General features: G+C 39.9%; 4 protein-coding genes across 17 annotated transcripts in view; 3 read left to right on the top strand and 1 right to left on the bottom strand.

Annotated features, from left to right (window-relative positions):
- Positions 1 to 6,179, top strand: part of LOC107312099 (E3 SUMO-protein ligase ZNF451-like) — a 36,932-nt gene extending 30,753 nt beyond the window's left edge. For all 12 annotated transcript variants that reach the window (XM_032443529.1, XM_032443528.1, XM_032443527.1 and 9 more), the window contains 2 exons: positions 2,048 to 2,122; positions 4,326 to 6,179. In XM_032443529.1, the coding sequence (XP_032299420.1) occupies positions 2,048 to 2,122; positions 4,326 to 4,378 (128 nt within the window). In that variant the 3' untranslated portion in view covers positions 4,379 to 6,179. The remainder of the gene's footprint in view (positions 1 to 2,047; positions 2,123 to 4,325) is intronic.
- A 4,312-nt stretch (positions 6,180 to 10,491) lies between these two features.
- BAG2 (BAG cochaperone 2) lies at positions 10,492 to 17,221 on the top strand. The gene is made up of 3 exons (XM_015859213.2): positions 10,492 to 10,789; positions 15,602 to 15,711; positions 16,315 to 17,221. The coding sequence occupies exons 1-3, from the start codon at positions 10,614 to 10,616 to the stop codon at positions 16,713 to 16,715; spliced, it is 687 nt and encodes a 228-aa protein (XP_015714699.1). The 5' UTR covers positions 10,492 to 10,613; the 3' UTR covers positions 16,716 to 17,221.
- Positions 17,222 to 18,933: 1,712 nt separating this feature from the next.
- On the bottom strand, positions 18,934 to 33,323 carry RAB23 (RAB23, member RAS oncogene family). 2 transcript variants are annotated; one of them, XM_015859211.2, is made up of 7 exons: positions 32,803 to 32,822; positions 31,932 to 32,133; positions 31,418 to 31,503; positions 27,036 to 27,192; positions 24,798 to 24,880; positions 24,066 to 24,158; positions 18,934 to 23,183 (listed from the first exon to the last, which is right to left on the bottom strand). In XM_015859211.2, the coding sequence occupies exons 2-7, from the start codon at positions 32,084 to 32,086 to the stop codon at positions 23,044 to 23,046; spliced, it is 714 nt and encodes a 237-aa protein (XP_015714697.1). In that variant the 5' UTR covers positions 32,087 to 32,133; positions 32,803 to 32,822; the 3' UTR covers positions 18,934 to 23,043. The 2 variants fall into 2 exon arrangements, with proteins under 2 accessions (XP_015714697.1, XP_015714694.1); XM_015859208.2 differs by lacking the exon at positions 32,803 to 32,822 and adding an exon at positions 33,210 to 33,323 and having other exon boundaries at positions 19,104 to 23,183.
- A 12,768-nt stretch (positions 33,324 to 46,091) lies between these two features.
- PRIM2 (DNA primase subunit 2) lies at positions 46,092 to 125,330 on the top strand. 2 transcript variants are annotated; one of them, XM_015859225.1, is made up of 13 exons: positions 46,235 to 46,388; positions 47,249 to 47,352; positions 47,630 to 47,709; positions 50,757 to 50,877; positions 57,351 to 57,446; positions 58,229 to 58,366; positions 82,053 to 82,120; positions 88,832 to 88,904; positions 89,848 to 90,033; positions 105,014 to 105,140; positions 106,826 to 106,908; positions 119,118 to 119,186; positions 122,898 to 125,330. In XM_015859225.1, exons 1-13 carry the CDS (start codon positions 46,235 to 46,237, stop codon positions 123,123 to 123,125), a joined length of 1,527 nt encoding a protein of 508 aa, XP_015714711.1. In that variant the 3' UTR covers positions 123,126 to 125,330. The 2 variants fall into 2 exon arrangements, with proteins under 2 accessions (XP_032299605.1, XP_015714711.1); XM_032443714.1 differs by lacking the exons at positions 57,351 to 57,446; positions 58,229 to 58,366 and having other exon boundaries at positions 46,092 to 46,388.
- Positions 125,331 to 144,179: the final 18,849 nt, after the last annotated feature.

Genomic DNA, 144,179 nt, shown 5'->3' with positions numbered 1-144,179 from the left:
TATGGACTGAGATTAATATGTGGAAAGCTCAGTTTGTGATTGGACACCTGCCACTTACTGTGTTTCAACTACGCTTTCATGTCCAGAGGCTTCAAACCATATGTACTAATGAAATAGGTTTGCTTACAGGTGTAGCCAGTGGAGTGGTGTTTCTTCAACTGTGATTTAAACAAAATTGTCCATGATGTAACTACTCAGCAGTATTCAGTTATTGCTTATTAGTAGTAATGATAAATCATGGAACAGGCAACTTAAGAGACATTTAAATGTTTTGCACACCAGTTTGTACATACCTCCATTCCAATATGGATGTGTACCCCATGTTATTACAGCAGTGTAATTAAAGTGATGTGACTGGGAAATTAAAAAAAAAAGAAAAGAAAAAATCAGGAAGATGAGGCCTGAATTAATAGCTGAGGTCATCGACTTTCTAAGTGAACTAAAATAGTAACTCATCTACAAATAGTTTGAATGCTCATAACTATTCTAATAGACAGTAAAATCCACTTTAGTTTGTAATCTGCTGTATTCTGGGAAAAATGGGCCTCAGGCTTCCCTACGGCCTGTGCTGGGTAAGTCAGGAGCAAGCAGAACTGAGCTGTGCTCCAACACTGCATCAGTGGAAGCCAACTGTATCCTAGGTTGCATCAGAAGAAGCGTGGCCAGCAGGTCAAGGGAGGTGATGCTGCCCCTCTACTCTGCACTGGTGAGGCCTCACCTGGAGTACTGCATCCAGATGTGGAGCCCTCAGCACAGGACAGATATGAACCTGTTGGAGAACATCCAGAGGAGGGCCACAAAAACAACCCAAGGGATGGAGCAGCTCTCCTATGAGGACAGGCTGAGAGAGCTGGGGCTGTTCAGCCTGGAGAAGAGGTGGCTTCAGGGAGGCCTGATGGTGACTTTTCAGTATCTGAAGGGGATGGACTCTTTAGCAGGGCCTGTTGTCACAGGACAATGGGAAATGGTTTCAAATGAAAAGAGGTGAGACTTAGATTGGATATAGGAAAAAAAGTTGTTTATGATAAGGGTGGTGAATGGGTTGCTTAGAGTTGTGGTGTGTACCCCATCCCTGGGGACATTCAAGCTCAGGCTGGATCAGCAGCCTGCTCTAGCTGTAAGTCACAGTAAGTGACAAAGTAAGAATGACCCGGGTTGGAAGGGACCTCAAGGATCATGAAGCTCAGATGTCCCTGTTCATTGCAGGGGACTTAGACTAGATGACTTTTAAAGGTCCCTTCCAACTCAAATGATTTTATGATTCTATGAAATGCTGCCCACTATCGTTTGTTTGCTTTGGTTGGTGATATGTAGGGAGGTGTCTGTTCTACCCAGATAGCTGGCAGCTCCTAGAAGGCTTCACCAGCAGCCTGCTAAGTGACTGGAGAAAGGAGCCTTTAGCTTCAGTAGACATCCAGAGGTTTCTGGTGTCTGTGGATTCATGAATTCTGTGTGATGCTATCTGCTGGATTTTATTCCTGGAAACAGGACAGTCAGTAATGCTGCTGTTTAGACAGGGTGTAAGTGCCAGAGGCTTGAAATTTTAGGAAGTCACAGGTCACACAGTCAATAATTTAGATACCTGTATCAGAATGTTCTTTGCCTCTAAACATAATCAGAAGCGTGTCTAGTATGTGAAGGGCTTCTGTTGCTGTGACCGCAGAGGAGACCTAGTTCGTTGTGGTTGTTATGCAACCTCATTACAGAGACCATCTCACAAAACAGCAAGAGCCTCTGGGGAGAAAATGAATATGTGATGGGACTAATTGACTTGTTTGGTTTTTAACCCTTAGTTCGGAGACTCCACTTAAAACAAGCGCAGGGAAAAAAGTTTAGGTGCACCAAACCCTACAAGACACCTCAAAATACATCTGTATACCACTGCATATGCACATTGTGACATGTTTTGCTGTGATTTTCTGATAGGAACAAGGGCAGTTCAGATACAAGCTACAATGCTGTTGTGGTAAAAGAAACATAAGAGGTGTGTGACTTCTTTTTTTTCATAGGAGCAATGTTTAATTGATATTTAATTTGTGCATTTAAGGTTCCGATAGCGAAGAGGATGAAGATACCAAACGAACAATCCAAAAGAGTTTAGAAGAAACAAAGAAACAAGAAGGTCTGTTTTAATTTTTACTTCTTTATTTTCAAGAGTGCCGTTATTTACAGAAGATTTAGAAGCTGAACTTAAAACCATTTTAATGTCAAGTGACCTTTTAAGAATACTCTCAGGAATATTCTGAGGAATCATGAGTAGCTAAGAATTCCAGGAGCTAAAAGGAAAACATAATTTCCTAATTGGAAAGTATGCCAGCAGACTCAGCGTTCATTTTTATTGGTTCACCACTGGGTATTGTGCTGTTGAAGACGTGACTGAGCTCACTTGATACCAGTTCAGTATTAACTCTGACGGGGAGTAGAACTACTGTAGTTCAAAACTGGATGTTGTATCTAAAGAAAGCGCTGTTGTCTCCTAAGGGAGAACTGTCTATAGTCCTGAAAGTCTCAGGAGTTCTCAGCATTGGATATTCCCAGTAGGGGGTGGCGTTTGGTACGTACAGGTTGTCCCAGTTCTTCTGTCTCTGTACAGAAGAGATCTGAGCTTATGAGCCAGCCTGGCTTCAGTAGTGTGCATGGCTGTACAATTGATTAAGATGGAATGAAGAGGCAAAATCAACCCCAGAAATAGATTAAAAAGGACAAAGAGCTTAGGAACTGCTGAGAGGAGGGAGCTGAAGTGTTGGGGACAGGACAATCCAGGTATCACTGTGGAATGAACTGTATGACATTAGTAAGAGTCATCGTTTCAATCATATTCTTTTTAACCAAATGATCTCAGTGATTTAATGACAACTCATTTTAATGAGAGCAGTTGCCTGTAGGTGGGGCTTTGTTTCCACTACCAACAACTGTTCTTGTTTCAGAAAGTAACCTCGTTCTCAGTAGTATCAGATGTTGCTAGAAAGTCCATCTGGATTAATATGGGTTAACAGACATGAGAAAGCACTTATTGATACAATTTCTTCTTCAAAACTAGGCCTTGAAAGAAATGCTAAATAAGAACCTCAAGTACAGCAAGTGCAGACTGCAGTGAAAGTTCTTAAATGTTACATCTGTGTGTGTAGGCCAGTGGTATCCTGGGGTGCACTGGAAAGATCCAGCAGGTCAAGGGAGGTGACCCTCCCCCTCTGCTCTGTCCTGGTGAGGCCACTGTTAGAATACTGTGTCCAGTTCTGGGCTCCTGAGCTCAAAGAAGACAGGGATCTCCTGGAAGGTGTCCAGTGGAGGGTCATAAAGATGATAGAGGGCCTGGAGCGTCTCCTGTATGAGGGCAGGCTGAGTAACCTGGGTCTGTTCAGCCTGGGGAAGAGAAGACTGACAGGAGATCTGATAAAAGTTTATAAATATCTGAAGGGAGGTGGGAGGATGAGGATCAATGGATGAGCCCAGGCTCTTCTCAGTGGTGTGTAGCAATAGGACAAGCTGTAATGGCCTCAAACTTGAACATAAGAAATTCTGTGCTAACATGTGGAAGAACTTCATTGTGGTAAGGGTGATGGAGCACTGGAATAGGTTGCCCAGAGAGGTGGTGGAGTCTCCTTCTACGGAGATATTCAAGACCTGCCTGGATAATTGCCTGTGTGACCTATTGTAGTGTACCTGCTTTTGCAGGGGGGTTGGACTAGTGATCTGTTGAGATCCCGTCCAACCCCTGCAATTCTGTGATATATGTAATTATTCATTTTCCTTTGTCATAGAAGTAGATATAAACCGGTCATCTTTTTGTTTTAGAACATGCCTGTGTCCTCCTAAAGGAGATGAGTTGTTTAAGAATTATAACGTATCTGAAAGCTTCTTTTAATTTTTCTGGCCGCATCAGTATTATTATTTACCATGTTTATCTTTAGGATATATAATTCACTAATGCCAAACCTAATGCAACCTAAAGGTAAGGCTGAAACAGGGCTTCTATTTGGAGAATTACGAAGGGTGTTTATGAGAGGTTGTTAATAAATGAGTCCCTATGCAGGCTTGTTCCCACCATCAGAAATATTACAGCCCTGAACTGGACTATTCTCACTGTTAATGGCTTTATTTCTACTTACTCACTGCTAGTAGGAGTTAACAACAGCAGTGTAAGAAGTAAGATGTAAGAAGGGAAATAACCCTCATTTTGATTAGGTGCCTTTTTTTTCCCCAGTCTGCTGACATTGCCCACAGAAGTAACCTGATGCTTTATGTAGTAATAATAACGCAGTTGTGTTTGACTCTTTACCAACCATCGTTTGAAATGATAATCTTTTACTTTTGTATTCATACAGAGGATGATGCGGAATTAGAAGAAGCTATCAAGAGAAGCCTTGAGGAAATGTAAATGAGGATCCCTCTGTATGCTAATACTGTGTCATCAAAGCTGCTCACAAAAATGGAAGCTTGTTCATCTATTTACAAATCCTGCTTCAAAAACCTGCCTGTATCTTGAATTGTTAGATCTATAATCTCATGTTCTCTGTAATGCTGATGGGAGTTTATGGATATCTGCTGCAATTTATTCTGTATGACAAAAAATATATTTTTAAGCCTTTACACATTCAGTTTCTAATGGATGATGGCAAAGTCCCACTGGTCTAGCTGTATAAATTGTTGCCCAGTTGGTGGGCTGATGTTACTTTGTGTTTGGTTGGTTTTTGTTTTGTTTTAATTATTTAGTTGATTGGTTCTTATATTTAATTTTTCTGTCACAAAATGTGATTGTCTTTATTTACTTTTTCAAGTGGTCTTGGCAACAGATAAAAATAGTGAACTTCAATTGTCTCAGACTGACTCACTTAGCTCATCTTGTTATAAAGAGAAGCTTAGTTCCTGGGTGTATAAACTGAACATACGCTCTTAACTCTTGTATGCGGATGGTCTTGTCTTATAGACCACAGTTTTTTCTACATGCTGTCTGTTATAAATGGCAGAATCAGGGCCGTGAACTGTGCAGATAGTTTCTGTTAGCTTTATTTTTGTAAACGTGTCTGTTTTTTTACTAGTAACATGGAAGTGTTGGCTTGAAGTCTGCCAGGTTTGGTACCTCTCTCTGATCTAAGGAAGGAACAAATTTGAAAGTGAGCAAAAGCTGAGTAAATCTTTATGGGTCCCTTCTTTTATGAAGACAGAATATGTCCTTATTTGTAAGTGAATAATTTCTTTTTGTGTTCAAAATGAAGCCGTCTGTGCCACCTTTCTTATTTCCCTCTTTTGAAATACTAATGCAAGCTGCCCATCTGTACCAGCTTATTCTGCTTTATAATGGTTGTCATTAATCATTAAGAAATGTTGATGTAACAAAATGCCAGCTTTTCTTTTTATCCATTACCTTGTGAGTTTGCTTGCAACTGTTGTAAATCTAAATACTTATTATGCAAAGGAATACTTATTTTTGGAGAGTAAGAGAAGAAGAAAGCTAGATTTTACTTGCCATCAGTTCCAAAGCATTAGAATAACTACTGTATGTCACCATTAGGAAAGCTGGAATACTGACACTGATTTTCCTGATGTATTTGCTGTCTCTCGACCAACTCATCAGATTCTTCACTAGTTTTTTCTCTGAACTCATTTGCAGTCATACAACCTGAAGAAACAGCTGAATCTCCAGAAAACAGATTGAATGCTTTCAGTGAATTGGCTCTGAAAATCCTACAGAGTAAACAGAATCTCATGATGTTCTTCCATTGCGTCAGCTGCTTGCTTTCCCGCTGTAAATGTGGGATTAGCAGTTGGGTTTGAGGTGTGCAGTGCCATCCTGCTGCTGAGCAAGCACTATTCCAGGAGACGCTGAGTTGCCTTCAGCTAAATGACTCAAGCTAAATCAATTTCAGAATTTTTCACGCTGAGTCCTAATATAAAGTGGAATGAGACAAAGCTATCATTAGTGCAAGAAAGAGGTTTTGGGAAGGTTTCTTCAGCACAGACACTCAAGCTGCAGTTCTTTTCTCATTAAAAAAAATGTTTCATCTTGAGAAAGTTCTTTGCTTGACAACAGATGTCTAAAACCTGGCTAGATGGTCTTCTCTAGAGTCTGCTGTGACAGATCTTGAACATAAACTTTATTCCTCATATTTCATTTTGTCATAAGATTTAAGTTTGATTTTACCTAATGATCCTTGACTTAATAAATTGCATTAAACAAAGTTGTGTGCATATAGAGTCTCTATCCTTGGAGCTGTAGTTATTAAAGCTAGACCTGATGTACCAGCCTCCTCATCTGCTTACTGAAACAAGTAGCAAATTCCAGTCTCTACTTCTGTAACTCTAATAAACCAGCCAGGCTTCTGGTCTGTGTTCTTCTTACAGTAGAAGCAGTCTACAGGACTATCTCTGTCTTGAAATCTGTCCTTGTTATCCTTTGGGACTCACTCTGAATTTTTCCTTCGCCAAGTTCTCTGCCGCTACAGGCCTCCGATAACTTCTGTTTCCAGAAGAACGGAGAAAATGAGGATTCTTAAAACCCTGCATGCACAGACATGTGACTTGTTAGTCACCAGCTTCTCATGGTACTGCACCTTGTTCTTCAGCTGAAATAAGTGTCTTGTAAACATTTGTGTTTCAGAATTTAATGTTTCTGACTGGGAAATCTCGTTTAACTGGCTGCACTCTTTGAGGTTTGCCCAGGGTATTCTGCGAGATCTGTCTGCATTTACGAGCACAACTTGTATGCTACAAGAAGCCTGCCCAGCATCCCTTTGTTCTTGCTCTTTTTAAGACAATTTGGTTCTGACATTATAAGTTCACCCTTTGATACTGAAAAGTAATCATGTGGTGCTTTTTTACTTTTATCTATAATGAGGGGGAAAAAACTCATCTCTACCCGGCAACCACCCGCAACCCGTTTTAATGCTCTTAATTTCTGCTTAGTGCATGTCTGAGTACAACAAAACTCACCCCATAACCAGTCAGGGTTGTTACAAGGTTCTCATATTGTTGGTGCTTTACTGCCCTAATCTTTCAGCTGAAAGGATACCTCTATTATGTTCATATTCAGAGACAAGTTCAGATACCAGATAAATTGATGCAGCTATAACACGCTGTAACCTTGAACTTCATGCCTGCCTGGTTGCTTCTGTAGAGCTGAATAATAAATACAAGAATATGAAGGGACAAGATTAGCTTATTATAAGCTACTTGTTCTGTATAGGTAGTAGTGGTGTATCTTTGGGTGATGGCTTGATTTTCTTTGCTCTTCAAGATGTACAGAAATGACCTCTACTATTCCTATAGCACTCACAGAATGCAAACCTTTACCAAATCTTTACCAAATATGGTGACGTTTTAAGGAGGTATGAAGTTACGCCGCCGTCTTTCTTAAAAGGAAGTGTTCTATCATCTGCTTACGCTGTCCTAGCGGTGTTTACAGCGGCTGCTGTAAATTGGGAGGAGGTGAGGATGGGTGACGAATTGTTTCAAAATTAATTTAGAGGAATTGGCTGGCATTAACGCTAAGGTGCATTCTGGCAATTCTTTCCAGCTAAGTAGCTTCAATAAAGCCTTCATCTGCATGTCTCTTTAACATTTCTAACCTTCCACAGCTTTCCTCTAGGAATTCTAATTCACCAGTTTTCCGGGTTGAATAACATTGTCCAAGATATTATAAAAGCGGGGATAAGTCAAAATTTAAGGTAAGTGACAAGATAAGGTGGCACAGCTGTGCATGCACAGAAAGTTAGACCTGAAGTTCTCTTTCTAAACCCGTGGAAGGTTTATTTTCTCTGTGTGCAGTAGCGTATTTTCTGGGAGTTCCTCAGTTTGCTTTTTGCTCAGAGCTCTGCTGAAAACATGCCTAGCATCCGTGGCTGCACACAGCTCACTGGCACTTTGTCTGAGCTGTGTTCCTCTCCGTGAGAACAAAATGCTGCATGCCCTGAAATGGTCACACCAGCACAGAGATGGATGCTGAGATAGAGGACATGCAGCTCAGACTGCTGACAAGCTTGGGACCGCAGGGCTTGCCCGACTGCGTGTAGGCAAACACAAGCTATCATTAATTAGCATTGGTAGCAATAGCAGGAGGAACAGCAGCAGGTTCAGCAGGTGCTAAGTGAGGGGCCAGCCTCCTGTAACATGGCTGCACATACTTTGATTGAAGACCTAAAAGCTCATGTCGGCCCATCTTTTGTCCTGTTTCTTGTGCTCCAAGCTAACTTTGGCTGGCTGGCCAAAGCTGTGGCTGCACCCCTATGGTGTGTATGGGAACTGTTGTGTTTCCATAACACCCGTGTCTAAAGAAGCTTCTTCATGTGAAGGTCCTGCATCTGAGGGGAGGAAAAGGATCTGTCGTGGCATTTCCCTGGGTGTGGACTTTCTCTTTGATCCTCTTGCATGACAGGTCATATGTAAGTGTTCAGGTATGTGACCAGGTATGTGTCAGGTCTGGAATATGGCAACGTTGGAATGGGATGCTGCTGCTTTTGGTGTGGATCATTACAATGCCTCTGGACTTCTATAGATCAGGTGTCTGAGGCCCAGGAAAGCTGCTCTTTCTGCTCTCTTGACAGATCTTGTTTGTATGAATGAAAACCCTCTACATACTGCTTTGTTTTGTCAGTGACACGTACTTTTCACGATGCTGTAGTTTAAACAAGAGAGCCGCTACTTCATTATGAGATTTACACCTGCTTGCAGACCTCTCCCTGGTGCCTACAGGGCTGGGCTGTGCAGGCCAGTCACAAACACGGCTGTAGATTAGACAGGGACAGAGGGACATCAGCATGAAACAGCCCTGACTTGGCCATCACCCTCTTCAAGGAGCACAAAATCTGGGGACAACTACTCCTCTCCGGGGTGGGAAGAAAATGGTTTCTAGTTTCTCATTGGGAATACACTCCAGGCTGCACAGACAGTCATCATGAGTTTTGTCAGCTGCCAGATACTTGATTTTGTTTTACTTTTTAAATACAGTCTGACTGATATGTAATAAATTGGCATAGAAATAATAGCAGGATCCTAGGAAAAAATGATTGCAAATTGAGTCATGGCTACAAAGGCTTGCTGTGTTTTGTGCTTGGGGTGGGAAATGGTATTAATCTCTTGTACAGAGGCTGTTGTCAGATGGCTGGAGCAGTTCACATGAGGTTGTTCACACAAGCTCACGGGCAACAAGCCTCACTTATCCATCTATGTAAAACAAAGAAACTCAGGCAATTAATCTAACGAGAAGGCTTGGGACATGCTAGCACTCTGAAGGGACAAGCCTGAGAAAACAGCTATTTGGATCCGCAGCATGACAGGCTCACAAAGCAGTATCTCTGTGCAACTCAATCTCTCTCAGCAGGGTGCCAAAAATTGGGCTGCTGGAGCTATGCAGTATTTGCCCAAACCTGGAGTTAGGGATAAGCAAATTCCTTTTTAAACAGTCACAACAATGGCAAGCAAAGCCTGTGTGTGCCTTGAGCTGCTGGAACTCTAGGATCAAGGGGTTTCTGTGGGAGCTGGTTCCTGAGCTCCTCTAAGGGAAGGTTCTGCTCCATGTGGAGAAGTGATATGTGATCTCCCACCAACGTCATTACTGACTGTGGTTCCGCTGTGTTTCCTACCATTCAATGGACATACAGTTCTGTTGGGCACTGAGGGAGAACAGAAACAACTTCCAACATAAGCCTTTCTGTATTGTCTTAGACTACTTCTTGCACTGAGACAGGGTCCGTTAGCACCAAGGTGCTGTTCTTGGGATCATCTGAAGGACTGTGGTTTTAAGAATGCTCAGTTCTGGCTCTGCTCACAGACCAATTTCCTTGACCTCCAAATTTTCTGCAGTCTTTGTACTAACAGCATGAGACAGACACAAAGCTGTTGGAGCAGGTCCAGAGCAGGCCGTAAGGATCATCAGAGGGCTGGAGCTCATCTCCAATAAAGAAATGCTAAGGGAGTTGAGTCCGTTTGATTTGGAGAAGGGTCTGGAAGACCTCACTGCATTCTTTCAGTATTTAAGGGGAGATGATAAAAGGGAGGGAGACTGAGATCATGGCCCAGTAGTGACAGGACAAAGACAAATGATTTGAAATCAAAAGAGAGGAGGTTTAAGATAGATATTAGGAGGAAATTCTCTACTTGGAGGGTGGTGAGGCATTGACTCAGCTGCCCAGAGAGCTGTGGTGCCCCATCCCTGGAGGCGCTCAGGGCCAGGCTGGGTGGGCCCTGGGCAGCTGAGCTGGTGGGGGGCAGCCCTGCCCACAGCAGGGGGGTGGCATCGGATGGGCTTTGAGGTCCCTTCCAACCCGAGCCAGTCGGTGATTCTACAACGGCCATCGTGTAAAGTGTAGACACTAAAAGTCTCCCTCCCGTTTCCTTAGCTCCAGTTTCAGAAACAGAGCAAGAAGGCCGCCGGTGCCGACGCGGCGCTGCGGTCCTGAGGGCTGCGGGAGCTGAGGACGCTGCGTGTGACTCGGCTCCGCGCCGCGGTGCCCGGCGGGCCGAGCCGCGAGGCGGGGCGCGGAGGCGGGGTGCCGCGGGGGCAGGCGGCGGGCGGGCTCCTTCTTTGGCCATGAGCGGGACGCCGGCATTCGGCCGCCGCCGCCGCCTGCGGGACGCGGGAAGGGAGCGGCCGCCGCCGCCGGCAGCGGGCGAGTGCTATGGCCCAGGCTAAGATCAGCGCCAAGGCGAGCGAGGGCGCGCCGCCCCAGCAGCAGCAGCAGCAGCAGCAGCAGCCGCCGTCCGCCGGGCAGCTCCGAGGCCGCTTCTACCGCTCCACCTCCATGGCGGACCGCTCCAGCCGCCTGCTCGAGAACCTGGACCAGCTGGAGCTCAGGTGGGGCCGGGGCGGCGGGGGGTCGGGAGGGACGGGACGGCGGGGCGGCGGGGCCCGGCGGGAGAGCCCCGCTGCCGTGGGACGTGTGCATGGGTGCGTGGAATAGAGGCGTTTTTATAAGAGAAACGGATTTTCCCGGCCCGATGTGTGTAACGCCAGGCGCTGCTCTGCTCTGCTCTGTGGGGAGCTGCTGGAAGCTCGGAGCTGAAGCGCGGTAACGCTCGTGCACCCCGTGCCTCTCTCAGCCCAGGCACCCAGCACGGCCACGTTCCGCGCTCGCAGACCCTCTGTGTGCCCGCCGGGCTGCCCGCACTGACGGCTGCCGCTCTGAAACCCTGAGCTGTGGTACGGCCAGCACTGCGCTCTGCGGCACAGCCCTATTTGTAAATAGCTCCGGATACAGCCCGTGTGAGCTGCCCGGGTGAGGTGGGCACCGCGCTTCAGCCAGCAGCGCTGCTGTCCCACACAGCCCGCCGTGCATTGAGCGGCTCTCAGAGCCACCCGGGATGCTTCCAGGTCTTTCTGTAATTACAGAGCCCCACGAGAGCTGGGTTTTTCCCTTTCTGTGTGCATTGCTTTGCATTATTCAGGAGGCAGCAGCGTTAGCCTTTCACTGATGAAATCTCCTCGGAGCTCTTCTCAGGCTTCTCCGAATTTGACTAAACAAAGTCAGTGCCTGCAAACAGGTCTCACTGCTGGCATCCAGGTGGAGTGTGGTAGCGTATAATTACAAAATGCTGCGCTGGATAGGCAGGAGGGTATGCAAAAGTGGGTTTTAAATGTGCTGAGCAACTCCGACACGAAGCAGACAGTTTGATTAGCCAGAAACGAAGGCCAAAATGAAACCCTCCTGCTTGCCGTGGGCCTTCCAGAGAGGCACATTTCTAAGTGTGGAATGATGGCAGAATAGGGGCAAAGTGCTGTGATTAAAGTCAGCCAAGTTTCAATTTTGCTGTGTGTAAGCAGTGAAGACACCTCACTTTAAAGCCATTTGAATGTTAGGAGGAAGATTGCCTGGGCTGCTTCCTTCTCCAGATGGTGTGACCGAGCTGCAGCCCCGTGGATAAGACTTGTGAATGCCACCAGTGAGGAGTGCCATAGTGCACCATGGGGTTGTTGAGGGGCTTCATAAAGAACTTGGCCATGAGGCGGCTGAAGGCTGGCTGGGCCCCGCATCCCTTTGGAAGAGCTGATCCCAGCTGCCCTCCTTTTCCTGCCTCCCCCAGGGCCATGCTGGGCTGCCGTGGGCTGGTACCCACCAGCCATAGGGGTGCACAGCTCCCTGGGCCTTGCAGTTCTTGCCAATTATTTGAGGCACCTCCAGGAGCTACTGCTGAGTGGTGCCCAGGTTTGGGCCCGCACTGCAGGTGTTGGCAGAGGCTCAGGACAAGCCACTGCCCCAACTTACTGTGCAGCGTCAAGGGATCTCACAGCCATTGGAAGCCGCTGTTTATGAGTCACTGCGTTCTGATGGCAGCATTAAATGGACATGTAGTTCCAGGTCTAACGATGCACAGGCACAAACACAGACTCCTGCTTTTGTTTCCTTTCTTTCCCTTTATAACTTCTTGTACCTTTTGTCCTCTTCTCAGCCCTTTCCTCACTGCTCATTACTCCAAGCCCCAGCCCAGCAGGAGCAGCTGAGGACAGCGGGCTGAAGGGTCCCACTTGGCCTCGGCACTTTGGCTGAGCTGTGTTTCAGGAAAAAGCGCTGAGGCCTCACTGAGTGTTTCTGCATCCTTCTGGAAATTCATCTCCAGCGGGCGAGCTGCAGTGAGCTATTTCTGCAAGCCCCTGGTTAATGCGTTATTGCAGCTGTCCCAGGAAAGCGGATATCACGTTTCTGCTGGTGGAACAAAGCGTGGGTCGGCCCACCTGTTCCTCCAGGGAATGCTCTGCTCATGTCCATGGCATGCAGAGAAGAACGGCATGGCACCTCTCATCGCTCTCAGACCAAGGCAAGTCAGGAGTGAAGAATGGTTCTTTTAGGCTCAGACGATCCGCGGAATATTAAACTAATGCTGAAAGCAACAGATAAACTCCATCCATAAGGATGTCATTGGATATTTTCACCCAGCAGAAAGAAGCCCATACTGCTGCACTCACCACAGTAAGGCACAGACCTGACAGCCTTCTACAAGGAGAGGAAGCTGCCAGAGTCGGGTCTGCCTTAGGCACTGTGCCCTCGCTGCCAGCAGAGCAAGCTGGGGAGGGGCAGTCAGGAGCCCACAGAAATGGCCGCTGGCGTGACTGGGTGTGTAATCCTGTCTGTCAATCTGATACCCACTTGTGACCTTTCCAGGCCCCCTTCTCTGTGGACAGAGGCTATATATCGCCAGTTCAGATTGTATTCACGCATGGCGATTTATTTTCTTCCCTTCTCTTCCTTCTCTTTTTTTTTTTTTAAAGTCAGTCAGTCACTGAAATACCTAGTGGTAGGAACCCACACTGTTACCTTGACAAAGCCTGCCTGCATCTCCTCAGCACGTTCCCCTACCTGTCTCTCTCTCTTCCTGCATAGACCAATACAGTGCTGTTTGTTTCCTTCTACCCAGTCTGCGGGTTCCTGAAGAAGTCACAGAATCACAAGTCCTGCCCTGCTTGTGGTCCAGCTCCCCATAGCTACAGCCATGCCCTTCTCAGCCCTTTTCTCCTGCCCTCTGAGTGCATTTCTCAGGCTGATGACTGAACTCCAGAACCCAGCCCTGCGTGTTTCTGAGTGAAAGCTCACAGGTTCTCATGGTCTGGCCCTCTGGTGCTGCTGGGTGGAGCCTATAAACAGGAGGGGAGTCAACTCTTTGAAAGGGCAGATAACTGCAGGACAAGGGGAAATGGCTTTAAGTTGAAGGAGGATAGATTTAGGCTGGCTGTCCGGGGGAAGTTCTTTACTATGAGAGTGGTGAGGAGCTGGAACAGGCTGCCCAGAGAGGTTGTGGATGCCCCATCCCTGGAGGTGTTCAGGGCCAGGTTGGATGGAGCCCTGGGCAGCCTGTTGTAGTGTTAAATGGGGAGGTTGGTGGCCCTGCCTGTGGTGGGGGGATGGAGCTTCATGATCCTTGAAGTCCCCTCCAACCTGGGCCATTCTGTCATTTCCTCAGCAGTGGTGCAGGGAGCCAGCTGGGGATCAAGTGCTGGGCGCCCTGCAGGTTTGTCACAGCTGATTTAGTTATAAACTTATGTCAATCAAAGGTGTGATTGGTCATTGTTTTTGGTACACAGTCGTTGTCTCTGACAGTCTGGCTTTGTAGGCCATGAACTGGTAGCTTGATCTTGGACGCAGAGCTGGTAAGAGCCACGGGTCAACCTGCGCACTGAGGGCAGACCTTTGCTTTTGAGTCAGGGCAGTGCCAGACTTGAGTTGATGTAAAAATGCTGTTAAAAGTGAAATTTTGCACTTGTTTCAGCTTTCTGGGGACCAAAATGGACTTTCCAAATGGTGACAGTGCTGGTTTTTTTTAAAGGCACGGCGAGGCACGTATGAAAATTCTGCTAGACTTCCTAAATTATAAAGTGCTGACATCTGAAGTATGAAGTGGCTCCACCTGCCCTTATTACTCTTACTAACCCATCCAAAATAACAATTAAGAATATTTGCTCCTGGCAAGAATTTGCATTGCATTAACTTTTCCCATTCCTCCTCACATTAACATGAAAGGGAGGGCCTGAAGCGTGTGGTTTCACTGGGGAACTCAGCCTAAAGATTTCGTCAAACAGAGCCATTCCTTGAGCTCAGCGTGCGTGAGGCGTGTGGGTACTGAAGGCCCTGAGTTCCTGGCCCCACCTGCCTTCTCCCTTTTCCCAGCACCACCACGGAAGAGCACTATAAAGCAAGGAAGAAGAATGAACTGGAGAGTTAGCAGTGCTTCGGTTTGCTTTCGCTTTCTGGACAGACTTAATGAATATACCAGGCCGGGTGCATTCCCTGCCTGTTTGCAGCATCAAGGTCTCTGAGCTGTGTTGAAAGCATCCCAAGCCATTGGCCAGGTTCATGTGATGCTTTGCTTGGACTTGGGATCTCTCCAAGCACCCAGCAGGCGCAGTCAGGAAGGTGCCCCTCCTGCCCCTTCTCTCCTAGGCAGCTGTTCCCCTTGTGCTGCTCTAGGTGACACTGCTCTGAGCAAAAGCCCTCTCCTAAAAGCCGTGGCAGGGAAGAAGCCATGGGTTGTGGGTGAAGAGTGGCAACGCAGCAGCACACAGCTGGGCAGCTCTCTGGCTGAACAGCTCATGGCACAGTGTTGCCCCGTGCCTGACCCCTTGGCAGCAGTGTGCCACGTGTCAGGTTCAGCACAGTGAGTTGTGCAGGGAAAGGGTCTGATTTCAGGATAGCTCAACTGCGTGCTTTCCTGCAAGCCCAGAAATAGGAGCTGACCAGAACAGAGCTTCATCCTCTGTGAGTCACAGCCTCCTGCCAGTTTGCTGCATCTTTATGGAGAGAAACAAACCACAGCGACGTGAAAGCAGGCGCTTGGCAGGACTACCCATAAAGGCAACAAAACATGCTCACCTTGCCTGTCTGTCCCATTCTTCTCACATTACAAAGGAGCTGGTTGTTTTCTATCTATTGGCTCATGTATTCAGTTTTAGAATGATTTTGTGTCTTGAAAGATTAAGTTTTTATGTAGGTGGGGGTCATGGAGTCAGAATGTCTGGAGCACAGATACTTGCAAGCTGACTGCACTTGCAGTGGGGCTCTTTTGTTGATTTTTTTTTTTTTTTTTTTTTTTTTTTTGTTTAATTGAAAGATCTTGGCAGTTTTATGGGGGAAAATGTGTTTTATTATTGAAAGACTTTGTTTGGTTTAACTACGCCCAGGGTAGAGGCTTTCCGTGACGCAGCATCTGCTATGGAACAAGAAAAAGAAACCCTGCTAGAAATGATCCACAACATACAGAACAGCCAGGACATGAGGCACATCAGTGAAGGTGAGAAGCTGCTTTGCCATCCCCTCCTGTCTGCCCTAAAAGCAGACCAGCAAGGGGAGCTGCTCCAGTGCTAAAGGCACCATGCTGGAGCTGGCAGAGGATACCGATGGGCCTTCCCTCCCTCTGGGGTCCCCGTTTCCTTTTTGCTAATGGCCTCTAACTGCATCTGGTAAGCAAAGTAACTCTTCTGTCTGTGGCCTTTCGAGGTGCCGTGTATTTATACTCTTTCTCACAGCAGCATTGAGGGTCCATCCCTCACGTGCCTGCTTTTGTAATGATCAATGCTTCCTGATATGGTGCTTTACTGCAGTGTGACAAAACAAGCACTGTGTCAGCAGTGGAAAAACATCGCTTATACCTTTCTTAAAGCTTACAGCCTAATTTCAGATCAGAAGACACCAGCCTCTGTGACATGGGTGGGACTCAGGCACGTAGATGTAAAACCTCTGGCCCCTGAAAATCAATCTGATTGTCACCTCTTAAAAAGAAAAGAAACAACAGACATCCATGTTGGCACACGGTAGCACTTTGCTTGTCTTGGTGATGTAAAGGCACTGGGAGGTGTTAGTCAGTAACACAGGATACCTTCTGCTTTCGCTTTAGGTGAGAGAGAAGAACTTAACCTGACTGCCAACCGTCTGATGGGCCGAACCCTCACTGTGGAGGTTTCTGTTGAAACCATCCGTAACGCCCAGCAGCAGGAGTCCCTCCTGCACGCCACCAAGATGATCGATGAAATCGTCAACAAGCTCCTGGATGATTTGGAAGACGCCAAAATCCGCTTAATGTCGCTTTACGGCGCGTGCACGTCTGATGTGCCGGCAGGACCCATTGATCAGAAATTTCAGTCCGTTGTCATTGGATGCGCTATCGAGGATCAGAAGAAGATCAAAAGAAGGTTAGAGACTCTGCTCCGAAACCTGGAGAATTCTGAGAAGTCCATCACGTTGCTGGAGCATCAGAAATCCTCGATGAGGCAGCCTTGCATCACCAAACAGGATTAATCTGCCTCGTGGCTACTTCTGGCAAACCACAGAGTGATCCAGTTCTCCATAAAAGCACACAGAAGCTATAAGGAAAATCTCTGTTTACAAGTACACGCATATATACGCATACACATGCACCACGGTATCTTGGATTGCAAGGTGCAGGCATTCTATGGGTTGCGGTAGCATTGGCATTTTGTTTCAGCAATAAGGAATGCTATCATGATTTCTTCTGTAGAGTTGATGCTGCTCTGTTGCAAGTTGTAATGTGCTTCTGCTGAACTGTCAGAATCGATCAGAATCTTGCCTGTCCTCCATTCTCCTCCTTTTATAGAAAAAAACAACTGCGGTTGTTTGGTCATATACTGCGATACCAACTTTTCTCTGCTCTATACATAGTGTGTGAAATAGACTCTTGGGGGAAAAAAAAAAAAGACAAATCATGGCAATAAACAACAACAGCAACAACAAATCAATAAACTGCATATTGTATTTTCATAAACAACACAATGTTTTACTCTTTACTGTGTTGTTCATCATCCTTAGAAGAGAATGACAGATCCTGTGTGTGTCCAAAGAGGCTCAGAGCCCCCACTGAGCAGCCTGTTGTTCTGCTGTTAGTTCACTGAAGGGCAGCATTCTGCTGGTGCTGCAGGGGGCTGCGCTGCTCAGCCCTCACCTGACCTCCAATTGAAGCTCAGCTGTTGGCGCTGTGGGAGGGAAGAGCAGCGCGGGCAGCTGCAGCACCCTGCGTGCGAGGAAGCCTCCACACCTGCAGCAGATTTCTTGCAGTGCCCACCTGAGCTGGGAGCTCATCTCAGGTCCATCTGCACAGCCACCGAGCTCTGCGTCTCCAACCTGTGCCATACGCACGGTGTTGGGACCGCTGCTCTGTGCTTTGGGAGCTTCCAGCACTGCAAGGGCATCGCTGCTGCCATGCATGGGCAGAGATGGAATTGAGATGGGGACCTCCACAGCCACCACATCTTCAGCTATGAGGCTGTGCCTGCTTCCCAAGAGTAATTATAACAATATACATGAGAGGTTCTTGGAAATTGCAATGTGGAATACTTACATTGAAAATAGCACAGTGAGGCTTAGAATATTTATTTTTTAATGGCCATTATCAGGTATTCAGGATGGTACGGAACACGCCAGCTTTAAAGCTGGCGGTACTGTCTGAAGTGTCTCCCATGCCATCACACAGCTGTAAGCCATGGCAAAAAGCATCTGCTGTGCATTCTGCTCCTTTCACACTGGCTCTCCAACATCCATCCCTGTTAAAGTAACTTCAAGCAGCCAAACGTAGCTGGCAATGCAGGTGATAGAAACCAAGAAGAAAAATGTATTGAAGTTGTTATTTTGTAAGGGCTATCTGCTGCCAAAATCAAAACAGTAGGTGAGGCTCAGCAGGCCTAAGACAAAGGTGTAGGAAAGGCACCAAAGTCGCCTGTTGTTTCCTGAGCGCTCAAACAAGGCTCTGCTCCACCTTCCAGCGTATGTCAGCCCCGAAAACAAGACTGAAAGCACCCAGCTGTTCCTGGTGGTTCCCTGGGGCCTGGCGGTAGAAGCTGCCTGGTTTCCAAAGCACAGCACACAAAAGCCCAACCACAACAGCGTGACAGCTTCTGTCTGCATGAGGCTTTCGCTCACCTCTGACCTCAAAATGCTCAGCACAAATAGGTGAGTTTTCTCACATGAAAAGTTTCTGCTTCCCTCAAACACTGCTAAGTAATTCTTATCCGGGTATTATGCAAATAGATGGTTTCTCTGCGTGCTACATTGCATGCAAGAGGAAGCAGCGCTGTATTACTTTTCAGACTCCTGGGATACCTGGAAGGTAAGAGGCAGACACAGATGCCACAAGTTCTACTTTACTTTAGATGAAATTAAGCATGAAAATCAACACACTGGTTACCTCTGTTTGCGTTCAGAAAATGCATCAGACCTATTAATACGTTGCTAATTTAAGCTCTGTCACTATGTCAGCCAGATCAATTATGAAAACTAAAAAGACCTCGGGGAGCAGAAGAGAATCCATATTTTCTGTTGGAGTTCTGTGGTGAAGAAAAAAGGGGCGGGAGCTCAGCAAACGCGTCTCAATTAGCTGGGGATGCCCACACTGTTCTGAGGAGGCGGGAGGGTGCCTGTGCCGCATGGATCCCAGCTGCTGGCAGCGTACAAGCCAGAGTTCGGCACAGGTTGCTGGGCAGACTCTGGTTGCACAACTAAAGGGTTGTGACAATTTCATGCTATTTAATACGCTGACACTTTAATATGACCACAAAAACACTGAGCGGTACTCAGAGAAACACAGTAAAGGCACACGATGCAACAACCGGTGTCACTTACGGGAGCAGCAGAATTAAGCTGTAGGAATTGTACAGGAACAGTGTGCACAGAATATTCATTTTTAAACATTTATTTTACCACTTGTGAGTTTACTGTAAGATACGATGAGTTCTTTGTAAAAATAGAATACATTTACTTGAAGTTTGTGAAGGTGATAAACGCAGTTATGTCCCTGTCTGCTTTAACCACTTAAAGCACGTGAACTTGCCAGTAAGATTCAGTCATGTATTAGTACTTTCTTTGGTCAGATACTACTTCAGCATAAAAAAAGATATACTCAATGGTTACTTCCTACCGCAGGTGTGGTGGTTTTGATGAAGTTAAGCTTCTTAGACCACTCTTGCTCTCTGTGTTGCATGCAGTTTGATTTCAGGAGCTACAGCCTTAGCCAGAGGCTTGAGATTAGATTTAGGGACTTAAGTACCAGGCAGCAGGTTTGTTCACCTGATATAGGACTGAATTCCTGCAAGAGGGTCTGGCAGTGCAAGTAATTAATTCTGTTACTCATTAACTGGTAGCTACCAGCTTGTTCACTGGCATTGTGCATGTACCCAGGTATAACCTCAGAGCCATACTGCGTGTTCAGCCACTCAAATCCCTTTAGAATAACGCACATCTACAGAACTGATGCAAATAAAAACATCAGATGTGCCCAACATTGAAAAAATAGACTGATTTTACCGAAGTATAAGGAAATTAATCAGGAAATTTGACAGTAATTTGGACGTTTTTTATCACAAAGGGTAAATGTCACCTTAAGTAATGGTGAAAACAAAAGAACTCCAGAATTGTCTGTCTCTTTAAGTCAACCACACACATAAGCCCAAGAATCTTAATGCACCCAGTCTTACAACTCTGAGATTGTTGTTTCCAGCTGGAAATACATCCCTGGCACTGCTACTGTGCACCCAGGGAGAGCAGCCATTCACTGAATGGATACCACGTGGGAGCAGCAGATGCTTTAGTGTTGGGCCCTTTAATGAATGCTTACTTCACTGAAGTTTTCTACCCACGTTAGCTTTATCAGCTAAAAGCAAACAATTTTGTCAAGAGCTAAATAAAATATCCAGTGAGCTACTCACGAGATGTCAGTCACAGGAGTTATTGTAATCAGTAATTTGTCATCAGTAACAGGAGCGCAATTAGCTCAGGTTCTCAGAACAAAACTTGGACTCGTGATTGGCATGTGTGCACAGAGCACTGAATGCAGTAGCAGGTATCACACTTGGTCGTGTTCTCTTCCACCTCGTAGGCACAGAGAGGTGCCTAAAACATGGGGTTTTCACGAGAGCCCTGAGCGGAGAAGGGGGCAGTGTTTGTGACTGAAATTATTCACACGTGACAATGTGAATGCTGGAAGCGTAGGCACGTCTCCTCATTTAGAAGTCAAACAGCTCTCCTGCTGAGCAGTGACATGGATACCTATGGACGCCTGTCATATGCAAGGCCTCTGGTTCACATCTGTGCACTGAAAATACCAGCATCAAAAGTACAGAAAAAAAATGCTAATTTGGACAGTCTCCACCTCAGCCATATTGGGAATTGAGCACTGCAAATCGCAACACAGAAAGAGCCACTTTAGCTTATGAGGGGAGTGAAATTAAAACTCACTGTTGCCCAACACTTCAAATATATATTCCTAGATTCAAGCATGTGTGTACTAAATTTCAGTGTATCCTAAATTGAGCAAGTCTCTCATCTATGAAAATTTCCATTGAGTTTCCACTCCTTAAAATAGCAGTTTTATAGCAAAGGACCTTCAATACAAATGGCTTATGTACTCATACAACATCTGATGAATGATATGTCATAGTACAGATGGTCATTATACACAAAGGTTTTTCAGTACTCTACAAAGTCAAACAAGGCGAGAAAAATGCTCCAGACACGTTGTGGGTTCGTGTGCTTTTTCGGGAAAAAAAACAAATATAAAGGTTAAACTATCAAACACGCAATGAAATGTAAAAGTTTCCATATTGAAAACAGTTGTCAGCATTCTTAATACGTACCTATCCTACATTCTGAAGTTGTAAGACGGCCCCATTATGTACAATCATAAGTCTTTTTGTTTCCATTTCGTGAGTACCTTACTTAAAACGTTATGACAAGTAGGACTTGACTCCATTTACACATACATACAGTGATTAAATGCACTTGTTAAAAATGAAGGCATCTATCCAAGAGAGAATACAGGAAACATTACGGCGAAGAACACATTCTGCTGCAACAGCAAAGGGACCGAGCGCCTACAGGACCGCCTTCCTGCCAGCAACTGGAGATGCTGTGACAGCGTGCCAGAGACACAAAGGTACGTGGTAGAAAGTCTAATAGAGTAAACATCAAATACAGCGTTCAGAGATCTATAGTGTTTGTGCATAACTTGCCACCCACTTCTTTCCCTGCAGACAGTGGGACAAGAGTACATTGCAGTTCTCACACTCATTGACAAAGAAATAAAATAAGTCCAGCTTCCTATACGAATTCACACAGTGAAAAGTCCTTCCTCCAAAAATATACAGGATCAGTCGAGTCATTCTCACTCTCATACACTGTTTAAAAAACTATTAAAATTCTGATTTTTTTTCCAAGCAGCATATTTTGCATTTGTCACTGGCAGGTTTGATATAGAAACCCTAGAAAGTTAAAATTATATAATACAATACAAAACCATGTAAACAAAATGGGTATTTCTAAAAGGCATGCATGCTCCCGTAGAGGATTAAAAAGTGTTTGTTTTTGGTAAATAAGAGATATCTTGCTTAGCATTTTTAAAAGCACCGTAGTGATTTAGGAACCTAAACCCAAATATCTTTAATTTAGATTTGGGCTCCCAAAATGTCTAAATCAGTCCTATGAACTTATGTACTTTGAAATTTCTTTTTGCCATGTCTCCAATCTTGCAGAATTAGATTCTCTGTAAGTAGCAGCAACAACGTTAAGGAATGTCTCATTACTGTCAATCGGTTATTAGCTGCATGTTTGGGATCCTCTGTAACCTACTTTGCAGGACCTATGAGAAGTTTCTCCCAAGAAGAGAAGCATTTTGTGACACCTTGCAAGTTCCTTTTTTGTGGATGATACAGGATACAGCAATCGCACCTGGGCAGGAATATGACTGTATGTTCCATCTGGATATCTATTAGTGTCAAGCACTTATCTGGTCAACCTCTTAAGACTGAGGAAAAACAAACTTACACAAACATCTGCAATGCAGCATTAGGTAAAAAAGAAGGAGCATTTTTGGCACTGTTTGTATTTACATCTAAGCGCTCAGGCCCAAGTATAGAGAGTTCAACACACACAGCAGCAGTTGGGAAAGCCTCATCTGAAAGGTAATGTTTTAAAAGGAAAAAATCTTGTGAAATGCTATTTCATAGTCAGTAGCTGACCTCCATGTGTTGAATACACCTGAATTTAGCCGAAGTGTTCATGCCCAACATCTACATACATACCTCCACAAACATATATATACGACGTGAGTATATTGCACTGACAGAACCACCAGAATCTATGCTAACAGAGAAAGGCATAAAACATGATGTCTTCCCTTTGCTCTTCCGCTGTCTTCTTAGTGTCCTGGCTCACCAATGCTAACACTGCCTTTGAAATGTAGTTACGAGGTTGCTACTTTACCTTGGGCCGTAACGTTATGGTCTGTACCTACGTGTGCATCTTATCTTTGCGTTAAATGTGCTTCTCAATTCTGCAAAACCCAGTTCATAGCTCTATAAATAATGCCTTCAAAATGGAGAAGTTTGCTTAATAATTGTTGAAAAGTGCACAGGGCAGCCACAGTTCTGCGTTTTGCCACCAGGTGTCTCACTCTACACACCAACAAACACCGCATCAGCAATTTTAGATACATCCACCAAGCAAGGATCCCATAGGCACAAGATTTGCTAAAGCACTGGTAAAATACCTCTAAAGCTTTACTCTGTATTCAATTGCACAACTTCATCCAATTCACGGTTGCTCTTTTCCCTCCCAAAGCAGCCTAAGGTATGCTGCAATTGCTAAAAAGACTTCTGCTTTTCTTGGTTCTCTGTTTGTTTGGTCTGAGGTTGATGACATCTCCACCGTTAAGAGTGTTGGAATTCTGGTTGGGGTGACTTCCAATGGCTGTATTGAAAACACCTACAGAAAGTTGAAGGCAAAAAGAGCATTTGTATTTCTTCCCTCCCTGCAGTGTAATCCATTAACACCTATGCTGCAGCAGTTACGAACTCATAGTACTTCTCCTCAGAGGCATCTCCAAACCAAAACAAGGAAAAAAAAAAAGCCCAAAACATTTACCTGTTTTTCTGGTCAATTTTGCAACTAAGTTTGAAGTAGAGCCAAGTGGTATGACTAGGCAGGCAGTATTTAAAGCTAGTATATAACACCTGTGTAATTGAAGGGGAAGCACATGCACTCATCCAAGTATGCTACTAATTGTGCAGCAACAAAATTATGCTTAGCTGAGTAATACAGAGAAACACAGACATTTTAAAGTTAGAAACTGCTAAAGGTATGGAAAAAAGACTGAATAAAAATGAAGTGATTCAAAGAAAATAAATGAACAAACTCAGGAAGGCTTTGTTGAAGGGCTACAAAAGTTTGGTGCTGTTCTACTCAAGACAAAGCTTACAAAGACCTTTTTATTATGTGCCAGATTCTTTCATAGTGAGTCTCTCGCATCTGCACCAAAATGAGTAACACCAACACTAATTGCATAAAGGAAACCCAGCAGGCAGCCCTTCTCAAATCCTTAGACAACATTTAAAAGAATTTAATACAAGGACAGTAGCCAAACATTAGCTAGAAACTTCGCTCCAGCTATTTGGCAATCTTGTAACTGTACAGCACAAAGTTATCTTACAAACAGAAAGGACATATTAAAACCGGACGGTAATTATCAGACCCCAGCCACTGTGTAATTCCTTACGGCAACAGATGAGACCACAAATTTTGATGGCATAAAACACTGTCTTCTTTTTTGCGTTTGTGTGCATGTGTGATTTACCACAGTATACATACCAATCTTGTTGCTGCTTGTATGTACTAGTTCTGGTTCTTCAGCTGTTTGCTGCTTGAGCCTCTGAAGATATTTATCAGCCAAATACTTAAAAACTGGAATGGTAGAAAAAAGGTACTTCAGGGTCCACTTAAAAACAATACCTGGATCAATAATACCATCCTCATATCAACTCTTGCTTGGTGACAAAAGCCGGTTTCACACTCCATGTTTAACACAATCTGATGATTCTTCCTTGGCAGGTGCATGTACCTGACCAGGACCCAAACGAGTCAATATCAACCCAGACTTAAATGCATTAAAAAGCAAGACTTGGGAATTACTAAGGTACCATCAGTAGACAAAAGACCGCAGCAGATTCTAATTTTAGTGTACCTTATTTTAATATAACTGAACTATGAAATACAAATTACTTCTTAACTATTAGAGATCATAAATTAATCTGTTCAGCAATTAGTATGTTGCAATGTCTGAACTTCCATGTATACACTTCTAAAAGCCCACCATTTGGTGATGGTCAGTAGGGCCAGGAAGCCCAAAAAACATCAGCACTTTTAAATACTGAAGCTCTTCATCATTCACAGAAGAGAAAGGAAAGATGTACACAAAGAAACAGGCATATCATAGTGGTATCAAACAACTGAAGGCATAAGAAGGGTTACCAACAGCACGCAAAAGCAACAAAGAGATACAGTGAAGGACAGGACAGACACCGCCTCTGTTGTGTCTCCTACCTTCAGTTACGTTGAGGTCCTCCTTCACAGATGCTCGGTAGAACCTTAACTTTAGCTTTTTTGCCAGTGCTTCTGCCTCTTCACTGCACAACAGAAAACGACTTCATAAATACTAATGTCTGTCATTTGGCATTGTAAGTATTAATTTCTATCACTTGTTCTTACAGACGAGACACTTTGTGTCAGAGCGAGCGTGGTAACTTAGTAAGCTAAGAAGCTCAGACAGTCAAAAAACAACTGATTCTATATTTCTTTGTGGTACTTTACATGCAGTATTGTAAGAAGCAAAAACAATTGCGTGTCAGTGCTCATTGACTTCATTAATTAAAATTCCCAAGTGTCCTAAGAGATCAGTCAGTGAAATCAAAAGGAAAGAGGCTGTAATTAACAAAACACTACAACAGACGAATTACTATCGAAAAGTCAAGATAACCAAAAAGTGCTTCTTAAAGTTTTTAAATAAAGCATAATAATTATTTGTTTCCTGTGAAGGGAAAGGCAATTTGTGCTAAATTTAAAGGGAAAGGTGAGGAAACACGAGAACTTCACTAAGGGAAATCAAGTCATCAGAAAGATGGAGTTACTGAGGCAAAGGGTGCGTTGGGAGAACAAAGCCTGAGCGATGTACCATAAATACAGGAGGAGTTAAAATGTACTTTTGCTTTTCGTTTGAGAAGTCCTCAGTATTCTTTGCAGAAGGAGTAGAAGCTGATTTACATCATCAGTGAGAGGGAACAGATGAAAGAAAGCCAGCGTAGGAAATGATAAAAAGAATTACTGTACACCTCGCAGCAAGATGGCAGAAATAAAGTGGAGAATGATGAATCATGCTGTGTTTTCCAAAGGATATTATACTGTGACAAACAGAAGTTAGCATTTGTTTAAGCTGATTTTATGGCAGTAATGAAACTGAACATATATACAAAGGCAGAATGAACTGACAGTAAAATCTGTGAAGCAACAGAGAGCTTGAGAATATTAAAAGATATGGATTTCTATGGTTAAAACATCTGATAAAGATGAGCAATAAAACCAAACTTAAGGAAAGCAGAGCTAAGAATGTTAAGATACTTAATCAAACAGCCTGTTTCAAACCTCTTCACTGCTTTAGCAGGCCTTCACTAATCAAACTGCACAATGCATGGCAGTTCAGCAGTAGAAGTAAGCGTTAACAGGAGAGGAATTTAACAGCCTTATGATTTTTGATTAGAAGAAAAATTACCGTATCATGGCTTTTGATCCATTTTTCAGGTTGATATTTCAGAAGAAGGAATGAAGCTAAGAGAATCATAGAATCACAAGGTTGGAAAGGACCTATGAGATCATCTAGTCCAACTGCCCTCCCATCACCATACCTACAGAAATACCCCTAAACCAGATCTTGTAGCTCCTCATCCGGATGAACGCTGCCAGGGATGGTGACTCCACCACCTCCCTGGGCAGCCATTCCAGTGCCTGTCCACTCTCTAAGAGAAAAAGTTCCTTCTTATGTCCAGTCTAAACCTCATCTGATACAACTTGTGGCCATTTCCTCGGGTCCTGTTTGTTGCCTGGCAGAAGAGGCCAAGCCCCTCCTCATCACAGCCTCCCTTCAGGAAGTTGTAGAGTGCAATGAGGTCTCCCCTGAGCCTCCTCTTCTCCAGGCTAAACAATCGCAGCTCTCTGAGCTGCTCCCCACAAGGCCTGTGCTCCAGACCCCTCACAAGTTTTGTTGCCCTTCTCTGGACACGTTCCAGGGCCTCAATGTCTTTCTTGTAGTGAGGAGCCCAAAACTGAACACAGTACTCGAGATGCGGCCTCACCAGTTCTGAGTACAGGGAGATGATCACCTCTCTGCTCCTGCTGCCCACTCTATTTCTTATACAGGCCAGGATGCTGTTGGCCTTCTTGGCCACCTGGGTACACTGTCGGCTCACATTCAGCCGAGCATCAACCAACACCCCCAGGTCCCTACCTGGGCAAACTTCTGCCCAAGTAACTGCACTCCTGCCGGAATACCAGGCACCTGTGCTTCCAGGGCATGTCTGGATGCAGGGCTTGGGTTTGATCATCTACAGATCTGAAGTCTTCACCAGGAACCCTGCCCACGGCAGGGGGTTGAAACTAGATGATCGTTATGGTCCTTTTCAACCCAAGCCACTCTATGATTAATTTTATGAACTCCCACAGACCTTTCTTAAGCATCTGTATAGAGGGGTAATACATTGTTCCTTAAAAGCAGTAAGATAAAAATCTTACTTCTTTATACAAGAGTCATCCAGAAGATCAATCTTATTCTGCACAAGAACTGTGGGAATGTCTCCAACTTCGGTCATCACTTTTTCCTTCCAGGTAGGGATTGCTTTGAAGGACTCTCTGTCAGTTGTAGAAAACACAAGAACACAAGCCTGGGCTCCTAAAATACACAGATTGATTATAAATCCATAAAAAACAACAAACAAACATGAAAACAAAATCATATTAAATGTATGTGAAGTAAGAGAGGTTTCTCTGTTCCTCCTCTAGAAGTCCACTTTTGCCACCAGCTTGCAAGGAGCCAATGGTTAGGAAACTCCCCAGATGAAAGACACTGAGCTGCCATGTTATTTCAATCACAATGCCTGTACTTCACAAGGGCTGAGTCTGCTGCCCTTCAAACCGTTTCCAACAAGATGCACGTGTGTGGGGGAAGGAAGAGGGTTTTGGAATAGATTGGAAAAGAGAAATTTGCTTACTGCTCACTTCTTCAGATGGCTTAAATGGGGGCCAAAAAAAGAACTATTATTCACTCTTCAATGTCTGTAAGTGCAGTTCATGCTATTCTTTATGCTACAGTAATGTGGACTTTGAAAATGAGAGAACCTGAAATAACCCCAACTTGTCTATCTTTAGGGAAGTTTTCCTATATTCTTTAAACACTCGCATGTCTTTAAGACCCTCCTGACTTTGTTTTATACAGAATAAAAACTATGCTCAGAATTCCAAATTAGGCTCTACTAGCAAACAGCAGCAATGCAGTCTTTCATATTCCTCTCCTTCTCATTACTTCTATTTTAAAATTCAGCTTGTTTTCCCTGGTGTTCACACCATATTCTAACCTGATGCACTTCCAGTGAAAATCCTGTGAGGTATCTGCAAATTATATTTCCTTCCAAGGCTGGTTACTTTGCATCTGTCAGCACTGAATTTACCCATCATCTCACCATCAAGATTAATCAAGCCTCTCAAGCTCTTAGAGCTGCTGGAGATAGGAACGTTTAAAGGGCTCTCACCACCTACAAGCATCACCTTGCTCAGATTTAAGACTAAGAAATCCCCTGCAGAATTTCCACTCCAGCTCTCTCTCCGCTCATTCCTTCTGAATAGTACAACACAGGAATAACTTGGCAATAAAGGTTAGAGAAGTCCTAGTATGTTTGTAAGTAAAAAGAAGGTGGCATACAACATATTTCTTTACTCAATTTATATGTATTGCTTCTACAGCATAGTGGACAGAGACAGTAAAAATAACAGTCAGCTCAGCCATACTGCTTTTCAAAAAGGATCATACAGTGGTCTCTAACTAGGAGTCAAAGTGAGATGCTTTTGAGGCCTTCCAGACTCTGGTATTTGAAGGATTCTACCAGAAAGTTACGTCAACAAAGTGTCTTTCATAATCAAGAAGTACACGCGAGTGTCAACAATGACAAATTATACACATTCGTGTAACCGGGTACTTCCAAACTTCTGCTGGAGGTTTTGATCACCGGCTTGTAAGGAACATCAGAATTCACTAATCCAGTAATCCCCAAAAGTACTGAGACTCAAAAAGTTAATATGGCTTCAGATGTCAGAAAAAAGTGCTGCAGGACAGAGACCTTACTAGGTCCATTCTTTTCACAGAATCACAGAATGGCCCAGGTTGGAAGAGACCTCAAGGATCATGAAGTTCCAATCCCCCACCACAGGCAGGGCCACCAACCTCCCCATTTAATACTAGACCAGGCTGCCCAGGGCTCCATCCAACCTGGCCTTGAACACCTCCAGGGATGGGGCATCCACAATCTCTCTGGGCAGCCTGTTCCAGCTCCTCACCACTCTCATAGTAAAGAACTTAAATTGTAACTCTTCATCTTCCAGGAATACTGATAAATACTCAATATTTTATCGAGTTTCTTAAATAAATTTAAGAAACTACAATATCAGCGTAGGAGCTCTAAAAAAAACAACAACAGAAACGAATAAAAAACAGGACTTAGGCATATAAACACCATTCTATATTTAGTAAATGGCAGCATTTAAGAGGGTCAATAACATCAGTATCTCTCTGACCCACTCCAGATGGAATCCTACACCACTTGACAGATTGCATACAACAACAAACACCAGTAGCAAAAGCAGAGAATAACATCAGATAGAAACACAACAGCTGAAACCAGCAGATCTTCTGCGAATATTTAATATAAAAGTTCTTTTGGAAGAAAAAGGACACTGGATTTTTTTGTGTGCGCGACTACTGCTTTGATAATCCCCACTTCATTAATAAAGCAGGTTCCATCTGGCTGCAGTCACTGACAAGACAGCCATAGTTTGACTAATCCAGAAAAAATTCAGCATCCCTACTTGATGCAGGTAGAACGAAAACCTGACAGCTGAGGAGGCCTTGAAGATCCTCAGCAAACTGCACCATCCACAAGACTTTATACCTGGCACCTATTCATTTCACTCTTCTGTTCTTGCCCTTACTTATAAGCAGCTGAATAGCAGACTAATGAGTGAGATGCATCCCTTCTTTTAGAAACCTAACAAGTGTCTGCTCAAGACAGCAGTGGTAGCGTTTGGAGAGTATGCAAGCACTAAGAAGTCATCAATACTACCTTGAAAGATCTGTAACATGAACACAAAGCATGGAGCTGCTAACGACAGCCACTTGTGCATTTGCTTAGCATATAAATGAAGCACCAAGCTGCTGAGAGAATGTGTGGCTCACACAGGATGCAAAAAAACATAACTTGTGAGAAGATGCACGAATATAGCACAGAATAGGAAATATATATATATACACAAAGCTTCCTTCCACTCTTTGAATTTAGGTTTTTGGACAGTTTGAGTCCTGGCATGGTATGATCATAGGCATGCAGCAGTGCTGCACATCATCACCTGGACATGAAAACCACGTGACAGATCTGCTGTCAGCTCTGAATTTATTGCTCTGTAAGGCTGAATGAATTCAGCCCCTGCACAACGGCTCAGAAACAGACTCTGAAGCACTTCTTGTGTTGTCACAGATGAGCACCTGATCCCTGAAGAACTGACAATGCATTACAATGTATGTAACCCTCACTGTAATGACAGCAGTCAGTGGGACAGAGATCTGAGGGAGAAGCAGACCTTGGAGTAACAGCCAACAATTGCTCTACCTCCCTTGGAGGCATCCTCCTCCTCTTATCAGCAACAGAATGCACCAAAACTTACAAAGTAAATTTGGCCTTTTGCTTTATAATACTGTGCTTGCAGACCTAAACAGAAATTGCATGCCAGCCTCTTAAAATCTCCCTTGTCCTTCAAAGTTTAGTGCAGAGTTTAGTGCAGAGATCTAACATCTCTGCAGAGTTAAGATATCCATCACATAATTTACAACGTGTACCCACAGGATGACTACCTTCTGCTCCACAACAGGCTCTTCAGTACAAAAATCTGGAAGGCAAAGTTCTACCTGCACTGTGAGTCATCAGCAGGATATCAAGATCCTCATAGATGATTTTTTAAACCACCCATTTTCACAGAATCACAGAATTTTAGGGGCTGGAAGGGACCTCCAGAGATCATCGAGTCCAACCCCCCTGCCAAAGCAGGCTCCCTACACCATGTCACACAGGTAGGCGTCCAGTCGGGTCTTGAATATCTCCAGAGAAGGAGACTCCACCACCTCCCTGGGCAGCCTGTTCCAGTGATGCTAAGTGTTCCATTTTGATGCTAAGGGAGGAGATGGATACTCCATGCTTCAGCGTGTCACTGCCTGTCATTAGCAGAAAAAGGCTTTGGCTTGAAACAAGTGATAAAGAAGCTAAAAGATAATCAAGTCCTACCTTCTAAAACTCGCATGCTCAACTTGTTAGCAGTAAAATAACTGAATGGTCTATTTTCACAGGAGGATAAAAAGAAACAGGAGTTTCTTTTGCTGAAGAAATGGCAGCCAACAATTAGAACGGAGAGCAAGAAATAGTATTTTTTAAAAAGTGGTTAATCAAAATTACCATGAAATATAAAAAGAAAACTGTAACACCCTAAAACATCAAGGCATAACTATTAGTCACTTATTTGAAAGAAGATTATTGGATCAAAAGTAGGTCATCACATAAAACAAATTAAGCTTGATTTTGAGTTTGTTTTGTTTGAAATATCATGTAAGAGTTTCTGTCCAGACATTTGTCTTGTTCTGGTCTATGCTTTTTTCAAAGGACAATACTGTATGAAGAGGTATTTGATTATGGAGAGGAACTTACATGAAGTGGAAATACATTCACAAACTGAAAAAGGTGAGCAAAACATACTTTGCAAACACAAAGAATTACTGAAATTCCTAATCCAGAAATAGGAAAATATCTTAAAGACATGTTCCAAACCCTACCAACTACCAAAAACAAACATGGTATTTTCACCTCTGTAGTAGGCCTTAGTTATCGCATCGAATTCCTCTTGACCTGCAGTGTCCCATAACATTAGCCTGACATCTTCATCATTAACTCTGAAATAAACGACATGGTTCTGCGATTAATACAAAGCAACCAGCATAGAAGCATTTCCATCTCTACAATAAAAAAAGATTAAAGGTTAATTTTACACAGTAAAACTTAGCACTGATAATGGTTCAACTCCATACTATACTATTGCAACTACATTAGGTGCTCTTTCCTGAGAGCCCCCATTTTATCCTCCGCTTCCTTTTCTTTTCCTCCTCTACACTTCCTTTATGAAGAAAAGTCATGTTTAAATAATAAAAACCCAAAACTTGTAGATAAGTTCATCCAAACGTTTTATCATGAGCACTTTCACTTCAAACAACTAGAGACAGAAAATCTCCACAGAAGTATCTGTCAGTCTCAGGATTACAATGGAACAAAGAAATAGAGGGGAATGTAAAAATGCATAGTATGACACCTGTTTGATACATACTGGATTTGTCTTTCCAGGAAATCCACACCGATAGTTTTCTTGTAGTCTTTGGTAAAAATCCCCTTGCAGTATCGCTGAATCATACTGGACTTCCCAACAGCTCCGTTTCCTACCACTACCACCTTGATGGCCACCTCCATGTCTTCCTCCAACATCTCTGCAGCTCAAGTGACTCTCTGGCTTATTCACAGATCTATCAATCCTGTAAATAAAATAAATGGCGGTGTTCATAAAAATGCTGTGAACAGAAAGCAAGAGGAAGACGATTTCACCTTAGGATTCACAAAGATCATAGAATCACAGAACGGCTTGGGTCTGAAAGGGCCTTAAAGACCATTTAGTTCCAAACTCCCACTGTGGGCAGGGCAGCCCCCCACCAGCTCAGCTGCCCAAGGCCCACCCAGCCTGGCCTCGAGCACCTACAGGGATGGAGCAGCACAGCTCTCTGGGCAGCCTGCATCAAGGCATCATCATCCCCTGAGTAAATTATTCCCTCCTAACATCTAACCTGAAGTTAAGTTCGTTTGAAGCCATTTCCCCTCGTCCCATCGCTATCAGGCCGTGCAAAAACGCTGGTCCGTTCCTGCTAGTAAGCTCTGTCCAAGCACTGTAAGGCTGCAGTGAGCCCTCCCCATAGCTCCCTTCTCCAGCCTGAACCAGCCCAGCTCCCTCAGCCTGACTGCACAGCAGAGCTGCTCCAGCCCTCTCATCACTCCCGTGGCTTCCTCCGGACCCCGCTCCAAAACCTCTTAAAAACAAGAAGCCGCCCTAAAATGCTTCATTTAAAAGGCGTTTAAATCTTCATCTGATTGACACTTGATGCGCGCAGCTCTGCACTCAAGGAGCCCGCCCCACAACCGCAGGACCTCACCTCACACGGCGCTGCGGGACTGCCCTGCTCCCTCCCGTTCCTTTCGCCCGTGCCCACCTGTACATTAACCAGAGACAGCCTCAAAACGCTGAGGTACGCGGGCAAAGGTGACGGTGCAGGCAGGCACATGGGACACAGAGAGGCTTATGTAAACCAGCACTTCTCCATGGGAAGATGGAAACGGGAGCACCATCCCGGCTGCAGCCCGCCAGGCGCTCCCACCCCGCGCCTCTCCCGCCGGGTAACGCTTCCGTACCGCCGCGTTACCTCCCCGCGCTCGGGAAGCGCAGCCACCGCCCACCCAGGGAGCCCGGCTTCCCCCAGGACCTCACGGGCACCCCGAGCTCAAGCTGGGCTCGGCCCTACCCCACTCTCCCCTCCCGTCCAGACCCCACTCTCCCTCTCACCGACCCCTGGCGTGCGGCGGCTCCGCCTCGGAGACGGCGAGGGAGGAAGGGAGGGGAGGAGGGATGGAGGGAGGCGGCGGAGGAAGGGAGGCGAGAGGAAACCGCTCGCTGGGGCCGACCCAACCCGGACGCACATCCCGGCTCCCCCGCCCGGAAACGCCGTCAGGACCGCGGTCCTGTCGGGGAGGTGCCCGCCCGCAGCCCCCGCCCCCGGCTCTGCTCGAGGCGGGCAGCCCCCGCAGGGCTGGGAGTCGCGGCTGTGGTGCAGCCGCAGCTCGCCCAGCTCCGCTCTGCACTGCCTTCCCCTACCCATCTCCTCAGGGGTCTGTCAGCGGCTGCCCTCAGGCTTTCCTCTGTCAGGATATTTATTGCAGGCGGATGGTGTTCTGGGTATCGCCTGGAACTCTCACCGTGTCTGTAAGATATTAGCCCAGGGCCCGCCCAGCCTGGCCATGAGCGCCTCCAGGGATGGGGCACCCACAGCTCTCTGGGCAGCTGTGCCGCTGCCTCACCGCCCTCATAGAACATAACTTACATCTAATCTAAACCTACCCTCCTTAAATTAAAGCCCCCTTGTCCTATTGCTACATACTCTTCTAAGAAGTCTGTTTTACGAAGCTATTGAGTATTCTAAACTGTTAATGTGCATTGTTTTTCAAAACAGAAGTGTTAAATGTTTTGTTCTGTATCTAAACCATGCTCTGGACGTGGACATGAGGCTGTATTTATGTGCTTTTCAGTGCTCAACTTCTGTCTATATATTTGTGGTGATCATTTGTTTCATATTAGAAACAAACCTGGTGCTCACAATTCAAACGTGAATGGAGGTTGGTAAGAAATAAAGTGGGGAAATGTGCAAGATATAAGATAATCTTACTTTGTTACTCGCTGCATACTGGATTCCTGTTTTCAAAGCTTGGTGTAAACAAATGTATATAAACAAACTTTATATAAGGACTGGTAGCAACGGGATGAAGGGAAATGATTTTAAACTGGAAGAAGGTAGATTTAGAGTAGATATTAGGGAGAAATTCTTTACTGTGAGGGTGGTGAGGCACTGGAACAGGTTGCCCAGAGAGGTTGTGGATGCCCCCTCCCTGGAGGCGTTCAAGGCCAGGCTGGATGGGGCTGTAGCAACCTGGTCTTGTGGGAGGTGCTCCTGCCTATAGCAGGGCGTTGGAAGTAGGGAATATTAGAGGTCCCTTCCAACTCAAACCATTCTATGATGCTATGAAATCAAGTATGTTTTAGCTTAATTACAGTCTTAAGATCTGAGGATGTTCCATTTTTTTTCAGCTAGTGTACTACATTAACGCACCATTTTTGTATTGCAGGGCACATCTGGTTGGCTGCGGAAATTGCTCCCAATACCCAGCCAACACTTCTGCTATTTGTGTGTTACCAAACAACACTCAGGTGTTACCAGTTAAAAACTTCCTTGCATATCCAAAGTCGCTTTATCCCTTCCCAAGGCTACGTCTTCATTCCCCAGAGTGAGTCAGTGTTGTGTATACTTGAATAAATAGCTTTTGGATGAGCACATTTTGCAGCTGTACTTCAAAAGAACAGCTAAGTTGTATGCATTGTATTTATTCTGTTTTGTTTGTGCTGGTCCAAGTAGCCTCAGAGTCCATTCCATGCCAGAGCATTTGTGTGCCAAAAGGCCTTGAATTACAGAACCCTCCCATTAACTTTAAGAGTAATGTGCATAATACTAAAGTGATATGTCATAAACAGCTGTGCACGTTGGGATCCAAATCAATGCTTCAGTAGTACATTTGCCGAGGTAAGGAAGCATCCTGCCTTCTGCTTTGTATTCCCCTTTACAGACCTCTGAGAGGTCACGTTGATCCCTTTTTGCTGGACTGTTTCACCAAGGTCACCTATTCAGACAGCTTTTCCTGCATTTCTCCTGTGATTACTGCTTTCCAAGGCAGTTTTTACTCGAGTGTATAATCCATAATAACTTTTTCCAGATGTACTACATTATACTTAACTACAACTAAAGTACTGTCCTTGACTGCAAAGTATATCAGATCAATCTATAAGATAAAAATAATGCCATCCCTCAATAGGGTCATCTGTTGGTTAAATAGCAAGCTTTCCTTGAATATTGGTGTCTGTACTGCCAATGAAAATGTTAAATAATTTTCCACTAAGAATCCTTGGGAAGCCAATTGGAGCCCCTCCAGTTGCTGACTGCTCTGTCACCACAGCTACGTATTGTGATCTCTCAGGGAGCCAATTCAGTGCATCTGCTGTATTCTCTGGTTTTCTGTTTGTTTCCCCCAACAAAATGTACACATTTCAGCCAATGCAATTCTGAAACAAACAGCATCTTCTTTACTTGTGTTATAGCTATCTAGTCCAATTTCTCTGCAGTGACTGGGATTATCACAGCTAGATCAGTTTGCCTGGGGCCTGATCTAGCTTCACCTTGAAAGTCTGAGGAGAGTCTGAAAAGTTGAGGAAGACGCCTTACAAGGGAAATTAGTTTTCGTGTTTGAATCCATGACAATAGGTCCACACAGAAGAAAATATATCTTTCTTTCTTGGCTGTTTGTTATTACCTGTTCAGTCTTCCCGTGGTGCCAGCTGCTGTAAATCCCCATCCAGAAGTGTTACTCTCCAACATTTGATATTTCCTGTGTAAGGGTAGGTAGGTACTGAAGTTATTTGTGATTGTTGTATCTGTCTGTTTGGTTTCAGGTAAATAATCACAATAATTCATAACATAGAGTTATATAGAACATCTGTGCTGTATAAGTAAAGTAGATTTCTGTCCAAGAAATCACAGTGGAGGGGGAAAAAACCCATGACAACATAAGTCACTCCTGAGTATCAGACTGAAGAGTTCTCCTGTTTTCTGTTTCACATTCGTGCATCAATTATTTATATCACGTGGCTGGTTGCAGCTGAGACTGTGTTAGAAGTCTTTGGTATTCGTTTCAGATGCTCATTTGTGTTGCCAGCTTATGCCAAATTTCAGGGAAGCTCTGAAGTATTTTCCACAAATGCCTGTAGGAATCAGTTATATAACTTGCCTCTCAAAGGAAAATATTGCTAAGACACTGATAAAATGGATGTTAACTAAATGTTTCTGTAAAGAGAAGAAAAACATGGATGGTGAGATGTGGTAACCTGGGCTGGTGCTGCAGCTTGCCTTACAGTAGGTTGTCTATAGTACCTGTCAGCACAGGGGTCAACTTTCATTGCAGCTGGCTTTGTATAAATGAGCACAGCTCATGCTTAGCTTCCTAGTGACACCGTGAGTCACCAACCTCCTGCTAAATGAGCAGACCTCTGATGAAACTGTAAGGAAATAATTTGTGAAAATCCACTATTCTCAGACATGTTAGAGTCATTAGGGCTGTAAAAAAAAAACCATCCTTTCATCTACACCAGTTGGGTGATTAAAAGCTTACATTCAGCCAAGTAACACTGTGTGGTTATTTTGCTACCTATGGAATGAAACCATAAAGTCTTTTCAGAACTTTTCCCTACTTAGCCACCTTCCTTCAGGAAGGTAAATGATGTCCTCATAATCAGCATCCATACTTTTAAGGAACTCTTGGAACTGGCGATGATTCAGTCCATTGCGCTTATTGAAATTCACAGCTTTGATGATTTGCGTGACATTATCCTTTCTTTAAAGATTTCATACATGAGTTTTCTTAACGTATACAATGCGGTCATATGAAATCGAGAATGCGATACTGGTGGCATCTGCATCATCTTCTATTAATTTTATAAATCCTCTTTTTATTTATTTTTTTTTAACCAACCATTTTCAGGGCACCATCAGTAGCTATGCCAGATATGTTAACAAAGATTAAAGAAAAATACTTTAATGTAACCTTTATTACTTCATAAAAACCGAGAGATTTAGTTACGTCTTTTAATGGCACCAAAGAAGCCATTTCTTCAGTGATATTATATTCATTATCAATACCTCTAATGAAAATGGCAAGTTGAGCTGTATCTGTAGCATCAGTATCTTGGCCTATTGCCAACACTTGAAATCAGCAGATTTAATCTCCAAAGTTCTTTTGACAGCCTGTGTGTGGTGGGCACAAGAGGTGGTTGGCACTGCCCTGTGCTCTCCCTTCTCATGGTTCCAGCCCACACGGAATACTTGCATACTTACAGTGCAGGAAGTATATTACCAAACACCTTCACATTGCTGGAGACTGTTAAGAAGTGAAACAAATAGACTGCAGGCAAAAGTAAGATAGGATAGTATGTGGTTAGAATCAGAATAACAAAAAGTTTTATAATCAACCCATTTGATGCAAGAACAATTCCACGAAATGGTTCGTTTCTTGAAATGACTTGGAATGGTTCTCATTTGATGTTAAACCTCTGGAATTTCTTTGTCAAGGCAATCCAATCTACCTTCATTTGCAAAGAGTAAATGCCAATATAGCCAGTTTTAAATGGGGAAACTGAATGGAGGGACGTCTTATGAATGTTGCTTATCAAAATTATCCTGTTCTTCCCTCTGTGTGGAGGTGAAAGTCTGATCCAAACAGCTACTCCTTGAAACACTGTAAGCTCGTGCCTTTTAAAACATTGAATATTTCCATTTATAATGACATACTGGCTTTGTGAACTGGTCTTTTCCCTTATTTTTTTACATTAGATGTCTTGTATCACTTCAAACACTGCAGTCATATATCAACTTGTTAAGATTTTGATTTTAATTAATTTCCTTTAAATTCCTTCTGTTATTTAGGCTTTGAACTTGAGTAACATGATACAAATGTGTGGATAAAAAATAATTGACAGTGTATGTATGCACTGGGAAGGGGCTTTGAGAACACTTAATATTACACACCACAAAGACCCAATTCTGGGCACACCCTTTGTTGGTGCTTTACTGCAGCAGGGCTAAAGGAATCTGGTCAGGAAACTCCACCAACACCACAAGGCAGAGATTTGAGAGCTGGAAGAACGCATTAAACATGACTAAATAGAAGACTCACAGATACAGGTATTGTATTTGTGGGAGTGATTCTGAGCTTCCACATTCAGTAAAGCTACATCCAGTTTTCATCATAACACTGCAGAAGACAAACACCCAGGGCTTTGTTTGGTTTCAAGTAGAAGATACTAAGCATGAGTTCTATGTCCCTAAAACAATGTGATTCATCTTTTGTTAGAGTAAGCAGCAAAAATACACTGGTGGTCTTTCACTCTGAGATGTCTGTTTCTTGTATGAACTTGTGATAGTTGTTCTACCTTGAAGGCAGAATAAGCTATGATGATTCATCGCTTGTGTCCTGAGCTGACTGGCTCTAGCTTACCTCACATGAGTCATCCTCTAGTGATCTTCTATTAACTGAGAATTGAATGGTTGTTCTGGCTTGATTCTCTTCAAATTCATAAAGGGGCTCTCTTGAGAGAAGCACTGTGCTGCTCTTAATGACTTTCTTTTACCATACATAAAGGCTCTGGATGATGAAGGTGGTCATTTCTGGATTTTTGTAGATGCAAACTCCTATTCCATTTCATCTGTGATTATGATGCTTTGGTGCCTATTCATCCTCAAAGCACTTAATGTGTGAGGAAAGAGAAGAGCTCTCTCCAGTAACTCTGGAAACCATAGGCCAAATTAAGCCACATAATGTAAGAAAGCATCTTTAAAGATGGTAACGTTCAACATGTCTGAAAAGCGGTAACTAAGTACATAAGAAAGACCTAGATAAGCGAGTGTGCTTTCCAAGGATGGGATGACGGAAATCATCCATTGTATTTGATTGCTACTTCTTAGCCAATCACACTTTGGTCCAGGCTCTGCACCTGCACTATGTTTCTTCCTCTTGGAGTGAGGAAGGAAGGATCCAGAGAACAAGAGTGGAGAAAACGTGAGGTTACAGTGTGTGGCATGGAGCACTGCACAGGGGACAGAAAAGACAGTGATACATAGGAAGACAAATGGCGTGTGTTCTAATCCTGGGGGATTTATTTCTAATCCTTTGCATAGCTCAGGAATTACTCCAGGTCTTTGATACATCAAAGATATCTTTTTTCAACGACCTGTGTGGGTTACTCTCCATTCCCAGCTAAAACAAAGCTATTCAGAAACCCAGCTGTACACCACACAATAGCTTTACACTTATGCTATAAGTGGATCTGAAATTCTAGGAAGAGTTATTAATGTCTGTAATATTGGAGACATATCATCTTGTCAGGTTTGCCATCCTCAACTTCAAGTCTGTTTGTCTACAGTTACAATGGCAGTGACTAAGTCGAAAACTGAGAGGAGAAAGTGGGCGACCGTGTTCAATGAGCTGAAACTGCTTTAGATATCATCACAGCCTGAATGTGTGTATTGCCTCCAAATGTTCTTCCAATCCCAGCTGACTGTCAAAAGTTTTTTTCTATACTAAATAAGATTAGTTAAATAATACCCCCTGGGAGCCAATGCTTTTCTTCTTAATATCCTACCACTGTAAAAGAGTGCAATAAGGAATGATGCTACTTTCCCTCCCAGGGTTTGGTTGTAGGTGTTTCTACAATTATAGCCACAGAGCTCATTATATATCCAACTGCCCTTAGTGCATTTTAATATGTTGATGCCATAGCATCCTTGAGACATGCTGCTATGTATCATGAATTGCTTTTCCAAGAGCATGACTCCAGTGCTCCACTGCAATATTAATAACAATGAGAAGAAAGAAATATAAAGTTCTGCCTTATTCTAATGTTCTTAGCCAAAAACGCACCAGGAATAAATGAAGTCTATTCTGTTCTTAAATAACCAGTTTGAGGCAGTTGAACAGATCTGAGTAACCTAGTTATGGTCAGGCTTGTGCGGAATGCACAGCTGGACTCCAGACACTGACTCATTCTCCAACTACCACTACCCAACTCTTTTTCCAAGAGGTTCTATTCTGCCAATAAATCTTCCAGCTTCCCATAACGTACTGTCAGGCTGAGGTCATGTTAATGTAGACATAAAAAAAAAAGTAAAAGTGTCCACACCCATGAGGAGGAAAATAAGGGAGGAAATTTGGAACTAACTGGCCCCAGTAAAAGAAAAATGAAATGCAAAAGAGCAAACATTTAAAAAGAAAAAAGGAGAACTTACAATTTTAGGACTTCTTTGTGGAGACCACAGTGGAAATATTCTGCATCTTTGTTAACCAGGCTGCCTTCTGTAAATCTCCTGTTTTTCTGCTGCAAAGAGAAGGAGAAAGTGATTGATACTTTAAATAAATAAACCCACCCTTAGTTAAAAGGAACAAGACAACTGTGTTTGGCTTTGTAAGATACTGTAGCTATACTATAAAGAGAAGTATTACATTTTACTGTATGGTAAATCTAATAAGCAGTAGTCTATACCTGCCCCAGTCTTACTGTCATGTGTGGAAAAACGTTGCTCTGAAGGACTGTTTGCAAAGTCTTGCTATAATTCTCAGGTAGGCCTTAGGCCTTTGTCCTCAAGAGGAAGATTTTTGCATTTAATACTACAGGGAACAAACAAAAGGCAGAAACTTTCAAAGAATAATATCAGTAAATCTGTTGGAACGCAGCAAGAAGTTCAATCCTGTTTGAACAAATTTACTCTGAGAGGTCTTTTTATGATGGGGGAGGGGACCATAAAGGACCTCTGTTTCTTTGAGATTTCCAGTCTTTAGAATTGTTGGAAAAGATCTCTGAAATGGTGGTTGTAAATTGCATCAGTGCTAACGTGAAGAGCAGCATCATGGACTATCAGATTGTCACAGGGATCATTGTATTTGTCATGAATTTGTGAGGTGCTCAATACTTGCACATGTATTCCACGCTCAGTGTGTAATTGCACGTCTGTCATTGTTTGTGCCCATGATCAACTGTCTGCATATCAATGAGAGTGCAAAACTATACACACTGAAGCGTGTAACGCTATTCACGTATCTGTATAAGTAGGTTGAAATACTTTCTATAAAGAGAATGCATTCACTTCTGAAAGAATTTGGGATGCTGCATGCTAGGAAAAAAAGCTTCTGCTTTTTGTAATAATGCATCAGTCTCACCTGAAATCTAAGTATAAAATGAATTAATTGAGATTAATTGTGACTCACCCTTGGACTGCTGCTGGATTTGTCACAAAACATGAGGTGTTCAACAGTCACAGAATCAGAATCACAGAATTATCAAGGTTGGAAAAGACCTAGAAGATCGTCTAGTCCAACCATTACCAATACTTCCCAGCTAAATCATATTCCTCAACACCACATCCAAGTGTTTCTTGAACACTCCACCACCTCCCTTGGCAGAGCATTCCAATGCCTGACCACCCTTTCTGAGAAGCAATACTTCCTAATGTCCAGTCTGATTTTGTCTTCATTTTGAAAGCTCAGTACTGTGAATAACTGTGAAGCTGATATTCTTTGTGTCTTTCAACTGTAAGCATGGTGGTCCCTTGTTGTGAATGTATTGCAGGCAGTTTTTACTAATTATTTAAAAGTGATTTATTTGTTTTCTGCAATGGCACCATGCAGTTTTCCAGACAACAATGTGCGTGTTAGATTTCTACATGTTCATGTAGGTAGTCTGAAGAAAGATTGCCAAGATGCTGCTGCCAAGTGTTATTTTGGTTCTGCAGTCTGAAAATAAATCAACAGTTTATCAGCACGCCCTGAGTTTCAAGAAGAGCTGCAGTAGGAACTGATGTCATCGGTGCTGGAGTTTAAGTTCTGAGGCCTGATTCTGTTTCCAGTCAAACCAATGCAGTTTTATGGACTAGTTAGTAGGGAGAGGGGTCTTTATTTGAACACTTCACATTTGGTTTTTGGTAGACTAGTCGGTGTGGCTTCTTGAACACAGTTTCCACAAACCCTCAGCTAAAGGCCATACAATAATAAAACAGAAGTAATATAAAGACAAAGTCCTAAAATCTAAGACAAAGTGATGCAAGTATTTTATTTCCAGTAGGAAGGTGGGTAAAGAATTAGCTGGTATGCTCATTATCTTGATATTGCATGTTTGCCTGCAGCAGCTGCTGATTAATTTGGAATTGTGCTTGCATGAGAAAAATGGGAGTTACCTCTAACTCCTTATGGTTGGTGTTAACTCATAACAGGGAACAGGACTTATAATTTCATATAAGGGAGAGTTTTTTTCCGATAATTTGCAATAATGTTTAAGTTTTCACTAATGTGCCTCATCTGCATTTGAAACAGCAACAAGAAGAATGAAAAACCAACAAATAAATGAGACAAACAAAAGGAAAACAAATCAGCTACCCAGGCATCTAAATGTATGCAGACTGGATGTCCTTTTAGTGGTCAATAGAGCACTTATTTCTAGCAGTCCCATAGGAAATGACTCCTTTTTAAAGAAGATATTGAAAGATAGATGCAGCCATAGCGGCTGGATGTGGCAGACTGGATCTCCTGATCTCCCCTGGTGTTTATTTTTGGGGCTTCCACTTGTAACAGTGGAAGTGCTCTTGGTAAGCCTCACACAGCTGCCAACTATGGTTAGGTTGGAATTTTACAGACTGTTTTGTACAGCGTCTGGGCACTGGGAGACTCAGTGTGTGTCAGTACTGAATAGGACATTTTTTCATGATCAGGTCATAGGCTCAAAATGGGAAATCTGCCTGGCCATGTCTACGTTACTATCCCTAAATAAACACCCAGGTGAAAATCCTTAAGCAGCACTGGGTTTCCTTTGGTACAGACGGAATCATACTTGGCAATTTTCAGACAGTAGCGATTCTCCTTATTAAAATATTTTAAGCCTTCATATAATTCTCAGTCCTGATAATTACTGTCTTATATGGTTTAAAAATGGTCGAAATCTTCCATACATGCACATGAGAAGGGTTTATATGGTATCTTTTTATTTTGGAAAGCAATTTTTTTTTTGGATTAATAACATTTTCCTATTACTTACAGCTTACTTGATAAGACAGGATCCCATTCTTTGCTACTGTACAGGTACAAAGTGGGTTAATCTGAAATGAGTACTAGAAATGCAGCGAATGTGTCACATGTAACAAATGCATTTTCTTCTTGTAGATTAGTTCAGAAGTAACAATTTCTAAGGAAACAAAGCTTCAGTATCTATACAGGCAGGCAGACTGAAAAACTGGCTTCCGCATCTCAGAAGCTCACATTTAAATATGGTGTGTTATACTTGGAAAAGGGAGGAGGAGATCCACATGCAGCAGAATACGCTCAGTCTACAAATTAATCTGCTTTCTAAGCTCTGATGCTCTATTTTTCAAATCTTCTTGTCTGTTTGTTTAGGAACAACTGTGCAGTGGGTGAGCTGAAGCTGTATTTATGGTGATGGGCCAGGATGTTTGTGTTAACTGCTTAGTCACTGCTGCTCTGCACAGGAAAGTAGCTGAGTTCTGCAGTTCTTTCTCATGGTAGGAATTTCAGTCTCTCCTTTTTTTTCCAGGCTCTAATTTTGGGAACGTCCTATCTTTGATGATTCTGCCCCTCTCTAACGTTAATCAAATAGTCAAGATTTGTCAGAGGAAGAAAACCCACAACAAAACAGACCCCGAAGACCCAGGCCAAAGTATTTAAAGCACATGACCATCTTGTAAAATGGTATAAGAATGGTGTCCTTTCAGAAAAGCCTAGCACAGGGGCAGGGCAGATCCTTCCTAGGATGGCTAGGAAGGGAAGCCATCCAGAGGGACCTGGACAGGCTGGAGAAGTGGGCCCATGAAAGCCTAATGAGGTTCTATTATCATTCAGGTTGGAAAACACCTTAATAAAGATCATTGAGTCCAACTGCAACCTAACCATACTGCCCTAACTAACAACACTCTGCTAAATCATGTCCCTGAGCACCACGTCCAAATGGTTTTTAAACACATCCAGGAATGGTGACTCAACCACCTCCCAGGGGAGCCTATTCTAAGGCTTAACAACCTTTTCTGTAAAGAAGTGTTTCCTGATCTCCAACATAAACTTACCCTGGCACAACTCGAAGCCATTTCCCATTGTCCTGTTATCAGTGAGAAGAGACCAACCCCACTATCACTGTAAGCAACTTTCAGGTATTGGAAGAAAGCAATAAGGTCTCCCCTCAGCCTCCTTTTCCCCAGACTAAACAGCCCCAGTTCCTTCAGTCTTTCCTCATATGGCATATTCTCCAGGCCCTTCACAAGCCTTGTTGCCCTTCTTTGGACCTACTCCAGCATCTCAGTGTTCGTTTTGTACTGAGGTGCCCAAAACTGAACACAGTACTTGGGGTGAGGCCTCACCAATGCTGAGTACAGGGGCAGGATGACTTCCCTAGTCCTGCTCACCACACCATTTCTGATACAAGCCAGGATGCCATTGGCTTTCTTGGCCACCTGGGCACGCTGCTGGCTCATATTCAGCCGACTGTCCATTAGTACACCGAAGACTCTTTCCATCAGGCAGCTTTCCAGCCACTCCTCCCCACGCCTGTAGGGTTGCCTGGGGTTCTTGTGACCAATGAGGTGCTGCACTTGGAGCGTGGGGGAAATCCTAGATCTTTATAGGAACTGAGGGAAGGTCTCCTTGAGAGCAGCCCTGTGGAGAAGAACTTTGTGGTTCTGGTGGACAAGAAGCTGGACATGAGCCAGCAGTGTTTGCTTGCAGCCCAGCGACTGACTGTGGCTCTGGGTAGCGAGGTCTAGTGGTTGGTGACCCTGCACATAGTAGAGGGGTTGATCATTGTGGTCCCTTTCAACCCAGGCCATTCTTTGATTCATTGTATGATTTCTTGGGAAGTACCCTGAAAGATGATGCTAAGGGACTGAAAATAAGATATATAACAGAATATAGAGCTGGTAAGTGTGTTTACCATAGCAGCCTAAGCATACTGAATACGCATGCAGGGAGAAGGCAACCTGTCAGAATTACTTTAGGATGACAGTGAGATGTATCTAGATTTCCTCCACCTGTGTGCTAGAGTTTTGGATGGGCAATGTGGGGATACAATCCTTTAACCTAAAGCCCTGATGAGTGATTTAAAATGTCACAACGGATGCAACCATCATTACTCCCTACTTTAATATATTAACACTGAGAGACCAAGAATGTATTCTGACTAAAATAGCCCCTTGAGCCTCTCTTCAGTTCATGATTCATGCTTTGCTCACTTTGGAACATGAAGGAGTTTAAAGGCCAGCTCAGTACATTTCCCATTTATTTATAGTTAACACAAAGGTATCTGCTTATCACAGTCAGAAGAAAAAATATCTTAGTGTAACTTGAATGGCAGATATTTTACGAAGTAGAAAATAACTGGGCTCCCAAGAATTAGCAGTGCTGTGGACACTGCTAATTGGTATAACAACAGGGGAACAGATAACATTCAATCATGTTTACTGCAAAACAAGGGCTTTGTTGTTCTGTTATTTCGGTAGCACAACAGTAGGAGTTTGAGGTATGCTGGATTGGACTGTGCTTAGTTGGGGCTGTGGGGACAGTTTGACAGCTGGCCATATGGATGTTGTAAAACATTTGTCAGGTGGGTAGTTGGAACACCAGCGTTTCTGCTAACAAACACTTCTAAAATCAGAGTCTGCTGGTAACGTTGCTGTGGAAATGATGAAAATAGAAAGGGAAAAAAGTAAGTAAAATGGTATTGTGAGAACTATTGCTGTGTATAGGTTTTGATTTGGTAAGTCAGTAGGAAAGTTTGGGTTATGACACCTACTGAGTTGTGGTGTTTTCCCCCACGGAGATACCTATCCCCTACTTTGTTTCCACTTCCCAAGAGAAGGATTTCTGCGTGAAGGAGCTGGCAGCCCCCTCACAAGGTATTGCATGGTGAGATTTGAGTCAGGTAATAGAGGCTCCCCGCTGCAGGTGCTGAGAGAACTACCATAGAGTGCCTTTGGCGGCTAGAGAGCCCACAGCCGACATGTTGTTTGTGGGTAAAAGCGGGGCGGAAATTAGCGAGCAGGAAGCAGGCGGGGCGACCGCTGCGCGGGAAGCCGGAGCGGGTCCTGGTGTTGGCTTGGGGCTGGTGGGATCTTGTGTGACCCTTCAGCCCCGTCCCTCAGCCCTTTTCGTTTTCTTCGGTCCGCTCTGCAGATGGAGTTCAGCAGCAGAGCGCGGCAGCGGCACCTGAGGCTGGCGGGGGACAAGCGGGAGCCGTACCCCCACAGCCTGCAGTTCTACCAGGAGCCCCCCACCGAGACCATCTCTCTGAACGAGTTCGAGAGCTTCGCTGTCGACCGCCTGAGGCGTGAGTAGTGTGAGCTCTGAGCGATTTCACAGTTCAACTGAAGTGCATACAAATCGCTATTATGTGGTATTGGGTTATAGCCTTGTTTTTCAGGGTCTCTGGATGCCTCTCTTGGATGTCTCTGTGCAGGCACTGAGGTCATGGCTGGGAGCAGTGCCCCCAAAGAGCCACAGAATGCAGGTCTCTGTCCCTGCAGTGCAGCTGGATGCTCTGGGGCTGATCTTTCTCCCTGCTCTGCTCCCTGCCTGGATTTTAGGGCTGGGCGAGCTGTCAGGTTGGACTGACATAGTAGGCGTGGTGTTGATGGGTTGGTGTTTGGACTAGATGATCTCAGTGTTCTCTTCCAACCTGAATGATTCTGTGATAGGTCCTGTGGGCTATGGATGAGTTGGGCCATGCTTTGTCTTTCTAAATTCTTATCCTTTTACTCCTGATACTGCTAACAGGAGTTTGCATGGCCTTTATTTAGTCCTTTTTTCAAGTCATGATAGAGTTAGCTTCCTTTTCAATATGTTATCATAGAATTATAGAATGGCTTGGGTTGGAAGGGACCTTTAAGATCCTCTAGTTCCAACCTCCTGCTATAGGAAGGGACACTTCCCTCTAGACCAGGTTGCTCAAAGCCCCTAGCACTGAATGCTTCCAGGGAGGGGGCATCCACAGCCTCTCTGGGCAACCCGTTCCTGTGTCTCACCATCTTCACAGTAAAGAATTTCCTCCTAATATCTAGTCTGAATCTACCCTCTTCCAGTTTAAAGTCATTTCCCTTCATCCCTTCACTACCTGCATATTGTGACTATATGGACTACAACTAACTGTGTTCTAACTATATGAACTATGTTTTTTTTTTTTCTCCTCAGTGCTCAAGGTAGTTGAAAACCTTGGTGTGAGCTATGTAAAAAGTGGTGATGCGTACAAAAGTAAGCTGGAGGCTGAGCTCCGGAAACTTAAGTTTCCCTACAGAGTAAGTATAAATAGAAACAAGCAGCTATTTCTTTTGCACTCTATTTTCTGTACACTGTTCAGAAATTCTGCACAAATTACTATTCCTAAAGCTTGTATTCTGGCAGCTTGTCTTTAACTTAAACTTTGTCTTTAAAAATACATGTTTATTTTGGGCAGTCTGCCTCTTTAATAGTCCTGTGTTTGAGGTTATAGATATAAGTATTGATATGATGTGAAACAGCAGTGGTGGATAAACTGTGGATTTCTAATCTAATTTCTAATAACATTTTCTGTAGGCTTTGGCTGAAGATGATTATGATGCAAGAAGAAAGGACCATATTTCTCATTTCATACTGCGCCTTGCTTACTGTCAGTCGTAAGTACTTTTTGGATTACTTTTTGGTCTTGTTACTAAGTTTAAGTGTATGTGTGTATACATATTGTTATAGATTGCATAGGGCTGTATCTGTATGGCTACTAAACAGAAAGGTAGTTCAAGTAGAGGTTTACTTTTCTGGAAAGCTGATTTCAACTGTGATGATAAGAGATATTCAGGATCAGAATTAATATCCACATTATATAGTTTTTTTAGTCTTATAATATAGAAACTGTTGATTGTACATATGGAGTATTGATAAAAGTCACTTTCTTTATTTTCAAGAAAGAAATCAAAAGGCAGCCAGTTTTGTCAGTCATTGATTTATCTGATTACAGAGAATTTAAATGAACTGCTCCATATATTTCAGCTGTTGCTTACTTGACCAAATGACCTGAGTAAGCTGGTTATGTGAATAGGCTTTATGGTGCTATCTAAAGAGAGCCTTATTTCTCAGAAACCAAAAATACTGAATCTGAGGTTTTCTCCACTGCTTGTTATTTTCTTCTAAAGTAATTGATTTTTACATTTTTATTTGTTTATTTATTTTGTCATGTGAAATCTAAGGCACGTAGTTTGTCAAGTGCTTTCGTTCTGTTTCTGCAATAGGCTCTGGGTGAAGTTGTACAGGTTGTCAGTGCCTTATGTCTATTAACAGCTTTGTTGTGCATCATCCTGACTCCTTGCCATTGCAGTCCTGTTTTATAGTTAAAACTAGTGAGTGTGTGTTCTCTCTTGAGAAGTGGCTATTTCTGAAATGAAATATTTGAAATGAAATATTACTCTCTAAAGCCAGATGTTCTCCAAAAGATAAATTTGTGAGTCAAATACCCAGTTCTGCAGGGTTTTATTGTATTAGGTCAGAAAAAATTTGCACAAATTGCTACACTAGGTGATGAAAGCAACTAAGATAGCAATCTTTGAAAAGTCTGCTTAACATAGCTGTGAAGTTGCTTGATTTCAGTTCCTGGTTGCTTGGCAGAGGGGGTGTTGACAGGCCTGTTCTGCTATGCCTAAGTTTCTAGCAGTCCAACAGTGCCACCCAGTGGTGCAAGTCTTCATCATCTTTTTTCTGCATCAGACCTCTGATAATGTGGATTTTGCTTTGTACTGGTTTGTACATGGGCAAAATGGCATGAAGTGATCAGCTGCACCTTGTTTGGGCTGGTAATAGAGTCATAGCCTTTCACTGTCCTTCTGCCTTCTGAAATCCAAGGCTTTAAAACTTACTCTTGTGTAACATTCCTAAGGTAGGATTTGTGCAGTCTTGAGTGAACAGGTTCATCCTTACCCTTCATTCATACCTCTAATGTCACTTAAATCCAGCAAGACCAGGAAACAGAATTATCTTGCACAGCTATAAAGAGAACTTAGTTTTGTATGCTGGCCATGACAATGCATTTCTGCTTCTGAACTTCAGAAGTGTGAGGGCATAAACTTCATGTTACTTGTTTAACACGGAAGAGAATATCTTTGCCTTTTCTCTAATAGTGAAAATCTTTTCAAACACTTTTGTGCTTACTGAAAGTTTACTTTTTATATTCTGTCACACAACATAAACACAAGCTATTAAATGCAGGCCTTTCCTCTACCTTCTGCAATCTTTTGGTTTTGGCTGCCTAGCAAGATAGGATTCTGGCCCATGCTCTGACTTCACACCTTGACTGAAGGGGTCAGTAACTGAGCTGACATTTAATTGTGGAAGGTGATCTGTGCTATCTTTAGGAGCATTTTGAAGTCTTCCTAAAGTACTTGCATCTGTTACGAAGTGAAATATACATCTCTTTTTCTAACGCTTCTTGTGGGATGAGTAGGGTTTTCTTTTTATGTGTATGTAAGAGTTACTTTTTCATACTAAATTAGACCATCAGATTCCCAAACAGAAAACTGAGTATTCCATTCCAAGAGCTGGGAGCTGTTCCTCGCTTCTGTACTTCAGCTACCAGTAACTGCAGCAGCTCACTTAGTCATCTGATCAGCAGCGCTGCTTTTCACTTAAGTTTGTGGCTTTAGTAATAAATGTTATTGCTTATGTGTTTCTGTAGTGAGAACGTGTGTTTCTCCAAATGTTAGTACAGAGTGTAAGTCATTTGGGTTTGGAAATGCAGTACAGTCTTTCTCTGATATGAGGAGAGGATTAATGCCTTAATGAGGTTTCCATGAGTGTTAATTTTGAAGTGTGTGCTTTGTAGGTACAGCACTGCTACTCATGTAAGCAGTCTCGTAAGCCAGTCTGTCAGCTATAGGGGCAATCTAGGTAGGTAAGTGTATTATGTTAGAGATAAGTTCAGTGTTTCTTCGTTTTGGTAGCTTAAGTGGGTAAGTGAGGACTACAGCCTTTGATCTGTTCTTCCAGAAGAAAGAAAGAACCAGAGATTGCCTGGCATCCCACATTCTTGTTATCCTTATTAATTTCTTTATTGGTTAACAAAACAAATTCAATGAAAAGGACAAGATCACAGAATTGTTGTCTGATCACAGAGTTTTGTTTCTGGCCAGGATAACCACAGAGGAGCTGCGGAAGTTCATTCATCAGTTTTCATAGGTTGTGTAGATTATTGATACATCTGTAGTAACCAATCTATCAGTATATGGGACTATACTATACAGAACACTTTACCAAAGCCTTTCTGTCTTAAACTGTAATTTGAATTGTAACCTATATTTTGAGTAAATATTTTGTCCTTGTTTCCTTGTTCTGTGGTTTTCCTTGCTCACCTGCAGCTGCTAAACTCTTCTTTCTTTTGTCATGTGTTAGATGTTGTACTTGTATGTCACTGAATCTCGGTGAAGTACACATTTTTCCTCTAGGCTGATTCCAGTCTGTTTTTTGCTTAACATAGAGCACTGTTCTTACAGTATCCTTTCTTATTTAACCTCTCCTTTCTGAAGGGTTCTTTGCCTTCTCTTCCAAGGTTCTTAGTTTGTGGGTTCCATGACAAAGTCAGACTTGCATTTCAAGATGTGTTCACAGGGTTTGACATCTACATTATAGTGAGAGACTGCATGATCAGAAAATAGGATTTTTTAAAATCATTTCTCTGCAGTGAGGAACTCAGACGTTGGTTTCTTCAACAAGAAATGGATCTATTTCGATACCGCTTCAATGAACTGACTGACAGCCTGAGGCAGAAATTCCTGGATCATGTTAACTTATCGTTTGAAGCTGTAAGTACATTGCTTTCTGGATCTGTGTTATGAAAGATGTGCCTGATGCTTTTTTAAACTGTCATTGAGGTAGTTTTAGTACTTCTGTTTTAAACATAAAACGTGTACTTTGAAAAAGAACCAACACACATGGAACTGCTTCTGAACTTGGAGAATTGTTGTCTTGCAGAAATGAGGGTTAAATGGTGTAATTTGGTGATGGAAAAAGAGTAACTCTGTCTACTTTATCAACCAATGCTTAAATGAAAACTGTAATTACAAAAAGCAAGTCAACAAACAGTACTTACAAAAGGTTGTAGATGGTACCACAGAACCCAGATTCCAAGATTACTTAACTCTCAAGGACATTGAAATGAAAGAATGCACTTAAGAAGTACTTCAGGAATGTAACTTACTGCATAATTCTCAATATGAGTGAAAATAATAGGCTTCCATTGTGCAAGTGTATTTGTATACATGGTTGTATGTTTAAGAATGCTAAAATCAGTCTGATTCTGCTTGTTTGTATGTGTTATGGAACTTGCTGGAGGCATAGATGCGTAACAAAAGCTATCATTTAGTTAAAAAAGCTAGTATTGGGTGCTGTAGCTGAAGAATTCGTGTATAATTTTAAAGCAATTTCTGGCTGGGGAGCCCAGAACTGGACACAATATTCCAGATGAGGCCTTACCAGGGCAGAGTAGAAGGGGAGAATTACCTCCCTCAACCTGCTGGACACGCTCTTTTTAATACACCCCAGTATGCCATTGGCTTTTTTGGCTCCAAGGGCACACTGCTGGCTCATGGTCAATCTGTCGTCCACCAGGACGCCCAGGTCCCTCTCTGCAGAGCTCCTCTCCAGCAGGTCTTCCCCCAGCCTGTACTGGTGCATGCAATTATTTCTACCTAGGTGCAAGACTCTACACTTGCTTTTGTTAAACCTCATCCGGTTTCTTACTGCCCAGCTCTCCAGCCTGTCCAGGTCTCATTGAACGGCAGCACAGACTTTCAGGCTTGTCAGCCACTCCTCCCAGCTTTGTATCATCAGCAAACTTGCTGAGGGTGGCCACTATGCACTCATCAAAGTCATTGATGAACATACTGAACAAGACCGGACCCAGCACTGACCCCTGGGGAACACCACCAGTTACAGGTCTCCAAAACTGACTGCTAATAATAAGAGAGAAGTCTACTTTGTGGTATCTGGCAGTGTAACTATCTTAATTTGTTTATTACCTTCATTTATGATCTAATGCAATATACCAACAGCTTTAAACTAAACAGCTTTATTGCTGTTGGTATTGCATAAGAAAATAAATGGTTACAGATTTGTGCTGTTCAGACACTTTAAACTTCGATAGATGTCAAAAATGAGATGTTGCTCTTTCAAACCAAAGCTGATTCAGTTTTGAAGATGATTCTACCTTAGAAGTAATTTATACACCTTTCTTTAATAGCTTCACCCTCAAAATTGTGTTGGGAATGCAAACTACTTAGAATTTAGCCTCCGTTTTCTCAGAAAGTAGCTTTAGTTGAAGTGTACTGTCGAAGGTGATGCTGTCAATATAAGCTTTCCAGTGAATATGAAGACATTGAAGAAATATAGCACTTCGGGTGTTTTGAGTCTATTCTCTGCCTTGTGTATCTTTAGAAAAAAAGTGAAAGAAAAATAAAGGTTTTAAGGGATTGTGCTGTTACTGGTTATCACTAGATAAAGACCAAAGCTTTTTACCTGTGGCATGTAATTTTCAGCTCTCAAAGCATGTTAAATAGTCTTTGTGCAAAGTCAGTCACACTGGGAGTACAGGATTTCCTTCTGCAGCTCTCAGGGGAAGTAAGCGGTGACATTTAAGTATTCAGAACCCATCAAAGATGATATGCAAACACAGGTGTGCAATTGAGATTCACATTAATTTAGGAGATTTAAGCATTAATATCATATTAGAAATGAGTAATGACAGCTATGTCAGTTTCTGACAGCAAAAGCCATTAATGTATTTTTAAAGATATTTAAAGGGAAATACACCGATATTTTCAGTGTTATAATCGTGGAAGGAAATATGTTGGTCTCAAAGCTTTTCAGCATAGGTAAAGTATATGAACAGCTTTAGAGGTAAAAGACACTTAAGGAGTAAACTGCAAGATTAATTTTTTTATTCTTGCTACAAGCTGTGGACATCTGATGTTTTCTTTCTTTAATTTAGGAATAGCTGGTTTTATTTCTGTAAGGTGATGCTGTATGACTCGTTTGGCATTAATTGATGTTATGGCCACATCCTGCTTCGTGCTGTAACTTTTAGCAGTGAGCTTTGTCTCTGCTTTTTGACATGTCCCGCTGCCTTTGAACTGCTTAGTGTGACTTTAAATTTAGAGTGACTTTAAAGGCTTCTGATACAGTATGAGTAAATCTTTTTCTGTTGCAGAGATCTGAGGTACTGTCAGAAAGGCAGTGAGACTGGCTAAGAACAGTTTGTTTTTTGACCTATCCATGTGGGCTGTGTTTGTGTTTTTCTTTGTTTTTTGTTATCAGATGCTTTGATTTGTTGATATATTTTTCCAGGAAATAAATGTGCTATCTTAGAATGTGGAATAGAATGTCACTGAAATACAAATTTGGGATAAAGCTTTACATTTTGCTGATTGTACTGATTGTTCTCCTGTGACACTTCTTCCATCTTGCATTTGGATTGTTGGCTTCCCAAAGCAGGCACAGTTCCTCATTGCATCCACAAGAAATAAATGTTATTGTGTCTTAATCTGCTGCATAAGATGATGTATAATTGAATTTGGGTTCCCTGTAATGCTTCTGTTCTTTATTATTCTGCACATTGCAGAGAGATAAACTTCAAAGTGCAGCATATTTTTTCTTGAATATGTTTTTTTCTGTTACTGTTACCTCTTCACAGAGCATAAAAGAGCCTATTTAATATTATCTTAGAATGTCTTTACCACTGAAAAGCCTCTTGAAAAGTAAAAAACTATTACAGCTTCCAGGTTAGATGTCATCTTTTTGGGTAACTGCCAGTTCCTGGAAAATTAACTATCTTCATTTTTTAATTGCGGCTATAAAATACATTGTCTTAATATACTGCTTAGTATCATAGTAATGGGGAAGGAGCAGCAGATGGGAATATTCAGCCTGGGGGAGCTAATGCTCTGTAGTGCATCTATTAGCGTTTGGGACAAAAAAGTCTGAACTGCGAAATTAAAGGAACAAGCAGAATGCATTAGAGGAGTTAATTTTTTTCCACAGTAAAGCTGCAGTTAAAATACCTTTTTATTTTAGCAGCTTAAAGTGCTAGAAATTAAAGTTTAATTTCCAATTTTATGATCAGAGCGCTCCTCTGAGAGACTTTCTGACATAACTATTATGCTTTTTTTTTTTTTTGTTTCAGTAAGCATTTATCTCAGTGGTGGGGCAGTTGTAATAACATTTGTGGTGTAGCTTCTAGAAAAAATACTTTACACCTGCCTGTTTAGAGGGCATGGAAAATCCTGAAGTCAGATTTGGATTAATGAGAATGGGACCAGTTTGTGTCCTAAAGAATAGACAGAGGTGAAAGTAAATACCCAACATTGTGTCTGTTCACTGGAAGGTCATGGCTGTAATTACTCACTTCTGTGCCAAGCGTATGAACCGTAATGTCTTTCTGTTTTGGCTTAATTGAAACCTCTGCCATACAAAGTTATAATATTTCTTTCATTTTCCAAACAGGGTGAGGGAAACTTTAAAAGCAGAAACTGTCTAGAGCTAAATGTACTGTATGGAAACTTGCATCAAGGTAAAACTGTAGCTGCGTTCAAGGCGGCTTGCAGTTCACACTTATGAACAAAGCGGTTCTGAATTTTATCTTGGTTTCTTCCTCCTTGAATTTTACATTTGCTTGAAAACCAACAATACTTGTCTTGTAGATGCTAGTAAAGGTCAGAAAAGATGTGTTAGTGGGAGCCTTATTGTCAATGTAAGCTAAAATGTGTTCTACCGCTTGGTTGTATGTTTAAAGTCATAATAGAAATAAATTCAGTGTGGAAAGGCTTAAGTGAATGTTAGTTGATTTTAAGTGCTGGAATTAAGTAACACAACAAATTGTATACTATCAGCACTTAAAGTGAAACAGGTTACTTTCATTATAAAGTACTTATTTTCAAAGGAAATAATAAATTTCTTTTTAATCACACATGCTTTGGAAGATGATTTGATTTCATTCAAGTGAAACCAAGCAACCTCTTAGCTCCAGAGAAAATAGGCTGTTCCCTTTTTAATTAATTAATTTATTTTTTAAAATCTCTCTATATGTTTTTATCCCTGACAAAGGAAAAAAGGCCTTAGATATTAGGGAAAGTCCCCAGGAGTCCTCTTCCCTCAAAACAATTGGTAGCGTGGGTCCTGCTCACCCAGTAGGGGGTTCAGGCTTTTATACCACAGGCCTGGGGCTAAATGTAGGCTAACTGGCTGGTCTGTTTGCAAAGGAATGCTGAAGCAATAGTATTTCCAAAGGAGTTTTATTGATTGGCTTTAATCTTTGCTCATAGCTGATCTTGAAATGTTTGGGCTGATCGTAAAGCAACATGAGGTTTTGTTTTTTTTAGTGAGTTAGCATTATAAGGAATGTAGAGACGGAGTAAGCTTTAAACATTTTAAATGAAAGTTTTTAATAGGCTTAAAGCTGATAGTAGTATTCTCTTACAGTGATTTTTAATAACGCTTGATTCATAGGAAAATATAGGTGTGTCTCATAAATCTTAAGAGGTGAAATAGTTGAATGGAAGGAGGACAGAATGTGCAATTATTTTATGTGCTGAGAGGATGGATGGGCTGACATCTCTATTTTCCTTTCCTTAATGGACCCTTGAACTATAAGCATGACTTAGTTTTTTACATGATTAAAAATAAGCTATTTGCAGCAGTAGTTCTAGTTGTGTATTTAGTCGAACATATGGTGTTGTACTGTAAAGCTGTGGAATTAAATAAGGAATGAATGTGATTGAATAACATAACTACTGAGGACGTCTCTTTTCACCTTCATAAACATAATGAACAACGGTTTATGTGAATTATGCAAAATTCTAATTAAAAGTTTTAATTTAGTAATCATCTCAGTTTGATTAGCAACAGATGCTGATGATCTGCAGAAATCTAAATGGACCATTATAGGATAGTTTCACCAGTCAATTTTAACCAAAAAAAGCTAATTAAAGTCGAAGTAAAATGTGAACTGTACACTTACTCGTGCCCCCTTTAGTGGGGTAGAGGACTATGATTCTCACTAAATAGCTTTGTGTAGTTCATCATTTGAATTAAAGCAGGCTGTGAAGGTCTTACCTAAGATTGACTTCTATATGGATACTATACGCAGTCTTGCTGCTTTGATGTTCTTTGGAAAGGTAATGTACTTGGAGGTAAAAATTGCAAAATGGCTGCTATAAAAGTGAGCTAACGAATAAAAACACTCTTAAACTTGATCTAGATGAAAAAAAAAATGAGGCAATTTCAGAGTATTGTGAGCTGCTTCATGTTCTGCTGTAACGCTGGATTTCAAGTGATGTGAAATGGCAACTCTACCAGAAATGGAGTGGAGAATAGGTGGCTTCAACATTATGGTCTTCAGCTGATGGTAGAAGAGGTGGAATAGTCAGGGGCACTTGTTCTGTGTTAACATGCTGTAGCATTCTGTGGTTTTCTTTTAAAACTTTAGATCTAAATATGAGCTGATAATTGTGGTTTTATTAAAAATCTGACAAATCTGTGTAATTTAGAGTAAGTTATCTTTCCATTTGCCTTTGAATCACCAAGCTTTGTAATTGTGAACACAGTAAACTGAAGTAAGAGCACAGGTTGTAGCAAGTTGCACTTTTGAAGAGGCTGATTTTTGCAAAGCATGTTTTTATAATCCTTATTATTTAAAATATTGCTGTTTTGAATCTGCATTGCAGCTTCAGGAGGAATGTTATTTCACACAATTGACCACTATTGTTTTTCACCTTTATGCCTAATTATTAGAGCTCGTTTGTTGAATATATAATCATTCTTTTTCTCTTGTAAACTAAAATGATGGCTGTAGCGGAAATGCTGAGTCACAGCTTGAACCATTGATTGAGCACCTGGTGGGAAGGCAGGGCCAACCCAGGAGAGCTCAGGTGCATGCAGTGCAGCTGAGTGACCGGAATGGATGGAGTCAGGATCCACCCCTTCTCAGATGTTGTTTAAGGGTTGGCGGTAGAGGTGAGGGTATCTCCTTGGAGGTCTTCCGAAGGCGAGCAGCTTTTTTTCCTTCATTTCTGCATCCACAGCTGCTGCGTTTGAGCTTGTTCTCATCTGCTCCTATCTACAGTTGTGCCACCCTTCTACTATTGCTGTACTTTCCATCTCATTATAGGATTACAGCATTACACTGGTATATCTTCAGACCGAGTTGTCACCTAGCTTATTAAAAAAAGAAAATAAGTATTTCTGAAGTATTTTGGAAGTTTTAAAACAAGCTCTTTTATTTTAGATTAGTGATGACCTGAAAAATGAATTGGCAAATGAGCTGTATATGTCAACTCCTGGCCTCAGTATGACTAAAGTAAAAGAGCAAATGTTCTATAAGGTAAGTTGGAATTAATAAAAGACTGCAAACTTGTATTCTTTCTCTTTCAAAATAATTCTAAGGTTTTATTATTATTATACTGATACTAATGAGAGTTCCTACTATTATAAAAAAGAAAAAGAGGAGAGTAGAAGGAGGGACTGGGGGTAATGAAAGGAGGTTCATCTGCCACTAGTGTCTTCTGTCATCCCTTGTCTTGCCATGAAAAGGATCTTCAGTTTTAATGTCTCCCAGACAAACCATTTGGCTGACAGACTGTGAGGATGGAGATAGTCGCTAATATCTTAAACTAGCTTTAGTTTGACTGTTAGTGTGGAATACTTTCTGGTAGCAAGCAAGAAGAGAAGAAAGACGTATGTAGTGTAGCCTGCTGATGGATGGATTCCAACCATCTTTGTTTCCAAGACCTTTTATATGTAACTTGCAAGAACAAAAAGTTTTGAAATGTCTGAAATTGAAGGTTTACAGAAGCTTCGTTTTATGTATCAGATCAGTTAGTGATGAAAAGCTTTGTGAGCAGGTTAGGTTGTTATAGATAGAAATTTTATGGTGTCTCATATTGTCTACGTGTCCTTAGAATCAGATATTCTAAGTAAATAACTTTTTATAAAAGTAATTGGCATTTGCTTTTGAAATCTTTGTGTTTCGCCTGGAGTCTTATTAAAAGACACAGAATAAATTAAAGCCTTACTGGTCTGTTTTGAACCTTAGGGTTGTAATAGTTGTTACTGCGCTGTTTTGCTGTTCCATGGTTTGACTTACTTATTTTTCCCCTTTCCCAGGTTGGACTGGCAGATGCTGTTGATCTTTTTAGAGCAAGAAGAGTGTTTATTAAAGATGGCTTTGCGTTTGTGCCACTTAAGGACCTTGATGCTCTTGTTTTGAATAACTATAGAAAAACCTTATCTAAAGCACTGGCGGTAAGTGTTTAAGCTTCATTCTTACTAATTTTCTGGCATTATTTAATGACACTCTTGGAGAATCACAGAATTATCAAGGTTGGAAAAGACCTAGAAGATCATCTAGTCCAACCATTAGCAATACATCCCAGCTAAATCATATTCATTAACACAACATCAAATTTTTATTTTTTATTAATTTGATTTTACCTATGAAAAGTGCTCACATAGCTAAAAGCAAGCAAAAAAAACCCTCATTAGTAAGCTGAGTGTTTCTTAATTTTAATGGACATTTATAATACGTACAACGTTCATTGTAAATAATTTGCTACTAGAGGATTTAAAAGCTCTTTCCTACATACTTTCCTACATGGCTGTTCTTGTATCTGTGTTTTCAACAAGGTTCTGCAAATTCTTTTAAAGAAGTCCTCTGTGCACCCCTCTTCTTAGAAAGAAGCTAAAGTAAGGAGAAGCAATGCTAACTTGGAGATTGTCAAGCAAAAATAGGTCTTCATTGTATGAATGCTTGAAGTATTGTAGGATGCCTGTGGTTAATGATGTATGTAAATTGGTAATAATGCAGTGATCATTGTAAGAATTGCTAGATTTATTATACTGGAATCTTCATAGGGTTTACAAGTTGGTCATCACAGCACAATCTCTCTTTTATTAGGCTTTGATGATTAAAGACCATAATATTGTGATAATGCAAATTAGGCTCAAATGATATTTCTAAAGATTTGTTTGTCTTCTCTGGGTAGCATCATAAAATTAGAGTACGTACTTTAATCTCTTGTGAGGCTGTTTACCTCTGGCAAATGGTCTTGGCTTTTGGACAGGCTGTTACAAGCTTCTAATGACAGAGTATTTTGAATATAGTCAAAAGATGGTCTTTCAGTTATGTAGGTATGAGCAATCTTTCTTTGTTTATCATTGTCTTTAGTGGTTCAGATCTTCGGTGATAAAGAAGAGCTGCTTCCTAACAGTTCTTTGAGTGGTGTTATTGCTTATATGTGCTGTGATATGTGTTGTGCTGGGAGGTTCTTTAGTGCTATCCCAAGAAATTGCATTCACATGTTTTTGGAAGGACTTATTCATGTACAGCAATTACATAATAATGAATGCCGGCCCTCTCTTCCTAAGGTGCTCTGAAGCTGTTGTACTCTGAGGCATACTAGTGCTAAAGGTACTGCTTAGGTCACCAAAACATTGAGAGTTTGGAGTATTGGCCTTGCCTCATCACGTTGCCTGCTGCACTGCTGGCTCAGGCCACTACCTACGTGTGTGTTATGGAATGGTTCTAGCCAGGTTTCTAAAGGAACAATAAAAAGATGTGAATGAAATGAAAGAATGAATGCTGTTGATACTGGCATTTGAGAGAATGGTGAATACCTCATAATACATACTTTCAAAAAGGCTTTACATCGAAGGGAGTGCATAAACAGGAGGGGGAACAGCTGTTTACAAGGGTGGGTAGTGATACAATGGAGGGAATGGTTTTAAACTGAGACAGAAGAGATTTAGGCTTGATTTTAGGTTTAAGTTTGTCACATAGAGGGTGGTGATGCATTGGAACAGGTTGCCCAAGGAGGCTGTGGATGCCCCATCCCTGGAGGCATTAAAGGCCTGGCTGGATGTGGCTCTGGGCAGCCTGGTCTAGTGGTTGATGACATAGCAGGGGGGTTGAAACTAGATGATCATTGTGGTCCTTTTCAACCAGGCCATTCTGTGATTCTGTGACATGGTCGCTGGCACAAATTTTGGTTACAGTTATGTTTCAGTTGCTCCTAGTCAGCCCTGTGAAGCAGTCATATGTGTTTCATCCTTCTTAAAAACAAGTTTAATGTTTCAGTCATGCATATGTTCTTTGAGACTCTGTCATAGAGGGAGTTAATACTCTTGGAGTCTCCTTTACAGATGAACATGCAACTGAATTTCATTATTTCTGTTTTCTCTCATCCATTCACTGGTAAATAATTTTGTGTCTAATAGTGACTAAGTGGTAGAAAGCATAAACATTTTCTGTTGTACATTTTAGATTAGCTCTACATTTTTTTTGTAACATAAAGCAAACTTTTTATCAATTCAAATTGCATTATATTTTATTCATGAAGTTTTAACTGAGTTTAAGCAAACACACACTTTTCTGCAGTAATGTTATGTTGCATTTGATGTTAATTTAAGTTATAGTGATGTGGTGGACTTGGGTTTTGAAATTATTTATAGTGGCCAGTGTCCTTTTTTGAGGATAGTTGCTTTAACCTTTGATTTCTTGAAATCAGGAGATTCTCCACTGAAGGTGTTGATTAGTGTTGCTGCTCAGAATGTCAGACCAATATCAGAGCTCTGTTAAATTCAGTACTGCACAATGAAAGGTTGTTAAAAAAGAAAGTACAGAAGTGGCACAAAAGGCAAAAGAGGCTTTGGAATCATTGGTTAAGACTTAATAAGCAGTGTCCTTAAACAACTTAGAAATAGACTTCATGCTGCTTTGGCAGGTTTTTAACTTGTTTGGACTGGAGTTTACACTGAGCGTCATTTGGCCTCTGCGGTTTCAGCCTCATGTAGTTAGCTGGAATGGTTGTAGGGATGGCGGGTATCTCCCATGTGATGGAAATCTGCAGCATTTAGTGAGAGCTTCCTTGCCATGTCTCATCCCCAGAAATGACATTATCTTTGAAGATGTACTTAAGGTTTTTTGAACTGCTTTTCTTGTAGTACTACTTAGTGTCAGATACAGACCGTCTTCCTGCATGGTTGAACAGAAAATCCTTTTTATAGATTACGGTTTTAGGTTGAGAATGTAAAATGCTGTATTTGGTTATTAAAAGAACGCTATTAGTCAAGACTAAACCTGTCTCTTGTGTGTGCTTAGCAAGGTGCTGACAGTGGGGCTTTGTGCTTCTCTGTGAGGCGAGGCTTTAAACCAGAACAGGGAAGAAATAAGGAAGAAAATCTTCATTGCAGTGGTGGTGAGATGCTGTCACAGGCTGCCCTTGAGAGGTTGTGGATGGCCCCTCCCTGTAGGCCTTCAAGACCTGATTAGATGGGGCTCTGAGAGGGAGGTGCCCCTGCCCATGGCAGAACATAGGAACTAAATAGTCTTGAAAGTCCCTTCCAATTTAAACCATCTTATGGATTATATATGTCTTTTTTTTATCTTAATATGTTACAGTTAGTTTTACTCTTTGTAAGGTGTTTTAGGTTTTAGTGCTTGTTAAACATAACTTGTTAATCTACAACCAAATGTTTCTGAATGTAGACAGTCCCATTTTACACGAGTTCTTTCGCTGTTAACATAAAGAGTACTTTGTAAAGATCTGCAATTATTTTTGTTAGCAATGGCTATATTTTACAAATAGAGCCTAATAGCTGTCTTTCAGTAGAGCTGTCAGATCTAAACACAGCCATGATTCCTCCATCTTACGTTTATCAGTTGAAGTTATAGTTTGGTTTGTCCTTGTATTATAAATCCACTGCAGTAAGTTGCTTTTGTGAATGTATTTTATGAGAATGTGATGTAGGATTAAATTTTCTGCAAATGAAATTAAATAAAAAAAAATAAACTCCAGTACTCTTAAAAATTGAGATTCTAGTCCTGATAAATACCATTTTAATAGTATGTGTTACTTCTTAATCTGCTAAGAGCACAGTATTATGTGTGACCTTGCTAATTTGTTCAGATGTCTGCAAGCCAGTTTACTAGATTTTGAGGGTTTGTCGTGAAGAGTTGACTGGCTTTTCGACTTTTGATATGTTTTTTGTTTATTCCTTTCCCTTCTTGGGATTAATGTTTGAAATTGTTAGAAATATTGATGAAGATGCTTTCATTTTTACTAATATTTATGATGATTGGTCTTTTAAAACTAAGCATTTGTCAAATATGGTCTTTTGGTTTGTATATGCTATATATTCCAAGAACCTCTATTTAGGTATGGCATGCATAGCACCATCTGTTAAGCGTTTTCTTCCTCAAACACCTGTGCTTTCAAGCAGTGAAGCAGAAGGCTTTATTCCATGGCATTAATGTTGAGAAAGTATGATTAATGATGGTCCTGCCACTTTAAATTCATTTCAAGTATTGTGTTCCCAGTGCTAAGTAATTCCCTATAACATAAATGGATGATTTTTATAATATGCGCCTACAAGGTTAGTAAGGTAATAACTTTGGCACTGCAGTGTAAAACGTGATTACGTTCATTATTGTCCTCTGTATTTCCCAGATAAAAGCATTTGTGAGTTTTTCAGGGAAGCAGCTGCTCTTCATTTCTTCGTGTTTTATTGTAAGGTTACTGTCCAAGGCACAGTTCTACTGAAGAAAGTGGTGTTGTGTGGAGTGGCAGAAGCAAAATTGAAAGAAGCAGCTTGAGTGTCGGAGAGGATTTAAGCCTTCAGAACGGTCACCTGCAAGGTGATGAAAGTTAGTAGACTTTTCTTTGTGGAATGGTTGTTTTTCTGTAAAGGGTTAAAAACCTTCAGTTTTCCCATTGATGATGATTTTCTGAAATCATCACATGCTGTTTTAGCTCCTCTACCAATTGAAGTGTGTGTGTTTTAGTGACCAAGTGTCAATGCTAGTGTCAAGTAATTGTAATGCAAGTAAAAGTAAGTGATAGAATCATAGAATTACCCACGTTGGAAAAGACCTTGAAGATCATCAAGTCCAACTGCAGCCTAACCAGAACCCTAACTCTAAAAACCCTACACTAAATCATATCCCTGAGCACCACATCCAAACGGCTCTTAAACACATCAGGGTGGTGATTCAAGCCAACCTCCTTGGGAGCCCTATTCCAGTACCTAACTACCCTTTCTGTAAAGAAGTTCTTCCTAATATCCAACCTAAACTTGCCCTGGCGCAACTTGAGGCCATTTCCCCTCCTTGTCACTTGTCACTAGTGAGAAGAGACCTGCCCCACTCTCACTGTAAGAACCTTTCAGGTACTGGAAGAAAATGATGCTAGAATTCTAAATGAAATTTGAATGTGTTCAGTATTTCATCTTCATATTAGTTCTGTCTGTTCCTCGCATCTACTGCAAAGTACAAGTTTTTTGTAAATACTTTTTCTGTTAAAACTATTGCTGTGATCCCTGGATTGCCCTGTTTGATTTGATTTGTACCAATGCAATTCCATCTCCAAATCAACTATGGTGTGTCATGGTAGTAAAACTCGTATAGCTGAATGCACTGAATTTGAAATGTGGGGAAGGCTTCCTTAATTCTTAGCTGTTCCTTGGATTTCAGAAAATTTGTTTTGGAGTGGAAAACAAAAGTAGGAAATGCAATTTATTTATATTTTGTATAAAAAAACTAGTAACCTAGGAATGCCTCAGTTAATATAATACCTTTTATAATGTTACGTTATAATTTATTAACATGTTGGCAGCAGTAACTTGAGAATGATACACTGAAGTCAGTAAGAAAAAACTGTAGTGACGTGAGGTCAATAAGTAAAACCAAGTATCTTTTAGTATGACTTTCCGCTAGAAGTTTAAGTTTCAATAATGCTAATTAAATCCCATTTATTCTAGTGGGGATTTGAATTTTCCACCAGTCTACATCATTTTTGAGATCCAATTTTCTCAAACAAGATAAAGGCCACTAAAATGATCCATGAAATGGAACACCTCTCCTATGAGGACAGCTGAGAGAGCTGGTGCTGTTCAGCCTGGAGAAGGCTGCAAGGTGACCTGATAGTGGCCTTTCAGTATCTAAAGGGGAGCTACAGGAAAGAAGGGAACAGACTCTTTACCAGGGTCTGTGTTGGTAAGATGAGGAAATGACTTCATGCTCAAGGAGGGTAGATTTAAGTTAGATATAAGGAAAAAGTCTTTTACAGTGAGGGTGGTGAGGCACTGGAGTAGGTTGCCCAGCGCTGTGGTTGATGCCCTGTCCCTGGAGACTTTCAAATTGAGTCTGGATGAGGCCCCAGACAACCTGATCTAGTGTGGTGTCCCTGTTTATTGCTGGGGGAGTTGGACTAGATGGCCCTCAGAGGTCCCTTCCAACTTTAAGGATTCTATGACTGAAAATGCTTACAGTCCTTATGTGTGGTTCAAGTGGTACAGTATAGCTTCTGCTGCAACGTATGTTCAGTCATTAATTTCTCTTGAATATTTGCATACAACTGCAGATTTCTGTTACAGAGCATAAATCTTGGATATTCTTTGTCTAAAGGAGCTCTTTCAAAAGATGTAGTTGGTAATAAACTGCTCCTAGAACAGCTATTCACTGGGCTTACGCAATGGATTCTCAAATCGATTGTTGGAAGGCGCTATTGTGACCTCACTGAAGCATTTGAATAGATATGATCAAGTCCTGATCCGTACCTTTTAGACATCTCTCAAGGCTCTGCCAGGTTTGTCCGAAGTTTGACTTAAACTCTCCAGTTCTTAGACTAAATTTCCAGTTTCTGTAGAAATAATGCTCTTGCCTGCTTGCTCTGTCACTCTGGCAATTCATTTCATTGCTTCTGTTGGAGAAATTAAAATTTCTGAAAGCTTTTTGGAGTACGTGCCCTTGCCTGTTTCTTCAAGTTGGACTTTCTCCTGCTCCATTTCATCATCCTTTCTGTTCTGCTTTCAGTACATCATACAAATACGTTTTTTCTTCTGTTTTTCTTCATTACATTTGAGTGCTCACTTAGCTTGCTTTCCAAAATAATTCTTTTCTAGCTGTGCTTGCTAGCTAAGAATTGTTTTGAAGTCAAGGGGAGAGGAGTATTTTTGAATAGTCATGACAAGCCCATAGACAGTGCAAGAGTGGATGGATGCACCTGCATTCATCACTGTGATTTTTCATCATCTTCTATGTCTGTAACCCATGTTTCTCACGATCCTTGATTAGATGTTAGATTAGACAGCATATCGCACACTTGCATAATCTTAACCTACAAGTATCCCGTGTTTCACCTTTTTTTAATAAACAATGTTTAATAGCATATCAAGTATGGATGCTTGTAGGACTTGTTGCAAATAGCATTGGTGAAATTACAAAGTCTTGTAGCTGCTGAAAGCAGCATGTACAGTGGGTGTCAAGTTAAGCATTTAAGGAAGAGCTGGAGTTGTGCAAGTTACTGGACTTAATTTGTAAGTTCATTTCAGACCTAAATTAAGCTCTAACATCTTAAATTTTGGTTACAGTTCTATCTGTGTAAAGCAAACTTTGCAGGCAAAGGGAAGGCTGTAATAAATGTAGGATGTAGAGGAATAGGAATTTCCCAAGCTAGTGAATGTACATTATGTATGAAATGTTGATATGTTCTTGCCTTTCCTACTAACAATAAAAATCATCTGACTCTCGGGGAAGGACCACAGGTTAAACACTTTCTTTTCAATCTGCAGGAAGAACGGGAAACTAATGTCAGTAGCTTAAAGTGAGATAAGTTGAACAACTGACTGTCGTATCGGGTGACACGAGGTTAATGCAATACAGAACCTTTCCACAGGTCAGAGCACTTCTCCTTTAAGCAGCAAGCAAAAGAAGAACATTGAAGTGTGCAGAGCTCTTGTCTTGTTTCCACAGAGGAGTTCATCTATTCATGTATTTCTTCTGCAAGTAATTGCTTATCTGTGTGTGTGTGTTCTAGAGAGGAGGTGGAACTTTTTGGAGTATCTCTTTAAAGAAGATTATTTGTCAGAATAATTTTTACTGGTAATAGGAAGGTAAGGTTTTGAAAGGTGACAAAGGATTATTAGTATCAGGAGAGTCTCCAGATATAAGTGAAAAATGTGCTTTGTAAGTTTTGAAAGGAGCAATGTGATCAGCTACACACTGTCTGAGTGGATCAGTAGAAAATGTGGTGAAATACCAGGAAATAGATGAATGCAGATATGTAGCTTTGGTTTACATGTAGCTTGTGAAATATCTTTTTTATTATAATTATCTGTAAACAAATTCCAACCTGTTTAAATACTCATAGGGCTGATGTTTAAATAATCTATTTGTCCTGAACAAATATCAGAAGGCAAAGTTATTTTAATCATCTGTCATAAGTTGAACAAAGCAACATGATTTATTAATGCTACAGCCTTTGTTTACGTAGGTATATATTGATGTAAGGGAATACATTTTGATTTAGTGCTTAAAGCTTCCCTAGTAATAGCTCCAATGGCGCAGTGGTAGAAGTGCCGCTTGCAACACCGGAGGCCCTGGGTTCGAATCCCCCCTGTGGCGCAAGTGGTAGAAGTGCCGCTCTGCTACACAGGGGCTCGAATCCCGGGGGTTGGACTCGATGATCTCTAAGGTTCCTTCCAACCTGCATGAGACTGTGAGATGCTCAGAGTAGTAATTAGAGGGACTGTTAATAATGAAAATTCCTCAGAGTTGCAGTGCTTGAAGTCAGCACTGTGACTGGATCTGTGATGTTTGAGGAACAACTTCTAGCTCAAAGGTAAGGTTAATTCTTGTGAAGTAAAGGCCATGGCCTGCTGCCCTCCTGTTTAAAAACCTGTAATGTTTCAGGAGCTGATGTTGAAATTCTTCAGTTCAGTTGATGCAAAGAATACGTTATGCAAAGCCTGAGTCATAAACCTGCTGTCTGCTCGGAGGGATTAAATGTATCTGGAGAATGAAAACTCCTGTCCTGGTCTGTGCAGGATTCTCTGTCAGTACTGGCAGCAATGTGCAGCAGTTTATTAAGGTCACTGTGAGCATTTCTTTCAGAGGGAATCTTTTCCTGTTCCTCGGGCATGAATTTCATTACAAGTAGTAGAAGGGTATTGGATATTTGCAAATAAATGCATTCTCTTAAATTTCTCATAACATACTGTGCTTTTATGACACTGTCTAGAAGCCACAGAGTAACATTCCCAGGAATACAAAAGACTTCTACATTTGTGTTAAACGTGTGATTCACTGATGATAAATACACTGCTTTATATAGCAGATGGTAACATGCTTTTATGTAACAAGTGATTTCTTCAAGCTCAAAACACATTTTTTTTTTCTAATATTTTCCTGTGAATATTAGGTTTGTCTATCGAAATATAAGTCACTGGCGCTGAGAGCTTCATAGGCTACCGATACCTGTTTCTATAACCACTTAAATGGTGTGTAGAAACACAGTCAGCCGCAGTGGGACTGAGTTTAAAGAGATGCAGTTTGGCTTATGTTATCCTTCTTCTTAGACTTCTATGCTAATCATTGTTGTTTGTGTGTAGTGTAGATACTGCCTTAACAAGCAGCAGGCTCAGCATGAGACAGTTGAGTTGTTTGGCAGAAGTTTGTCGTTATCTTGGGCTGGACCAGCAGAACTATGTGAGATAGGAAGGATCACCTTTTAGTTTGCACTCATTAGACTGCCTCTAAAGTACTGTGCCCGGTTTTGAGGCTGCCATTACCACATAGATGCTGATCAACTGGGACAAGTTTAGTGCAATTCTATGTTTTTGCCTGCGTACTGACAAAACTGAGCCTACTGTCTGTCAGGCTTTCAGGTCTTTTCCAAAAGAGCTGTTCCCTGATGAGTTGGCTGCCAGCCTATACCAATGCAGGGACTGACTTTATCGCAGGTATGGGACTTTTCAGTTGTCTCTGGTGAATTTCATAGAATCACAGAGTCCTAATGGACCTCTGAAGGCCATTTAGTCCAGCTCCTCTGGAATGAACGGGCACCATAGCCCAGCCTTGTCTTGAAAGTCTCAAAGGATGGAGCATCAACCACAACACTAGGTAACCTGTTCCAGTGCCTCACCACCCTCACTGTAAGTTAATGAAGTTCTTCTCAGTCCATTTCTCCATCCTGTTTAGATCTCCCTGAAGGGCAGCCCTGCTCTTTTGTGTATTGACTGCGCTCCCCAGTTTGTTGCTAATGATACTAATAAAGACGTGCTTTGTGTGCTCAAGGTAATCAATAAAAACATTGAAAAGCATAGATTTTGGGATAGGGCCTTGAGGAACTGTGCTTGTGACTGGCCTCCAGGTTGGATGGGGCCCTTAGCAACTGGGTCCAGTGGGCAGTAACCCTGCTCACAACACAGGAGCGTGGAACTGCATTGTCTGTAGGAACTCTTCCAATCTAAGCCATTCTGTGAAATACCAGGTACAGCCTGTGACTGTACATGTGACTTCTGGTGTGTGTGCCTGAAAGCACTTGCTAAGACATGCTCTGCAGTTTTCTCAGGGTCTGAAGTGAGGCTGACTGGCCTTTTTCCCCAGCCATCTTTATTGCTCTGTCAAAACATGAGTACAAGACTTGCTGCTTTCAGGTCATTAGGATCCTCTCCTCATCATATTGGCCTTTCAGCAATGATAGAGAGCAGGCTCACAGTGTCAGTTCTTCAGCACCCTCAGCTTGGGCTCATCAGACTCTTAACAACTTGTGTGACAGGCTTGGTAGATTGCTAGGTCCTGTACCCAGTCCTTTTAAATAAACAAATATTAGATGCAGCAGTTTTAGTATTACTTGGAAATGGTTTTGCATGTTTGGGTTAAAAGAGTTCTTCTATATTCATGATATTCAAACTGCAGAGTGTGGAAACTGCGAAATGCTTTTAGGAGATTGTCAGTTTTTCACTTAGTTTGTAAAATATTGTAAAAAATGTTTTGTTTGAATTCTTTGTTCAGTTCTTTAAAGTGAACTGAATGAAAGCATCATATTCTGCGTTGTGCTTGAATTCAGGGAACCTTTTGGAAAAGCAGATAACAACCCAGAGAGAATGCTGAAGTTAAATGCTGTGTATCAGCTTTCTCTCCAGGTCACTGCAGCCCCACAATTTAGCTCTTGCAGGTGTTTCACTGCTGGGTTTGGATTAACTTGTTGCGTCTCTGACAGTCTGTTGGCTGTCCTACTTCTGATCAGCACAGAGTTAATGTTAGAGGTCTGGGAGAAGATTTTGGCTTGCTGTTGCATTTAATCTGGCCTAAAATCAGTCAGTGTATTCCTATAAGGGTTTTTGCCAGGCTCGTGGTTGTTACCTGTGCATATTAGTTGGCCTGGGTGGTTCCACCTGCACCTTCTGGCCTTGGCCATCAGAGGGCATTGCAGGAGTACTGAACGAGGGAATGCAGAGCTTTTGTGACTCTATACAGCAACTATGTGCTGCACAGGAGAAGGTGAAGACAAGTTCTTCAAGTTCTTAATTCTAAAGAAGAATATGTATTGTGAAATGGATGTAAATGAGGTTGATTTTATTCCATTCATATACACCAAGTGCTGGTAAGCATTTCACTAAATGTCATTAATTTTCAGTTCTGTGATTAATTTTTCCGCATCTGTCAGTATGAACTTAAGTTTTAAAAAATGTGTAACATAAAAATTCGAGAGATGTCTTAATAGTAGCCTCATGAATCTGCTTGCTTGTCATTCCCTGTTATTGAGTTTTGATGTATTTATAATATGTAACACATTCTGGTTTTTAATTTGCTATATCAAATGTATGCTTGAAGATTTCACTTTTTGTTTCTGTCCTGTTGGTGTTATGACTATATCTTTGTGTTGGGAGACTTCTTGCCGTAAGGTGTAACATCAACTAAAGCCAGTGTCTAATTATAAATGAGTGATTGTGTTTTTTCCCTTTATTTGTTGTCTAGCCTGCTAAGCATTGCTTTTTATGGGCCATTCTTACTCTTGTTTGTTCTCCTCAGTGTCTTAGTTAACTTTGTTAACAAATGAACAGTTTGTCCATTTTGGAAGATCTAGACTTCTGTCTTCTGTGTTGTTTAATACTATTATGTAGGCATTTTCTTTTAGATTCCTTATGGGTTCCCTCAAGTATTCTGAGATATTCTTTGCTGCAGCCTTATTACTGCTGGTGCATCTTCATCCATGGATGTCTGGCTGTAAGGAATGTCCTGCATTTAGAGCTCTGTTCTTGACCTTGATGTTGCTCTGGTCATCTCAACTAGGCTTGACAGAACTTGTAATCTAGACAGTTTTTAAGTAACTGAAGGTGTTTGAAGGTGATTTCTGCTTGTCAGAAATGTATTGCATTGCATGTTTTCCACCTAGCAACAAATCTATTTCTGTAGTAAGCTTAAACACAAAAAAAAAAACCCAACCCAAGTCCTAAATACAACTGCAAGGACGGATGCCACAGTAACAACAAAAACAATAATGGAAAACTACACTGCTTACTCTCTGTAGTGCCAGAGCTTTAAGTGCTTACTGCAGAGGTAACAGAACTAGCTACATACGGAGCTGGAGATAATAGATCCACATCCGTGTTATGTCATGCTGTGGCTAATGGAAGTAGAAGAATGTAGTAAGATTGTAGTTCCATGCTGGCATAATAATTCTATCCTTTGGTTTGTGGTAGCATCTCTGAAGGTTGTGCTTGTCTAGTATTCATGGAGGCAGCTATGTTTTGAATGTGAGCCTATGTATAATGGTTTTATTGCCTAAGGAGTTGAATGTAGTGCAGATGCAGTTCTCATTTGCTTTCCATTTCTCTAATTCAAATATAAATACAGAATATAAATACAGTTTGTCCTGCATGTCTGGAGTGAGCTGAAATCCTTCTACTGTTCTACCTGGTAAGCCCATTGAATGGTAGAGGCTTAAATAAACAAAATACATCCATTTGCAATGTGTTTATCTGCTGGTGTTGGTGTGTTTTTGTCTGTTTCTTCAGTTGTCTGCTCTCTTTGCAAGGCAAAGCAGTAAAAAATCCTTGAAAAATATTTGCTGCTTACGGATACGTTGTATCAGAAAACATCTTGTATAGCTCAGTTCAGCTGTTTTCTTCTGGTAATGAAGTTTCCTCGTGCAGTTTGTGATAGACTTTCTCAAAGTAGTGTAAATAATGAGTACTTCCTCAAGAGCAGACCTGGCTCTTGACAATATATAAATCATGACAATAAGCTCTTAGCAATAAGACTTGACTTGTTAACAGGTTGCATTTATAAACCATGTTTGTGATGCTTGAGTCAGAGAGTACTTCTGCGCTATCTATACTCGCATTCTAAGCTGAATGGAAGATATATCCAACCTTGTTACAATCCAGTTATGCAACATTAGATTAGAAGACCTACGTGTGTTTCTGGAGACACTTCAATGGGCATGAAAAGTCCATCTTGACTTATTAACTAAAAGCTTTTGTTCATGAAGGGCATTACCAGATACACTTGCTTTTTTGTTATTCAGAAGATTAAATTTCTTTAGCTGCAAGATAAGTTGAAATGTTGTGAGTGTTCAAAATGATTGTAAACCAACTGTAGTACTACACTGTATGAGTAGAAGGAAAGGTATTCTAAACTTTCCAAGCTAGGCCTATTCAAATATCTGTTTCTATTTGCAAAAGAGTTAATAGGTTTTTCTACATAGTTCATTGAAATGCTTGTAATCTCTACCTGAAAAGGATCTATTCTATGTTTCAAATTTGTACATTCAGGGCTTTTTGTTTTACTTTTCTTTAGATTCATGTTTTTAAAATGCTAACTTGGGAAAATGAAACAGACCTCTCAGTACAGTCATTGAATTTACTAATAATTTGAAGCTGATTATATCCGTTGCTGCTGCAGTCAGACTGTCACTGTGGAGGAGGTTTCTTTTAGTGTTTGAATGGTGACGTTCTGAATGCGTTGTTGCTGAAGCAAGATTTACCTCATGAAAAAGATTGAAAACAAATTCTCAAACATCTTAGTTTCCTGGTTTTTGATGCTTGTTTCTTTTGAGCAGGTAAAATTAACAGTGTAGAGGGTGAATGCATCTTTATCTTTTCATTAAAAGAGCGATGGGATGAAGTGAGATGGTTTCAAACTAAACTAAGGGAGACTTTGCCTGGATGGGGCTCTGAGCAGCCTGATCTAGCTGTAGGCATCCCTGTTCATTGCAGGGGAGTTGGACTAGAGGACTTTTAAGGGTCCCTTCCAACTCAAAGGATTCTATGATGATTATGATTATAGCTCCCATTCCTTTGCCGGTAGTAGTCACATTCTGTGTTCCTGTGCCCAGGGGGTAGTGAACTGCTGTAATTCAGGAGGAACCAAACTTTCACTGAGTTTCAATCAAACGGCCAGTACCCATGGTATTTTTTCATAGCTCCCAATGGATCTTAATCTGCAACATGGAATGGACCAATATAAATAACACAAAAGAGTTACTTGTAGATTTTGGCTTACAATTTGTTGACCTTACTTTTAAATATGGATACTAGTGCTATTCAAAAATGAGTGTTTTTGAGAGTAAGTTCATCATAAAAACTTTTTTTAATGCCCTCATACTGTGACATAACTTTACATAGTGCAGCATTCATACCTGTTTTGACACTTCCTTAGGCTGGGTGTTCTCTTGCTTGTTCATTTGGCTTTAAACAGTCTCCAGTACCTTTCCTGGGCCCTCTTGGTATCTGGGCTTGATAGTCTTCTGCTGCAATTAAGTACATTTATTCTTTCAGGATGTTGTTATTTCGTTAGTCATCTCACAGTAAGTCAGATACACTAGGTAGGAGGAGCTACTTTCAGGCTTTCATCCTGATAGACCTTAGTCACAAAAAAATACATGCTGATGTGAGCTAGTATCTTGCAATTTGTTTATGATGCTCTCTTGATATTCTGATAGCATCCTGTCCTTGAAAAGTGGCAGTCACATCTCAGGTACTAGTTAATGGTTCTATTTTCATCTAATAATCTTGCGTTGGTATTGCTATCTGAGCAAGAGGCAGTTTTCTTGAAGTCGTTAAACTCTAAGTTATAAAACCCAAACTGTAAACTCTGAAACTTTTCTTGTAATTGACCTATAATGTGTTTTCCTTATAGAGTCTGCTGTTCTGCACAGTCTGTGCTCTTTTTTTGTTAGTGTTTCTCTGAGCGATAATTGTGTCTCTCACCTAATGTTTTCCTCGTTAAACTTGTCAGGAGTTGGTGTCTTTCAGATTCTTTTCGCTATTAAACATGGCGAGATTGGCTACAATGGTCGAAAGTTATTAATTCTAGCACCCATCTATGAGTGTAAATAGCAAGATGCCCCTAGCTTCTTTTTCTCTGGGAAAAATGTGCGAAAAAGTTGTCATGGTATTTACTTAACTTATGATTTTTTTTTTCTTGATGTGCATTGGTTGAAAATTGTGTTCTTTTCCAGAGTGACTGTGCTAGTTATTGTCCAGAGGGGGAACGGAGACTGAAAGATCCAGTGTCTTGGTGATATTAGCTGTATTATTTTCTTTTTATTTGTCTTTAGGAAAAGAAAATGAATTTATACCCTAGCTAGGAATGGACCTGCTGGCCTGTGTGTAAGGTTCTGTCATGGAAGATCATTCTGTGTACTCTTATCTCTAACTGCTTCTCTTTCCTGAGCAGTCACTGGAGAGGGAACATTCCTGGGCCTCAGAACCCCTCCTCAGGCTGCAGTTCCCCTTGCTGGGTGCACTTCTGCTTTGACATGGAAGCACCAAGCTATGGGCCTTATAGGGAGGTTAAATAGAGGTTCCGCTGCCACTATTGAGTTCTAAGGCAGTGATATTATGTTCTTAAAATATCCATTAATTAGGGTTTTTTTTATGTCTTGGTTTTCTGCTTCATGCACTTAGGTCCTGGGGGAAGTGTTTCTGGCATCAGCTTTTATTCAGAAGTAAGATATTTGTAGGATTTGTAAACTTAGATAATCCACACGCAAAAGAAATGAAAATACATTCATGTTTTTGGTATTGCTAGTGATTTTTCTGTAGTGTGAATATCCTTTTTTGGATTTGAAGAGATAATGTTTAAGCATCAGCTCCCACTCATATTTGGGAAATGTCATTGCAGGCAATGAGAGTTAAGATTAGCAAAATATTTGAAAATGCTGATAAGTAGGCTCAGATTAATGCTGTTCTTTAAGGACGATGAAATGTGAGTGCCTGTCATGTTTTTAGCTCTATTCTCTACAGATAAGAATGTAATCACTGATACTTGAACATATGGGAATCTAGGGCTTAAAACTCTTTGAAGTGTTGCCAAGATTTGATTTTACTTATTTAAAAGAAAAAAAGTTGTAAAATATGAATAATTGAGTAAATGTATTCCAAATAGTGTTTTATTTTTAAAAGATGGATGTTTTCTAAGTCTTAGCAACTGTAACAGTTACTTCCAAGCAGGAACCACGTGTTGAGAAGGTAAAACACTGAAATTCAAATCTTAAGAGGTGTGAGAGCAAGAAGTTGGCATTAGGCGGGATGTGATTTAATCTTTTCTTAAGGACTACTTAAATTCATCTGAAGTTTTTTAGTAACTTTCTCAAGGAACAAGAATGTCAGTTAATGAAGATTTGACTAGCTCATCAAATAGAGAAAATGCTCCAGAACTGGAGTCTTTTTCCTTAGATGGTGGTGACTTCACCATAGCTTAAAGCCTGAACAGGAACACAGCCTTAAGCAGCGTAGGCTGGTGAATCTCAGCAAGTATTGTTGAGATTTTTGTTATTTTTTTTTCCTCTGAAATCGTCCTTAAAGGAAGATGCCATTATGAGGCCCCAACTGGAATACTGCATCCAGGCCTGGGGCCTCCAGTGCAAGAAAGACAGAGAGTTGTTGGAGAGGGTCCAGGGGAATGTCAGCCACAAAGATTGGGGGCTGGAGTACCTTCCCTATGAAGATGGGTTGAGGGAGCTGGGCTTGTTCAGCCTGGAGAAAAGAAGGCTATGAGGTGACCTAATTTGCATCCTTTGAAGCGAGCCTATAAACAGGAAGGGAATCAACTCTTTGAAAGGGTAGATAACAGCAGGCTGAGGGCAAATGACTTTAAGTTGAAAGAGGGAAGATTTAGGTTGGATGTCGAGGGGAAGTTCTTTACTATGGCAGTGGAAAAGTGCTGGAACAGGCTGCCCAGAGAGGTTGTGGATGCCCCATCCCTGGAGGAATTCAAGGCCAGGTTGGATGGGGTCCTGGGCAGCCTGCTCTAGTATTACATGTGGACGTTGGTGGCCCTGTCTGTGGCAGGGGGGTTGGAACTTCATGATACTTGAGGTCCCTTCCAACCTGGGCCATTCTGTGGTTCTGTGTTGTTCTCTTGTTTCTAAAAAATGGTTTCGTTTAGTGCTTGTAGCTCCTGAGGAAGGATTTAATGATCTTGCTAGAAATTGCTGAATGCAGGTAACTTTGAAAACTGTGCTGTGTTGCAGATTAAAATGCTCTTTTGAGAATGCATGTGAAAGCAAAATTCCTTCTAAGGAAAAGAGGATTGGAATTGGCTATTAGGAAATATTTGTGATGTTAATTTTGTGTTATGTATTTTCTGCTTGGTTTAAGCAACTGGGATTCTCATTGACCATCTCTAATGCTTGGGTAACTGCAGACTGGTAGAACTTGTCTGTTCTCCTACAGCTGTGTTGGTTTTCATTTTTATTTCCTTATTTCTAAGCAATATGCTGGACACAGCTTCCTGTTCTGAGGCTGTTTCCAAAATGGTAGTACGCAGATCATGTTTTCTCCTTATGGATTGCAGCTACAATAAATTCATATAGTGGTGTTGAGCAAATTGCCGAGAAATTCAGGTCAGCTCTTGCATGGGATAAGCAGCATCAGATTTTGACACTTAAGGAAAACTGCCTTTGAGTGCAGTAATAAAACACTGGGACTGAGTAATTGGTTCCTAGTAATAAAATCCTATTAAGAAAATGAAATCTCCAAAGATAATAAAGCTGTGACTTTTTTACAGTGGCTGACCTATTTATTTCCTGCCATGCCTTTGCAGTGGCATAGGGCTTTAGTAACAACATTTGTAAAGATTAATCATAAATACTTCAAAGTTTTTTTAACTCGATATTTTTATGATGATCTCTGTAGAACAGTAGATAAAGCCACGTAGTAGTGATAATGGCTATGGAAAATGGTATTGTAATTAAATGAGTTAGATGAGTACGTATATGCTGGTTTCTCCTCTCAGTCTTCACTGCTGGAGAGGTTTTGCTGACATTGTTTAGGGCTGTTCTTAAAACTCTTCTAGTTCTGCTGAGCGTAGCATTAGTGTTAGACTAATGAAGTTTTTGGTAGGAAAACCTATCATGATTTCTGATGGTGTCTTTATGAGGGTGCTTAATTAAGCAATGAGTCTTTCATGCTTTCTAGCTAACTGTTTCCTATGTGGTATTGGTTATACAGGGATATTTGTTTTCTTAATTATATTCTCTTGAATGATGGAAAGAAGGCAAAAATTCAGAGTCATTATGTTAAGACCTTAAAGAAATCGTGGCTTACTGTGTGAAATCACCTTCCCCCCCCACCCCTTTGTGAAACTATTAAAGCAGGTTCGTTACAAGAGCAGTGTTCAGATGGACTGAACAACAGATCCTGGTATGGGGACTACTTGAATTGATATTTAGTCTGTGAAAATGGGAGAAAGACAGCAAACAATAAGAAGATTCTGTTCACAAATACTGCCAGAAGAAGAGACAAAATGTTCATTCAGCCAGAACACAGCGAGCAGTATTGAGGACAGGATGGAATACTTGCATGCATCAAGTTGGTAATGAAATAGAACAAATGACTTTACTTGGCAGCCTGGCTGTGAAGACCTGTGTTCCAGTGCACTGTTGTCTTCTTTTTAAAAAGGATATTGTGAACTAGATAGCAAAAAGAAGGAGGTCTAAATCAAAAGTTGAGGAAAACTGTTGGTAAGGGCCAGGTCAGTGAAGTAAAATTACTGAAAACTCTTTTCTGTTATGAAAAACAGTGTTACTTAACAGAAGATTTGGATTTTGCTGACAAGGTAGCTTTCTAAGTGGCTACTTCATTCTACATATAATTAAAGTCTGGAACAGACTATATTAATTCCATCTTTCTTGCAATATTGTAATCTGTTTCAGGGGAGAAATATCTAATGAGAATCTTGGTAACTGTCAACTTTAGCTTTATACCAGAATGCAAAAAAAAATATGTGAGATGAGTTAATTTACATACTTTCACCCTGAATGCAAGTGAAATGAGTATTTCCACGAGTAATAAAGATGCAAAAAAACTGCAACAGTTCACTTACCAATTAAAAAAGGTTTAATTATTAAAAAATTCTGCTTCAAAGCCTAAATACTAATCTTCAATCAAATATTACTTATCCCACAATATGAAAGCTAGTTGGTTTCCAAACAGGAAAAAAAGAAATCAATTACTTTCAGATGCAAATACCTCAGGGAAACATAAATTATTATTCTGGATGCGTTTGACAAATGCTAAGCTGAAATTAGTGGAGTTCAGTTTCTTCGAAGTTCTGAAGGTATTAGGTAAACATGTAGGACGTGTAGGCAATGAAGTTCTTTGCTCCTATTGATTTGTTTCTTCTGCTGTGGAACATTTGTCCTTTGGCAACTTGAATTAAGTAGCTAAATATAAATGTACATTAATTTTGTTTGTATATAAGAATATGTATTTTTATTTGCATATAGTGTTTGCATTCTTGGATGTAGCATTTCAGCAACACCTGTGGTAACTGTTACTCCCTTCTGCTCCATTTTGCCTGAGCTATATCAATATATATGGCCTCAAGTTGCACCAGGGCAAGTTTAGGTTGGATAAGACCCGCCTGGACGCCTACCTGTGCGACGTGGTGTAGGGAGCCTGCTTGGGCAGGGGGGTTGGACTCGATGATCTCTAGAGGTCCCTTCCAACCCCTACAATTCTGTGATTCTGTGTGATATTAAGAAGAACTTCTTTACAGAATGGGTAAAGTACTGGAATAGGCTCCCCAGGGAGGTGGTTGAATCACCATCCCTGGATGTGTTTAAGAGCCGTTTGGATGTGGTGCTCAGGGATATGATTTAGTGGAGAGTTTTTAGAGGTAGGGTACTATGGTTAGGCTGCGGTTGGACTTGATCTTCAAGGTCTTTTCCAACCTGGGTAATTCTATGATTCTGTGATATATATATTGCTAAGACTATAACCTGATTTTTAAATCATGAGTTTGCTGTTGGCTTTGCTTTCCTTGAAAGATAAAAGCCCACTTTACATTTTCTGTGCAAGTGTGAAATGGGGGGTTGTGAGTGTTATTTATTTAAAAGAATCAAACTACGGGTTGGTATTGATACCCATGTCAATCAGTAGAGATTCATGAGAGAAATCTTTCTCCTGTCATTTGAAAATGTCACTGACTTGTTACATTTGTACTAAAAACTCGATGACTCCAATATATATTATTTCTTTTCTTTCATGTATTTGGTGCTATATAAAAAAATAATGTTTTATGTCCTAAATCCATTTGGCTCATTGCAGAAATGTTTTCTAATGTCAAAAACATTTTTGCTTAAATAGTTCAATTGGTTTTGAAAAATGTTACCATCTTCCATATAGGTTACACTAATTCACATGGAATAAGGAATGAATATAGTATCATTTGCTTTGTTTTTTTTCCTTGAGCAGCGTCAGTGCTGTTGAAATAACTTTTAATAGCTGAAAAAGCCCTGGCAAAATTGCTTATTAATTTTTTTTACAGCATTTGAGATTTGCAACATTGTGAAAGGTTAAACAACTTTCTTTTTTTTAGAGGAAAATTGATCAGTGCTTAAATGTCATCTGTCTAGGTACAGCAATATGCCGGCATGCAAACACTGCTCTCCTCACTCAGGTTCCCAAGCTGCATAGCATTTGCATGGTGACATTTTGTTACCCCGTTAGCAAGACAGTTGATGTTTCAAAATCAATCCGTTGGTATGAGGCAGCCTGCAAGTTTTGTTGGATGGTGCAGACTTGTCAGGGAGGTGTGATTAAATTGAATTCCTGGGTTTTGGCAATATGAGAGGTCTCATAGCTTCTTAGCGGTGAGGATATTGTATAGTTTTAGGTGACGTGATATTGTCACTCACGGATCTCTTAATTTAACAAGGTGAAACATTCCCAGAAGTCTGAGACTTTTTGAGATTTATTTTAGGATTTATTTTCTTTTTTAAATTTATATTAAAGCAACTGTTATGCTGCCTGATACATTTAGGGTACAAAAATAGGCTGTCACATTGCAGTGTTCATTTACTTCAACGCTACTTGTTAAGGAAAATACTACCACAAATGTAGGAGTGTTGAAAGTGTTTGATAGTTTATAAGTTCCTATTCGTTAATGATGATTTTAATAAGAGAAATGTTGATGAGGAAGCCTTTGCATGAAAGAAACAGCATGTATGCCAGCACAGAATCATAAAATCACTAAGGTAGGAAAAGAGCTCTCAGATCATCCAGTTCAGCCATCCACCTACCACCAATATTTCCCACTAAACCATGTCCCTCAGTACCACATCTAAACATTTCTTGGACATCTCCAGGGATAGTGACTCTACCACCTCCTTGGGTAGCTGGTTCCAGCACAGGTAGTTCTTAAGGGAAAAAGAGTTTGATGAATTCTGTGCAGGCTGTAGATGTACATGTGGACAGTGTGTTCTGGAAGCACTTACCAGCTGATAAGGAGATACTCCAGCTAATAATGTACATTGTAGATCCTCTGATGCATCCTCCAAACAGACCTTGGTTTTTCTGGATATGTGTAGGAGGTGCCCAGAGTAATTCAGTAGGTACTCTCAGCTAAAAATAACCTTCATCAAAGTCCTTTTTTCTGTACTTCCTTATAAGCCTTCCATGTAATTTTGCAAAATAACATCCAACTTAATAAGATTTAAAAAAAAAAAGTATTCATCAGATGTTGACAGCATTAAAATCATCTTGTGCAGTGCAGCTAATTAGGGCATCTTGTCCAGAAAGCAAACTCTTTGTGGCAATGAAAATTCTTTTATCTTTTTTTCCTTTTTTTGCATGGAAAATCACTTAGAGAGCAAATAGTTCTCATGCTGTAACCTCAAAGTCAAAAATTCACACCCCTAAAAAATGTAGACAAGTTAATTGAGTCACAGTAATCTTGTTCTTAATTGCCATGTACATAAATGTCTTCCTGGTAGTGTGGAGAGCTGCTTTACTTCAGGCTTCATGTCAGGCATTCTTTATTTATTTATAAGTTTGTAGCAAGTTTTCAATGACATTTAGGGAAACTTCTTTCTCTTCTGTAAGGAAGTTAAGAGAAATTACAGTATTTAGCATCTCTTCTAAGTTTCAGCTGAACAAATCTGCTTTGCTTGGTAGGATGTCTCATACAAAAGTCTTCAAGGGGTTTCTCATTTCTTCTGTTTTCCTCCCTCCCTTTGTTTTTATGCATGATTGATGTATATTTTTTTATCTACTAGAATAAAGAATTAAAACCGGATATCTGGAGTATCCTGAGTATTTTTTCTTCCCTTTTTCTGTTGAGGATTTGTACTGATGGCAAATGTAGCATTCTAGTTAAGGGTATAACTGTTATCCAGCATATCTTCACTACTTGGTCATGCCCATATTCCCTATTTTCATAATCTTTATGATTTTGTAATACGTAATACCTGACTTTAAAGTAGCACTTGGATGACTCTGTAAGGAAAAAAAATGTATAGTGGTATTGGAAAGAGCAGTGGAGGCACCTTCTTGTTCTAAACAGAACCTGGGAAACCAAAATGGGCTTTTGTTGACTCTTTAGCAAGGTCTGTGGTGATAAGCCAAGGGGAAATGGCTTAAAGTTCAAAGATTTAGGTTGTATTTAAAGAAAAGTTTTTCCATTGAGGGTGATGAGGCACCCAGTGGTGTGGTTGATGCCCTGTCCATGGGCATCAAGTCCTGTGCATTGCAGTGGAGTTGACTAGATTACCTTTAAAGGTTCCTTCCAACACTGAAGATTCTAGGATTCTGTGAACTGCCAAGTTTCTGGCCTGTTTTAAATATCAATGGATTGATGGCACTTCAGAGTTCCCCTTATTGCTGTATTTGGGTCATGTTTGGGTTATTGTATGCCACAAAGAGCTGCATTTTGGATCCCCGCTTCAGAACTTTGCATGTCTGATGTCTTGGAGCCAGCAAAGAGAATCCGAATTGCTGGTCCTAAAAGTTTTGGTTTTAAAGATCTAAAAGAATGTATGTGTAACATTAGACTTATTTAAGTTACCTGTTTAAAAAAAAATAAAAATTAAGGACTTGATGTATATAATGTAAAATTTGTTGCCTTTTTGGTTTATGTTTGTATGAAGGTAGTTTTTAAAATGCAGTCTAACTTGACAGCAATGGGGTAATGAAGTGGATACTGCATTCAATATTTTATATTAGATTAGTATCAGCAATGTCAGAGCTGTTACGCTTGTAAATTTTATAGGAAAGGTAGATACATACATAGTGTTAAGCAAATATATATTGTTTAATATGTATTTAATATTTCTCAGTAGTGTGTCATGTTTTAATTCTTTAATTAGTCATTTCTTACAAGAAAAACAGTTAATATTTGATTTGAAATAGTCCAATTACAAAATACATGTTATTTCCATAAACAGCAATAGCAGTGTACACAGAGGCACGTCTATATAAAAATTACATAGAACTAAATGTTATGTAAATTTTTATACACAGGTGTAAATTGTGTATATTAAGGCTTAATTGACTATATTACATTATGTATTACTTATATTACGTATGCTGTATTACATTATATTTTACAGAGCCAGAAGTTTGTGTAGATTGAATATGACTTACAGCCCAAATATGTTTAGAAAAAAGTATGCAACTTTAATGATGTTTTACTGGGGTTTTTTTTGTTGTTTTTTTTTTTTTTCCAGATAATGTTGTCATTGTAAACCTATTTTTCACTGTTTAACTTTATTATAAATGTTTCTGCTAACTTCAGATTGTGTAAGGCTTTAGTTAATGCTGTTTAGCATTAACAACAAAAGAAGACATTATAGCATTGTTCTGGGCTTTGTGCTGTATGTGTTTCTTATATTTCATTCATTGCACATCTCTTTTCTTCTAGCTGACAGCACGATCGCTGCCTTCCGTACAGTCTGATGAGAGACTACAACCACTGCTTAATCATCTCAGGTAGTGTAATGGAGTGCACTTGGGGGTAGATTCTTTTTTTTTTCAGATACCCTAGCTGCGTGATTGGCTTTGACTGGAAAAAAAGACAAACTGGAAGATCATAGAAGTATTCCTAGTTTCTTGGAATGTGTTTGAGGGTGAAGAGTAAGACTATTTTTCTCATATACATCAAGTTAGGCATAGGTTTTTTTATCCATATATGTTTTTTTTTTGTTTCTTTTTTTTCCCCTCCACTTTATATTTTATGGAGAATTCTCTTAATAGTATATGGTAAGACTAAACCATGCAATGAGAGGGAGGTGCGCTGGTTTAGAGTTAATGAAGTATTTAGCTTGGAATGAACCTCTAGAAATGATCTTACTTAGCCCCTGCTCAAAACAGATCCAGTTCGATTGGATGGTTCAGGTACATATCAGTTTGAATTGTTGAATTTTTATTCTAAGAGTATACATTTACTTAAATATTGCACGTCCATAACCTGTTATGCAAAATGGCTTTTTTTTGCATTCTGATGTTAATTTGGGTTTTAGTGTTAAGCAACCAGCGAGTTGCTTTTATTTTACAGTTGTGATAATGAAAGGACTGTTCCCACTAAGTCTTGTTGTCAGTTGAAAAAATTATGCAAAAATCATCGTCTTTTGGCAAAATTCATTTAAAATTAGATGGAATATGTAAAACCTCACAACTTGAAAAACAGGCTCTGGCATTGAACAGACAAATGACCAAATAGGTCTTTTCTGTTACTTATTTCCATGAATCTATGATTCCTTTTTGCTTTGTCTTACTCATAAAAAAGGGAGAATATTAGTTGTATGAACTCTTACTGCAACACTTTATTTCTGGCACATGTCAATAGAGCTTTACCCGAGGCTCAGACAGAGAAGTGTGGAAAGAGAACATGATTGATAGTTGCGGAGCACTGTTTGGTTGTTAATGCTGTGCACATTTGTTGGCAGCTATTCATGACTGCGTGGGACTTTTAAATTAGCTAGTCCTCAAAAAAGTTGATTTTACTATGGATTATGTCAGCATAGACACTTGAATTCCTGCTCATTTTCTTTTAAAGTGGACGTAACATATTTTGTGGTTGGACTAGTTTAGACTAAATGTATATTTTATCTGAGACCTGGGTGCTCTTTCTGTCATTTTTTGTTTTATTGGTGGTTTTAATAACAGTTGTACTAGACTGGAGGTGGGATGAAGGGGAAGAGAACAGTTCAGCTAAAATGTTACAAATATTTGATGCTTAATTTTGAGAGTTCCCATTAAGCTTAGTTTAATTTTCTAAAAGCAGCAATTTAATGGAAATAGAAATCATGAATATGATTTAGCTGGGAAGTATTGGTAATGGTTGGACTAGATGATCTTCTAGGTCTTTTCCAACCTTGATAATTCTGTGATTCTGTGGTTTCTGTGGGAACAACACTTCTACAGCTTCTGTGTTCAAGGGAACTTGTATAGTTTTATGGTAAAATTACAGGGTCGTGTCATTAATATTTAAAATCTTCAGCAGGAATAATTTCAATGCTAGATAAAAGTTGTCATATGTAATCTCATCAAACTATGATAGGATTGTGCCAGTACGTGAATTAACAGAATAGGCTGAGTTGGCTTTGCTTAGTGAAGGGAAGGCTTAATGGTTATCAAATGGCAGCCTGTATTTGCAGGGCAAACATCACAGTGTTGGAATTCTTAATGGCGCTAGAGGATATTACAGATGACAGTGGTCACATGTAGCGGCTTTGGAGGTTCAGATCAACCATTAGCAAAAATGTCTCTGCTGGGATTATCATGCAGCATGTAACGCAGAGATGTGGAATCTTTGGTTCTTGGAAATTATTAGGGCCAAGTTAGAAAAATCCATGTCTGACCTCATTAGAAGTGGTTGTAGTGCCATTTAAAGTTGGATGTGGAACTAAATGGTTTTCTAGCATTTCTCACAACCAGCTTGTATATAATTCTATTTGTTCTGTTATGAAATGATAGTTCACAAGGTTGGTGCTGAAACCAACTGTTTTTCAAGTCCAGATTCTTTAAAAATGAGTCTGCACAGTTTTTGTGCAAGTACGTTTACCCTCCTTGTGCTCATCCTGAGAAGAAGAAGGAATACCACAATAAACTTGTCATTTACTATCCTCAGCTACTACAAAATGTCCTTCATATCCCTATTAAATCTCATGGTGCACTAAAGGCTTTATTTGTCAGAATGGTCCTACAGATGTTTCTTGAAAGACATATCCTACTCCTGGAAATGTGGGTATGGTGGAGATTTCTTCTTGGTCAACAACAAAGCATACGAATGTTTGAGCAGTCATTGAGAATTTCCTACAAATTGAATGCTTATGATAAGTAGCCCACTTTTATCTTTGTCTACCTCTTCAATTTCAGTCTCAATTTAATGTGTAATCCAGCTTTTAAATTGTAGCCTGTTCACGTGTAATCAGATGTGTAGATTATTTTAGAACAACCGGCTCTAAATGAAAGATGGCAACTGCGCTGTTCTGTTTCTGCCACGGATGCAGGCAAATGTAGCACCTCTCTTCCTCCATCTGCAGCTGTTTCCTAAACTTTAGACGTTTCCATCTCAGGTTTCCTACTTCTTTGAGTGTCTCAGGCACCTTCCGACCTGGTTTCTGTCGCCAGTACTCCTCAGTGGGTCTCTCTTGCATGAACTGCACTCATTTTAAGAGCTCTTGATACTACAAGTAGATATCATTGCTACAAGATTGGCATTTGGTGGTCTCACAATTATTTATTTATTTATTTTTAAGTCCACCTATTTTCTTTGGCTTAATGGAATCCTATTAAAATTGTTAGGCATGCAGTAATGTGAGAAATAGCACTTTGTATTACAGGAAAATTTTATTTGTTGTGTGTTTATGTTCTTCAAAGCTCGCTTATCTTAAATAAGCCACTTTATCTTTTAGGATGTTTTGGCTTTGTGTCTGTTATTGATTTAAGCATTTTGGATATTAATCCTGAATTATGAATCACTTCAGTTTTTCCCCATTACTTGAATTCCTAAAAGCAGGCACGGAAAGAATAAATTACATCGCACAGATATGATCTATTTCCTGCAACCTGTGTAAAATAAAACATTCTAAGCTTTTCTTCCTTTTGTATTCTTAAAATTATTTTGCACACTCTGTTGCATTAATGCTTAAATGTTTCCTAGCATTGTTTGTTCAAACCAGCGTTGCTACAGGTCTGACAGTTCTGTTGAATGTGACCCAATTCCAAAGTCCTTACAAAACGTAATGATTTTTGCCAGCTAGAAATGCTTCAGAAAATCCGTATCTCTAATTGCTTTCCTGTGGAAAATGTGTAGAGTGTCTTTAGAATTGTGTTCTGTGCAAGGATATAAACTTGCGTGGAAAAAAAATGCATAAGCACCAACAGAAGTGCTTTTGTTCTTGTAGCTGCTGATTGTTGCCACTTTTTGACCCCTTTGTGTTCAAATGACAGTACTTGGCTCCTGTGCTGGACTTTGCATTTTGTTCCCTTATTTTTATTTGTCTGCCTAGCAGCATGCTTTGAAACAGGTACGTTTTTATTCTTAAATACTGGTTTTTATATGTGTTTTTTAGAAAGGAATGCTGGTCTTTCATCTGGATTATGTGAGCATACTTTTGAAGGAAGCTCTAAAAATAGCTTATCTAAAGGCTTTCCATCTGATTGAAAAATACAATATTGAAATGGTGCTGTGATGTTTACTGAGGAATTGTAAGACTAATAAGATATTACAACTGTTATTTGAGCTTGGTGTTAATCTGTAGTTGCAAGATAGGCTCAGAATTATGTTAGTATCTCTGATTTTTGGATTGTGGGTGGTTCTTGAGTGATTGAGTCATGTTGAATGGAAAGGTGCAGGAATTTCTGTGTTGAGGGAAAGTAAAACTGTTTTAGAGTGAAAAGTGAAGACACTGTGGCTTTTTGGAATGCAAGCAGACAAAAAGAAACTGTGAAGAGCTATATGTATTTTAATTGAGTAAGAAACTTATCAGAATCGGGGAGTAACCACAGAAGCTGTGTGGAATGGCAAAAAGGGCAAGTCCAAAAGAAGAGCTAAAACTAGAAACTGAAAAGGAAAGAGCAAGGGTGATCAGAAGCCTGACTCTTTTGTGTTGTAATGCATTTCCAAATCAGTAGTGGGAAGCTATTTGACAATGTGTAACAGTGTGAAGAAATAAGTGCTGTTATTTATAGAACAAAGGATAGTCTTTTTTTTCCTCAAGGTTGTTGAGATTTTCAGTGGGAAAGCAGAGAAAATAATGTCAATCAGGAAGACTGTGAAGTGTTGTTTCATTGTGATCAAGGGGTCTAGATAATTTCTACTGTTGAAAATCAAAGACCTGATGCATAAAGCTGCAAATCCAGAAGTTCCTGTCACATGGAATCTTACAACCATGTAACCAATCCTGCCCTTGTTATGCCTAATGTACCACATACAAAGCATGGATGAAGGTGTTCTTTCAGTTTTGTTCACCTTGGAATGCAGTGTGTAAAGTTCAGCTCTGTGGTGTGTGGTGTCAGGAATCAAGCAACTTGGACAGGCTGAACAAATACAATGACAGAAGTTCCATGAAGTTCAGCAGTGGAAAATGCCAAGCACTGCATCTGGGTGGGAACAATCGTATGTACAAGTACAGTACATCACACGACCTTGCCATGGTCAGGTACTACTTTTTAATGTAAAAGCTGGGAAGCACGCTTGAAACATTCCCTGTTTGCATGCGGTGCTGAGGATATTTAAGCTTTTCAGAGTCTGGAATGTATCTTTTGTTCCACCCACCCCTCTTGAGTTCTCTGTCTTAGCTATGCTTTGTTGTATATATGAAAACAAACAAACTAGTGCTATGCTTCAACTGGTCCCAGAAATAAGCCTAAACGACCAATGAATACCATGTATAATAAAACAAGTGATTTGCACCATGGTAAAATCGACTTTTAGCTGTATGTTTTTCCAGACACTACAGTGTTGAAATGTCACAAAATCAGTGGCACCCTGTATCATCACTTAGCTAAGTTCTTTTTTTTTTCCCTGGTGTTTATCTCTCTATTTGTCCAGAAGGTTTGAGAAATGATCTCTGTACATTACTTGTAAAATCCCTTTGGCACAAAGAAATTTGTTCTTACCCAGGCTTTGCAGCTTACTAGGTTAAAAATGATTTTTGATCCCTTAATCTAGATATATCGAAAGATACTTTGTGCTTGCATTGCCTGCTGCATTGTCAGCTCCTGATTTCTATAGGGTTGTGCTGCAAGCGTTTCTCTTGGCCTGTTCTACAGCACTGCATATCCTCAACCAAAAAAGCTGTATATTTAGAAGTAAAACCTGAGCACTTCATCCTTGTATTTGATTTGAAATGACTTCAGTGATGGTGTTTACATGTTTGCTCTGATATAGTATAGCATTGTCTGAGCTAAGCTCAGTTGTTAGAAGTAGCTTTGCTACAGTGTTGGTGAGGGATGAGGCTGCATGTGTTGAATCCTGTGCTATTTTGGCTAGACAGCTACTGTCAGGAATTTTTATGTCAGTACTGCAGTAAATCCTCCTTAGCTTTTTGTTGATAGTCTGAAGAAGCAGGTGTTCATTTTTCCCTTTTCCATCCCAGCAGATGTTCATGGTGATACATAAGTAATAGCTGTTTTTCTCTTAAATGCTGCACGAGTAGCAGAGTAGCGAGGTACAGGAAGTTCTTGCTAGAAGAAAACAGGAGTCCCCCACCTTTAACCTTACTCTTCTTAAGGATTTAGGAAAGTATAGGCTGGTCATTCTCATCTCAGTTTCAGACATATGAAAGAGAAGAAGGTGATGATGACTATGGATTTCAGAAGGTGAAATTATGCTTCACCAACCTGATTGCCTTCTGAGGTGGAATGAGTGGCTCAGTTGGTAGAGGAGAGCAGTGGATGTTTATCTTGATTTTAGCAGGACTTCTGAGACTCTCTCAAGTAACAGTTTCACTAGTAAACTGATGAAGTGTGGACTAGGTATATGGGTAGTGAGGTGGTCTGAACAGTGCTCTGCTCAGAGGGTTGAAGACCAGTTTAGAGGCCTGCTGTTAGTGGAGTGCCTCAGGGGTCAGTGTTGGATCCTGTATGGTTTGGTGTCTCCTGTTGCAAGTTAAATGATGTATGTCCTACTGATAAATAAGTACTGTAGAAGGGATGTAAGGAAGATAAAGCCAGACGCTTCTCAGTGTTATCCAGTGATAAATTAGGAAGCAGTGGGCACAAACTGAAATACAAGCAATTCTGTTTACACTTAAGAAAACACGTTTTATTGCAATTTGAGCACTGGATCGGGTTGCCCAGAAGGTTGTAGAGTTGCTCCTTGGAGGTGCAGAAAACCCAACAGGATAAGATGCTGAGCAGCCTGCTTAATTAACACTGATTTAAGCAGGGGGATTGGACTAACTCATTTTCAGAAATCTCTTTCAATCTCAACAATAGTGTGATTCTGTGATCTAAATTCTAGATGACACTGCAACATTCTTTATTTAAGATAAAGTTTCTTCATGCTGGCTCTTTAAACCTAAATTACACAACTTGTTAACTACGTTTTCTTGGTTTTGTCTGCTGGAAAATATTTCAAGGCCTTCATTGGTAAAATAATTTCTTCCCAAATTGGTAAATATTAAAAAATAAATAAAAAAGTTGAATGATGATAATTTTAAATGTTGCTGTGTTATTTGCTTTATTTTTCAGCCATTCTTACATTGGCCCAGATTACAGCGTACAGAAAAACACTGGAAAAATTTCTCTAGAGCACATTGATGCTGTAAGTCCTCTCTGTTTATTGAGTTGTATTATATGTTGATGCATTCTGATTTAAAGCCCAGTACCTTCTATGCAGACAATCTCCTCATTTTTTTTATTCAGTATTTGTTTTTTTTACCATTGAGAACTGCTTGATTATGATACATTTTAAAATGGAACAGAGTTAACTGAAAATGTATCTAATCAGGATTTAGATTGAAGCTATAATGAATTGCTTAATTTGTTGCTTAATTCTGTGTACTTTCATAAGTTTCTAAAACAACCGCTGTAAACAGATTTTAATAAAATTTCCTTATTTAATTATTTTTCAGCTTAAGTGTTTTACAACTCTTTTATCTGGTCTGCAGAAATAGGTTTGAGTATCTACCTTAAATACAACATTATTTCTTTTAGTTTTGAATTCCATGACATGACTCTCACATCCAAAAATAATGATGCAAAGCCCAGGTAAACTTAAGTGTTACATTGTTTCTTCTATTGGGGATCTTGCTTCATAAGAAATAATTTTCTTCAGGTAAAGAATCTGCAGTTCAGCTGCAATGAATGTTAGTCTTACTTGTAGTTGCTTGAAGATATTTATACAAACAGAGCCCCAACCAAATAATGAAATAAAGCCAAAGCAAAAATAAACACTAAAGCAGGCCCACCCCACAAAAGCCCTCCAACACAGGTCAGCTTGCCATTGCAGAATATAAGAAAAAGGAAGAAGCAAGAAGTATTGAAAACTGACAGTAATTAAATCTTTGTTACTCAGAGCAGAAGACATTCTGATATTACTACCAGTTATTGTCCTTTGGACTTTCTTCTTGAGATGTCTAAAGGACACCCTGTACATGCGTATCATTCCTCTAGCCATTCACATTTTCAAGTGGAGCTAATGAGCGATCACAATAAGCTTCTATCCTATAAATTAAATCATCACTGTGTCTTTTTTCTCTTGATAGCTTTCTGTGAAATCGTTCCCTCTTTGCATGCGCCAGTTGCACAAAGCCCTACGTGAGAACCATCACCTCCGTCACGGAGGCCGTATGCAATATGGACTTTTCTTAAAAGGCATTGGTTTGACTCTAGAACAGGCACTGGAATTCTGGAAGAAGGAATTTATCAGAGGAAAAGTGGATGCAGACAAGGTAATTCAACTAGCAAAAAACACCTAATATGAATGTGAGGATGCATATGCGCTGTATGTTTGGATAGGTGCTTGTTAAAGTAGATAATTGTATAAGAACACAGTTATGTATTCTGAAGCTTTTTTTCTTTGTGGTTTTTTTTCCTTTTTTTTTTTTGTTATGATTTTATTCATTTTGTTTTGGCACTTTTTGTGAAGCATGGGAAAAATGCAGACTAGCCACAAAACCAAAGGCTTTTTTATGTAAGGTCTGAGAGATCTTATTTTACCACTCAAATCAGTGGGAAACCACTGTTGTGTATGAAACAAGTGCTGTGTGACTAAATTAGTTCACAGCATAGGTAAGTGACTTTACGATCTGTGAGGAGATGTTAGCCTTTTTGTTCATCAATAAAAATAGAATTAGTTGGACAGCTGTGTGAGAGGTGAGCTTGCTGTAGCAATTTACAGTTCAAAAAGAAACAGAATAAAAAGAAACTTGCTCCTTGTTTTGCACAGTCCAGTGTTTTAACAAGTCGAATCAAGCAGGTGCCCTGCCTTATCCATATGCTTGGCCTGTGGTATATGGCATTAGGGCATTCTAGCAGAGTTTAGGAGTGTTCTCTTAGAGCAAGAGTTTCAGACCTTACATCAGTTTTGTTTGGACTGTATTTTTTAACATGAATTTTATGAGTTAGTTTTCCAGAGTTCTGTGAATATTGGCAGATAATTTTCTTTTTTGTTACCTCAGGTTCCTCTGCCTAGGCTATTTAGACAAAAAAATGTAGTGCTGGGTGTAATGAATTACAGTATGCATCTTCTCTTCCAAGTTCCAGAAGATAGGTGGACTGGTCTGCAAATCTTTTGGAAAGAGAAAAGAGGGATGAAAACAACATTTCAATAGAGACTTAGACCAATGTAAATCTAGTTCTGGGTGCTTAATTTAGGATGAAATATGTGTTTCATAAAAGCAGAAAAATCTGAAACGTAATCCTTTATGAAGATTCAAAAAAAGATTTCAATCTAGGTGATGATTATAATTTTGCAGTTGAATGCCAATTAATTACCAATTAATTGTTTCAAAATTGTGTGTTCAGGTAGGTCTTGAATGGCGATGGCACTTGGGCTGGTTTTCAATCTTAAGATTGGTACACAATTTCAGTTTTCAGCAGGAAGGGAATCACCTTCACCACATGAGCACTGCATTGAACTGCATGTCACAGACTAAGCACAGATGGAAGGAAAATTTGCCGCCAGAAAATAAGTCCTGTGCTCTAAATCACTGAGGTGGGCTTACCCCAGATTTCCCTGATGAAAAACACTTTAGAAAGCTCATGCTTTTCCCTGGAGGGGAAGCTATGGGGTACATCATGAATACCAAGTTTCACACTTCATTTAATGCAAGAAGTCAAGTGGAACCTAGGAAGAACACCCTGAAACTGATGGTGATCCTGTGGTGAAAGTGATCAAGTAGAGGCACGTTCACAGCAGACAGAAGCAGAGCGCAAAACAAAATGTGCTTTTGCTTTAGGCACTGAAATTAAAATTATTTTGCTTATTGTTAGGCTAAAACACCTATATGTTGAATTGTTCAGATGATAGGTTCAACTGTCAATCTGAGATAGGTGTGTTACTTCTGACTGAATGGTTGTGCTGTTGGCTTCAAAACCTCAGTGTTATTTTAAGGTATCCTTTGTTGTTTATCTATGAAATGTGTGATATTACTCTAAGCAAATATTATTCCCAATCTATTCTTTCACATCCTTTTCTGGAGTAACTCCCTACCTGCCCCTCCCCCTTCCCCAACAGAAAAAAACCCAAAACCCTCAATTACTTGATATACTTTTAAAATAATTGAAAAAAGGAACTGGTAAGGTAAATAATAAGATAAATAATTGCAACGAGGTAAAAAGGCAGGATGGCTGAAAACAAAATCTTTTCTCATGGGGGAAATCGTTATGTTATTCTTTATATGATCTGTTTATATGAGCGTTCTGTGAATGTGAAGTCAGGGACTTGAAGGAACGTGAGTTTAGAGCAAAGAAAGGAATGAAACCTGCTGCTTTCAGTTACTGTAGCTAATAGTTTGGAATTGAGGCTGAAGTTAAAATAAAGGTTTCAGACTGGACTTAGTGAAAAGCTCAGCATGGAGGCATTGGAGCTCTGGAGCGGTTTCATTAGAGATATTGAGTGATCTCTGTACTTGAAAGTTTCAAAGCCCCAACTGGACAAAATGCTGAGCAATCTGATGCTGAGTGAAGCAGGAGGCTGGACTGGAGATCTTCCTAGTTCCCCTTCCTAGTTCTGTGATTGTCCACACTCATCTGGTTATAGGTTGAATTAAATTGTGAGAGCTAGCCACTAGAGGGAGACAAGATCATAAGGAATGAACAAATACAATGTGTAGATTTAAGTTCAAAGTGCGTATACTGTAATGCTCTGCAGGTCTGTACATTTATATCGTGAAAACAAACCATATTTTAGAATGAAAATAGAAATAGGTGTCTGCTGATGTGCTGAGCAGTGTTTTTAAGCATGCAGAACATTCTACAGTGGATTTTTCTAATGCACAAAATGGCGTGGTGGTTCCATAAAACAACCTCTACCTCCTTAATTCTCCTGGAAAATATATTCTCTGTCAGTCAGTAGATTGCATTTAATTTTGGTATTTCACTTTCTCATTTGTTTCAGATTTGGGAGGTGATTTGCAGCAAGGCTTTTTTTTTTTTTTTTTTTTTTTTTGTTCCTCTTCCACTTGGATAATAATGGTGCCTGCTATTTTGGGAACGTGTTTTGATTCATAAGATTGAAGAAGATCTTTGCTCAGTCGCAATTAATTATAATTCTCTAGTTGGATATAATTTGCTGCTTTTGTTCTTGAGTTATTTAAATCTTAGGAAACTGTCAAAGCCTAGTGATATGTTGGACAGCAAATCACAGTATTTGGCACGTAAGAAATAGAAATATAAATCTAATTGAAATTCCTCTATACAGATTAAATTTGATCTTTTATTTTTCATTGTACCTCAGTAGTACTGCAATGCAGATAGATGACTGGACTTGGATTCTCTGGAGATGTGTGAAGGCTACTGTAAAACTTGAAGGAATTGATTACTGTCTTCTGGGAAAGCAAAACCAGAACATGTGTGTTTGCGTATATTACTTATAAAATATAGTCACCCTGGAATCTGTGGAAAATGGTAGAGTAGTGCATCATAGTAACAAATAGTTGATATTATAGCTAAGCATCCTTGCTTTCTTTGGTTATTGGAGGACAGGATGGTCAGGATCTTGAATAAATTGCATTTTTGCATTAAATTCCCACAGATCTTGGCTGTTGGCTGCAGAAATTAGCTTCATTACTGTCTCTGTTTCTCTCTTACTGTTTTGAAATCATTTCATTCTCTAGGTGTAGTGAGAAAGAGCATGTGAATATAAAGATTTCGGGTGAATGATTTTTATCTTTATTGGCAAAAATGACATTGCTTAACACATTATGTGTTGAACGACTGCCTTTTTTGTATAGCTGAGCATAAAGAAGGTAAAAATATTTTTATGCTATGTTTTCAAATGTTTTTTATGTTCTACAAACAAAGATAGCTCTTCAAGTTGCTTTAATAGCAGGCTAAATGATTTAATAATAAAAAAAATACATAGAAATGTATTTTGATTTCAATGTCTCATTTGGTTTCCCAAACATACTATCAAGTTTGCATTACATCTTTTCTTTAAAAGCAAGTTTAAAGAAAACAAAACATACTAGAGTTGTTTTTTTTTTAAAAGAGTATTTAATTTAAATTTCAACCTTGAAGGCTAAAGAGAAGGAACTCCAGATTCTGCTGTTCCTGAGCTTATGTTTATTTTTTTCCTTTATTATAGAACTTTCTGCCATTCCTCTGAATAGCTAGGTCTGTGCACTCAGTATACTTTTACAAAACAAGAATGAATAAACCAAGAGACCTGTTGTTAGTAGCCAAACAGCCATTACAGCATTGATGTTTATCAAGAGAAAAATGCCCAATCTGAATTCCCAGTTGGTATTTCTTTCCAGAAATCAGCTTCGTGGCATTCAATCCATCATCAAGAGAGATCTCCCTTCTGGTAGCTTACTTTAATATCTTTTATGTGTGTTAAATTGAAGGCTTGATGTTAAGAGATGTGTTGTTATAATGGTACTTCCTTGTTGAAGGTGGTGGCTACATAAGGAGATATGGCTGCTGAAGTCAATTAGCTGAAGGAGTCTAAGCTGAAAAAATCAGGATGGTCTGCTGTTTTTACGATAAACAATAAGCAGTAGAGATATTGTGGATGAATTTGTTTTATAGTCAAACCTTATACAGCTAGACATGAGAATTAAAACTTGAAGTCTCAGGTGGATGGATTACCTTTGTTGCATTTGAATCAAACTGGAGTAGCACAGCTTTGCTGTTTGTGGTAGCATGAAAAGATTGTTTTCCTTTTTCTTTGATAAATTCCCAATAAGAAACAATGAGAAATTTCTCTCAAATAATTGAAAATCCTGATGACTGAATTTGGGGCATTCTTGTGAAACTTCTGCTGTCTGATCATGGGATTTAGTCCCAGAGAGTCTTAGTATCTTCTGAGTATATCACAATCAATATGTTAAATATGTTCAGGAATTGTGCTGTTATGTTTTTGTTTAAAGCTGTTTTAGTATTGGGGATTTTTGCTCTGTCTTGTATTCATTTATACTTTCTAGCATTCTTTTTCATTTCTCTCTTGTGGAGCACTTCAGCATTTTGAAAGACTCAGATGAGAACTGTCTGTGTATTTCTGACGTGCCCGTCTACATGATTGGATTTCTTCAGTTTGCTGAAAACAGCAGGAGGGAGCTCTGTAATGGAATTTGGAATGGAGAGGACTTTGAAAGCATGCTCCCCTTCCTTGCATCCGGCTCTGTTCTATGAAGTGTGTTCAAATGTGAACAACTTCCTGCAAATTCTTCGAAGTCTTAGGAAGGATAAGATTCCATACTGACTGTGTTAATTAAGCAATTAAAAAAAGTACTTCATAGCTCCAGTTCACATTATAAGAAGTCAGTTGATGAGAAATTAGATGTGAATAAAGGAGGAGATGTTTAAGCCCTCTATGGCTTCTTTATGATAGTAAGAAAGTCTTACCACTTATTTCAGCAAGGCAAGATGAAAGTAATAAATCTTTCACCATTTCTGCCAATGCACGTTGTATGTAATCATCACTGAAATAGTAGTTAACCTACAACTTTATGTTAAAAATGCACATGATTTGACTGTGTTTGGAGGTTTTTAAAGTTCAAATAAGAATATTAATACATAGTAAGCTGTGTATAATGTTGTGCTTTTTTATTGAACTGGTTAGCCTGGGTGTCATTTACTTTTGCAGATGGAATATTTCTCTGGTAAAGGGTGTGTTCCCTCCAGTGAATAAACGACTTGTTTTAGTATCAATTTTGAGGGTGCATTAAAATTTTATTTTACCTACCACATATTTGGAATTCTGTGCACTAAAATAAATGAAACCTAACAGGAACCTTTTGTTTTATTTTCGAACTCTTTCTCTTGGAGGATGTATTTTATTTTTAAACACTACTGGATGACCTCTTAAACCTGAGGCCTTTCCTGGTTCAACAGGGAAGTTGAAGATACCACAGAGAAAGTGTCTTTGGGATATAATTATGTAGATTGAGAGAGAGATGTAGTTTTAATTATGCCTTGTAGCAAATGTAGATGCATATTAAACTCAATCAGGCTTCTGTGCATTTCCCTCTGAAACCGTCTTTGCTCAAGCCTTAAATTACAAATCAGCACATTGTTGTACCCTAAGGTTGTCTAAGCCAACTGAATATTGACAGGAATCCATTTCATTACTTGTCATTCCATGTTTTAACCTAGTTTTTATGAGGCAGTATACTTCTTATGGATACTTAAGAAAAAAACCAAAAACTTAGAACTTAAAATAATAAAACGTTGAATTTCATGTAATAGGTAACAAATCTTAGAGCAGAGTTTCTTAAATGAAAGGGAGCTAGTATAAAAAGACATTATTTTTCAGCATGGTTTTGATTCATAGATGTTATTCAATGAGACCACAACTGATGGTGATACATTAGAAAGCATGAAAGCTTACTTAGAATTGCTACAAGGTTTCTTAATTGCATTCTTTCAAAACTTAAGTTCTCTGATGTTTCTGAGGCTGAAGTTAGTGACGTTTTTCCTGTGATCATTCGCTTTAATATAATTAAGATGTAAAACCTAATTTTTAAAAACCTGTTAAAAACTTACCTACCTTACTTTTGATTTTCAATTTTCGACATTTGGCTTGTATTATGAGGGGAAGCTTTGGATTGATTTCAGTCTGTGGTATGTCTTAGGGGCAGAGAAGATCATAATTGATTTCCCAGGACGTTAATTACGGTGCTTGGTTTCGTTTTGCTTTTGTTTTTTAAATTGTACTAACTAACGTAAAGGGAGGTGGGGTTGGTTTCGTAATTATGTATTAGGCACTGAAATCTGTTTTACTATCCAGTGTATGTACAGGTTAGTGATAAGATCCTTATGCTGACAAGTATAAAAGCAATAAATATCTTTCCTGTACAAAAACTACATCAAAGATTAGGTTTTATGATAATTTATTCCTTGTAAACTCACTTTTTTGGACATAACTTTCATTACTCTAGTATCTTCATAGAATTTTGTGTATAAAAATGAATGGAAGACAAGTCATTTAATTTTTGATAATTCTTTTGTAGTCTTGAGCCACTTGTCTGACTTTAATATCACTATGGGAAGACTGTACTTGTTAGAAGAAGTTTCTGTTTCATTGGCTGTTACAGCAGCAGCAGGGTGGTAGGTACATCAGTGATATTTTAGGAAAAGTAATAGGTTTGTTTATCTGGTTGCCAACTTTATGTTCAGTGATGAAGTATCTGAGTATCAATATGTTCTTTGGCAGTATGTGCTTTAGCAGCCTGTCTTGATATCTTCCTAACAATACAGCTTTCTCTTTATAGCCATCTGTTGAAAAATACCTGTTATATAACATTTTTGGTTGTTTACCCCAGTTTCTGATATAGAAGTCAATGTTTTTTTAGATGCAGGTCTGTACAATTGTATCTTTTTGTTAACATCTACAATGAATGACATGCCTTGTCTCTTCCAGTTGTGCTTCTGTGCTTTTTGAGCAGAAAAGCACTGGTTTTGGTAGAGAAGCTAATTAATATTGATAAAATTGTTTGAAATAATATTTTTAAATTCTTAAATGTTCAGATTTGCTGTAGTCTTATACACTGACTTCCAAACTAAGATTCAGAATCATGTACTGTCTTTTCTTTTGATAAAGGTCCACGTAATTCCTGTTGCATCTAACTGTTGTATTCCGTATGTCTATATTCAAGCAGCAAATTGTGTCTATATTTCGTATTCAGTCATCCAGAAAAGCAGCATGTTGTAATAAATGTGCAATCTGGTGATATACCATGTAGGTTTAAATGTAAATAAGAAAGTATTCTTTCTTTCAGAATTGATTTAGCATTGTGCCTCATGTCTCATAAAATGTATTGAATCTCATGAATAAAGACATCTTTTTTATAATCTAACTCATACCATGAACACTTCAGGTTTCAGAAATTTAAGTCATTGATCTGGAAAGGTTAAATTACTGTGATCAGATTTAAATATTTCAACACCAGAGAGGTTGCTGCCTCTTGGAAGAAAGTAAGGCGCTGATTTTATATTGACATACACTGTGCTGTTTAGCTGAGAACGTATATTCTGTGTTGTGTTCCTATTGCTCTTCCTGAAGTTTTCTGGCACAGATGTACCTTGCTGTCCGTGGGAGAACAGCATCTAGTGATCTTTAGCAAGTCCAAATTCCTTTGGGTTTGCTGTGAATTTGAAGTTGAAATTTCATTATCTTTCTGATAAGTTTTCTTATTGAAGTTGGATTTGAGGCATGAGAGTTGGGTCTGTACCAGCGAGGAAATAGCTTTGTTTAAAAACATTGTGTTTTAGATGAATTGCAGTTGCTGACTTGTCCTTCCTATGTTTTGTTACCAGAGTTTTTTCCCTGAAGTTGTATTAATTTTTATACCCTTGTAGCCAGCGCTAAGAATTGAGTTGTACGTTACTTCAGAGCAATCTGGCAGTATAGCTGCTTTAGTTTTCAGTTTGCATTTTTTCTTTAGTCACTTCATCCTTTAATGAATAATGAACAGCAACAAAACAAAAGGTGGAAAAACAGTCGTGTCCTTCAGCACTAAAAACATAAACCTTCTGTCAGTGAATGCAGATGGAGCCGTCACATGAAATCTAGAGCATTCAAATAAGTCTTTACTGGCCTACACTGTAAGTGTACCCTTTTTATTGTATGTAAGCAGTTATGCTTATTGTGACAGTAAGGACTGATGTCTGTGTTTTTCAACACTTTGATTTCCTTTGATCATCATCTTAAACTGTGATTTTTGTCTTTTGCTCTACTGCCAATAAAGGAAGAAGCGTTTTTGTGGCAAGGTTTTTACAGGGTGGATGGTAGTATTCTTGAGCAAATAGCGAATCTCGAAATCCCTTGTTTTTCTCATTCTTTTATGACAGCATAAAAAAAGATAAGCCTGCATGTTTCCAGAGTAGGCATTAAGTTTATGTATCTATCTAAGGAATTCATTAGTCAGCTTTGTTTTTGAGGAAGGAAGGGAACATTACACGATTGGGCACCTGATGTCCTTCTGTTCTGACACCATCATCACTGTAGAAGAGATTTAACTGTATCTCAGTAACTGCAAGCATCTTGTTTTTTTGTTATGACTCCACACACACACACAAAACAAAAATAGTATCAGATGGTGATGTGAAGGCATGTTCTCCAACCCAAATCACTGAATCTCTTTAGGAGAGGTTTTCAGGGAGAAGGTAGAGATTGCACTGAGGAACATGGTCCAGAGCAATCACAGGTGTGGACTGATGGTTGGGCTAGATGATCTTAGTGGTCTTTCCAATGTTAATAATAATATGATTCTAAGATTCAAAGGAGATGTTCCGCTCTGAAAATGATGCACAGGCAGAGATCTTCAACTTCTCTGCTAAGTGCTCTCAGATATTTCAGCTCTGTGGCAGGTCTGCTTTAGCAGTAGTGAGCCAGTCTTTCTTTTCCAGTCTTCTGTAGGTATCTTTGAAACTGGGAACAACATAGCAGAGGTAGAGTGCAGCCCATACTACCGACAACACTCTTCTTCAAGAGCAAATGGCTGTACATTGTGCCACCATATGTATTTCTGGTCTTGTGGTTGAACATTGTTGGAGGAGGACCTGTCTAATTTTCATTGACTGGAGTAGCTGAGGCAGGTTTTCCTCAGAGCTTATCTTGATGAGTTTCTCCTCTGCTATCCCTGCCCTGAATCCCCGTGTCTTCTTTAAAATGTTATGACAGGCTAGTACAAATATTCTGTCAGAGTGCAATCTAGACCGTGTTCCCAGTCCTGTATTTTACTGAGTATCTTATCACCTGTTCAGAAAGAGAATCTATTATGTTTCAGGATTCTTCACAAAATAACAGTGTGACTCTGTGCTGATATTTCTATGAAAAATTAACCTGTTTTCTTCCCTATTTCTTTCTAAGTTTTTATTGTACATACTCATCCAGGTTACTGTATATAGTATAAAGGATCCTGAGCTATACCAGACTAAATGCACTAGATCACTGTGCTTAAGTAAAACAAAAAAAAATATGATGGCTCTGTTGTTTAGAGTATAGACAGAGCAGTAGGAATTTACTTTGCAAACTTTTCAGAGGGCCCTGGCTAGTATTTTTCCATCTTCTTCTAAAATATGTAATACCTGCTGCAGTGGTATACATACACTAATGGATTTCTCTTAATTCTGATACAAGCTTACTGAATCTAATTTCTCCTTGGTATACATATTCTTTATTCTAGGATCCCAGGCTGCCATTGTGATCAATAGAGCTCTAGCCAATACAGTCAATAGTGTCTAGATAATGATTTATTTAATGAGCCTCCTGGTGCCTCTGTTAGGGTAAATTGAATTGCTCCCCAGGCTCCTCTGATTGCATCGACCTCCATTGACAATAATAGGAGATGTCTGAATTTAGATGTCTGGAGCTGAATCTTATTTCTATAGATGCACACAAAGTCAGTTACTATTCTACTTCAGTTTAACTTCTTTAGTCCTTGTTATTGTACTGCATGCCAAATTCTTGTCTGCTTTGCAATCTGTTAACACTCTTACATCTCTTTGATAACGCTTTGTGTTCTCTGCATTAAGTGTGTTGGATAATGTTATTCTCTGACTACCACTTCTGATAAAGTTAATAATGCTGTTAATTTACTTTTTACCTTCTGCTGAAAGAAACACTCAGAAACTACATCAGCTGACACCTCTGAATATTGAAATGCAAGAAATGCTTTAAAGAAACAGCGACACAAGAGTCAGGAAATTACAGTGATGTGCTTGTAAATCATGGAATACTGGAAGTGTGTGGTTCCCTCCCACAGCTGAATGGCATCTCTTGGTCTAGATGCTTATTTTTTACTGAAGGGTAAAGAAAAATTGAGAACTTCATCAGTAGCATCCCAACAACATCAAAATGAGCTGGATATTCTGAGATCACAGACCTTTCAAAGGAACATTGCTGTTCAAGGTGGTAGGGGAAGGACAAGGCTGTTAGATGGTGCCCTCCTTCCGTTCCCTTTCATGTTAGGAAGAAGGCTACCAGCTCACTGATGGCTGGGAAATCTTACCAGGAACCTGCTGACCATGGAGGCAGATTAAAGGAGTGCAGTGGAAACAAAGCTACAAGCACAAGGCTGATTGACAGAGACCACTGAAAAGCACTGATCACATTTGACAACCCTTTCAACTTCCCTTTTTCCCCTTTCCCCTCCCAGCTGTTCTCTCAAGCTCGTGGATACTATACAGGGAATTTAACTGATCAAACCTTTTCTGATTTCTTTGTGGTAGGTGGAGCCACCTCCAGGGCAGAGAAGTTCTTGCTTCATCAGATTTGGAAAAACCTGAAATTGATGGGGAAGACAGTTTTTATACTTAATGTAAATTGGTCTGTAATTGCCACCACACAACTTCTTACATTTTTTCAGCTCAGTTTTAGCTGATGTCTCTGATCTGTGCCTTAAAGCATACAAATTCTGCTACAAGTTGAGAATTTAGCATAAATGGAGCCTTTCTGTAGTTGGCAGGTGGGGAAATACCTATTTATGTTCCTAAATGAAAACTATGCTTAGGAAAATATAACCTCAACTTGAGCTTATTTTAAGAGCGAGCTTAAAAAAAACCCAAATCATTGGAAAAAGATGTGCCGGGCAAGCGGCAGCTGCTGTACTGATTTGAGCTCCTGCCTAGGAAATGGGTAAAAAGTGAACCAATTATTTTGGAAGATACACAAGTTAGTGTAACACATTTATGAATGTGAAGATGTTACCCATACAGCCTCAACGGTTTTGTACAAGGAATTACCCAGTGATTGTTTAACAAACTGGTTTAACACCTTACTACTTCGAATTTTTCAGAGCTGGAACTAATCTGGTGGTCAGCCAACAAGACGGATGAATTGCTGTGGTCACTTTGCTTAGCTGTTAGTCTTGAAATAAATCTCTCGGTACTTTAAGAAATAAATGTGTGATAACTTACATGAGTATATAAAAGTAGTTCAGGTGAAACATGAAAGTTTTGTGAAAGTGTGAAGGTTAGTGTGCAGCACATCTAACATCTGCCAGCTATTTATTTTAGTATGCGTGCTAAATATCAGAATTGATAACTTGGCTAACTTCTCAAGTGACAGAATTTATGGAGGACTTACTGCTGTTTCCAGATACTAGTATGATAAGTGATATAAGCAAAATAATTAGGTTATGACATGATACTTATTCTACAATGGCTAGAATGCCTTGTTAATGTTGTCTGTAATTGTAATTGTTGTCTGTTCTTTGAAATTGTCTTCAGTTGTATATAACTGGTAATAGTGAGGCACACATGACCCAACTTTCTCTGCCTTGCTCAAAGAAAGCTTCTCCAAAGAAATATACTGACCACGTAGTCCATATGATGCACGTTGTCATAACCTACCCAAAGATCTCATGCTTATGTGATCAAGCTCTACTGAAAATAACATTTCTGTACATTCTCGACCAGAACAATAGTAATCTGAAGAAGTGCCTACTTATGCAGAGTATCTCAGACCACATGTCATGTGCATCGTACAGCTATGACCAGAGGAAGGATAAGTCCTAAATCTTTTTTGTCATCGGGGAACAGGATCAGGCAACTTTTGCACTCTTTTAAAATTAAAATAAAATAAAATCATATAGGTTCTAAGATTTGCACATGCCAGTGCTGAACTGACAAAATCGACAGAGAGTAGTTTTCTCCTCAGCTTCTTGGCTTTTGGTTGGATGGCTCATTGCTTAAATCTGACCTATTTCTTGAACGATTTATCTCTCATTAAAACCATTACTCATCAACCCAATACTTGGATATAAGTTATAAATTCTGGGAAGATATTGGAAAGCTCTGAGAGCTGAACAGAGGAAAAACAGTTTAGATTATTGAGGCCATATTGTTGAAAGTTGCAGAAAATCGCTGTTCTAAACTATTACCTGCAGTAGGTGGTCTGGTACAGGTAGTTGCTCAATAATGATGTTCCTTTAGGACTGCTGTTATATTGCAACTTTAGCAATAACTTGCAATTGATGCCAAAGCAGGCTGAGGTGGATGTATATACATTAGTAGAATTGCTTTTCGCCTGATTTTTTTGTTTTTTTGTTTTTTCTTTTGTCTCGATAGAAACTGTCACACAGTAGGAGGTGATACACTCTGCAGTGTGGAGTCTGCATTTTGAAAGAGACTGCTGAGGAGCACTGTGGCATTTATGCTCAGTTCCCAAAATACAATGTAGAAAATGTGGGTTGTGTAATACAGTGCGGGTGTTGGACAGTGTTAATTCTGCCAAGTAGCCACAAAAATACTGCTTATGTGTTTTCTGAATTAAAAAAAAATATTTCTAGAATGGTACTTGTGTTAGGCAGGTGATGGTAATTTCAACAGATTGCCATGACCAGCAGTTGCCCCTTACCCTTATAGTAGTGATATCAGAAAAATGGCCACTATTGGAAAACAAGCAAGCAAAAAGGCCTCTTTGCAGTTTCTTCCTTCATTCCTTAGTGCTAGTATTTCTGTTACAAAGTAGTTATAGTGCTAGAGTAAAATTAGACTTATTCCTTCTTTTTAAGCTTTTAAGGCTTCTCTGTTCAGTGCAACTTAAGAGATTCTCACCCAAGTATGTAGATGATGCAAACTCTTCTGACATCTTAGAATTTTAGGTTCATATACAGAAGCTGTTTGTATTTATCTGTTTTAGCTTTTAGAATACTGTTCAGTTGTAGTTTTACTAAAAGGAAAAATAAAAATCAGTAAATTTGTCCTAAGGAACATCTAGGTGAAACAAAGTGGAACTTATTCGAAATGGCTTCAAAAGATCCAAAGGGGTCTATAAGAAAGCAGTGTGAAGATACCCGACTTGTCCCAAGGCCATGTTGTGTTACTCTGCAGCTGTTTCTATTTACTGCAAAAATTACATCTCAGCATAAAAATCATTTTAAGTAGTAATAGTTTCTGTGGGCATTAAAACAAGTGATGTGAAATGCATAGCTCAGGATTTTAGAATGCTGCACTGTTAGAGGGCTGTATTAATTTTTTGGCAAACTAAGCAATATAGCCTGAAGCAGTCAAGATTTGGTTTTCCCTTATAAAGAGCTATCTACTTTGACTTGCTTACACATATCCTTCATTAAGTGAATGAAATATGCATTCATCCATTGTTTTATGAAGGAGGAGGGAAGGTTCCAGAGTTTCTGGATGGAACATTATGTGGGCTGTATGGTCACGGGCTTCGCATGTGGCTTAATGGATTCACACAGATGTTACTAATAACACATTTTCACCATTATAATGCTATCTGTTCCTGTAGTGCACAGAACTATTGCCTTTTGCTGTATTAAGCTTTTCTACAGCTGACAGCTGCAAAGTCTGTATTTAGATTTTGCAGCTCCTGCAGCAGCAGCTGTCAGCCAACAGCTGCTGTTTGTGTCACTGAGGGAGGATACCTCTTTTACCTGCCTTTCCTGAAGGAAGGTCCCTGTATGGTCTTCCTCTTTGTCCTCAGTTACTGCTGTTGGTAAACCCAAATCTCTGTTGCAAGCAAACAAGTGTGTTATTTTTTTTTTTTCCCCCTGCTTAATAGCATTTACTAGATACGTTATCCCTGTGGGCTGCATGCTGCCTTGGCTGTGCTGAAAAACACAATTAACTTGATTATGACAGCATCTTGATAAGGAAGTTCCTTTTTTATCCGTCCACAGACAGGTGCAGTGTATGTTTCAATGTTTATTTTCAGAGGTTTATTCAAACATTTTATGTATTTGCTTATTATGTTGTAAGTTTTGAGTTACATGTAATTAATTTTTTGAAGTCCATTCAAATGTTAGATTACAAAAAGCATACTTCTGTTCTATTTTGAATGAATTTTAGCAGGTCAGGGTATTTCACAGTTGTCTGAATGTTCTGAATTATTTAGCAAGCAATTAATTTTATGTGTAGAAATGGGGGCAATTTTGAACTAGTGGACATAACCAGTTGTCTGCTTGAATGACCACATCTAAATGAATTTTAAATCTTGTCACTGAGTCTTATTCACAGGACTTGGCTAAAGTGATATATCTGCAGCAATGTATGTAGTTGCCAAGATGTTTGTTTATGCCTATATTAATTTCTGTCTTAATTTTATTGGAGCAGTTGGTGGGAGCTGACACTCCATTGTTAGATAAGAGACTTGCTAAAGTCTTACAGTCTTCAATAATAATGATTATTATTAATTATGATGATTATTAATAATAATGATTATAATAAGTAATTACTTGACCCAGTATATGAAATAAATATATATGAAATAATATATGAAAATAAATTCTTTTGTTTCAGTTTGACAAAGGATATGCGTACAGCATTCGCCACAACTATGGGAAAGAAGGAAAGAGAACTGACTATACTCCATACAGCTGCATGAAGATTATCATGTCCAATCCACCAAGTCAAGGGGATTATCATGGTGAGTTTCTATAACAAAAAGGTTCAAAAAGATTGGAATCCCCTGGCTAAGGAAGAGAACCAAAGAGCTTACATTTTTATTTATTTTTCTTAAGTGGAAGTGATTTAGTTTGGCTACTAATTGGGGAAGTCACTGCTATTCTCTGATATTCTTCTTGTGATCAGTCTTTCTTGACTGATATCATTCAGCAGGTAAAGTTCAATTTTGTACTTGACTTTGGTTCTTTTTCCTTCCCCACCCTTCCTTTCCTTCTTTCCCCACCCTTCTCTTTCCCCACCCAAGAAGTTGCATTCCTTTCAAGCTGTACTTTCTGCATGGCAAACTCACTCTATTAAGACTCATTTGGTCTTCAGAAATTTAGTATACGCATATATATATTGATAGTATACGCATATTCTATATTGATTTCTAATTGTAGTAAAATGTAAATTGACGAATGCCTAAGTATTGGTGTATGTATCTATTGGGAACTGCAGCGTTGAAGTTATCACAGTGGAAGTCATGGCTTACATATATGTAGCCCAGACAGCATAGATACTGCAAAGTGAAACTCAACAAGATTTGAGTTTACAATGTCTTTTCAGTATTATAAAGAAATTAATATTTCAGCAGTTTGTTTTGCAGTGATGTGTAACGCTGAACAGAGGTCAAAATGGTGATTATGTAGCATGCGTAGTATTTGAGCATTATCTTTTACACTGGGCTAATATGCAAAGTCAGTTTTATGAGACTGGTTTCCTTACTCAAACAAAAAATATGTTTTGGTCTTAAAATTCTTAATTCAGAGTAAGGTCATATTTCCCTAAGTATTAGTTTTCCATTGAGAAATTATCTGAAGGATTTATTTCTACAGTGTCTGTCATGTTATTCACCCCTGTAGTCTCTTAAGTTATGTTTTTAATTTCAAGATATGATTTAAATCAAACATGAGTTCCTACATTTGCTGCATTACTTTAAAACCTCCTACCCCTGTGTGACTAAACAAGAAAAACACACACAAGACTCACTGCTGTAACTCTAGTGCTAGTTAATGCAGTCATAGAATTGTTGAGGTTGGAAAGACCACTACTGCCATCTAGTCCAACCATCAACCCATCACCACCATGCCTGCTAAACTATGTCCCTTGGTGCCATATTTACCCTTTTCTTGAAAATCCTTGGGATGCTGATTCCATTTGTCCCTGCACAGCCTGTTCTGAAGGTCGTTTCCTTTAGTTTTCTCCCAAGATTAATTCTGGGACATAAGAAAAGCAACCTTTATTCAAAGTGCTGGAACTTACAGAAGTAGTATTTTTACCAATGACTATGCTTTAAAGACTAGCTGACTCTTACTACTTGTGTCTTTCTGGTTTTTCACAGCTATTAAGTGTGCCAGTGCTGTCACTCTAAGTAAGGTACTAACTAAATCTCCTTTCCTGTCAGTGAGTGACAACTGTGGCCTGTTTATATTGGGGTATTTCATGTAACTCTTGGGCCTCTGGCACACTGCTAACAATACAGTGGAGTAATTATTATTAAAAAAAAAGAAAAAAAAAAGAAAAAATAATTGCACATATGAACAATTAACTTGTAAATTGGTAAGCTGTCGGACAATTAGGAGCAGTTTAGTTCATCTCTTGAGTGTGTTACTTTGCTGCCTCCTGGGTAAACAGCCTTGTTTGTGAGCTTGCTTGTTTTGCTGTCAGGTTGCCCATTCCGCCACAGCGATCCTGAGCTATTGAAGCAGAAGCTGCAGTCGTACAAGGTTCCTCCCAGTGGAGTAACACAGGTAAGACATAATTTGGAACTCTCTTTAATGAGGTGCTGTTTTTTAATTTTATTTCATACTGCTGTAAGAATGCTACACGTAAATTGCCAATGTGTATGTAAAATATCTCTTAGAAAAGATCTAAGCCAGAATCTTATTTTGTTCCAGTGCTCCCTCTGATGTGCTGGCTGTTGTCATCACCTTCTATTATTTAATACTATGAATTGGTTTCTTACTATAGTGAGCGCAATACAGAATGTTGTTTTACTTCATTTTACTGCATTGTGGTTAAGGAAGATATCAAATGAATCTGGCAGTATTTTTAGAGAATTTATATTTTAATTTTGCGTCTACTCGTGGAAGTGATACTTGTGGAGGGTGTGTAGTGAGCTGATGTCACTGCTTTGTGTAATAAACTTCTAAGCATTTTTAATCATGCATAATGCTGACTTCCCTGAGACAGCAAGAATATGTGAGATTCCTACTGAAATTTGTCAGATTTTATCAGATTTTAGAATGGCGGCCATAAGTTGAAAACCTGCCATTTATAGCAAGAGCAGTGCAGAAATTGGAACTTTTTCACACATACTGAAGGACAGTGAATCTCGTTGATTCTTCTTACAGGAGAGAATATTTTATATATATTTTTTATTGGTGAGGACAATTAACTCCTTACAAATTCAAGAAATCCTAATACTTTTTCCTAGGAATGCCTTACTTCCTTTTTTTAATTTATTTTTTTTTAATCCTTCCTAAATAGACATGTAACTGTCTTTTATTATATCTGACAGTATCTAGAGATACTTTGGCACTTTTCCTTTTTATATGCATCAAAAAATCACACTGCTCTGAGATTTTTATCCAGCTAATCATTGGAAAGATTGGTAAGGATTTACTGTATTAGCTGCTTTACTATACGTGGGTAGGATTCAGCTGAGGGCATTTCTTCAGAGCATTTGCAGGATCTGTATATTTAACACAGTTCCTTAGCTCACTTGTTATGAATTTTTTTAGTTGTCTATTTTTTTGGTTAAATAGGATTGGGACTCAGTACTACAAATCTTCAAAGTTTCAGACATTGATCTTCTACATCAGATAGGCTGAGATAGTCAGGAGGAAGATTTCAAATCTCCCATGATATAGTACTGATCTTATTACTGCTCATACTCATTACTCATTTGCTTGGTCATTCATGGCCAATAACAGTTCATAGTTCTTCAGTCCAGGCTGTGACTTTTTAGAGTTTTCTCCAGTCCTCTTGTGAATGGTTATTTAGGGGTGAATGGTTCATCCATCTTTCAGAATCTCTGATATAGTTGCTTGGCCTCAGATCTGACATTCATTTTAAGTGTATGTACCTTCTGAATCTGTTGGATGTTCTTCTAACTCCAGATCAGTGTGAGCCTCCTTAAAACCTGACAGATTCCTAGTTTGAATGAATGATTCAGAGCTTGACCTTTCAGCTATTTTAATAAACAGTGTGTGACCTGTGGGTCATGGCTTCTCACAGTTGCTTCTTGTTTTGTTCTGAAATTCTTTTGCTGTCTTCAAATGTGAAGTTTTGTTTCTGTTTCTCCATGTTCTAGCTGGTTGTCACAAAGCCAAAAATTCCCTTCTGTGTTGTCAAAACCAGATCAGCGTATGTACTGCAATGCTTTTTCAGTTCTGCCTTCTTTGTCATAGCGAAAAACGCATTTTCTGAACTGAGAGGAAGCTTGAGTGGCCTCATGATCAGGACTTGAATTTTATATGAGTGTTTCAGGACTATGAGATGTGAAAATTCCACATCTACCTGGTGAAAAACAGCTTGCAAAGTAGTTGAAATCACTGGTGATCAGAGAGAATCATGTAGAAAGTCATGTCAGCACCTATAGAGTTGCTTGCAGCTTCAGGCATTACAAGCTGTGGTCCCAGAGCATTCCCCAGCATTCATCTCCATGCATCCTTTAGTCTTAAGAGTCATCCCCAGCTTTCCATTATCTTAACCCTTTCTGGGCTAGAATTTTTCCCCCATCCCAAAAAACAGTGCTAAAAGATGTTCTTCCTTCTTACACTGAGTGGTTTTTAGGTTCAACTACTTATTAGTAACCTTTCTGTTGTTTCTAAAAGTGGCTACTAATGACTGAACGTATTCCTGTGGAGGTCAAGGAATCATTCTCAACTGTGCTGTGTATGAAGAGAGTTAATTGGATTATTGTGTTAATATGATTTCCAGCTAAGAACTCATTACGTTGTGCAGAAGAGAAGGCACAATTTCTAGGCTTCTCTCTGAGTAGAGGACTGCAGATTACTTCATATGCTGTAGGCATAAGAAGTGCTTCTTTTCAAGAATGTGTCTACATTTATACCCAGGAGACCTCTCGTGGGTGGTTTCTGCTGTAAAATTCAAGCTTTTATGACCATGTGTGCTTTTGTTATGTAGCTGCTGTTACAGAGACAGATGAGATTTTTTAAAAGGCATCTTCACGATAGGTCTCAAGGAGCACTCACTCTCCTTGGTAGAGGAATGACCGAGAACATGCATCATGGTGCATTGTTCAGATGAGCAGTTGTAGATGTTTCTCTCCAACTAAGAAGCTCACTTCAAGGGGCTGAATGCTCAAGAGTTTGTTGGCTACTGAAATTGATTTCTCATTTCAAAAAATGAGGTTGATTGGAAACTCACCAGGCCTTCCATATGTATCAACATCCTTCATCAGAGTGTTGATACTGTCCTCACCTGAGAAGCTGTGGCAGCCAGGGCTACACATAGAGGATTTCACATCGGCACAGCTACTTTGTGCCCCAAATAAAGCAGAACTGATGTCTTAACCTCAATTTGTACAAGTATGAATACAGCTGTTTGAGTCTGATGGAGGCTTAACACTGTCATTGTCTGCAGAGCATCGTGATTTGCATTTTGTAGTTGGGAGGACCCTTACAGCAGTCTGTTGGACCCTTATCTCCAGTTCATACAGAGTGATCTGGATTAGAACTGTTACTTTTTTGGAGTGTTTCATTTCCATTTGATCAAAATGGTTTTAGTATCCATAAAAGGATAATCAGATAACATTGAGGGCTTTTTCTGATTAGAGTACCAGGGGTTATTACATTTTGATGTCTTTTGTGTTTCTCTTCAAAAACATCTGTGACATGTTTTGCTCCTGAATATACTGTGTTCAACGAGATACTATAGATTACTGAACACTGGTGGCTTATCTTCAAATAAGTGCTTTAGGCCATCAGATTTAGATTTCTAGTATATCAGCAACCACATCAGTGATTCTTCTTCCTTGTTCTCCTGCAACTTTTATAACTTATCTGAAGAGATCCTTGAATCATGAAAGCTGGGCTACTGTCTTAATTGATCCCAGGTTGATTGGAGATGGCAGCAGGTGGGTTTTGCTGTTTCAGGAATAATTCCAAGCAGCAACCTGTTGGTTTGGATGCATTTTCCATCCTGTTCAGTTTGTACCTTCTGTTTCTTTGGGTTCATTCCAAATCACCTGTGCTCCAACTTGATTTCAGTTTTGGGATTTCAATCTGTTAGAGTACTTGTACGTCTTGTCTTCGAGCAAGTAAATTATTACCCTGTCTTGTTTACGAAGTTTATTTTTCACTGCTGTTGTATGGGCCAGAATAGGAGCTACTGTCTATTTTATGTGTCTGAGTTCTTACTCATGCAGCTTACTTTCTCAGTGCTGTCCTCAGCCTTATGTTTCTAGGGCTGTTCTTCATACCCTTAACATAAGTACTCCTTTTTTTTCCTTTAAGATTCATGAGACCAGGAAGTTGCTAAAGTTTTTCCATAGAAATAAAGCATTAGGCTGTTCTGTGGTGGGAACAAATGCTGTAATCACTGTATTTTTCTGTGCATGGAGGAGGTGCTAAACAGGAAAGCTAGACTTTGGGACTGTGGTACAGAGAGTAAAGAGTGCCAGACTTCCCATGAGTCAGTAGTGTGAGCATTGCTTCTGGTGCAGTCATTTTGCAGTCCAGCCAGTATTGAAAAAAGTGATAAAAACATTTGAATATGTAAATCTCCTCAGTGTGAAGTATCAAGATAAAGCCTGCTGTCTTAGTCTGGATTTTCTGAGGCTGTGCCTTGTCTGAGATTGTCTCTCCTGAAACGGTCTTCCTGAAGTAACACAGAAAGTGATTTCCAGGTCATACCTAGTTATTATATACCCTGAAGGAGAAAGAATTAATCCCGATGTTTATTTCAAGAGCTGAATTATTTGACTTGTATTTAGTTCATATTTTCTGTAGGTTAAGCTTTTTCTTTATTTGTGGAATTAGATTTTTTTTTTTTGTTTACTTAAAAATTGCTTCTTGAAAAAGTAATACGGTTAGCTGAGCATCTAATGTGTTATTGCATAGTATTTGAATTTATATTTTAGATCACATTTCATTTCTGTCCTCGGTATAGTGCTCATCAGGTAAAATAACATCTGAGAATGGGTAATCAGTTTGAAGAATAGGAAGATGAAAGCATATATCAGATAAATGTATCTGTTGTGCTGTGCTGAATGTGCTATAATGTGTTGTTTACATATCTCAAATAGAAGAATAGATATTGGCTTTGAATTAGAATTACCTTACAAAATCTATTCTTGAAGAAATTACCCAAGTCTTTTTCCCAATTCACCGCTTTCACAATAGCAAAAGGTACAAACACTTATAGTTCTACAGTCAGGAGAAATAGAATTATCCACATTCATTTTTGCCTTTGTTTGTTCCAATTACTTCCTGTTCTTTCAAATAAGAACAAAAAAACCTATATAAATGAATAGAAGACAGGTAACTTCAGAATTGTACTTCTTTATAGATTTTTTTTCTTAATTAAAAAATTAAAAAAAAAAACAAAAACAAACAAACTTATTTTCCAGTTTTGGATTAAATTTAGAATTCTAAATAAGTCATTGAAATGAGAGTAGTGTTTGCTGATGAGCTGGGTGTTTTAGTGGATCAGAGAGTCTTTATAGATACAGAAATTAATTAGCCAAGCCATGCCTGGGCAAACCATACTCCCTCTTCTGATGATTTAGTATTAGAGAAGCTTTAGATCATTCCTGGCTGTAAAAAATGTTTTCTCTGCGGCTGAAGAATTTTGCCCTAACCTCAGTTAGTGTTGGTAGTGCTTTAAGTTTTGAGGATACCATTTAAACAAGAGTTACTGATAGTTTTTATACTACTATTTATTGTGGAAATATATAAAACAGGAGAAAACCACCACAACAGCTGAAATTCTTGATACAGACAAATGTCACGGGATACTGATTTAATTATTACAGTTTTACTGTCATGTTATCCAGTGTTATTATTATTAACGTTTCTTAAATCTAGCAATTGCTAGTCTGCCGTGACTTATGGCTGTCTTCAATATGTAATTGTTGGCAGTACGGTATGGAACTTCTATTTACCAGTTTTTGAATACAGTTAAATGAGTATTTTTAAGATTTTCCCCAGAACAAAGACACTGAGTATTTTGTAGTGGGGTTATTCCTCAGTGAGTTACGTGGTTAAAACTCAAGGCTTGAAGTGGGGTAGCACTACATGTTGGCTGTCAAGAAAATCTTAAAAAGCACTAGATCTTCAATCTAGAAATTGTACGTGGTTCAGATCTCGAGTGGCAGGTTAAAACCACTTATTCTCTTTCCAAAATTGCTTGCATCGTTATTGTCTTTACTACATCAAAACTTGCAAATGCTTTGAAGTGATTAAAGCTTGCAAGGTGGATAGGATATGTCTTCAGAGTAAGCGTGGATAGGATATGTCTTCAGAGTAAGCTTATGTCAAGGAGTCTTCATAGTGAAAATGAATTCTTTTGGCGCTCCGATGTGAATGTGCTTGCTGACTGTTTCCATGCATTTTCCGTAGATGAGAACCATTTATTGACTGGAGATAGCGTTCAGCCATGATTTTGAAAGTAATAGTTGTGTGCTGGGAGTACATCTCCCCTATTTTATGTGAGATTGTACTTTCTCTAATATGTGTATCTTTTAAATTTGAATTTGGTATACTAACCACTGGAATGGTTAGGATGGAATAGAAACTGGTTGCTACTGAGAGTGCCTGTTCTTTAATCATAATATGGCTGAGGTGGACAGAGACCTCTGGGTCCATCTGGTCCAACCCCTGCTCAAGCAGGGACACCCAGAGCAGGGTGCCCAAGATTGTTAGAGAAGAATCACATTAGTTTAAGCAAATTCAATGTGAAGTATTTGCATTCCAAAGTCAAATGTTAGACTGCACTGAGGTATTTTAGCTTAAATGTGAGCTGCTACTGTGGAATGCAGTTCTACCCTTTGTTCATCATTGCATGTTGAGTTTTCATTTCTTTTCTTATGCTGACCTTAAGACTACATTGTAAAACAGATGAAAAAAAAATAAAAAATCCAGCTGTAAGTGAACATGGGGAAAGTGAGGAGGAATGGTTCACTTTCAGCCTGTCAGTAGAACCGAGCTTCAGGAATGGGATGTGGGTAGAATTACCATCTGTGTATTTACATTTCTGCAGCTTCAGTAGTTTCGGTTTTTGGTATTTTAAACTGCTCATAAAATTTTTATTTAGAAGAAAACAAAGGAAAGAAGAATGAACACATAGAAAGTCAAAGGCATAAACACAAAGATCAGAAAGCAGGAGAATGACCAATGCGAAGCAAAAATGTTTCAGCTTCTTACTTTTTGAAACTGTTCTGTAAACTTAGAATGTTATACTAATTGCTTCAATTTTGTAAGGATTTTGTTTTAAGTATTTCAGATGCTTGATTGCAGTGTAGCCTTTGAGCATTTCCTTGCTTTGCAGGAACGTGGGTTATCTACCATATCTAAAACCAGGTAGTTCTGTTTTGGTAACATAGCGGCCATAGGATGATACAGCATCAGTCAGTGTAACGAAAATGTGTCACTTAAATAGAGCCCCCCTGAATTCGGATTGTTAAATTTGTATTACTGATTTCACCAAGTTTTAAAATACCGCTAAAGAGAAGTGAAATTCTAAAGCACAGGTGGAGTTAATGCACCTGATGTTCACACCGGTAACTTCCAGCAGCAGAGTGTGAAACTTGGAAAAATAACTTGGAAGAAAGCAAACTAACACAAGTAGCTTTAGAGCTGTTTCCTTTTAAGATGATTAACACAGCCCGAATTCATGTCTGACTTTGTTAAATAAGCTTCCCAGAGGTTGCTGCAGCAAATATAGTTGCGTATTGAGAAATGCTTTACATTCAACCATCATTTATTCTTAAGTGTTTAATGAGTTCCTAACTGCCATAGATAAAAATGAGAAATTAAAGCTGGAAAACATAACATTTTTTTTTTACATTAAAAATGGAAAAAGGGGGAAAAACGGGTAGTTTTTAAGAATCATTAATTAAGTACTTCCACCCAGAGCATGACTGCCTCATATTTTTACCTTTGTAAATACAATTCAGAATACAATTAATTTTTGTTACTTGTTGTTGGGGTACAAGTTGCAAGAGACAAATTGATCCGTTATGCTACCCTGAATATTACTAAGCGTGATGCTGAGTGCTATGAGATGAAGTGCTTTCAACTCCAGAAGGACAAATGAAGGGCAGTGTACGAGGAACACAAGCCCTGGTGAAGCTGTAGCAGTGGTTTTCTAGCTAGTAGTGAATCCCAGAGGGAAAACAAATGTGTGAAAAATTGTGCTGCATGGGTATTTGTTATACAAGGAAAACCTTCATAAATTCCTAGTAATCAATTTAAAATATAAAGAAAATGCAAAACAAACAAAAAATGTGGTGGAATGGGGAAGGGAATGCATTGTTATTGATCAGGAAGTGAAGTGCAGTATGAATTTCTGGGGCAGGACTGAAGCTGAGGTGGTCAGAAATGGATCTGAGGCAGAACATTGCAATGTGTTCATGTGTGTTCCTGCAGGTGACCCCAGTCATATCTTTAGCCACCTTTGGAATATAATTAAGGATAGAAAGGAGTCGTACTTAACTGAATCTACAAAAGAGTTTGGTTTTGAGGTAGTTTAGCAGCTGTCAAATAAAACCAACTTGGAGTAAGTGAAAATTACTATGGATAATTGCAGAGCTCAAACTATTCAGCTAGGCAGCATCTTAGTTGAAAAAGCTGAAGATCTATAAAGCAGGTGGCTGCATGCAGCTGCCAAACATCATCTTAACCTCATTAGTAGTCAGTAAAGCAACATCAGAAAACCAAGATGCAGATGGCAGCAAAGGAAAGGCGCATGAGAAGTAACAAAAAGAGTCCTTGAGTATGTACCCTTACTTGCGAAGTAAAGCAATTTAGTATAGATGTCTGAGTATACGAGGAGGCAAAAGATTGTTGTGGGTAATTAAGGTCGTTCTGAGAGAAGAAGCGTTTCTGGATAATGCTAGTGAAAAGCAGCTGCAAGTTTGCTTTCATTATGAGCACAAGTGTAGTAGGAATGGTGATTTCTGTTATGAATCATAATTGTTTTGTTGAAATTAAAGGTCATTCCTCTCATGCAAAAGACTTTTTTAGCTGGGCTCCACTGTTGTCATTTTAACTCTTGTTTATTTCTCACAGCAACTTGCTCCTGTTAAAGCCTGTTAATCTGCTAAACTCATTCTTCCTAGGATATATTTATTGTAACCCTCTTTCCTCAACTCCGTCATATACAGAAAAGTGAATCTGTTCCCATATGAGGTGTCCAATTTAAAGTTACTTATATGCTAATTATCAGTCTTATGGCTTGTCTGCCTTCTGGATGCCTCTCAGAATGGATAGGAGTAGAATTAGAACTGCTTTTCCTGAATAAGTTGTGAAGGTTTGTCTGGCTTTTTTTGTCCAATCACAGCTTTTAATCACTGTGTAGGAATTGTATAGTGGTGTCATCACTATCTGACAGATTTGGCTAAAATTTACTCAGCAGCCAAAGTTGGAGAGATTATTTGGTGGAGAGAAAGGAGTTATGGATAAGTATGTTAGTACAATACATGGTTAATAATGTGATCCCATATGTTATTTTGAGAGAGTGGATGGAGGTACTTTGTCTATACTGGCTACGTGGTGACACAGCAGTCACCTTGGGGAGGTTTGAGTATTCTTGAGGAAGTGGAATGAGCATTCCTTGTTGGATTTGCATAGAAGCTGGGAAGATTGAGCAGCTACAAAATAATAAAGCTTTTCTTTAGAAATTTGAGTTCTTCAGAGAGAGCTCTGATAACATAATGTATAGGTGAGCAGTCTTGATTGAAAGGAGTACTCGTTGTAAAGATGGGTCGAGATTTTCTCTTAGATGGGTCAGGGACTTAAGTGAGCATGATATCAGAATAGTTTGTTCTGGATAATCTCTCCTACAAGACGGAAAATTATAAGTGCCCCTTTATTCTGTCACTTATCTGTGCTTTGTCAATAATACCCCTCACTTGAAGTTAGCAGAGAAGAGAGCAGTGATTTCGCATCCTGTGAGTCACAGTGTTAGTCAATCAAACGCTGGCTTTGGTAGTTCTTGTTCTTTCTGCTTTTAAGGATAGTTGGGTAGTGGCATCATTAATACAAAACATAGCTGTAGCACTGTGGCTCGGAATATGGAATATGTCATCCTGGTGGACAACAGATTGACCATGAGCCAGCAGTGTGCCCTTGTAGCCAAAAAAGCCAATGGCATAATGGGGTGTATTAAAAAGAGCGTGTCCGGCAGGTCGAAGGAGGTGATCCTCCAACTCTGCTCTGCCCTGGTGAGGCCTCATCTGGAATACTGTGTCCAGTTCTGGGCTCCCCAGTACGAAAAAGACAGGGATGTCTTGGAAAGAGTCCAGCGGAGGGCCACTAAGATGGTGAAGGGCCTGGAGCATCTCCCCTATGAGGAGAGACTTAGGGAACTGGGTCCGTTTAGCCTTGAAAAAAGAAGGCTGAGAGGGGACTTGATCCAGGTTTGTAAATACCTGAGGTGTGGGAGCCATAGTGGTGAGGCTGGTCTCTTTTCAGTAGTGCGTGGGGATAGGACTAGGGGTAATGGGATGAAAGTACAGCATAGGAAGTTCCGCACAAATGTGCGGAAGAACTTCTTTACAGTGCGGGTGACGGAGCACTGGAACAGGCTGCCCAGGGAGGTGGTGGAGTCTCCTTCTCTGGAGATATTCAAGACCCGCCTGGACGCCTACCTGTGTGACATGGTGTAGGGAGCCTGCTTTGGCAGGGGGGTTGGACTCGATGATCTCTAGAGGTCCCTTCCAACCCCTACAATTCTGTGATTCTGTGTAATAGAAAAGTTGAACAAACTGCAACATGACTAACCTTTTAACTGATCAACTCTTCCTAAAAGTCCTCTATATTACAAGAGAACTTCGATGCTTTTAAACTTTTAGATGTTATACTCAGAAGTTGTTGAGGCTTTGGAAAGGTTTTGTTTGCTCCCTTGAATCTGAGTCTTAGAGTACATTTCCACCTGAGGATTAGAATAGTTTATATTGAAGTTTAATCTTGATTAAATTAATAAATCTGAGAAAACCTGAAGTGTTCATGAACTAGACTGAATTAGTTGACTCTTCCAGCTGGAATGATTGGTTCATGAAAATCTGAATGCAATAAAATTAAACATTGCAAATGTTTCTTTCATCTGGTCAGTGGGCACATAGGTTCTCTGATCAGTATTCCGAATTATGAGGATAAACATGTTGGGGCATAAAGGCTTTTTGGAATAATGATAACTTGAATAAAGTTTCTGGCCTATTCAAATATATACATTACATCTATCTGTAATATATATTTAAGTAAACAATGCAGTGTTGTTAGTGTTTAATACAATGTGGTAATACAATAGTGTTTAATACAATTTATTTGAAAGTTGAGATAGCCCTTTTGCACAACTCAAGAAAAATGTAAGGCAAAGTGCAGTTGAAGCATTTAGAGTAGATAAGTTTTCTTCAACCATTTGCTCAATGTAACGCTAATTTTTTTAGTCGTTTTCAAAGGAGAGAGAGAGATGAAAAAATTAAATTGAAGTGTGTGTGTTTGTGTGTATACACATGTATATGTATGCATGTGTGTGAGAGAGCTGAATTTCGGGCTTCATTGCCCAGTTGGCCTTGATCTTGAACTCTTAGATTTAACAGGAATTGGCAAGAAGCATAGAAGTGTAATCAGTTAGACTACAGCACAGAAAGTGTGTGGTTAAGTACTTTCTTGGCTGTGTGTTGCCATTATTTTTTTTTAATCCATTCAGCAAATGTAATTTATTTATACATCTGTCAATAAATACGAGGCGGCGTCCAGTAATGAGTACAGCAGGGATTTAAGCTGGGGTTTGTTGCTATGTTTGACACAAAGGTCAAACCTGGGAAAGGGACTTGAAATTACCATTTCTTGAAAACTACTTTTCCATCCACTGAGGTTATCTCTTAATTCCAGCAATCTTCTCTTTTTGATAAGCAGAGAGAGCGTGTATTTTGATTATATGAAGGAGGGAGGAGATGATGGAACTTTAACACAAAAAAAAAGGAAAAAAAAAAAAAGTCAGCCGACATTGTGTGGTGCTGATAAGAATGGGGAATTCGTACAGCACAGAAGAGATTACATGTAGTAGAACTGGAACGCAAATTGTATTTACAAAAGATGGCATGATTTTCCTAATAGGTGTTCAGAGCAGGCTATTCGCTCACGTATTCTGCTGAGCTTGGCCAGAAATAGCTTCATTTTAAAAGGACAAATATGATTGAAGGTTAGAAGCATTTCCCTCTCAGAGATACTTGTCTGAAGAGTTTGCATTAAATTTTCTTGATGGGAGCACTGTACTATTTTATTCTGCATCTGTATGAACTGGTAATATGGAAAATAAAGATACAAATAGTGTACTTGATTGTTTTGTGCTTCGAACACTTGAATTACTAGATTTGCATCTGCAATTATGGAAGAGGTGTTGCAATGTGATAATTTAGCAATAGCTGTCACAATTTTACTAACAAAATATAAATTCAGCTTCTTGAAAATAAGGTGCTGGAATTATATTTTAGACACCGAATGTATCTTTCTGTGGTTTTATCTTGTTTTTAATATGGCATGGTTATTTTTAAAGAGTTATAGCATGTCTAAATTCTTTCAGTTATTAGTAGAATACACAAGTCAAAGATGAAACGTGCTACAAAGTTACTTAAGATATTATACACATCTGCTGGGAAAGGTGCTATTTGCCTTGTTGTGGTAAATATCTACAAATTGCAAAGTTCTCTGTTGCACATGTGTGCTACCTTTGGCTCCTTCACATTATTTTTTCTTCCTCTGTGTAGCTCCTGGAATTGGTGAAAGGCATGCATTACCAGCTGGCCTGTCAGAAGTACTTTGAACTGACACATGATGTAAGTAGCTAGTAGTAATTATTGTTAAACTATAATCATTGACTTTGTTTTGAAGACGACCATGGAAATTGTATGAAATCCTAAGACTATTTGCAGTATTTATGTCCAATGCTAGAATTAGTGCTTTGAAATTTGGTTGTAAATAAATCACCATTTACTGTTTTAATCCGCTAGCTGTTAGGAATAAGAAAACCTAACCGGCTAGTGACTGTGTTATATTCCAAAGGAACTAATGATGCTAATGACATTTGCATGAGTGTTGCTGTACTAGTAATATGCTGTAAATAAGCAGGTGATTATTTATATTGATATTAATCTCTCAAAATTTTATTCCAGACCAGTAATGTTTTACAATCATTGTGTATTTTTTAAGAAGTCAGTGAAATCTAATACACTTAGCAAGCTTCCTGCTGCCAAGGAATCACCTTGGAGTTTTTATTTTAAAAATACATATACATGCAGAATGTTTTTCTTAATCTGTGGTCAGAACTCAAGAACATTTAACTTGGTTTGGTTGATTGATGTCATTTACTCCAGCAGCATAATTGCTCCACATGGTTTTTCTTCTTTAATATCAGCTGTAATTTTAAAAGTTCTTGATTAAAACCCAAAGGAACTATTGCTGTGAAATTGTTGTTTCAGTTTCTTTTCGAACATTTGTAATAGCAGCAACTATAAAATTAGAGTTGGTCTGAAGGTCAGTGTGTGCACGACGTGTTGAATCCAAGAATAGTCTTCTGATAGTATCAGCTGCTAGGTGGAATAAGGAGTTCTGTCTGAAGTGACAGATTTCTTCACTTGAATCAATATGTGCTACAAGCTTAAATTTCTGACTGCCCAGAAAATACATTTTTCTTTGGGCATAGTGGATTCTAGATGGATTTACTGGCGTGAATGGATAAAACTGTTAGAGAAATCTAGTTTCCCTGTTTCAGGCAGTAAACTTCTGGTAATTTATCTGTAAGCTGAGGAAGGTTTTCAACTTGGTGATATTTTTTAAGTATTTTTTTAGTGAACATTAACTAGAAACATTGTAAGACTTACATGAGCTGTCTAATGTATAAAAATCCACATGATTATTTTTTTAATGCTACACCTCTGTTTTTGTGTTCAACATTTGTTGTGCATTTCCAGTCAGAGCAGAATATTTTTGTTCATAGATATTTACTGAAAAGTGCATGGGGATTTATTTATCACTATCACAAATGCTGATGATAATTATTAACAGAACTTCCCTCAAAAGAGGTGATTGAATGGGTAGAATTCTAATAAAAATGATGTCTAAACTCAATCCACTACAGCTTTATTTTAGTAGCATTCAAGTCTGAAAAGGAGAGTATGTGGACTCATCTTACAGTTTTAACTAACAGTCTTTAAGTAGCTTTTAGCCGAATGCCATCGGTCACCTCTAGAAACGTGGCTGTAGATTTCACTTAGACAACACACACGTTCCAACTTGTTGGGGAGAGAGCGGTTTAAAACAGAAGTAGAATTACAAAATGAATCTTAATGGCCTGAAGAGAGATTTTAAGGGAACTAATTAAGAGTGTTTTCTAAAAATAAATAAAAATATGAGCTTTTTTCTGTATTACTTATTTTTAAGCCTTTTGATGTGAAGAAGCAATTTAGTAGTTCCCACAAAATGGAAATTGGAACGTGGATGAAAGCTGGCTGGATGAAATTCCAGATAAGACTGAAATTAAATTTACTGATGGTTTTGGATTTATTTTTTGCTATGTGCCTTTTACTTTGAGTTCCTAATTAGCACGGTAGGCCTGCCACTTATTATTAAGATTTTTTCAATCAAGTTCACTTGCTACAGTCGCTAGTATCTTTTTTTTTCATGCCTGAATTAGATTTTGTTGTATGTATAGATGTTTTCTGATGGTGCTAAGGTAGGTTGCAGCAATGCATTTAATCAGGTTCTCATTTTGGACACACATTGATTCTCTGCTTGATGATTTTTCACAAGTGGCTGAAATTTAAGCTCATGGCTTTGCATATTGAATCAGCCACTGTGTATGTCCTCATGAGGGGGTTGTGGGTGTGTGCAGAGTTGCTTGTTAAGTTGGAACTGACTCCATCTTTCTGGGTAAAGAGGAAGGTTGTGGAAGCAGAAAATTACCAGTCTGTCTCTTAGTGTCTGCTGGTTTACCATATCCCACATTTGGGAATCTTCACAGTATTCTGGAGCCTTTTTTTGTGGTGGTCACTGATAGGTCACTTAGCACTGCCACACCACTCTCTCATTCCCCCTCCTTAGAGGGATGGGAGAAACTGCAATGGAAAGAGGCTTGTGGGCAGAGATAACAGCAGCAAGAGCATTCACCAATTACTGACATAGGAAAAATAGACTCAGTGTAGGGAGACTAATGTAATTCACTGCTTATTGATAACAGACTAGAGTGGTGAGAAGCATGTTCCACTCATCCTCCTTCCCCTTCTTCCTTCCCCAAGCAGCGAAGGGGAATGGGGGCTGCTGTCAGTCCATAACAGTTGGTCTTGCTCCTCCATCATCACTCTTTGCCCCTATTCCATGTGGGGTCCCTCTTGTGGGATGCTGTCATTCCTCAGCTGATCCCCCATGGGCTTCCCACAGGCTGCAGCTCTCCCAGCACTGCCCCAACACAGCTCTGAAGCTCTCCTTTCCCACCCTGGTCTGCTCTCCTTGGGCTGTAGCTCTGGCCTGAGCTGCTTCTGGGGGGTATCCATGGGCTGAGGCATTCAGGCCTCATCTGCTACTGTATGGTGGACTACAAGAACCACTTCCATCTACAAGAGCAGTATTTTCTCAGTGTTCTTAGTATTTGCATGAACTGATAGGCAGACGAAAAGTGCACCTCTCCTGAATGTGAGGTGGAAGTGTTTTGAACTGTTCATACAAAGGTTACCTTGGAGATTGTGGTGAATATGTCAGAGGAGCTCACTTTTAAAACTGAAAGCCATGTTGAAGTATTTCATGAGTATTAACTGAATTTGCATTAGTCAAATAATTATGGATCTGAAAGAATATTGGCTAAGTAGAAAAGAGCAATATAAAGCCAGTGTTCTCTATGTTAGTATTCTGTTATTTTTCACTGAAAAGACACCTAGCAGTTCTGTGGCATTGGTGAGGCAGATAGTGGGGTTTCAGGATGCTGATGTTTAGCATTGGAGCTTAACATACTGGGCTTGCTTAGCCTGTTGTCTTGTAAACAGTGTATTTGTTTCTATTGGGGAAAAAAGGTAAAGAGATGAAGTTACTGGTTTCTGTTCAGTACTACACATTGATACTTTAAGCTCTGGGTTCTTTTCATGCTGTTGTAAACACTTTTTACTTATTTTCTCTATTTCCATTTGTGCTCCAGACTTAGTATGGTTCATTTATTGTGTAAGATGCTGCTGCTTTTAGGTACTGATTCAGTTGTCCTAAGTCTTCGAATGTATGCTATTTTACTTATATTGCTTTTTTGTTTCTTTTTTTAATACAGGAAATACAATTAAAAATACTGCTTGATGATTATGCCAAAGCAATAATTTTATTCCTAACTTGAGGGAAGAAATTGTGTGATTAAAAAAAAAAAAAAGTCAGGGTTAAATTTATTGGGCTTGTATTGACAAACCACTGCATTCAACAAAATTTGAAATTATTAAATTGATAATTATTCTTGAATATGAATTAAAATGACTTCTAAAGAATAAAGATAGTAACTTTGCCTTTCATTTTTGTAGGTTGATGACGTTGGATTTTCTTTGAATCACCCAAATCAGTATTTTGCAGAAAGTCAAAGGATATTAAGTGGTGGTAAAGAAGTGAAGAAGGAACCGAGTCATTTGGGGAACTCTCAACAAAAAAATAACAGTCAGGAAAGTGTGAATTCAAACTCTGCTTCCACCTCTTCCAGTATGACTACGGATGCAGAGCTGGAGGGTCTGGAGGCATACTTCACTGAAGACTAAGCACTTGTGGTAGCTTTTTCCTTTTCCTACTCTGAATTCAGCCTTTTACTAAGGAACATGCACTTCACTACCTAGAAGACACAAGCATTCAGCAATTTGAATAGGCTGATGGAAAAAGAAGAATGATGCTGAAGCTGTAATCATGTGCAGTGCTTACTGTTGTTGCTGTAGAATACTATTGCGTAGGGCATCTTGAAAGATGGAAAATGAAAATTCCTTCCTGTTTCTTAGGTGACTTTTGCCTGACTTGCCTTTTTTGATTTTGTTTAAGATGTTTAATTATTTTATCCTATTCTGTAGTCTTTTTTGGTATATTATTAATAAATAAATTGCAAGATTAAAAATGTCAGTATTTTATTTTTAGCTGTATTTATAAGGTAATTAAGTGGGACTTCTTCCTTGTGATCTAAACCACCTTCTGAAGGAGTGAACTCATTTTCTACACAAGCTGAAGGAAATCAGCTTCCTAATAATTCATGTACCTTAGCACTGAATTGCGAGAGCCTGTTAATGGTGCTTGAAATAGAACCTAGTTAGGATGTGAATGTAACCTGCATAGTTGTATTATGCTAGAGGTTTTATTCTGTGCAACAGCTGACTGATTCAGACTATAAATGGTGTAGTTGAAAAACTAATGTTTTTTTATTAATATTAAGATTTTGGATAAACCTTTAGTCTCTGCATCTTATATGTTTTATGTTCATTTAAGGGCATGTAACTTGCACATACCTGGTGCAACACTGAGCATTAGAAAGGAAATATATCCTTTGTTATAAGATGATAATTGGCTATTAGGGTTCACTGTTCCTTATATTATTCCTAATTTAATTAGCGACTGCTCTGTGTAAACTACCAGCATCTTACTCCTTGAATACAGTATATTCAAAGTTGTTGTAGAAATCCATCCTGAAAACGGCTGCACTCCAGATACTGAAGATTGAAGCAGCACTCCACTGATGTGTGGGAGTATTGGACTCCATTGGTTGTGTTAGATGGTGAAAGATTTTCACCTGAAGGTTTTGAAGTGCCTTTGTAAGTGGTAACAGTGCTCACATTTTGAATTTATTCTGCCTTAACTCTCCTAAATGATGACGCTGTCACTTCAATCATATGGCAATTAAAACTCTTAGCAGTTTCTTTGTGGTCTTTACCTTTACTCTGAAATCTGTTATGTTGGGAATAGGGGCTCCCCGTTTATACATCTTCATTGATTGTTAGGTAAGTAGAGTACAGTTATATTTAGGAATTATATATTTAGGAATTCAAACATAGAATTTAAATTGGCCTGTGTTACAGGGAAGAATATAACCTCAAAATTCTTGTGTTAAGTGGAAAAATCTTAATCCGAAATGCAGCGAACCTGTATTTGACAAAGCCAGTGTCCTTCACTGGTTTACACCACCGCTGGTTTACATCTCAGTTCAGATGACTTTGAACTGTGTTTCTGTCCCTTTAATTACCTGCCAGGTGCATTGTAATAAAAATATGTAATAGCAATACATACAAATTAGTGCAGACAGTTACAAGTAGCTTCCAAAATTATGTAGATAATTAGTATGTAAGCAAAATGTAATGTTTATCTTTTTTTGTGCCGTTCAAAGACAATTTAAGGCAATTTATTTTCAAATTTCTTACATTTTTACCATCTTGAGTCTGAAAGCAGAATTTGATTATTGGTAAAAACCCACAGTGAGATTCTTCCATCTCAGCAGCTGGACACCGAAGAGTTATTTGTCTTGCAGAGCTTTTGAACACTTACTGCCATGTAATTTGAATAAGAATCACTTGTTCCCTGATTGTAGAGCTTTTTGAGATTGGAAAGGCAAAATGAGTAAGAACATGTAAATCAGTCACTTGAAAGAAGCTTTTCCTGCATTGTTGTAATGCTATTTCAAAATTACGTCTAGTTAAGAGACAAAGATTTTTTTGAAAACCAAGTGAGTCTGATGTGATCATGCAGTAGTCAAGAGAGAAGAACAAAAGAAACAAACTCTACTCTTTTACAACTTGACAAGAAGATGTATTTATAAAGTAAAAGGCTGCAGATAGATCTGTTTGCAAACATCAGCTCTCTCAGCTCTCCTTCCAAGTGGCTCTTTAAACTACTGTTATATTTTGCAACATCAAGAAGCTCAAACTTTGACAGTGTGAAACTGTTCTGAACAAGACACTCGTGTATTCTGAGTCAGCAAAGATGGTATTAAGAGAATACATGATTGCATTTCTGAGAGGATGCTTGTAGCTGTCCATCAGTGAAAGGCTGCTCTGTACCGCCATGATCATGTGGAAAGCGCTCCTCTTTACAGCATATGGTCTTAAATGTACCATAATTAAATGTGGAGAAGAATGCTTCAGGGAATGTAAGTTGTTCCTTAGCATGCTTGTTTGCTAAGATTTGTTTAAATCCCTTAAATGCTGGAGGATTTAGGGCATTTGAATTGGACAGGTTGTGATCACTGGGTGCAATTCAGTCCCCCAAGGAACGTGAACTTGTATGTATGAAGGTAAATCAATTGGAAAACGGGAATAAAAATGCTTGGAATAACTTCAAGAGTGAATTGCAGCTGGGAAATAAGCACATAGATGGGTAAGCACTGACTTGTTAACAGAGAGGAAGTATTGGAAGACTTCAGAAGTGGTTTTAGGGTAGATAAAATGTAGATCGATAGCTGGAGATAGGGAGGTTGTGTCGGCATAGATCTGTCATCTGTTGAGGGAGAGCAGGACTTGGCGATCAGGCAGCAGGCAGATGTATGAACTCCCTGTATCCCTTGAAGCAAAAATGACAGCCACAGTGAAAATGTCATGGGACACTGGTTTTAGCTGAAACTAAAGGACTCAGGCGAGTTGAAGATGCTTTGTCATGTAGTTGTGAGCTTTAATTAAGAAAGGGAAAATGGGATAATGAGATAGGCATTAATACAGGAAACATAGATATGACATAACCATATTATTTATTTATCTTTTAGAAGAACATTATGTTCTACTGAGGATCAGAGCTGTGGGAGGTTTCTAGGAGCAGAAGGTCTTTGCCATGTATAATACCAGCACTTAGTGAACCGATAAAAATCGAGTCAGGTCAGTTCAGAAGGAATGTCTTCACTCCACCTAAGCTGGTCAAATTGGTGCACAAGCTGCTGGATGAAGTGTAATGATCTGTGTTGTACTCATCAAAGTAGACACTGCAGTTGGCCTTATTGGACTTTAAAGTCTGTGACGTTGGGATTTATTTTAATGTTTAATAAGAATCTAATATTGAAAGCTATAAAGCATTATCAGTTCAGCTCTGATGTGTTTGGGCAGTAGGAAGAAGCTAGCAAAGCAGGAAGACCTGCATCAGCAAAGCATGGCATGGCTGTTCTGTGAGAGTCTTTGTAGTGTCAGTGTTTCTGGGGGAAAGCTATGAGAAAAACTGCTGAATAATGTACATTCTACTCTGATGTCCTATGGGCAAAGGATATAAATATACATTTAAATGTCCTTTTTAAATAAATCACTCACTTTTTTGGGGGGGTGGATATTCTATTACCTCCTTGCTTTGACTTGAAGTGACTTCTGTGAGGCCCTTTCCCTTGAAACCTTAAGGTTTTGTGATGGGATTAAGAAATGTTTCATTTATTTTCTTTCCAAGCACCAATTAGAATATAGTCCTCACACAGTAAGCATTTTAAAGACCTCTAGAACTGTTCATAGGCTGTATTAATTTAACTCCTCTCTTTGCCATCCTCCCCCAGCTGAAATGATGAGTAGATGAATAGATGAAAAATAGATGAAAAAATGTCTAAGCAAAATTCATTCTAAACACATGCAGTCAACTTTCTGCAGTCGTTTCCCTGTTTCACCCAGGCAGGCTCATGGCAGTATGTTTACACCTGTTCTAGATGCAGAGTTTTGCTTTTGATCTCTAAATTGTTTTCCAGCTTATCTAAATAAGTCTTTGGAGAGAAAAGCAAACCAACCTTGCTATACACAGCAGAAATGCCCACAGTTCAATACTCAGCTGGCCTGGCTGCATCCTGGCTGAAGGCCACATCTAATCTGAAGCACAGCCATCAAGTGGGCATATCCAAATTGGTTATCAAGATGATCTGATGGGATTGTGATGTGGGAGTGTCCTTTCTCAGCTCCTAGCACTTGTTGCACTGGGTTGCTGCAGAGAAGAGCCCGTTGCTTCCTGGAGGTGGCTGAAAATTGTTCTGCAACAGTGACTCTTGCTTAGGATGCTTTACTAGAGATCTGAGGGGGTAAAATTGTTTCCATACACCATATAGATGTATGCCAGCTGTAAATGGTCCTGCTTGATATTTATATTTTTTGACTGAAAAACAGCTGTAGTAGTAACAAGCCTTTGTTATTTTTGCAGGTGATAATCTTGCTGTGTCATTGACTTAGTTGATGCCAGGTTCAATATTTATTATACTGCTTCTTGTGCAGAATTTAAAAGACATTAGAGCCTCTTCTCAAGGATTGCTTCTCAAATCTTTGCAGAAACTATTAGTTTGGTGCCAGGTTTCCAAAAGGCTTGGGGTTGGTCTGCCGGCTGTATCTCAAGAATATAGTTTTTTCCCCTTGTGTTAGTCCTGTATTGAGTCGCTATTTTGTTGATACTGGCTTGAAGAACCCTTTTCTATAATAGAATTTAATCTGAAGATATTTCTGTAGCCTGGAAGAACAGTATCTTAAAAACAGAACTGCTATATATAGTGCTACGTGTTCAGATGTCACCTTCCAGACCATCATAACTGTAGAGAATGATTGCTAAGAACTGAGGTCATCCATACACCTGGAATAAAAGTCTAAATGACCGCATTTTGACTTTTTGTAAAGACCATCTTTAACATTATCAAACTGATGCTGTAAAGAAGTCAGCAGGCTCTTTCTGCTTTACTGAGCAAGGTTTATACTGCAGCTGATTTTAGCTGAAGTCCTCATAAAGCTCTGATCCTGCATATTAGCCTGAAGTGCACGTTCCTGGGTGGAGGCTTGTGGGCCTTGCACTGCACCTTGACCAGCTGCTTGGAAAACTCGGAGATCTTGAATTTCAAAGCTTAATATGTAGTTACACAAGGAGGTTTGATTGGGACTTCTGTTTTTGTTTCTGTGAAGCAGGGTCTGTTGTGGTAAGACAAAGGGAAATGTCTTCAGACTAATGGTAAATTCAGACGGGACATACAGGAAAAGCTTTTTACAATAAGGGTGGTGGAGCACTGGAACAGGTTGTCCAGTGAAGTGGTGGAAGACGCTGAGACAGTAGTGGATGAGGGCTCTGAGCAACCTGGTCTTACCTGTAGGTGTCCCTGTTCATTGCAGGGGAGTTGGACTATATGGCCCTTAAGGGTCCCTTCCAACTCAAATAATTCTATGGTTCTATTCTATTCTATATACTATATATATATATTCAGATATAACAGATATATATATATATATATTCTATATATACTTTTGAAGAGTCTTAGATTTGTAGTTTTAATTTTCGGCTGTTGCTGAGTGATTGCTTCATGAATAGCTGGTTCTTCTTTGCCCTCTGAATAAATACCTTCAGTGTATCTTTTCCATGTGTCTTGGTGTTAATATCTTCGTTGTTTGCTGTGGTGCTAGTCTTGCATGCAAATATGCAAGTGTCGCTTACTTGATATCTACTCTCTGGAAATGCTTTTTGCTTGTGTGCATAATTTGCAGTGCTTCACTGAGCAGAACGTACAGCGTAAATTAGTTGTGTGGCAGGGCAGTGTCTGCAGATGACAGATGAGTAAAGCCACGGCTTGCCCTGTGTCTGCTTGCTCTGCCAGGTGGGAGACTGATGCATAATGAACGTGTATATACAAAAGTCATCTCTGTTGGACCTCTGTGGCTGATAAAGCCTTCACTTCCTGGATATGGGGAGGACGGTCTGGTTTCAGTTGCTAATCGCCCCCAGCTCTTGCTTATTAGAGTACTTGTTAGCAATGAAAGGTGTCCAGCTTGTTCTTTGGAGTCATAGGATGTGCTTTGGAATAGTGAAGAGAAAGAAGGGATAGAAGCATCAACATATTTATTTTCTGTGTTTTCTGGGCAGGGCATTGGTGGAAAACTCTCCCCAGATGGGCTATTGATGCCAGCTCTGCTCTTCAAAATAGGTTTGGCTTAATGGAAATGTTCAGAACTTCAGGCTGTTTTGTGTGTTTTGTGTTCTTGGAATCTGGAAAAGCGGAAATGTGCACCAGGAATGCATGGACCCATCTGCTTCCACCGTCAGTCTGTGGGAAGTCAGAAGCTGCTCAGAAGACGACTGCTTACCAGAGCTGCAATGTTTTGGTCAACAGAAATTGCCTGAAAAAGCATTTGTTCCCAAAGAACATCATTTCCATTTGTCTGGAGATTGCTGTGTTGTGACTTCGGAGCTCTGGCTGATCAGAGTGTGACAAAAACAAAGGATCTTTCCCTGAAGGACAAAATGCCTGGATTCGCTTAATCTGCTGCCACTGCAACACACCTTCTCTATAGGAAATGGATGCTGTAAGGAACACCCAGTGCAAGGAGGTGCAGTGCTTGGCATCCCCTTGATGTCTGAATACAAATCAGACCAGCTTCCATTACTCTGCTTAAAAAGTAATGAGGAAAAATATACTTAGGAACGACAAGTTAATGCTTGGAATAATGGTACCGTTACTATTAATTTCCAGAGGTGCTCTTGGTACAAGTTCCCATTTTTCATGGTCTCATTACAGAATATTTTTTCCTCTGTGGCTTACAGTTTCAATTGAGATGTTGTGGTGGGTGAATGTGACAAATACAAGAGGAGAAGAGAAAACAAAAAATGGAAAGGCCTGAGGTGAAGAGCTGTTTTTACATAGATGTGCTGTTTAAGTTGAAGGTTTGAGGTTGATTGCTAAAAAAGACACGTTAATAATGTCCATAGTCTCAGCTGGCCACGTGCCTATCCAATATGAGCTGGCCATCTATCGTAGCTTATATGGCAGAAATAGGTACTAAGGAAGGATTTGAAACCAATGAATACAGAGCAGGAAAACAGTTGAAATCAACTTAGATGCTGATGGACCCTGAGCTGCTGTCTGTGCCTGCCTTGCTGTCTGAGTTCCTGTGCTGCCAATGACTCTGCAGATTCTTGGACAGAGCAGAAACTCTTGTTGGAGCAGAGCTCTTCATTTTGTTACCACTGCAATGTCACATCAATATTCCAAAAGACAAAAGCTCAAATCCTACCTGTTCAGGCATCTGTGTGGGTATTGCAAACTATTTGCACCTTTCCAGCTGGTGAAAAACAACCTTAAGGATTTCCATTTTAAGGTTTAAGAGGTGCTTGTGTGTGAAAATAAATGAAAGAGCTTGGGTCTATCATGCACAGTATTGCTTCATAGGCTTTTGTAGGCTTGGTCTCAACTATCAATGGCTTAGAGAAAAATAATTGTTGTCTCCATTGCTGCTCCAGTCATACATTACGTTGAAAGCAGGAGCTTATGGGTGATAGCAATTCAGAAATCACTGACTGGAAAAGCTGGATGAAAACTTCTGCATCTGAGAAAACAACACAGACTCAGAGATGTCTGCCAGGAGAAAGGAGGAGGAGAATGAGTTTTGATCAACAAACTACTGATTATAGGTGTAACAGAAGGTGGAATGAGATGAAACTGCGTGTTTTCCCAAGGACCATAATCCACATACTGCACTTATGTTTTGCTTATACTTGTGTGAAAAGGTTGCTTTGGTGTCTGACAAGACCTGCATTCATAAAGATGCCCTTTTTGGAATTAACTTTTATGTTTTGGCCTCGCTGCTATGTCTAATATGAATCCAACATGTGAATGATTTATGGGATGCTCTGATATTCCTTCTTCCTACGTCTTTTTTGTCTGTGGTTCATCTCTACCTTCCCCTTGGATGGTGCTGTCAGTGTCAGTGCTCCTGAGAGCTGCTCGGTCTCTGCTGCTGTGTGGCTGATGAGCCTCTGCTCAGTCACAAGCTCAGTTCATGTATCTCGTTTGAACCTGCATGGCTGCCAATTAACTCACCTGTAATTGGTACCTGGTAATTTCAGCTGGGAGTATCTGAGGGTGGCTGGATTTGATGTGGAGGAATGGCTCTCCTGTGTGTAGTTAGTTCCAGAAACAGATGCCTGAGGCACACTTGTGGGTGTTAAAGGCCTGTGTTTGGGACTGACCTGCCTATGTGCTATAGCATATTGGTTGGTGAATTACTGAGGCAATGAAGTGGAAGCCAGTAATTCTGTGACTAAGAGTAGACAACAGTATGTGCTTGTTTTATTTTCTAATTTCCCATATTGTTCTAACTTTTACCAATAAGGAGAACAAATGTAACTGGAAAATATGTGGTGAAAGAAATGGTAAATTAAGCAGATTCAGTAGGTAGGATTTGTATTTTGTCATTCTTCGTGTTGAATGCTGAGATTCATATAACTTCATTTATAAGAAATACAATCTCGGCCACTCCACAGAGGCAGGAGTGCATCATTTCCACCACTTCCATCCATGAGAAATCTTGAAGATGAGATGGAATGTACCAAATATAAACTATTTTTATCATTTCAGAGTGACCAAGCCATTAGAGTGTCTATACCTTGCAACATCTTCCTCTTGTTCTGAGCATCACCAATCTCACAGCCTTTAAAAACAGGGGCTTAAGCTTCATAAATGTGTTTGAATTTGGAATGCTGCGTTTTATATTCCAGTCCTGTGAGTGTGTAGCCGAAGTGAAACTTCAGCTTCAGCACATTTCCTGCACCAGCTTATGTACTGCAGCAAATGGTCTTGGATTGATGCCATAAAACCAGCCTACTTCATGACTTAATTACTATTTATAATCAGAACTGGGCTGAACCAGCCTGTAAACTGTTGACAATCAGTAACTGCTTTAATTTTTATTATTCAAATTACTATACAGGTAAGAAAAGCAAGGAAAACTTCTGTTCGGCAGATTTAATTGCTCAAAGAATAAGAAAACTACTGCTCTGGTCAACTTATCACTTTAAAGTGTATTTATGATAAGTAAGGTCTGGATATCCAAAGGGCCTAACCATAATCATAATCATAATCATAATCATAATCATAATCATTTGAGTTGGAAGGGACCCGTAAAGGCCATCTGGTCCAACTCCCCTGCAGTGATCAGGGACACCTGCAGCTCTATCAGGTTGCTGAGGAGCCCTGTGCAGCCCGGCCTTGAACGTCTCCAGGGATGGGGCATCTAGCACCAATCTGGGCAGCCTGTGCCAGCACCTCACCACCCTTATTGTGAAAAACTTCTTCCTTAATATCCAATCTGAATTTCCCCTCTGATAGTCTGAAACCATTTCTTCATGTCCTATAATTGGATACTTGATTCATTTTTGACATAAGGAGTGAAATATTCATTATTTTCCTCACTCTAGATGTATCCATCCTAATATGTTAAAGACTTATGCATGGAGCTGCTGCTGTGTCCAGTTCTTCCTGTTGGCAGATTTTATTTTACATACCTGTGGGTTGAATATTTTCAGTGTATTTCATAAGCACCGCAGATTTCTTCAAAGCAGTACTCCAGTCACTTTTTTATTTATTTCTACCGTTCTAGAATTGCTGCAAAGGAGAGAAAATTTGTTTAAAAATAGAGCTTTCAGGGACAGAAGCTTGTTAGAGTGATGGGGTGGCAGAAGGAAATTTATGATGCTGTAAGCAGGCTCCCAGTTGTATGGCTTTGTGTCGTGTTTCTGACGTGCAGTGAGTGATGGAAATACTGTGTTGTGTTTCTCCACAGGTGGCTCAATAAGCAAATGCCCGCGTTCCTGACAAAAGGCTGGAGAAGAACAAAACCCAGTTTCCTGTAGCTGCTTTTTGAGCATTCAATTCTAAGTACACAGTATCAAAGAGCCTAAAAAGATACCAAACAAGAAACCAAAACTAGACAAAATAACTTCTGCATCTTATCCCCTTATATAAATGCCTGAAGCCTCTGCTGGAGGGAGGGCACTGCCCTCAGCCACAAACCCCACAGCCCCAGAGGAGTTCTCTCTTCCTGCTGATCTTCCTTGCCTTTGACTGGGGCTGCTCTTTTATGCACATAAATCACTTGCTGTTCCTTTCCAAAGCAGGAATATATGCTTGGCGCTCTCTCCTGATTTGGAATAAGTCAATTTTCTATTTTCCAGAACAAGTTTTATTTGCTTTCGGCAGCTGATTAACGTATAAAATATGTTTACATCTGTCTTTTGTTTTGCTTTGTCCCTTGAATGTTAATGTTAAGGAGGGGTGCCTGTGTGGGAGCCGTTCACTCTTTTCCTTTTCTCTGAAGTGGTGGGGGCAAGAACTGTGCTGATGGGGACTGCTCAGGGCTCAGCCCCACGGACAGCTTGTGGGTGACACAGGGAGACCCAGGTGGGGGCTGAACACAGAAAGCAGCAGTCACAATTGGTAGACTTATACATTCTGACACTTATTTCTCACTGATGTGCCACAGAGTGGCATCTCTCAGGTATAGGTGTTAGTAAAAGCAGTTGTTAAACATGAGTTTTACTTGGTTTACTCAGTATTTCAAAAGTGGGAAGCCTGGAGGAAGAAAATGACCTGGTTTCATTTACCTCGTTACAGAAAGATGCAACATGATTTGTGGAGAAAATAAGGAAAATCTGCAGAGCTACATCTTTGGGCTGTGGATTAAGGTACAGCATTTAACTTGCATGATAAAGTATGGTCAATGGGAGAAAGGTAGTACTCATGACGGGGAAATTAGGTTCGTGTCCCATGAGGAGCTAGTAGAATAAATTTTGCCTTGGTGAACAGAGAGATTACCCGGGTTTCAGCTGGGATAGAGTTAATTTTCTTCCTAGTAGCTGGTATGGTGCTGTGTTTTGGATTTAGCATGACAATAATGCTGATAACACACCAATGTTTTAGTCAGTGTGCTACTCAGAACCAAGGATGTTTCAGCTACTGCCCTGCCAGCAAGGGAGGCTATATGGGCACAGAAATGGAGAATGGTTTTGTATGGGCAAGGAAAAATAATAGTGAAGAAAGGGCCACAGAAGAAAAGTGTAGCAATCATAATGGAACATGGCTGTCTCCAAGGAGGAAAAGAGATGGGAACAACATCAGCTGTTGAGAGGGAAGAGCTGGGGGCTGACCCTGGTGATATGGGGCCTGAAATGCAGCATTGTGGGTGTGACATGTCTAACACAGAAGGGAAGGGAGAAGTCAGAAGATGAGTTAAGGTTCAGATTTTATTTGCAGTAAGCTTGGAGTGTCAGGGAGCTCTTGGAGGGAGCTGATAGCGAGAAGCATGACCTGCAAATATAAGAGGAGTTTGGCTTTTTAATGGCTGGTAAATTTCTGAGTCTTAATGAGATGGCAGCAAGGTTGTTATTTATGATGTCTCTAGTGTACAGTTGAAAATAATCTGTAACACAACTATGAATTCACCGCACTTAGAGGAAAAGAGAGGGAAACGGCTCAAAAAGGGAGAAAGCCATATAGCTTCCTAAGGTGATACCCTGGGGCCTATTGGCAGACCTTATAACTTACGGTCCTGCATTTTCCTATCTTGCTAGGAAACACTGAGACCCAAACATGATGTACCCAAACTCAGCTTTGGTCAGTTCTGTGTTCCTCTGCCAGCCACGCTGTGTACATTTCAGTGGCAGAGGTTCAGCTGGATTCGTTTCTCATTAATGGCTCCTGGGAACTCAAGGTGCAGCATTGATTTGTCCTTTTTCCTCCAGGCCCTCTTGGCATATGCTCTGCTCAGTGGGTCAACAGCAGGATTAAAATACTTCTAAAATTGGGAAATTTGCCCAGGAGCCAGCAATAAATACAGGAATAAAACTTTCAGATAAAACTCATAAAAATGTTGGGTGGAGAAGAGGGAAGAGCAGCTGTATTTTTGGATGGAAATTCTGACAGTTCTATCAGTCAAGATGAAATCTCACATTACATAGAGTTTTTAGTCTAGGAATTACCTTAATTGCTTTGCTGAAATCCTTACAAATTGATTTGCAGATTGCATGGAAATCGTTTCTCTCCCGACCAAAATGTCATCTTTACTAATAATGGACATCTGAAATAGGAAATGAATAATGTAGAATCCATTTGAAACTGTACAGGTGAGTTCATGGAGGCAGAATGTAATCTGCCAAGAAGCAGCGAGATCGTTACTTGTACTCTTCCAATAAACATCACAGGTGTTTAGCAGCCGTGTGGGGGTGAACTCAGCCGTGTGGATTTGAATCGATTTTGAGGTGTTTGCACTAGCATTTGTCATACCACGGGTTGAAGCCAATGGACCAGGCTTTCCTCATCCCTGTCAGGGTTTGCTAGCATCAGGTTAATTGCTTTCACAGGCTAATTGCTGAAATAGGGAGAACGATGTTTGCTTACCTTGCTTATTGGCGCAGGACCTGGTGTACAGGGGATGGAGAGACCTGCTTGTCCATAACCACAATCAAGAGCTCTGTAAAGAAGCCCTATGGTAAGGACACGTGGTCACTTCTGTCTTTAAAAGGCTCTAACATCCAGATTGTTTTATACAGCATATATACAAAGCTATCAGCACCTACTGGAATGGACTGCTTTATAAAATGCATTTCGGAAGTCCAAACTTTTTTTCATTGTTTCCAGTAAATAATTATAAAACTATTTAAGCCACTTATCCAGGCCACAACATGTTTCAACTTTAATGAAATGGAAGTGTAAAAGCCTCAGGTATTGCCTACATAAAAAAGAGATGTGTTGTGGAGCCTTTCAATAACAGTAGCATCAGCGGGACTCAGATATAAATAATTAGTGGAATTTGCACACACTTGGCTGAATTGCAAGTTTAATATATTTTCATTGATTCTCCCCATTGCTAATACCCATTTATAATTATTTGAGAAGAGAAGGGGGAGGGAGCAGAGCTGGGAAGCCTTTACCTTAGAGTAAATCAGATTGATTTTTACTTAACTTTACCAAGCAATGCTGAATAGTTTAACAGGAATTGGACCCCAGTGATTATGATGAGAAAATAATAGCGCTATTAAAAATAATCACAGCCTGGGATTTATATTTAAGCCTTTGCCTCACACGTGCATTTATAACAGTCTGAACAATAGAAACCAAAGTGTAATTATAGCTGCTTAAATGTTGTTATAACAAAACAATTCCTTACATTTGAAATCAGAGTTTAATTTTAAAAAGGATATGCATTTATTTTTACATGACCGTTCTGTTTGTAGTCTCCCTCTACACTGAGGCTTTCCTTGATTTTCCAGTTGAGTTGTCATTTCCAAGCTTAAAGGTCTAAGGATTGAACTACTGCAAACTGCATGCACGTGTTTATTACAGGTAATACGAAAGTGTTTAGTGTTGGAAAATTCAAGTATGTTGACATTAAAAGTTCTGGGGAGACGTTTCAAGGAGCTGCCTGCTGGAAAAACTCCTCAAGCTCTGGAGCTACGTGCATGGCAAAAAGATGAGAGAGCCCTCGAGGGCACTTGGATTGGTTTTATGAGACCAGAGGTCAGCCCTGGGGATTTTGCTGGTTGCCACTCTCCTTAGCCTGTATAAAATTACAGTTTCAAGCAATTTGGAGTAAGAAAAGAAACCTGTTGCCCAGCCATATGTAGAGTATAACAGCTTTTTATTTTTTCTTTTAAACTCTTGATCAGCTCAGAATCACTCCATGAGCTCCTTATGGATACGGAGGCCACAAATTGGAAGCTGACTGTTTAATTTTACGTGCAGTGTGAAGTATTGACTGCACAGTGTTGTGGCCAGGGAACAGCTGGAAAATCAGGTGTCTCCAGGAATGGTGATTTAACCCTGGATATCCAGAATAATTATCCTACCACTGTGAGTTTTCTTTCTGTTCTTATCCCTTCCCAAACCCATGACAGTTGTTTCTGCTCATCCTTACAACAAAATTCAGTGGTAAAATATAAAGTTTTGTTAAGCGGAGGGTTTACTTTTACACCAGCCTTGTTAACAATGTAGGATGGTGCCTATGGCTTACACAGTAACAGGTTCATTAAAACAGGCAATACCTCTTGAGCAGATGTGTTTATTTCTGTGGTGCTGCAGCTGGGCCATTATCACAGCTTGTTTTCTAAATGGCAGCAAGGTCACACCTCTACCCAAGGCACATCATTACTTACTTGCTGATAATTTTTTTTTTGCTGAAAAGGACTGCAATGTGAACCCTAAATGACATATTAAATTGTTGTTTATATATAATTTGGCCACATTAGTGTTTGGAAATTAGCATAATAGATCTGAAACTCCTGCTTGAATTTCAGAAGTTGGTTTCCTTCTCAAGCCCCCCATGGATCGCATTTGGGGTCATTAAGTCATTAGTAGGCAGCAGGGAAGTTGTAATTCTGCTTTTCTTCCACCTAACTGCTCAACTGTACAGTCTGTTTCCTACTCACGTTGCCACATCTACTGAAGTTGATTACTGACAGGGTCTCTGAATAAACCTATTCTGGTTATACAAGAAAAGGTGAGAATTTGAGTAAAGCTGTTAAATCTATGTTTATAAAATTATCTCCTTGGATACCTGCTGGTTGCTCTGATTCTATGCTTGCTTATCCCTCGTCTTCCTTCTCTTGTTTGATAATACAACTTCCTATAATCCATGTAAGCCTTGCAATATATTTCACTCACTGGCTGACATTTTCCTCCGCTGTTGATTTTCATCACTAGATATCCCAAAAATGCCTGTCAATTAATCACTCATCACTCAGCAGAGTGTTATTAGAGCTGGAGACTAAACACCTGGATTTCAGATGAGCGGCATTTATCAACTCCAGAGGCTCACACTGTGAAAAAAGAGGAACTACACTGTGTTGCTGCCAGCAACCTGTGGAAGGTGAGGGTACAAAGTAAACTGTGCACTAAGGATTGGTTTATCTGTTTGAGTAGTCTTTCAACTGCAGTGGATTTTGGTAGCTCCTTGTCTCATCTGTTGTGGTGCACAGATTGTGCTGTCTGATGATGGGGGAAAAAAAGGTTCCAAATCAATTTAAATGCTATTTTGAAAATCATGATTTCAAGGAAATTTAAGAGTATATTGGAAGAGAGAATGTGAACAGTCTGGAGCAACTGCAGTGTTATTTATTGTAGGATAACTTTTTTCAGGCTTTGGAGGACACTGATAAATGAAGAAAAAACCCGATTGTTTTTAATTACCTCAGCCACTTCTCCTGAAGTGCACAATTTTGTGCTTTCCATGTGCTGTAAGCATAGGAGTTCTCATGTTTCATGAGATGTCTTTTGATGGGAGCAAGCAATGGCAGCATTGCCCATGGGGAATTCTGGGCAGGGGCTCAGCTGCTGTGTCCCCAACCAGGCTCTGCTGTATTGGAGGAGAGAAATATTGTAAGAAATATTGATGTGTTCTGCTGGAGAGAGATCAGCGTCCCAGACGGCGAGTTGTTTTCAGCCTTGCTCTCCACTTGTTCATTTGTTATCCAAGCCTCAAGCTCAGGAGTGCTTGAAAAATGAGTTGCTACAGCTGCGATGAACAAAGGTGTCTTGGTTAGCAAATAGGTTTTTGTTAGTTGTCCAAACACTGGGTTCTCTGTCCACTTTCATGAGCAATGTCATACCTAATGTATTTTCTTCCCCAAAAATATTTCTCAACCATGCTCCATGTGAGGGACTATATGGTTTTGGGCCATATAGGTCTGTGTGCAATACAGGCAATGAGGGAAGTGCCGTGCTGGGTCTATACAAACATGAGACAGAATCTGAGGTGAGGAGATCCCTCTCAGCTGGAGCAGCAGCTTCTGCCATCACCACATGCTGCTGGCCTGGCTTCCTGCTATCATTTTCCCCCTGGTCTGATAGTCCAGTGAAGTGTTTTAATGTTGGGGATGATAGAGGTTGAAAATTATTATTTTTTTATTTATGTATTTGTGAGATGTTTCTCAAAGGGAGTGGGTTTTTAAAGGGAAATTCCTCCTCTGAAAGAGATGGGGGATTTGTTTCCCGTCTCTCTTGTTTGGGTTCCATATTCTGATTGCTATAGCAGTTATTTTGGAGAAATAACTGTCTTGAGAGCTTTTCTCCTCTTTTTCCCCCAAGTTCTCTTTTATCAAGATGCAAAGAATAAATAAAAGGGAATATTTCTTTTCAAGACAGGAAAGCTGTCCTATCCGGGCTTATATGGCTATTTCATGATGTCTCCTGAAGGCCTTTAAGTGATATAACCTTTTGCAGACTTGCCTTTGACAAGACAGAGCAGTTGCTCTCTGTGGTATTTGATGAGCAATGACGGTTGATTAGCACGTGAGCACTGGTTGCTGTATAAATGGAAGCTTAGTGCAGAAATCAAGCAAAATTACAGTCTTGAAGTTGTCAAGAGCAGAGAGAACAAGATGCATAAAAGCAGAGGGGGGTAATTCAAATCCCTGCCAAATCTTTGGTGCTGAAGTTTTACATGCACAATAATTTTTTTCCCCTTTTATTCACGGGTCTTAGCTGAGACAGACCCAAAGCACGAGGAGGTGGCAGTGCAGTGCTATGTGCACCATGAGGAGCTGCTGGGGCTGTGTCTGCCCTGAAAGCAGCCAAAGGCCTTATACACACACACAGACATGCATGTAGCAGCTGTGCTGTAGAGGTGATGCTAGCACTGCTGAGAACTGCAGGGAAGAGGCAGATAGACACGCTGCTTTTGTTAACTGTTTCCTCAAGCAGCCTAACAGAGCTGATAAAGCATCTCAGTGTCTACCCTGAGGACTTCCTGGGTAGAGCTAAGCTGGCACTGAGGTAGGATTTATTTCTTTTTTTAAGCATTCGTAATGAACATATTTGTTCCAGTGGAAGCTTTATAGGGTGCACTTAGCCATGATGAAGAGGACTCCTGTGCTGCTAACCCTCGCACAGTGCTGTATTTTTAGGCTGGGCTTACTCTGTTTTTCAAATGGGATGTCCAATATTATGCACCGCTGCGATTTGTATGTCAATAATATTGCTATTTCCTCCATGTGCTCACCTGCTATGATGATGGGACGATGCCAGCTGCAGCATGTTTGTAAACAGTGCGAGACTGGCACTGCGTGCTCCATTCTGTAGGACCACAGCTGCACAAGCATCACTCCATTAAGCTTTCCTTAATGGAGTCACTCCCATCACTCCCTCTGCTTTCCTGCCCCCCTCTCTCCTTGTTTCTTCTTCCTCCCGGGGAGGCAGAATCTTCTGGCAGTTTTACATGCAGCCCAGGAAAACCATACAGAGTGATATGCTGGCTTTGTAGTTGTCCTCATCCTGCCCACCTCAGAAGCTGTGGGCACAGTGATGGATGGAGGACAACACAACCAATTTTACTGCAGTTTTAGTGGCAAAGCTTCTGCAAGTGCTGATCTCCATCTCTGGGCAGAAGCACAGTGTTGTTTATGGAAGCTGTGCTACAGAGCTCTTTATTCCCTGCAACTACCTGTGGCCTGTTAGAAGAGTTCTGTCTGATCAGGCACTGAAAGCACTGTCCTGCAGTGCTCCGTAATAGTACTGGATAAAGGCTGCTCCTTCCACCTCCAGGGCAGCTGCACTGCAGAACAGGTCAGGGCTACATGCAGCAGAAACCACCAAATAATTCAGTTGCAGATTAGATACACAGCTAGGGAGGAGGATATGATACGCTCATTCTAGCAGAGGGCTTTGTCATTTAAAATGACCTCTGGTAACAGCTACTCCTTATTTATATTAATATGATTTTGGATTGTTTCCAGTGTATTATCACTGAAGGGATGTATTGTTAGATAAGATTACTGACTTGCTCCCCCAAGAGCAGAGTTCAGTGTTGTCTTATTTGTTATCCTTGCTCACTCCTTGCTGTAGATTTATTCTTCGTGTTCTGTTAAAACTAAGATCCAAACAAATGGCTGCAGATGTGCATCATTTTCCTCTTAGCTTGCTGTTTGATGAGGTTTCCATAGTGGCAATGGCAAGGTGGACTAGTCAGCAACGTCATAGACTCATTAAGGTTGTAAAGACCACTAAGAGCATCTTGTCCGACTATTGACCCATCACCACCGTATCACTCAAACGTATCACCTAGTGTTACATCCACACATTTCTTGAACACCTCCAGGACAGTCATTCCACCACCTTCTCGGGCAGCCTGTTCCAATAATGTGCTGCTGAAATTTTTCCTAATATCCAGCTGGAATCTCTTGGTGCCACTTAAAACCATTACCTCTCTTCCTGTCAGCTTTCTGTCTCCTGGCCCTGCTGGGTGCTGCCCTCATGGTGCTGGCATGACAAGGCTTGGGGTGCTGCTGGAGCAGGGCCATGCTGTGTTCCCCTTGTCTGTATGGTCCTGCACAGCCCTGGTGGCTCACACCACAGAAATTCAGCCAATCCCCTGCTGAGTTCGTGGCACCTAGAAGTGACTTTTCCCCCTTCATCAAATGAATGGACACAAAGCGGTACTGTTCCCTACTGGCAATGTTGTATTAAGTGCTGCAAAACTCACAGAGAATTAAATAACAGGTCCAGAAATCAATCTCACTAGCGACTTTTTTTTCCTTCTAAAATGCAGTGAAGATTTAAAAGCCTAAAACTGCAGTAAAAAAAGTCAGAAGATGAATTTTCTTCTCTCAAACATTGAATATTGTTACTTTTTTTTTTTCTTTCTTTTTTTTTTTTTTTTTTTTTTTTTTTTTGGCAGAAGAAGGAATTTTCTTTGGATATTTTCAAGAGTTGTATATTGGAAATGACGATGAAGTAAAGTTGGCAGTAGAAAAATAGCTGTTGTGTGTTCTATTTGTTCTCTACTGCTCCTGGTTAGGGATGAATCTTCTCTGCACCAAGAGGCTGAGCCATAGGTTATGACAAATAAAAAGGAACCCGTGGATCAAATCAGAAACAGTCACGTCTGCTTGCAGAACAGAAATATCTCCTGATCAAGAGAGAGAACCAGGGAGGAAATCTTGGTCATTCTCAGCTTGTAGCTTTAGAAAACTTGCCTTTTGATATGTCTGATGAAATAGATAAGTGTATATAATACCATGACCCTGGGCTGCCTGTACTCAGTTTGCACACACACACACCAGCTCTGCAGTGTTCCAGGGACATTGCAGTACTTGCACAGCTCCCTAGAGCTAAGATGCCATAGATATTCCTTTTGGTCTCTCCTTCGCTCCTTTTTTTGCATATCTTTCATCTGTTGCCATGTTATGATCTTGTAAATCCTTAAATATCCTTATTTATCTCTTGCTTTTTTAGTTTTGCTCTGATAACAACAGCAACAGGGTTTCCTGGCTTCAGAGATGCTGTCTTCCCACAAAGAACAGACATTGTATTTCTGCCCATGGACTAGCCTGCACCTGTCCCAGTGTGACAAACAAACAGCAATGCCATGTGAGCAGGGAAAGCAAATGCTCTCCAGGGTGCTTAGTCCACAGCTGGTAGAAGAGATTCTGTGGAGGAAGTCTTAGGAATGAATAAGTAGCAAATATATTCCATCCTGATTTCTCACTACAGGAAGGACGGTGAGGCCCTGGAGTGTGTCTGGAGAAGGGCAGCGAAACTGTGAAGGGTCTGGAGCACAAATCTTATGGGGAGTGGCTGAGGAAACTGGAGCTGTCTAGTCCGAAGAAGAGGAGGCCTCCTTGACAGGTCTGAAACCTTCCTTAGAGGAGATTGTGGCAAGGTGAAAGTTGGCCTCTTCTCCCACATAACTAAGGATGACACCAGAGGGAATGAATTCAGGTTGCACCAGGGGAGGTTCAGGACTGATATTAAGAAAAATTTCTTCTCTGAAAGGGTGGCCAGGAATTGGAATGGGCTGCCCAGGGAGGTGGCTGAGTCATCGTTTATGCAGGTGTTCAGGAATCATTTAGTTGTGGTACTAAAGGACATGGTTTAGTGGAGAAATATTGATAGTGCATGGGCAGTTGGACTAAGCAACCTTGGATGTCTTTTCCATCCTTGGTGATTCTTTGATTCTAAGATTATAGATTTTGGAGAAAAATGAAGTTAAGCTTTCCCCCATCACTGGTAACACTTTTGGAAGGTTACCCACCCCAACTTGAAATATGGTGGATGTTGGAAGTTAGTTTTACCTTCCAGGCCACAGAAATGTCAACTGAAAAAAACAGGCTTATCTGAAGAAAAGCAGAAAAAATGAGTGCAGCGAGTCCCGTTGGGGAGATGTGCTGTTCGGTCGATTTACCACACCGTGTACAGTAGGGCTTGTGGCTAAGTGCAGAAGCTGGATTCACCCAGGCGTATATCCATTAGGTTCATCTGTTTCATGTTGACATCAACTCAGATGCTCTCAACAGGGGCTTGTTGTGCCGAGACTGTCACCTTGAGTAATGGCTGCTCGTGTGATAACTCAATGTAGCTATTGGAAAGCGAATGACTTACCGAGGCTTTTTGTCGATCCATTGTACAGCACAAATTCCTGTTTTTATAAATGAGGGCTAGAGCCTACTATGATAAATCAGAGTGTTTGTCGCTCCCTGTGTTTTCAGCATAGTTAATTTAAGCTCACAATCAGGCAAATCATTCTTGATTACAGACTGACTTCTTCTGGTGAAAGTCGTGATGGTGAAATTCTCCTCTAACAGTGTTGTTTTCAAACCCCTCCTAAATGTACCTCAGCTTGCTCTGGAGAAACTGGTTGGCAAGCAGGCTGTGGAGCATGGGCTCAGCCCTGCTGATGTCCATACCAGCATTCCTACTAGTGTGGTAGGACTGACAAATTGTGATTGCAGTGAAGGAACTGATCTTGCACAGCATGGAAAGCATTGTTTGGGGAGCAGGCCCTTGGTGGCTGTTTTGGGAATGAATATCTGGAGGACCCAACATTCAGGGCTGCTATGAAGGTGTGGGATTGCTTCTCTGCTTCATGTGCTTGGTGTGAGACACAACAGCAATCATCCAGCTCACTGCATACAAGAAAGGTGTAGGTAGAAGAGGTGACAATCATTTGATCCTTTAAATTATTCTATATTTAACATCAGTGGTCTCTGAAGAATGCTTGCTCTCCCCAGGCCCCTTCTCTTTCTTAACCCCTATTTTAGTGATGAAAAAATACAGATTTTTCTTTTTCTTTATGATTTAAAGCGGGAAATAATGTGTC

Source organism: Coturnix japonica, chromosome 3 (genome assembly GCF_001577835.2).
Source record: "Coturnix japonica isolate 7356 chromosome 3, Coturnix japonica 2.1, whole genome shotgun sequence".
Taxonomy (NCBI): Eukaryota; Metazoa; Chordata; class Aves; order Galliformes; family Phasianidae; genus Coturnix; species Coturnix japonica.
Note: the sequence above shows the minus strand (reverse complement) of the source record. Positions and strands in the feature narration are given on the sequence as shown.

Excerpts from the sequence above, each read along its gene's own strand:
- RAB23 (XM_015859208.2), bottom strand. The coding sequence starts at position 32,086 with ATGTTGGAGGAAGACATGGAGGTGGCCATCAAGGTGGTAGTGGTAGGA. Across the intron at positions 31,504-31,931 it reads TTCCTGGAAAGACAAATCCA|AGTTAATGATGAAGATGTCA; the intron begins GTATGTATCAAA and ends CGTTTATTTCAG. Across the intron at positions 27,193-31,417 it reads AACTAAGGCCTACTACAGAG|GAGCCCAGGCTTGTGTTCTT; the intron begins GTGAAAATACCA and ends TGTGTATTTTAG.
- PRIM2 (XM_015859225.1), top strand. The coding sequence starts at position 46,235 with ATGGAGTTCAGCAGCAGAGCGCGGCAGCGGCACCTGAGGCTGGCGGGG. Across the intron at positions 88,905-89,847 it reads CTCTAGAGCACATTGATGCT|CTTTCTGTGAAATCGTTCCC; the intron begins GTAAGTCCTCTC and ends TTCTCTTGATAG. Across the intron at positions 106,909-119,117 it reads CTCCCAGTGGAGTAACACAG|CTCCTGGAATTGGTGAAAGG; the intron begins GTAAGACATAAT and ends TCCTCTGTGTAG.
- BAG2 (XM_015859213.2), top strand. The coding sequence starts at position 10,614 with ATGGCCCAGGCTAAGATCAGCGCCAAGGCGAGCGAGGGCGCGCCGCCC. Across the intron at positions 10,790-15,601 it reads CTGGACCAGCTGGAGCTCAG|GGTAGAGGCTTTCCGTGACG; the intron begins GTGGGGCCGGGG and ends AACTACGCCCAG. Across the intron at positions 15,712-16,314 it reads CATGAGGCACATCAGTGAAG|GTGAGAGAGAAGAACTTAAC; the intron begins GTGAGAAGCTGC and ends CTTTCGCTTTAG.